General features: G+C 39.0%; 7 protein-coding genes and 1 pseudogene across 9 annotated transcripts in view; 3 read left to right on the forward strand and 5 right to left on the reverse strand.

Annotated features, from left to right (window-relative positions):
* LOC132852227 (ornithine decarboxylase-like) overlaps positions 1–1,644 on the forward strand; it is a 5,054-nt gene extending 3,410 nt beyond the window's left edge. The window contains exons 8-11 of the mRNA XM_060879308.1: positions 19–181; positions 276–391; positions 505–719; positions 836–1,644. Coding sequence (XP_060735291.1) covers positions 19–181; positions 276–391; positions 505–719; positions 836–974 — 633 coding nt within the window. The 3' untranslated portion in view covers positions 975–1,644. The remainder of the gene's footprint in view (positions 1–18; positions 182–275; positions 392–504; positions 720–835) is intronic.
* Positions 1,645–7,916: 6,272 nt separating this feature from the next.
* Positions 7,917–26,733, reverse strand: LOC132852443 (hippocalcin-like protein 1). Its single transcript, XM_060879669.1, has 4 exons — positions 26,459–26,733; positions 10,577–11,074; positions 8,949–9,054; positions 7,917–8,450 (listed from the first exon to the last, which is right to left on the reverse strand). The coding sequence occupies exons 2-4, from the start codon at positions 10,952–10,954 to the stop codon at positions 8,353–8,355; spliced, it is 582 nt and encodes a 193-aa protein (XP_060735652.1). The 5' UTR covers positions 10,955–11,074; positions 26,459–26,733; the 3' UTR covers positions 7,917–8,352.
* A 16,648-nt stretch (positions 26,734–43,381) lies between these two features.
* LOC132852232 (syndecan-1-like) lies at positions 43,382–54,633 on the reverse strand. The gene is made up of 5 exons (XM_060879312.1): positions 54,464–54,633; positions 46,805–46,886; positions 45,856–46,604; positions 45,550–45,682; positions 43,382–45,297 (listed from the first exon to the last, which is right to left on the reverse strand). The coding sequence occupies exons 1-5, from the start codon at positions 54,515–54,517 to the stop codon at positions 45,131–45,133; spliced, it is 1,185 nt and encodes a 394-aa protein (XP_060735295.1). The 5' UTR covers positions 54,518–54,633; the 3' UTR covers positions 43,382–45,130.
* An 11,093-nt stretch (positions 54,634–65,726) lies between these two features.
* Positions 65,727–84,089, forward strand: LOC132852900 (b(0,+)-type amino acid transporter 1-like). 3 transcript variants are annotated; one of them, XM_060880411.1, is made up of 6 exons: positions 65,727–66,443; positions 82,224–82,357; positions 82,459–82,588; positions 82,808–82,932; positions 83,219–83,306; positions 83,473–84,089. In XM_060880411.1, exons 1-6 carry the CDS (start codon positions 65,745–65,747, stop codon positions 83,701–83,703), a joined length of 1,407 nt encoding a protein of 468 aa, XP_060736394.1. In that variant the 5' UTR covers positions 65,727–65,744; the 3' UTR covers positions 83,704–84,089. The 3 variants fall into 3 exon arrangements, with proteins under 3 accessions (XP_060736394.1, XP_060736396.1, XP_060736395.1); XM_060880413.1 differs by lacking the exon at positions 65,727–66,443 and adding an exon at positions 72,563–73,263 and having other exon boundaries at positions 83,473–84,088; XM_060880412.1 differs by lacking the exon at positions 65,727–66,443 and adding an exon at positions 76,013–76,711 and having other exon boundaries at positions 83,473–84,083.
* A 587-nt stretch (positions 84,090–84,676) lies between these two features.
* LOC132852551 (b(0,+)-type amino acid transporter 1-like) lies at positions 84,677–88,553 on the forward strand. The gene is made up of 6 exons (XM_060879805.1): positions 84,677–85,403; positions 86,585–86,718; positions 86,853–86,982; positions 87,076–87,200; positions 87,489–87,576; positions 88,278–88,553. The coding sequence occupies exons 1-6, from the start codon at positions 84,693–84,695 to the stop codon at positions 88,506–88,508; spliced, it is 1,419 nt and encodes a 472-aa protein (XP_060735788.1). The 5' UTR covers positions 84,677–84,692; the 3' UTR covers positions 88,509–88,553.
* A 2,827-nt stretch (positions 88,554–91,380) lies between these two features.
* LOC132852553 (rho-related GTP-binding protein RhoA-A-like) lies at positions 91,381–94,073 on the reverse strand. Its single transcript, XM_060879806.1, has one exon. The coding sequence runs from the start codon at positions 93,851–93,853 to the stop codon at positions 93,698–93,700; it is 156 nt and encodes a 51-aa protein (XP_060735789.1). The 5' UTR covers positions 93,854–94,073; the 3' UTR covers positions 91,381–93,697.
* A 1,614-nt stretch (positions 94,074–95,687) lies between these two features.
* LOC132852708 (b(0,+)-type amino acid transporter 1-like) lies at positions 95,688–100,126 on the reverse strand. The gene is made up of 6 exons (XM_060880078.1): positions 99,365–100,126; positions 98,052–98,185; positions 97,788–97,917; positions 97,573–97,697; positions 97,185–97,272; positions 95,688–96,493 (listed from the first exon to the last, which is right to left on the reverse strand). Exons 1-6 carry the CDS (start codon positions 100,109–100,111, stop codon positions 96,263–96,265), a joined length of 1,455 nt encoding a protein of 484 aa, XP_060736061.1. The 5' UTR covers positions 100,112–100,126; the 3' UTR covers positions 95,688–96,262.
* A 1,010-nt stretch (positions 100,127–101,136) lies between these two features.
* Positions 101,137–109,854, reverse strand: LOC132852530 (b(0,+)-type amino acid transporter 1-like; annotated as a pseudogene).
* Positions 109,855–123,343: the final 13,489 nt, after the last annotated feature.

Consider the following 123,343-nt stretch of genomic DNA (forward strand, 5'->3'; position numbering starts at 1 on the left):
TCATTTTGGTTCACTTAGATTACTGCTGTAATCAACCCTGCACTGGATAAGTACTTTCCTGCAGACTCTGGTGTGAGGATTATTGCTGAGCCTGGACGATTCTATGTAGCCTCTGCATATATGCTAGCTGTCAACATCATTGCTAAGAAAGTCAACATGAAGGAGCAATCGGGCTCTGATGGTAAGACCCTGCTTCCTGATTACTTGTGTACATTTTATATTTCTGAAACAGCAAAGCCTTATTTTTATTTTTATTTTTTATTAAAATAATGCAGATGAAGACGATGGGGCCGATGACAGAACTCTAATGTACTATGTCAATGATGGTGTTTATGGATCTTTTAACTGCATCCTTTTTGATCATGCACATGTGACTCCCATTGTACACAAGGTACAGAAACAATTGCAATATTTTTATATGCTGTATTAATCCTTATTAATATGCTATGTGGCATGTAATTTCCATTTATAAATAATTATTACCATTTTTGTTGCACTCCATAGAAACCCAAGCCTGACGAGCACATGTACCCATGCAGTATTTGGGGTCCTACTTGTGATGGCCTTGACCGCATTGTGGAGCTGTGTACTCTGCCTGACCGGCAGGTAGGAGACTGGCTCCTGTTTGAAAACATGGGTGCTTACACTGTAGCTGCTTCGTCCACATTTAACGGCTTCCAAAAGCCAGACATCTGTTACGTCATGTCCAGATCCGCTTGGTGAGTTCAGGTTTTCTTATTACCGACTGTTTTTTCCTTACACTGAATTTATATTCCTGCTGAATCCATCTATACAGTTTGATAAACTGAGGACATTCTTCTGTATCGTATATTAGGCAATGCATGCAGCAGATCCATGCCCAGGGAATGCCTGCTCTGGTGGAAGAACAGAACCATGGGAACATACCAGGCCACTGTGGCCGTGAAAGCACCTTGGAGATGCCAGCGAAGCCCTGCACTGCCCGGGTTCTCTAAGTCAACATAAATGCAGTATAGAATGGTGGTGTTTTGCATTAATTTTTTACATAAATGGACTCTTGATGGTCCTCTAAGGAGGAAAGTCTTGGTGCCCACCGTACTTTACCATAAAATTGTAACTGGTCCATGAATATGCATGTGCCCAGAATATTGCAGATGCAGATTTTTTTTTTTAATTATTATTTTATTTTATTATGATTTTGCAATTGTTTAAATATCATATGATGTCATTGCTTCCTTTTTACACAGATACTTAACCAGCGAATAGGGAGACCATGGATGTCTTTCCATGTATTTACTGTGTTTTATGGTGGTCTGTTGCTGTTTTACCACCCACTTGCCTAAACATCCATTGAATTACACCATCAGCACAAGACAATTTGAATATACTTAACCACTACAATGGACCACTATATTAAGGAGCTTGGCATGTTTTTTATTTTTATTTTTTTTCTCTCTTCTGACCATTCACATATTTCATACACATTCCTTTTTTCTTTTTTTCTTTTTTTTTTTTGTAATGGTAGTCAGATTCTTAAAACTAGCATTATTTATGACCATGATGCATTTGAAAATGGATATGAAAGAGATGGGATTGCATACCTACTGCTTTCCTATGGAAACTTTTTGTATTTTATTTGTTTTTATAAATAAAACCTCAAGCAAACACCTCTTTCCTGTTTTTTATCCTATAACATACAGTATACAGACCTTAGAATATGCATTACACACAAGAGCAAATTTTACTGTGTAACTAAAGTATACTTGATTGTTTACATGCAAGAAGATTGAAAATTGTAGAGGGTGGTATTTTAATTGGTGTTATAGACCTAATACATTTTTGAGGTCTTGAGAGAAGTAATATGCAAATCAGTACATGAAAATCATAGAACTGGAAGGTTCACTGTATTGCTTAATACAAAATATGCCTCACCATCCTGGTATTCATGGTTATAGTAAGTTGGACTCAAGGTGTTTCATGTCTCTTCAGATCCTCCAGGGTCCTGTCTATTCTCTTGTGAACTCATATCAGCTCATTTTATTGAGGTATTGGTGGGGGGTCTGGATTTGTCCATGCTCCTGTGGCATTTGAACAATCTTTTTTGGAGATTTGTTTTGAATCATTATCTTACTGGAAGAGCTAGTCACAACCCAGCTGTAATTTCATGGCAGATGCAGTCTGATTTTCACTTAAAATATCATTGCATTTCACAAACATCCCAAAAAGAACAGCTCCACGTCATCACATATCCCCTGCCATACTTAACAGTAAGAATTAGATTCCTTTCTGTACAAATATTTATTTTTCTGCCAAATCCACTCTTGAGTGTTTGACAAAAAGCTTTATTCTATCCTCTGACGGTAGAACTCAGTTCCAATCAGATTTCCAGTAGTGTCTATGGCACTCCAGGTGCTTGGATTTGTGTTTAGATCGTCGGAAATATTGTATTCTTTTGTTGCTTCCAAATAATTGACATGGAGTTTGTGTCCAATTTGGAGCTTTTAAAAACTTGAGGACCAAAAACTGAAACAGGAATAAAAAACACTTACTATTCCTAAAGTCACAGGTGAGTGACTTTTTTTTATAAGATTTTTCAGTTAAACTAATATTTAACAAAGGTGCCAATAATTTTGGAACTACTTGTACAATAAACATCCAATTTAATTATTTGTTCACTAGTTAACTAACTAATTCACTTGTTAACATGAACCTATTTTATTAAAATGAAAATGAAGACCATTTGGTCACTAAATGAGTCACATATTGCTGTGCAAATATAAAACTATCAGTTTCAAAAGTTCTACATTGTTTTAATGGTTATTCAACTGTCTGTTTAGTGGTTGGTTTTGCACTGTCCCTTTAGCATGCCTCCAAACACAGAACAGTCGTAGGCAAAAGTTTAGGAACCCCTGACAATTTCCATGATTTTCATTTATAAATATTTGGGTGTTTGGATCAGCAATTTCATTTTGATCTATCAAATAACTGAAGGACACATTAATTTTTCATTAGTGAGATGAGGTTTATTGGATTAACAGAAAATGTGCAATATGCATCAAAACAAAATTAGACAGGTGCATAAATTTGTGCACCCCAACAGATAAATCACATCAATATTTAGTAGAGCCTCCTTTAGCAGAAATAACAGCCTCTAGACACATCCTATAGCCTGTAATGAGTGTCTGGATTCTGGATGAATGTATTTTGGACCATTCCTCCTTATAAAACATCTCCAGTTCAGTTAGGTTTGATGGTTGCCGAGCATGAACAGCCTGCTTCAAATCACCCCACAGATGTTGAATGATATTCAGGTCTGGGGACTGGGATGGCCATTCCAGAACATTGTACTTGTTCCTCTGCATAAATGCCCGAGTAGATTTTGAGCAGTGTTTTGGGTCATTGTCTTGTTGAAATATCCAGCCACGGCATAACTTCAACTTTGTGACTGATTCCTAAACATTATTCTCAAGAATTTGCTGATATTGAGTGGAATCCATGCGACCCTCAACTTTAACCAGATTCCCAGTACCGGCACTGGCCACACAGCCCCACAGCATGATGGAACCTCCACCAAATTTTACTGTGGGTAGCAAGTGTTTTTCCTGGAATGTTGTGTTCTTTTCCCGCCATGCATAACGCCCCTTGTTATAACCAAATAACTCAGTCTGTTTCATCACACCACAGCACCTTATTCCAAAATGAAGCTGGCTTGTCCAAATGTGCGTTTGCATACCTCAAGCGACTCAGTTTGTGACGTGTGTGCAGAAAAGGCTTCTTTCGCATCACTCTCCCATACAGGTCTTCCATTTCCTCACTATGTTCCTCACAGTGGACACTGACAGCTTATATCTCTGCGATAACTTTTTGTAGCCTTCCCTTAAACCATAATGTTGAACAATCTTTGTTTTCAGGTCATTTGAGAGTTGATTTGAAGCCTCCATGTTGCCACTCTTCAGAGGAGAGTCAAAGAGAACAACAACTTGCAGTTGGGCTTAAATACACCTTAAATACCTTTTCTCATTATTGGATGTACCTGTCTATGAAGTTCAAGGCTTAATGAGCTCACCAAACCAATTGTGTGTTCCAATTAATCAGTGCTAAGTAGTTACAGGTATTCAAATCAACAAAATGGCAAGGGTGCCCAAATATATGCACCTGTCTAATTTCGTTTTGATGCATATTGCACATTTTGTGTTAAATCCAATAAACCTCATTTCACTACTGAAATATTACTGTGTCCTTCAGTTATTTGATAGATCAAAATGAAATTGCTGATCCAAACACCCAAATATTTATAAATAAAAATCATGGAAATTGTCAGGGGTTCCTAAACTTTTGCATACGACTGCAGAAATAGTTTAGAAATGAAAAGTTATAAAACTTTGGAAAACAGGAGTAATATAAATGTACCTCTTCACTCTGCCACTAGGTGGCAATGTTTCCACACGCAAGTCTGAATGTCAGTGAAGCCTTACTGTAGCATAGTAAAACTGGCTCAAAACATGAAGTGCATACATGGTGTTACCAATTTCATAAAACTCATTATGAATTTGTGCTGTGAAGTGGTCTGCTAGCTTGCTCGTTACTTTAGTAGCTGTCTGCCTCCACCCGCTTCCCTGTCACACGTTCACCATGGCTCAGTGCTCCATGACAGCTTGGGAAGTTGCTTCAATTTACTTTAATCCCATCGACTGTTCTTTTCTTATTTAATTTTTTTTTCTATCAATTTGTTTAATAAGAATTCCACCAAGAGATCCTGCAGACAGGAGTCTCTAGTGTACGAACTCATGCACTTGGTTGAGATTTCTTCCTCCACGGGAATTAAACACCAGAGGAGCTCGAGGCAGGATGGATTCAACAGTGCACCTTGGCTAATTAGCCAGCACTAATAGCTGATGTTGATGCGACATGTGCCTTGCTGTTTGGGGAACACACATGCAGCTGTGTAGTCCATGACAGAAAGAGAAAGCTGGGAGTCAAAGCTTTTTACACATCCTTTAAAAAAAAATAAGGAGTTAAAGGGAAAGATTTATCCATTTACATTTCAGTTCTAAAATGCAATTGCATCGGACCATTGCAGAAGAAGGAAAATGAAACTCCGGTTCTGTATATCCTACCTTCATACTTGCACAATTAATTTTTTTTATTTGATTATATAATAAAATAGGTTGTGGCTTCAACATATGTGTATTCCCTTACATTATAAGCAATATAACCTGGAGATTTATCATCCAAGTTGTTCTGTTTGTGTTTTTCCCATGAATATTAATTTCCCTTTAACATTACATGGAAGTAAACCCTGACCTAATGAAATAGACTGCCCAAAGAAACACAGTCATTATTTCAATCCAAGAAGGAAGCACAAGCTTTTAATGAAAACAAAAGGAGAACGAAACAGTAACATTCCAGAGCATAACAGCACGGTCACAGTTCCATTTATAAATACTGCAGGACATCTGTTATAGCCATGAACAACATCTTTGAATACAAAATGTCAAGATCTGCTAGCTTCATGCCATAACTGTCAGGGAGGGATTTAAAATACTATGCTCATGATCAAATGCCGATTTGATTTACCTTCATTCTGGTTCTGTTTTTACTAGAGATGTTTACTTAACACTTCCAGTAACACTTCATCTGACATGTTCCTGACAGCGTGTTTTTACAAGACTTGGAATACGGCCAGTTACGAGGTCAGACGCATCTCCATAACCATCTCAAGTCAAGCAGCGTCTTACAAATCAAGCCACAGTTTCTATGGTGATGGAAAAAGGAAAATGATGAAGTTGCATTCTCGGCATCTTCATGATGGAAACTCGTTATCCAACAGAAATGAATGGAGATATAGTATGTGGCACATTGTTATAATGCATCAGTTTGTGAAAGGCAGAGCACTATTAAATAAAAAAAATAAATAAAAAAATGGAGAAACAAGATGCAGATAAGCATTCACATTGGGTTTCATTACATTCCTTAGTGGTGTCATAAACTGCACCATTAACAAGTATAAGGGCACAGAATACAAAATATCAATAGCAATACAGTTAACTCAGTTACAATCTAAAAATTGCCATAATAGATGCAACAAATACAAGCAAAGAGTTCAACACAAACATGATCATATCATCGCTTTTATAAAAGAACAATCACTAATAAAGTAATATATGGCGATGAATATTAATGAACAAAATACTAGAAACCCCTCAAGCAGAAATTTAATAAATATGCACAAAATGCTGTCATCTATATATATATATATATATATATATATATATATATATATATATATATATATATATATATATAATAAACTCATCTGTTTGTATTTGTATTTTTATTTGTAACAGATGTCAATTGTTGTCAAAAATTTTATACCCTAAAATATGAAAAGTTAAAATAAAATCATTCTGCATTGCAAGCTGAATAATGTAGACACAACTGTGATTCTACAAAAACGACATATCTAGTCAGAATTTATAAACGTGCACTAAACACTTGATAACAGATGAAGTAATGAATAATAAAGAAAACTTTATTCCCAGAAATGATAAATAAGGCTTCTTGATATAGTTCGAGATCATTTAGAACTTAATCATTCTGTTGGGATTTACTCTTCAACTCTGTCTTCATATCAAAAGGGGGTTATAGTATATAGTGAAACAAGCTAAGATTTCAGACACCGAGTATGCACCACTGACTGAAAATAATGCCAAAGTCACATTTGTACATCCAATACCAATACCCAACTACATTTAACGATCGTCTATAGTATTGTTTTGCATCAGTTTTTTTGTTTCACTTCCTTTAATCAGCTCTTTACCTGCCTGCGCCGGTGCACTGATCTGGGCATTGCGATAGCTAATCCAGATGGCATTTTAAGTTACATTTCATGCCAAAGGTGACTTTCTAGAGTCTAGATTTGGTAACCCCCATCAAACTGTAGCACTTGGACACAATTATCATTGATGCCTCAAATTAAGAGAATTAATATTCTCTCTCACACAAGAAACAGATGAGTTTTCATCTCCTTTTCTATCTAAGGGACTTTTTTCCTTATTATAGACACCTCAGACTTGCTCATTAAGGATAAATACAAAACACATTTAAATATAAGTCTAATATTAATCTTAAACGTTTGTATAACATTAGTCTTTGTATAAAAACTTCTTGTTCTATATTTCTTATATTCTGTAAGGCTGCTATTAGACAATGTCCATTGTTGAAAACGCTATACAAATAAAATTTTGATTAAAAAAATTGGTTTATTACCTTTTAGCTTCTCCTTAGCCTAGAACTAAGTTAGAACAGACTAGACTATTTGAATGTACTTAACATTTGCTAGGTCATGTTTGATCAGATTAGTGTTGCAGTAGGATTTGTGATTGAGAGCTGATGGATTAGGTTTGGTACGTTGGGATGTAAAGCCATGCTTAAACAGCCAATTCAAGCTTGCTTAGTTTCATTCTTAATTGAATTTATAATCTGTTTGTTGAACTGGACTCGTTACCTGATGATGTGAATTTAAAAAGTAGTTTCTGGAATCTCTTAGCTGCTTTATTACCAGGTTATTCGAGTTTTAATAGGTGTTTAGAAGGTATAGAAAGCTTCACTTGAAGGAAAATACTTGCTTAAGATAGAAACCAGAGTTGGTTCCTGATTATTTCTGTCTCGCTGTGTATTTATGGTTCGTCTACCTCCCATTGCTTTGCCCAGGTTTCTAGCAGTTAATCAGCATGCATGGACATTTGCATTTATATCACCTGTTTGTATCAAAGCAAATCATGTCTGATTTTTTCAGGGTAGCACTGCACCTCTTCATAGTCTTGCATTGGTTTTCTGCTGGGAGAGTATCTGAGATCTAAACTTGCCACAGCCATCAATAGAAATCCACTCAATGTACTAACTCTTTGTAAATCACCCACAACACACCCACCAGCTCTGGATACGGTTTAGCAGATTCCACTCACAAATCAGCCTCTTTATTTAAAATGTTAGTAAATCTGGCACCTAGTTTCAGGGCCAATCATGCATTGCTCATCAAAATGAACACAATCCCAAACATTGCTGCTTTGCTATAAACATTCCACATTATGAACTGCTGTTTTAATACACACATACACAATATACACAACACTATATTCCCAGTCCATAAGTGGTAGTTGTTTTTTTTGTCTAAATCACCACTAACAGGACTGATCTAAGTGCTCACTGGCCTCCATTTAGCATTCACATTTTAAAAGTGGTCCCTAATGCCACTGACAAATTAGTAAATGTGATGATAAGTACAACCACATTCTTACGCTTACACAAACACTTACCATGTTCACTTTAGTCTCGAGTGAACACTGTTAGAGTGCGCTATGTTTGTTCGACTCAGAACTGACTGGCGCTGCTCGGGTCACACTGGAGGAGGCGGACGATCGAGGGGTCGCTCCGGGCTCCTTTAATAAACTCCTCCAGAGAAATCTTTCCTATAAAAGCACACAGAAGCTTTAAAGTTTGCTACGCCTATTAAATAATCACTCTGCAATTATGGTATTGTACAGGGCTACAATTTACAAATGAGGCATAATTAATCACTCTTTTTTTTTTTGTTTTTTTTTTAAAATCTGATTGCTCTTCAGATGCCCTAGATTAGTAATTCTGTATGGCGGTTCTCTGATCACATCAAATCTGGCTATAATAACAGAGTCAAGTCTTTATTCTTAAACATTATGTCTTGGAATTACTCTCAATGGGCTGTGCTGTTATAGGAAAACTTCACCTCAACAGTAAGAGATTCAATGTAGAATATCACTGAAATCATTTTGGGTATACACCAGAGTGCATTAAGGACTAGGCTACAGTACTATACTTATTATTTCCTGAAACCAATAATGAACTAATGAACAGATTCTGTCTGAGGTCAGGTGGAGGGCAGGACAGTAAGAATAATGAAGCACAATGTTTTTTCCCCCCACTCTCTTTACCATCTTTATTGGTGTCCATCTGTCTGAAAATCTTATCAGTTCTCTTCTCTGGAGTGGACTCGTCCTCTGGCATCTTCATCACAGATGAAACCATCTTATAGATTGCCTAAAAGAAAAAGTAAACATGTTAACCTAATCAAATAAATAAAAGTATATGCATTACTGTTTACTACAAGTTAGTAACTGTCTTTAAATGTGGATTGCTCATAATTCTGTAACACTTATTTTTATTATTATTATTATTTTTTTGGTGGTGTCAGGATCCAGCCAGGACTTTTGGCCACGTGCTTTTATTTATGTTCTGTGTCACGTGTCTTCCCCGCCCTTGTTTACTCCTTCCCTTATGTTGTTAATTGTCATTAGTATTTAACCGTGCCACGTTGCCTATGGCAGCGCAGAATCCTCGTCATTATCCCTCGTCCTTTGTCCTGTCTAGTTTCGTCTGTGTTTCTGTTCTGTGTATATTATTTATTAAACCTGTTTATTTGAGCTATCCTGTATCTGGGTCTGTCTTTCCCCTTTCCGATGTGACAGGTGGTGGTGGTGTCGGTTGGGGTATATGGCAAGACAACATTAATAGATGATATACTAATTAATTAGTGCAGGAGTTTTTAATGTATACTCAGACTAATGGGATTTTTAAATCTGTTTAGATAGATAAGAGAGATAAAATAAGATAGATAAGATAGATAGATAAGATAAGATAAGATAAGAGATATATATAGACTGGTTCTTTACTATTCATGACTTCTGTAAGCATACGTTCAAATTCTACAGGATTATTTATATTTTATTAATTTTCTGCGTCACTAAAGCTTACATGTGACACATACAAAAAAATAAATAAAAAATGCACAAATGTAGCTTAACATAGGAAACAGCAGATAAAGTCATTAAAATTAGTAGTTTAACGTACACAATGTGGAACTTGCTTACTTATTTACTGACCCAACTGTGAAGTCATACGATAAACATCTAAATCAAAATATATACATGTTTATTATGTTTAGTATTTTGTGCCCAGGACCTCGTACCATGCGATAACTAAGACAAAATATTGGTTAAAAGTGTTTTTGGACAGTTTAGTTAAGTATTAAGATAGTTAAGTATTTTTATTTTAAGTTATAGATCAGCATCTTAAATTTGTCACAGCAGTATTATAAATTTTCACCTGGAATTATGGTCAAAAAGGTGTTAACCTCATAAACCTTATCATTGAAGGATACTTTATTAGTTACTTATTGAGACTACTGTTAATAAGAACCTTATAAAAAAAATACACAGCACTTGATCTTACAAATCAAGTTCTACAGTATTTTTGTCTGTGTCCACATTCAAAATGAACTTTATTGTTGTCTGAGTATTTAGAAATAAATTGCAAAGGTGACGATGCTCTTAATGTGTAAACTAGTAAAATAGTGTTTTAGAGTTTTGCTAGCTATAACATCAAATCTTTGATTCAAAATCTCTTAACTCCAGATGAAACCTTATAAAGACTACGGTCATGATTTGTCTACAAGACACAGATTAAAGATCATTTTAATCAGATTATAGATTCAGATAAATTGAAGTGTGTTATTTCTGAAACATCTCAAACTTTGCAAGAGAAAAAGCAGGTCTGCTCTGACCTGTACAATTTCCAGCATCTCTGCTCGGCTTATGTAACCATTGCCGTCCAGGTCATACATGCTAAAGGCCCACTTCAGTTTCTGCTCCAGCTTTCCTCGTGACGTCACACTCAGCGCGATGATGAACTCTCTGAAGTCGATAGTCCCATCACCATTAGTGTCGAACGTTCGGAAGACGTGTTCTGCAAATTTGGAGGCGTCTCCGTATGGGAAAAAATTGGCATAAATTTTTTTGAACTCGTCCACCGTGAGGTGACCTGTGGGACAGTCCTTCAGGAAGCCCTTATACCACTCCTGCAGCTCATGCTCACTGAACTCGGTGTTCTCGCGCAGATCGTTGAGCACCTCCGGCCGCAGCTTGCTGTTCTGTTTCCCCATGACTTCCAAATAATCGAATGCCTCTCAAGCCTTTCTCTCTTCTTCCGTCTCTCTTTCTCTCTTTTCACAGTGCTTGATTATATTCAGTTGTCTTCCTCTTATCTCCTCACACCTCTTACTCTGTCCAATGACCAGTGAGCAGAGAGACAGTCAATGTCAGCATATCGTGTGGAATAAGAAGATAAAGTGTAAGTAGATGGTACAAAAACACTTGTTTCTTACTACAGGTGCCCGAATTTGCTATTCATTTTAAAAATGATTTAAAAATGTGCTACATTTAACACGGCAGAGAAACAAAAATCCTAAATGGTTTCAAAATTGCAATTTAGTTTGAAAATTACAGTTATGGCTTCAGAAAACAGATTTAAAAAAGAATACATAAAAACATAATGCTATGCTAATTCAAACTAAGCCCTAATGCATCCAACAGAGCAAATATTTCTTTTTCTCTTGTCATTTAATTATAATGCTCTCAAGTCATTATTTAAGCAGGAGTGATGGACATTTGGAGAGGTTTCAGTCATAAAATCAGTTTAAATTGCTTTATGTAAATTTAAACCTTTAAATAATTCATCAGCTAAAGTTTGAATAATAATAATAATAATAAAGTTTTGCATGTATTTGGTATTTAAAAATATAAATGCATCTACGTTCATTTATTGCCAGACCACCATAATAGATTGGTTCCGATTCATTATATATTCCTTATTTTCATTTCAGATTCCTGGTTTTGTGCTGAAATGCTGCATCTGACCTTTAGGTGTTTGCTATAGTGCAAAAACACTGTACAGGTTAGTATAAAAAAAGCCCTGAGAGGTAACTAGGTTTGTTTAGCTAGGCTTATTGATGACTGCAGCCTTGTTCCAAATTGCTAACCCCACTGTGATGAAATTATATGCATCCCACAGGCCTTGCTCTCAGCGCTATCAAAAACATCCATTTCCTGCTTCATGTAACAAAGAGGACTTGGCTGGATTTAATGGATGCATGTGCAGAGGTTTATTGGATACACAGAGGTAGCTGGGTAACCAGAAAACAATAGTGAAAACACAGAGCAGGATTCAAAGTGCAAGAAACAATCCACTACCCAAAACATGAGTAATTCAGATGCCAAAAGGTCAAAACCAAGGTAAAATAAATCAATACTGTAAAGCATACTGAATACATTATCAATTTATTTCACCGGTTCTAAATGGTAATCCTGGTAATAATGATACAAATTTGTGGCTTGTTCTGGTGTTGCACAGTCTGTGTCAATGTACGCCATTCATTCATTCACCCATTCATTCATTCATTCATTCATTCATCTATCCCTCCATCCAATCTTTAATAACAGCTTCCTCCTGGTCTATCCCGGTATCACTAGGTGCGAAGCAGGAGATTTCACACCAGATGTCACGCCCATCATTCACCAATCATGTCATTCACAACTCAAAGTCAAGTAAACATACTGTAACCAATCCATCTGCTTGCATGATTTCAGACAGTGTGAGGAAACCACAGAAGTCGGAGTTATCCCGCATGGACACACGGATAACATGTACAGACATTAAAATAAACCTAAACTGTATGTACAGCAGTAACACTACCCTCTGCACTGCCTGACTTGTTTGTGATTCCAAAAACAATATCAGAAAGCAAAGTTTTAAAGCTGTACTACCACAATGCAGGATCATACAGTAAATCAAGCAACACAAACCTTAGTTTAGCATATTCCTTATGTGCCTAAAACACTAGCAGCTCAATACATTAAATTTAATTTGGCATCATTACTAATTTTCAATCCCTTACAGAAGAAAATGGTTTAACTATGAGACGATATGTAAACTATGGATATTATTTATGACATCAAAATGGTATTATGATTGTTCTTTATAGTGTTACACCTTAGTATTCTTAGTACAAGTCTATTTTTATATTGATTTTTATTTTTACCTGTATGTTACGGTCTGACCTAGACCAGGTCGTAACAATAGTGATTATGTTTTACATAAAATTCAATCTTTATAGCACTTTCAATCGACATAAAATATCCTGAATATTTAGATATAAATACAACATTTAAATAAATATTTATATATACGGTATATTTTTTTAATGATCCCTAATAAGCCATAGGTGACTGTGAAAAAGAAGAAAGAAAAAAACTCCCCAAGATGTTTTAAAAAAAGAAACCTTGAGAGGAACCAAAATCTAGTTTTAACATCAACTTAATTTTGTCCAAGTTATCAACTGTTCACTGATGGAGACCCTGCTGATAATCTGTTTGTTGCAATTGCAGTACAAAGTCATCTCTATGGTTTCTAAGTGGTTTTATCCACAGTAATATTATCTATCTACAGGCGTCCATGCAGGGCCAATCCTCTAAGAAGAGCAGCCTCCAGGTGATGAAAACTCCTACCGGACATAAATCTTTTACATATTTAACCATGATACATTTGATCTCAGTTAACTGTTGTTATACTCTTGTCTATGACACTTACCTGGTTTACTTTGGGATTTAGAACAGTTTTGTTACTCTTATGATATTGCTGTAGTGAGCGATATAGTTGAAAGACAATGGTTGATGTTCTTTTATTATATGAGGAAAGAACTTCTACTGTCAAATCTAAATAAAGCATTATATTTGTTCATAAATAAGAATTTTAATATAAAAAGAAGAACATAAAAACACATAAAAAGGTTCAGGGTTGGATCTTGGGCTCAGGTTACTATCACATGGGTTCCTGCATTTTTTCTGGGTTCCTCTCACTATCCAAAAGCAGGCCCTGTTGGACCAGCTATGTTAGCTCTAGGTGTGCATGAGTGTATGGATGTGTGTGCAAGGTGAACTCAGAAGGACAGCATTCCATCTGAAGTTTATTCTCCGGACTCAAGCCCAGAGTTCCCAGGATAGGCTCCAGCCATGATTTCTTGTTTGTTAGTTTGTTTTACTTTCTAACTGCAAGTCTGTATTAAGGTTATTTATCTTGCTCTATAAAACATAGCAAAAGGACTAGGAAAGTCTAGTATAGCGGAACTGGACAAAGTTGCCTAAGGAAAACACGGTCAGTTAAAAACTGAAAACTTTTACCCATGCCTTACTGGCCATAAATAGAGCCATTGCCTGAGGAAGGAAAAGAGAAAAAAAAAAATCAATATCTCTTCACACACGGGGGAAACTGAAACTCAGACTGAAGTTTCAGTAAGTTGGAGGTCATTAATATATCATAAGAGCATTAGCTAACCAGACAGAAGCAACATGGACAAATGGATAAATATGGTTGCATTAACAAATATAGTGATCTGCATTTAACAACAGCATCTAATCTTCTTATAGGAACTAGTCTTGAAAATGATTCATTTTTTCATTATTCATCCTATGGTTATTATTTTTTGCTGTATTCAGGGCTGACACATCACATTAGAGGAGACAGATCCATATCTACTGAAAATACACAATGTTGATAGCCAACGTTTTCAAAATGGTAAAGATTGCACTTAAATGATATCCGCGTTACCACAGGTTTCCATCTTTAAACTGACCACCATAAATTCAAAGAATCTTACAAGCCAAAACCCAATCGAGACACACGCATGTGCACACAGACACACAGGTTGCAAAAGCAGATGCTGCATCAAAGTAAAGTGCCAAGATCTGAGGCACATTAGTCTCTCACCTGATAGTGAGAGAAATACCCTCCAACTGCCACAGCCAAACTAAACACACCTTCATACACACGCAAAGCTTGCATCAGTGACAGTAATCCCTCTCATTACTCATTTAGCTAGACTTTCACTGTTCATAGAGCCTCTGGAGCCATGATATACTGTGCCATGTTTACCTGTTTGTGTCATCTGTTTTCAGGAATGCATCTGCAATAATATCTATTCAAACTCACGGTGAATGATGCATTATAAAATTCAGTGGACAAGATATTTTGGAAACTAACAGGCCGAAGACTAGAGTGAGAGATTATACCAAAGCTTCTCTGCTGCAAACAGATCCCCCATCTGGCAAAATGAAGGGAGAAATAGTGAATATTGATCAGAAGATGAGATGCATCCAGGGGAATGGAGTTAATTGCAGAAATCGCAGCTCCTTGCTGTCAAAAGCTCTTAAAGTTGATGACACTAATAGCACTGCAGGCTACCTCATGGAGTATGAAACAAACATTTCATCCACATCACTGTGCATGAAATGACTTTTCACTTTAATTAAATTTCAAATAAAGGGAATTTTGATTGCAATTGCTTAAAAAAAATTACATTTATTCTGACATCTGTATCTGAAAAACATTATTTTTCATGATGGCTGAAATATATACACATAGCGATTGGTTAATATGGAAACAAATCATACGTTAGGGTTATAGAAAGAAAAAATAAGCATCATGATGCACTTTATGACTGCACCATCATGAGCTCCCTTGAGCGTCACACTGCTACTGAACGGCAATCTGTATTAATGAACGCCAACTATGAAAACGTAAATGCTTTTCTTGCTGACCCTGTTCCTGTCACAAAGCCACTGAGAAAAGTCTTTATCTCGTTTAGTCTTTATCTCATTTAGTCTTTCTGAACTTATTGAATCAATGTCATTGTCCTCATACTGATTCATAAAGGGACAATGAAGAACAACAGGATGTGGGAAAAACTGCCCACCCCAAATATCCTGTGGGTTTATGGGTAACAATAGACTATACCTTTTCCGGCTGTTGACTTAACTTAAATCACTGACTCCAACAGGGAAGGAAGGAGTTATTGAGAAGAGATCACAATACCTCGAAGAGGATGTCGAAAGATATATTCACATATACCTCAATCCTGAGATTGTGTGCAAGTAAATAATTATTAATTAGTTTATTCGCAGTAGTAGTCCTCATGTACAGTATACCTTCTATACCAAACTATACCTTCACACACGTTTCATAATCTGCCTGTTAGCTAATGATCAAGTTAATAAATCTTGAAGGTGTGAAGTTCCTGCTTTTCTTTTCCAAAGTCGGCTTTCTTCGGCTCTAAATACACGGTTATTAAATGCTACTGCAGCAGAACACACAAGGCTCTTGAGACTGCAGATAGACCTTCCACTCCCACAAGTCTGACAGTGTGAAAAGATTCTGTGTTCCAGTGGAGGTGTGGGAAGTGCTTGTGTGTTTGGGAATGCTCAAACCAATGAAAAATGAAAGTTTAGTAATTATGAAAACAATTACAATTTGCAGTCTATATATCCACTCAGATGAAAAAATCTGATTTGAAAATATAAATTATTATATATATAATTATAATTATGTACATTTTATTTTCTTTTTATTTGGAGATGATCTGATTTTTAGTCTCACTAGCTACAATCTCAGTCGTAATACAGTCAGCTATACGTTTTCTTCATTCTTCAAGTGTGTCTCATTAATTATGTCAATATAAACATGTGAATTTTAGGCAAGATGATAAGATTGAAGTGTGATCTGAAGCATAAACCTTAGATAAAAGAATAATGTCAAAATGCTTAAAGAAATAATCAAACACGTTTCTGTCGAATATCAACTGCACATATAGTGTACGTGTTATTACTACAGAAAATAATGTTTCCCTGTGATGAAAAAAGAACTGATTTTACAAACATCTCAAAGAATTGAACGGTGAGTTTTTGTTAATTTCTTTTCAGATGGAACTACTTTTACATCTAGGGACGAATTTGTAATGACTAACCACAAAAGTGCCTGAGTTTCCCCAACTCCAAAAATGAAGTGATGTAGTGAGGTGTCAACAGTGCTAACAAGAAAGGGAGAGAGAGAGAAAAAAAAAACTACAAAGCTCTAGCAGACATCAGTGGATGAGAAATTTCAACTGTGTGCCAAAAATCGTGAGAAAAGGGTGGGGGGAAAAATAAATAAAAATAAATAAATAAAAATCACACCACTAAATAAAGCCAATACTAATAATAATAATAATAAGCAGGTCCTCAATTTTGTTAACAACCAAAGAGATATTAGTCCAGCCTTCATGATTTCTAGTGACTCATAATATATTTGCTCCCAAATTCACAGGTCACAGTTTACCTAAATAATGTCAGTGCAAAGCAAAAATAACTGCAAATACAAGTCTTTCATGTCACCAATACTTTCTGTAGCAAAGAGTCAGAATTAAAAACGTAACAGATAAAATAAAATCTTCACTACTCTGGATTCTTCTTACCAGTTCTGCTCAGAACTGCTGTTGGAATTTTGGATAAAACCTCAACATTACCTTTGCCAAGATGTTCACTCATGTCTATCTCATCCTTGTCTCATTTTATACTTTTTGGATTCCTGAAGGTTTTTGGTCTGTAATAGCTCTTCATTGTGGCAATGAACTCCCTCCCACACACAGGCTGTTACACCACGCGAGAGGAACCCAAGCTGTCAGCTCTTTCTCTTTCTCCCGCTCAGCCTCTCACTCATAACTCACCACGTGTGGCCTTCATTGGAGATACTCCGACTGTATAGGTGGTGTGTTTATTTAAAAAAAAAAAAAAATTTAATAATATAGGTGACTGCTGTGAAAAGAAAACTTTTTTCTCTCTCTGGCAAGCTTGACACCTTAAAGTATTACAAAAGACTGTGAAAGAAGCCCACGTATGTACGAACACTAGGCACTTTTTCCCCTCACAACTCTCGCTTTTCAGAAATAGACTTTATTAAGCTGAAGAAACTGAGCTTCAGCCAAAAGACAAATTGCATTACAGGGTATTATGTAATAGATTTACAGTAACGTGACCTGAAATGCATCATTATTATATTCTAAAACAGGAGTAAATAACATGCAGCTTTTAATGAACGGTGATGTATTCGACTGAACAGCCATTCATCAACAGTGTTACAAGAACTGGATGCTACCAGCCATATGTTCACATCAAACAACAATAGCTTCACCCCCTCCTCCCCCCCTTCCAGTTCCCTTTAGCAATTTCTTTCACACCATCTGGTCCCAGAGAAAAAGAGAGAGAGAGAGAGAGAGCATGAGATCTAGAGAGAGAATAAAGCTACAATTCAGTCAAAGTTCTCATCACTAATGCATGTCCTCAGGTATTCACTCAACCAGGTCACACAATGGAGTGAAAGTAACCTGACCAGGCCTCAGGACTACACCGCATGGTGGACACACACACACACACTCACACACACATGGCATTGAAATACTGAAAATATTATTCAGGTGTTTATTGTGGCTTACATCAGCATGATATATGTAAGTCAGAGTTGTGCTTTGGGATTAAAATAACTAACACCCCTGGTAAATATAGACCACACCCATCACCATCAGGTATGTAAAATCCTTCACATACAAAAACACTGACAGTAGTATTGGTCGTACTGAAGTCATAAGTTGCCACCTTTGCTACAAATCAGTTCGTGAAATTTCCACAAATGCTAGCTATATGAAATTTTAAGTTACATAATGGTGAAATAGAAGCTTCTAGAAGCTCGAACAGCTCCCCCACAAAGTGATAGACCACGCAAACTCAGAGTGGGCTGCAGAGTGCTGAAGCATGTAAAAATCGCCTACCTCTTTTTAAACACTGACTACAGAGCTGTACACTGCCTCTGAAAGCAAACATCAGCACAAGAACTGTGCGTCGGTAGTGCTCTATGGCCGAGCAGCTAGACACAAGACTAAGATCACAGTGTGCATTGGAGTGGTGTAAAGCATGCAGCCACTGTACTGGAAACATGTTCTTGGGTGTGATGAATCACACTTTTATTTCTAGTAGTCTGATAGACGAGTCTGGGGTGTGAGGATAACGATACCTTCTGAAAAGTCAACGGTAAAGTTTAAGTAAGGGCAGTGGAGGGATCACAGTATGGAGTTGTTTTTCAGGGTTTGACCCCTATACTTCCAGTAAAGAAGAAAACGTTTATAGCACACCATAAAAAAATGATAGTTTAGACAATTGTATGCTTCAAACTTTTCTAGGCCTTTTCCTGTTCCGGTATGACTGCGCCCCTGTGCTCAATACAAAGTTCATAAAAAGGACATAGTTCATAAAGCTCCAGTTGCCTGCAAAGAGTCCTGACCTCAACCCCACCAAACATTTAGCATAAACTTGATTGTCACATTCGAGCCAGTCCATAACATTCATTATAAGTGCAATCAATACCATGTTAATGCACATAGCTTTGGAATAGGATGTCCAGCAAGACTGTGCACATGTAATGGTCAGAAGTCCACATACTTATGATCAAAAAATTTTTAACATAAAGTATGACACAACCAAGTCTTAACCTAAAATGGTAACAAATCAGGTACTGCAGGATTGCAGATTAATCCCATTTCAAACCAGAAGCAAAAACCAGTGTTCACACAACATTTATGTTTCTTTATTCACTGGTTTAGGATATAGAACATAGTACACTTAAAAAAATATTAAAGGAAAACTTCAAAGTATAACACTTTAGTTTCTGTGCTATATATATATATATATATATATATGTATATGTATATGTATATGTATACATATATATAGAGCGACTATATATATAGTCGCTGTCGGGCGGAATCCTCGTATCTCCAAAACCGTTATTTTTCAGGAAGTTAAAAAAAACGCCGTACCTTATCTGCAGTGCACAGGGTTTAGTCCGCGTTGCAGTGGATTGTCTTGCGCTAAATTCCTGTCCTCAGACGAGCACCAGAACTAGCGGGGGTCAAGATTTTTTTTTCTTTGAGCCCAGTGTTTTGAAGACATTTACCTCAGAAGACGTGTTGATTCGTTGCGACTCTTCTTGAGGAGAAATATGCCACGAAGCTCTCCCGCGGAGTGAGGAACAGGTGGACAGTTGAAGTGTCCAATGGAGTTATGAGATTTGCCCTCAAGCTATTTTCAAGACTTTAGATTGGTTAATAACTTGCAAAAATAACAGACCCACGTGGGGACTGACCAATAGCATCGATATGTGAAAAAATATGAAATTGACAAAATTTGGACATACGAGGTTTCCGCCCGACAGCGACGATTATATATATATATATATATATATATAAAATGAGGCAGAGTGCCATGTTTAAATAGAATTTAATCCAGTCAGATTTTCAAAAATCCCATCCACAAATATCAATGTTTTTTGTAGGCTATTCAGCTACATCTGTGCATATCCTAGTATTTTACTCTTGTACAATATTAGATGTAACACTGACATAATAGTGGTGTTCTCTTTATTCAGCAAAAATCCTGAGATTTATTAAAGACAAACATGAAAAAAAGAAATCATCTTTAACCAGGTAAACAGCTAAAAGCTGAAGGTTAACCTCAAGGGATCATGTACACTCCTGGCTCTACATTTCCACCTATTCACATTGATGTGGCAGGTGGCACAAGCTCTACATTGTTAGCCTGATTTGATTATGCAAGCAAGCAAAGCTTTGAGCAAAAGCTCATCGGGATTTCAGGATATTGAGGCAAACCGCAGTGTGCAAGACAGGACAATAGGAGTCATTAACAATAACCACCAACTCATGATGGCCATGATGGTGCAAAATCCGGGGTTGTAGACAAATAAATGTATATGTTTAAAACATATACATTTTTCCATCATCATATTCAAACTACTATTTAAAAGAATTGCAATTAAGAAGTTCAAGACCTTTCAGCAATATTTATGCAGAGTCTGAATCAAACCATTAGCTGATCTTGACCTGATAGTTGATTAGAACACAGCTCAGCTCATGTAATTACTGCTGATTAGCCCTCCTTCTGGTAAGATTAAAGCCAGATATTTAATGAATATTGTGATCCTCATTTCAGTACAATTCAATCTCTAAAAATATTCCTCTTCCCGGCGTAAAATATGTAAATTAATAACTATAATTAGGTCCATTCAATTGCTCATTCACAAAAAAAATCAGTCATGTAAACAGCCTGACACATGGAGCTCCTCGTAAGCTGATCAACACCTCAGACAAGAAAAATCCACCCACCATTTCCAGCACTGCCTGAAAAAAAAATCAGCCATGTCTGATCCCTGTTTCCTGCCAGAGCAGCATGGAGAAGCTCCCTTTCTATAAATGACTGCACAGAAACCCTGACAGAGGAAGAGTGACGCCTTGTCTGGTGGTGTATGGGTGTGTATACGTGCAAAATATATAGCTTCCTGTGGCCTGTGGTAGCCTAGTGGTTAAGGTGTTGGCTACATATCGGAAGGTTGTGAGTTCGATCCCAGGTCCACCAAGCTGCCACTCGTTGAGCCCTTTATTGCTTAACCCTTTATTGCTCAGTTGTGTGTGTATATATATATATAATATATATATATATATATATAAAAATTAGATAAATGTAAGTCATTCTGGATAAAGGGCGTCTACCAAATGCTGGAAATGTACTTATTGGCTAGTAATTATTCAATCAATGTTCTAAATGAAGTCCAATTTCTTTTTGTTATTTACTATGCCTTACATTTCCTTCTTTTTTTCTTATTTCTGTGCTGTTCATATAAACCAAGATATCTATCTATCTATCTATCTATCTATCTATCTATCTATCTATATCTATATCTATATCTATATCTATATATATATATATATATATATATATATATATATATATATATAAAAAAAACTGCTGAGAGCTCCAAATATCAGCCATCTGTATTTGAATTTAAAACCGACTACTAACCCAAAGCTGTAGAAATGTCAGCTCTGTCAGCATGGTGTGTGATCCTGGCTCTGACAGTTCCTCAACCTCTGCAATATATTTCAAAGAAAATGTAGTTGGTTCCATCAGTCCCAATGCACATCTCTAGTATCAACCATGCAATACAATCTAATGGTTTATTTCCTATTGGAAACTAGATATATACCTGTTTAGGAGACATTGTCTATTCAGTCTAAATGTATCTGGTTACATCCCTAGACTATTTGTCTTTTTTTAAAGTGCATGTGGATTTATTCCTTAATACTTCCTTGCACATGTTATTTGGCCAATATACCAGTACACTTAAAAGAAACAAAAACTTTGCACTTGCTTGTCAGGCTGCCTGTAAGAGAATAGCGTGTTTATGACTCAGCAGGAATAAATGTCATTTCCCCACACACAGCGCAGGGCAGGCCTGACACTCTCCTTGTCCAGAAGTTTACTGTAGTTCTCCACTGCACACATGCTGGCTGCTTAATCATTCACACACACACACACACATACACACACAGTTTCCTGCCTGCAAAATATCCTCAAGCATGATGTGAGCATTTTTTTGACATTGACATGAAGGCTGTTGTTTTAAATGTTAACGGGCAGCAACCCAAAATCCATAGTGCATCTTAGTACTAAGCAAGCAAACCATTACTATTAACAACAATAAACCCACAAACCCATATATAAATCTGCATCATCATCATCATCACCACCACTAATCAACAGTAACTTAAAAGTAGCCAGATCTGACTTGATTTCTATGAAACTCATTGAGCATGTGGTATGTTGACTGACAGCACAAAAGAAATCCTACATATGGACTCACATACCTTAAACAGAACTTGCAGCACAATGATCAGGTTCTAAGAGAATGACAGTATTGGTTCAGTACCAGATCATCATCGGTTAATGCTCGTCATGCTCGATATTCAGTTCTGATATTGATGTTGCCTTAAAAACAAAGTGGGTTTGGAAGATTTCTGAGAAACTTTACGGTTTATGGCACTCAATGACATTAACCCAAACAAATAGTACTAATTTATGTAAATTCTATTTCACTTAGTATAATAAGGTTTAACTTAATTATATTAATGTGAATAATGAATTGTAGAAATAACATTTTACAATCATTCATTCATTCATTCATCTTCTACCGCTTATCTGAACTACCTCAGGTTACGGGGAGCCTGTGCCTATCTCAGGCGTCACATTTTACAATCACATCTTATTAAAAAACTTGAACTGTAATTTGTTTTTACACATTTAAAAAGGAAATTATTGAGAAGGAAATTCTGAAAAGAATATTTAACGATGCACAACCTGACCAATCAGATTTGAGAATTCAACAGTTGAAGAAAACATTTTACTTCATTTTCTAGAGCAGCATGATTAATGGCAATTCAACTCTACTCAATTTCACAGAAAATAAAAAAACAAATCGAAATTCTGCATAAATAACATGCACTGGTGTATTTGACAGTAATGAGGGCTGGTATTCTCAGTTGGCTTGGTCTGAATGTTTTGAGATAAGAGAACTTTTTGCCAAAGTTAATTAACCAACCACATATGCCTCATTTAGCAGTATGCTAATGACTTCTACTGGTTTGATGTAAGACCAAAGCTACTCGGATGAGAAATGTGCCCTATTGTGTTGGGATTTCATGCTTTAGAATTTCAGCTCCAGACATAAGGTGTGTCTGCATGGCCACCAGCACCTCATGAAAGCTCAGACCTTAAAAGGCTTTTGCACATCTGTTCATTCAGATATTGTTTTCTCTCATTCTCTCTCTCTCTCTCTCATGCTCGCTTGCTCCCCCACTTTCTCTCGCTCAACCTCTCACTTGCTCATCCCCTCTCTTGCGCTCTCCCTCTCACTCTTGCCTACCCATCACCTCTCAAATCCATCCCTTCACAAATACATACGAGATGGAACTCGACATTTAGCTCACCACTTTTGAAAAAATGCAGGAGTACCAAGGAAAATGTATTCTGAGACAAACCAGGTCATAATTAAATTTCACCACAAGGTTTCTTTCTCTTTCAAGCCCTCCTTCCTCTGCTCACTTCCTCATGCTAATTCTTTACAGCTGCTGTAAATTGCACATATACAAACATATATAATTCCAGGTTACAGGAACAATGTATTTCTGAAATCTTACAGACAGCTATGACTGACAAGGAAAAGCACATGGTCATACATATGCACTCCTACTGGATATTGAGTCATAATATTCTATATCTAAAAATGGGCCTGAATTCATAATGGTTCCTGTTTTATTGGAGGACACTTTCATTTCTCCATAAAAAAGCAAAAAAGGGACTATAAGCTATTATATAAACTGTTTCTCCTTCTCTGACCAACAGTAAGATATGAATAGTAAGAAATGTGCAAAGTATAAAATAAAACAAATTCCTGTACCTGAAGTCTGTGATATGTAACAGGACTAAAACTGAAAAACATCCCTCAATTTACAGCAACCCTCCTGAGTTCACGTCCCCATTAAACGAGGTCATCAATTCATTATTTCCTTCAAATAGAAAGAAGACCTTTTGTCTCATTACACTCTTGTATGTTTAACGGCAGAATTATTGGCAAGATCCATGAAAATGTGGAAAACGTAAAATGAACATCATGAATAATAATTGAGATTCTAAAAATCATACAGTAACACTAGTTATATTTTGATACTTTAAAATTAAAAGTTCACATTTCTGAAAATGTCGATAATGCAATTATAGTCAGGTCTCAATTACATTCAAATTATATTCCCAGGAATATATATTTACATACTTTTACAGCATTTAGCAGACGCCCTTATCCAGAGCAACTTACACTTTATTTTATCTCATTTTTATATAACTGAGCAATTGAGGGTTAAGAGCCTTGCTCAAGGGCCCAGCAGTGGCAGCTTGGTGGACGTAGGATTCGAACTCACAACCTTCACGATTGGTAGCCCAAGACCTTAACCACTAGGCTACCACATCCCTAATATATATTTAGGATAATATTTAGGCACTCAACCCTTCCATGGGCAGGTGTGTGTTATTCAATCGTTATTTTACTGAGAAATAAGCAGATGAATTAGAATAAAGATTTTTTTTACTCCCAAATGTTGCATTTCCGTTTAGAATCTGCTGCTCATAATGACAGTCCCATGAGCTGGCACTGCCAGTGAAGTGAGCAATCATTATGCTGAAAAATCTAAACAAATCAATCACAGATCAATCACAGATAGAAACTCATTAGATAATGTCAAGTCAGGAAGACCAACTAAAACAGGAGAATTCATTCCCTGTTGAAGGGAAAAAAGCTTCATCACAACAACTGACTGGATCAAGAACACCCTACACATGGGCCAAAATTCACAAGAGTTCACTAGAGTAAATACAGAGGGTTTACAACAAGATGTTAAATGATGCTAACACTCAAAAACAGAAAGACCAGATTATAGTTTGCAGAAAAAAGGACATATGTTAAAAAAAAACATGTATCAGAATGATGGGAAGAGAAGAGCACAGACAAGGGCTTTCCATTGCTCATAATACTTTTTTAAGGCAAAGATGTTTCATGTTCTTAAATGGCCCCAGAACAACCTGGAGCTGCAGATTTCTGCGATAAAGCCCAGAAGAACATTACTAAGGAAGATACGTCATGTCTATTGGGTTCTAGATTTCATTGACTGCAAATGATCTGCAACCAAGTATTAAGTTTGTGATTGTTAATTTGTCATAATGATAACGTGGTGGCCCTTTTGTCATTGCAGGGACTTTACAGTCAGCCACATCACAGAGACTGTTCTCCTTGCTGTGGTCTGGCAAATGCTATCACAACATGAGAGCAAACAGAGCACTTCAGCAGAAGCTACTTTTCACAAACCATCTGTCTCAACGATGTGGATGAAACTTAGGTACAGACATATATTGCATAATGCATGATATATACATATATTACGTACAGATTAAATGCAGTATTGCACTTTTTTTTGCTTCTTGCCCTGAAAAATGTATTTAAAAAAAAGAAAAAACATCTATACACACACACACATGTACCTACATAATACTCATCTTGTCACACTGCCATCATCTCTGTGCCGTTGGCACCTTTCTGGTACGTTCCTACCTGTACACCTTTACCACTTGCTGTACTGCACATTACCTGTACTTGAATTTATTAAGCAGTTCACTGCAACTGGTTACAATTTATTTTATATAATACATTTATATTTGTCTTTATCTGATCATTTTCACTGAAGGAGAGATGCCTTTGAATACTTTTCGGGTGTATTTCTAAAGTTGGACACATCAACAGCCTGCTGGTTTCCTCCAAGTTTTTTTTTGCCTTAGATAAATAATAAGCTTAAATAGGAAAACAGAATGTTGGCTTCTACAAAGAAAAAGAATTCTACATAAAAAAAAAAATAAATAAATCGACCAAAAGAGAACAGGATTTATCCGTAATAAGCTTAGAAAAAAAAAATAAGCCTGGGAACATGAAGCTTGACAATTTTTTTTTTTTTGTAAACAAATACTGGTCTTATGGAAAATGTGTAACCAATACAAAAAACAGCACGTGCCTTACATTTCTTATGTGCTCGTGCTCTTACATTCATTGCAATATGTGAAGCATCTAATGCAACATAATTAACCAACAGGTCTAAGGAACATTTGTCGATCAATCACATGCATGTCATGTTTCAAATGTTGAAGCTGAATGTTTGAAACATGACATGCATTTGAATGATCTGCAAATAAAAGAATAACAAAGCAGTATTTTCCTTAATAATGTGCTGTAGGAAATACTATCCTTCACTACCGAGCAGCAGAGAGAACAGATATTTCGTAGAAGTCGAGTAGTTACTCACCAGCTCCACTTTGTCTGTTTAACGAGATGCAACTCGACGAAACCAGTGAAAAAACCTTGCAAACACACTTTTGCTACACCAAACGTGGGCACGTGCGCTATACGAAGTCCTTTATGGAAAGTCCAACAAAGTGCAAAGCCACAGAGGCGTGAAAAACAGGGCTGTGATAAGAGGTTTGAGAATGTCACAGACAGACAGAATGCGCTTCTCTGCTGCTGAATACTGAGGAACTGCCTCCTGCAATGGTCTCGCCAAGTTTAAACTGACGCCACATGGGTTAGGGGCGGAGAATGTGAGTCATGCAATCATCATCATCATCATCCTCTTCATCATCATCATCATCCAGGGTTTGATAAAGGGGGGATCCGGGAGCATCAGCTAGCCTTCTCAAAGTGGATCCCATAACAAACAGATGGGCTTCTGACTGAATGAATTCACTATCTCATTGCTTTAAACTCTTATCTTATTATAACCTCACATCATGGTACCAGCTTTTGACTTCACGTAAAAGTTTAAAGTCTGAAACACAGCATTAGAAGTAGAAATATGAAATAATTTGGCTATGGAAATTTCTGGATGGTGACATGGTGGCACAGCAGGTAACACTGCCATCTGACAGCCTCACAAGTTTTTAATTTTCTCCCCATGGCTGTGGAGGTTCCTCCAGGTTCTGTGGTTTTCTCCCATCTCCCAAAAAACATGCATGCAGGTGGATTGTCTATGGCACATTCCATGGTCATGTTCCCAGAATATATAGAATAGAAGCCACATATCCATTACAGTCACATATACATTACAGCACCCCTGGAGAAGAGAGGGTTAAGGTCCTTACTCAGTCGCCCAAAAGTGGTAGATTGGTAGTGCTAAGGCTTGACCCCCAATTCTCCAATCACCAACCCAGAGCCATAATCCCTTGTGCCACCACTATCCAGAACATGCTGACCCACCACAACCCTGACCAGGATAAAGCTCTTAAAGACATGGTGGTGGTGGTAGTGGTGGATCCGGAGCCTACACAGGGAATACTGGATGCAGTGCAGGATAATTCACCCTAGATGGGATGTCAGTCCATTACAGAGAACACTGGTGTCTTGTCTGAGGTGTAATCCTGCATCCAGTGTTTCTTGGATAGGCTCCGGATTCCCAGTAACACTGACTAGGATAAAACATATACATTCAGTATATAACTGTATTGCAATAGTTATACTTGTATGAAGTAGTCATATTATAATATTGTTCAGTAATAGGGCATATAATAGGTTACAAATAGAGGAGAGTAATAGGTTACAAATAGGGCATATTCCTATTCAGTAGGGCATATTCTGATAAAAAAATATAGCAGAATGATGCCATTTGAGATTAGAATTTAGAAAACTCACTTCAGAGAGGAGAAACAAAAAAGACGAAAAGTGATTCTTAACAAGAAGCTTTATGAAGAAGAACCTCCCTGACTCCCTGACAAGAAATAAGAACCTCAAGTTGCTTGAAACTTCTTCTATTGAAGTAGATATTAGAAAAAGTATGGTAAAGCATGTTATATAATGTTTCCCAGAAGAGTGTGTGTTAATAGCAAAGTATTGCATGAAAGGCTGTCACCACACCAACCACGCTGTTCTGTTCACTGTACACTGGAGAATTCATTATAGCACTCGCCCAATATGAGATCATTAGTGTGGGAGAATAAAGGGCCCTGAACTTTTCAAGGCTGGAATAAAGTTTTCTGTGAAAACTTAATCTAAAAAAAAAGCAGTGGTGAAATTCAGCAAGATCTCTTTAAACAAACGTTATGTTTTTTTTATGAGGAAATATATCAGCTTATTTTTTGTGGGAGGAGTTTTGGGAGTTTCAGTTATTAAGAAAAACCTTTGGTCATACCAAAAACGTTCTCCAATAAGTAGGCCAAGATATATCAAAGGTCTTCATACAGCAGGGTTTTTCAATTCAGTGATCAAGATAGTAGTATGGTGATAGGTATATTCAAAACAGGAATATGGTGGATTTGGAGCCTCTACCAGTAACACTGAGTCTGATCCAACCTAGGATGAAACACTCGTCCATTGCAAAGCACAATATACACACATTAACACCTATGACTCATTCACACTTAGGGGCAATTTAGAGTAAATGGCATGGATTGGGAGGTGTGAATAAACCCTAAAACCCACAGGACATTTCCTCATATGTTCAGTGTACCACTGGTGTGTCAATGCTACCAGCTTTGCCACCATACCAACCCCAAACATACAGTAAACCATATATAATTTACATTTATGCAATGGCATTTGGCAGCTGTCCTTATCAAAAGTGACTAAATCAAGTGATCAAGCCCCTATCAATAAGAATACTATTGATCTAAAACCTATATTGGTCTAGATAGACTGGAATGGAGAACACAGAAATAGAAAATCCAAACAGCATGATCCCAAAGGATTAAACACAGAGTGCTATCCATTGGTAAATATCTAGAACAGAGATGTCAGATTGCTGAAAGTCCAAAATAAAGTTATGGACAGATTTATACATACCAGATTGATGGAACGATTCAATGTTGATAAAATAACCGCTTATGCATGGTGGAATGCAAGTCAGGATTGCTGCTTTAAACTCTGTTACCCCATGACAATTAATTTGGCCTATTCATAAATGGAAGTAAAATCTGGAATTAAATCTGCATTTACTAATATAATCTGTCCAATTTGACAAGGCTAGGACCACCAATAATATTTCACTGTTACTAATATTAATCAGAGTCAGGAGATATCATAACCATTCCTGACCATGAGAGAGCATCATTATTTTATCTGTAGTTTAGAGGGATGGTATTAATTCATTTCTTTCCTCACAATCAGAATGACACTGGCTAAAAAGAATGACCCGACCATCCAAGTGTGTTCAGCTGCCCAGTGCTGCATAAGATGTTATGGATCACTTTATATTTCTGAAGGATGCTATTCTTGTAAATACAGTATACAAATTTAATTTGCTTTAATACATCCGAACAGAAAATCAAATTATGTTATAAATAAATGGTGGCAGTTTCGAGGCATGACCACCAGATGACACTAGAATGCTGTTGTAGGGTTAAGCCACACGAGGATGAGAAAGCATGTAGAATATAAAGGGTCAGTTAGTTATCAGTCAGAATAAATCTTCATTGGATTAATGGATGCACTATACATGCAAAAAATCTTTGCTTATAACACAGTGGCCTAACGTTATTTTATTGATTATTATTGATTATTACTGTGACAACTAAGGACACTACGGCACCTACAGTATATTCTTTTAGATAAATTGTCTAAATGTACTTGCACTTATTAACAGTTTTAGAAGCTTATTTGGTGACATTTTAAAATATCAACGATTAGTAGTCTGTGAAGTACAGCTGAATTTGCCAAAGAAGGGTTATATGTATCTTAGAGATCTCTCAGAAATCAAAGACATCCTTTATCTCTGAGATATCTGTGGAAGATGTGAGTGTGAAACAGACTTCACTTTTGTCCAAAGACATGCAGTTTATTTGCTTAAGACTACATCAAATCAAGGACAAAGATCTGTTGGCATCCATTCTTTTCATTTGTCGGATACATGAAAGCTACTCTGAGAGTTGGCAGAAGTGCTGAAACCCTGGACCAGGCAAGCATAAGTCTACCATTGATGAGGGAAAGGAAAGCGATATGCACCACAAAGCATCTGTTCATGCTCCTTTTCCCACACTTCATTGGGGCAAGAAAGGGTTAGATCTCAGATGACTTTGATGAGCAGCCATGTCTCTCATACGAAGAAGGGAATATTAAGAAGTGTTGTTTTGTAGTTCGTCAGAGATGAAGGCTTGTAATTGTAGTAGAAGTGGTAGCGCTGCTGTACTTTAAGTAACAATTAATCTCTTTTGAACCAGTTTGCATGGTGACATTTTAGTGTAACATGAATTTCTGTCCTAACAAAAATATCGCTTAAAATATATTTTAATGCAATAAGCATGACAATGCAATTATATAATGTTTATGGGTGTAGTATAAGTTGAGTGTATATGGATGTGGTACAGACATCGTGTCCTTCTCTTAACCCTTGTGTGTACTGTTCGATAGCTCTGTAAACTTTCTCTGCTGGTGCTGTGATAACATCCATTTTGTCCAGACACCATGAACTTGTGAAATTCAACAGGGAACAGTCAGCTCTGGATTCAGCCACCCACCTTTACTTTTCCAGCACCCATAAATTTTAGTTTTCTGACACCTGAGATTAACATGGCAAATTCACACCACAAAGTCCTGGAGAAGACATGGTTGTTATGTCGAAGTAATCCTTCATTTACACTGCTATTTTACTTTTCAGTGTTCTGAAAGCTTTCCATAATTCATATTTTAGTTGACACGTTTGAATGGTGAAGAACGTTGATAATAAAGCGTCATCATAGTAATCATAATATTTCCGTGATTGTAGACATTTCCTTTATTATATAGAAGCAGACCAGATTCACAGCTGGATTATATGGTGGAAAGGAGGACCACATGAATGTAGTCTGTCTGCAAGTTATAAGATTATATCTGTTTATACTTTTAAAAAACTATTCCTTAAGTTCCTTAAATAGTTAAGAGTTTTAGGTTTCTTAAAAGGTTCCTACTTAGAAGTGTGTGTGTGTGTGTGTGTTTGTGTGTGTGTGTGTGTGTGTGTGTGTGTGTGATCGTAGGAAAACGTTATTCTGAGCTTCTACATTCCATTTTCATCTCTGCTTCAGTGCTGCCGGTGCTTGAAAGTTTGTGGAAGGGGATACAGTGCCTCTAATCTAAAATACACACACACACACACACACACACACACACACACACACACACACACACACACACACACACACACACACACACTCACACATACACACACACATTCCAATCATTCCCTTCCTCTGAAGGCGGCATCATGTCTCTAAACTTCATTCTAACCTGCCTTTGAAGGATCCACTCTTATAACCCATGAATTTATTTATACATAAATAGAAACGTATCAAAAGGGCATGCTGTAGTGGTTAAGGTGTTGGGCTACCAATCGGAAGGTTGTGAGTTTGATTCCAGGTCCACCAAGCTGCCACTGTTTGGCCCCTGAGCAAGGCCCTTAACCCTCAATTGCTCATTGTATAAAAATGCGATGATGTAAGTCGCTCTGGATAAGGGCGTCTGCCAAATGTTGTAAATGTAAATCATGTTCACATCAGGTGATATTGGTGCTTTGGAACCTGACAAAAAAGAGCTCTAGAGATTTGGTATCCAGGTGGGTTATTATATTTCTTATTAATTAAAAGAAGCTTATTGTGTATAGCTGAAATCCCACACTGAAGTTTGCATATATGTCATGTAATTGCACTATAAAGTGATAGTATGATAAAGTGGATTATGCTGATTTTATGTATGTGGAAACCCTTCCACTCTATTAAAGCCTGGTTCTTTCTTTAGCAATCACAACCTACACTTTACATTGGCACTGCGCAGTATATAGTGTTCTATATTGACTGTGTATATATATATATATATATATATAAATATATATATATATATATATATATATATATATATAAACATATATATATATATGAGGCATGAAGTGCTCTAAAATTTCTTGGTAAACGGGTGCAGTGACTTTGGTTTTTTTCGGGTGCAGTGACAGTGGACCAACACCAGCAGATGACATTGCACCCCAAATCATCACAGACTGTGAAAACAACACTGGACTTCAAGCAACTTGGGCTATGAGCTTCTCCACCCTTCCTCCAGACTCTAGGACCTTGGTTTCCAAATGAAATACAAAATTTGCTCTCATCTGAAAAGAGGACTTTGGACCACTGGGCAACAGTCCAGTTCTTCTCCTTAGCTCAGATGCCTAAGATGCCTCTGAAGTTGTCTGTGGTTCAGGAGTGGGTTAACAAGAGGTATACAACAACTGTAGCCAAATTCATTGACACGTCTGTGTGTGGTGGCTCTTGATGCCCTGACACCAGCCTCAGTCTATTCCTTGTAAAGTTCACCCAAATTCTTGAGTAGATTTTGCTTGACAAGCCTCTCAAGGCTGCGGTTCTCTTGGTTGGTTGTGCATCTTTTTCTTCCACTCAACTTTCTGTTAACATGCTTGGATACAGCACTCAGCCAGCTTCTTTGACAATGAATGTTTGTGGCTTACCCTCCTTGTGAAGGGTGTTTTTTTCTATTTTTCTGATAGTGAATTGGTGGGTGAGCCAAAATCATCACAATTAAAAGTACCAAAGACTTAAACTACTTCAGTCTGTGTGTACTGAATTTATATAATACACAAGTTTCACTATTTGAGTTGAATTACTGAAATAAATGAACTTTTCCATGACATTCTAATTTATTGAGATATCCTGTATATACAGTATATCCAGATGTTAGTGCATTGCTAATATGATCATTTACGAATGTAATCCCTGCACAGCCTCAAATATCTTTACATAGAGACAAAGTGAACGCTTATATCGACCATATTTTAAAAGCGCTCCTATTTTTTATTTTTTTTGGACAACCAATCATAGTCTTCAATAAAATGAGTCACACCGAGCAATAGAGTCAGCCCTGCCTCCTCTCTAAGATAAAAGTTGTTGTATTTTTCTTGCTCAGAGTTGCTTCGATATCAGTCCTGAATCAGTCTTAAGCTAAGATTCCTAGTTAGAAATCTTTAAGCCAAATTAGGTGCGCTCTGAGATCATTCTTAGAAATGTTATGAATATATTTATGAAATTTTTTTCATTCCAATCTTCAACTGTCCAGTTTTGATAAACCAGTGGCCAAGACTCTTGTTCCTGGCTGATATGAGCGTAACCCAATGTGGTCTTCTGCTGTTGTAGCTCATCCAACACAAGCTTTGATGTCTTATGCATGCTTAGAGACAATTCTACATAAAGTAGACAATGAGAGAATGTGCTGTAGATAAATGGTTAGTCAGAATACGTCAGTTTCATACCTTTTTCAATAGGTAAGAATATGAAATACACAGAAAAATTAATCACTCCATGCCCCCATACTTTCCTTTGTATCTAGCAGTCAGTCTATAAATACCCCAACTCACAGCCTATGATTCTTCTACCTCTTCTTAGCGACTGTCTGAGTGTGTTATGTGAAGTATAAGCAGATTCACAGACAATGTCTTGGTAGTACATGGTTCAGTTTGAACGTCAGACAGTTGCTGATATAAGTGCCAGGGTATTTGAATATAATACCTTGTGGAGTTCTCTGCTTTTGTGCTGGAGGTTGTTGCAGTAGCATTGCATCACTGTCTAGCCATCTCACTGCAATACCATGTCTCGTTACCTAATAAATGTAACATCATTGTGGTTATGTGGACATGCTTAATAAGTGTGACTAAAAAGTTCTAGTTTTAGAGTGGAAAGAATGTAGAACAGAGTTCACCATGAGCCGATTTTCTCACAGTCCTTTCTAATAAGCGATTTATAGGATTGCAGAAATTTGTGTAAAGCAAGACCATACAGCATGATGCTTGGAAAAACCTTTGTTTATGTGTTCAGAACAAAGACCCTGTGTTTGTGGTGGATTCTGGGAGCATGATAGCTGACAGGTTTGGTATTCCAGTCAGGCATGTTGCATTGCAAATCACACTGTAGTTAAAAACTCTTTCACTGTATGTTTATGAACAGTGAAATGCTAGACTTCCTTTTCTCTACAGTATATTTTTTTAGAGCTTTGTTTTAGCAGTCTCGTCCGTTTCCGCTTGGCCTTCACTATCTCTTACCAAAGTCTTGATTTATATAATTCAGACTGATTTTCACTTTACTGAAAATGAACCTTTTGGTGTACTCTCTGTCAATCCTGAAGGTAAAGTGACTCTTATTTTCCAGCTCAATCATTTAAATGGCAAACATTCGAAGTTTGAAGCAACCACATAAAGTCTCAATTATATTTCTTTTTTCTCAAATGGTCAAATATACACTTATACAAACACATGTGCATGAATAAAGAAAGACACATGCAGACAACATTAAGAAAATCACATTTGCAAGCTTAGCAGATTAATATAGTGTTAATATAGTGATGTGGTAAATATCAGCCAGTTACATTGTTCTCTGATTAGACAGTGTGTAGAGGTGTATATGTGGAGAAATGGCAACACCAGTAAAAAAAAACACACCACTGAAATTTCACTCAGGAGGCAATGTGAGATCACAGCCCACACAATAAATTGCAGTCCAGGGCCTTTGATATTTTCTCTTTTTGACCCTTTCAGTGTGGCCATCTGGTACCCAGAACAATCTGCTTCAAAGCCCTACCGTTAAAGCAAAGCATGGTAACATTAATTATACGTGTTTATTAAAATTAGAACGGGGTGGTTATTTATGACATAGGAAAGCATGCAGTGTGCAGGATGAAAAAAGAGGGAAGGTGATAAAAGGGACAGTCAAGAATAAGAGAATAAAACACAGTGACGAAAAATCCATTAAAGTATTAGGCAGACATTTTTTTTTCTAATTTAAATTTTTTTTTGCACTACAACATCAAATAAATGATATGAATTGCATAAAAGTGGAAAAAGGCAATACATCTATTTCAAAATACAGTTGACCTTTAAGTCCCCCCTTCATATCTCATACTGTGTTTGCCTGAGAAATAAAGCAACAGTAAGAGGTATCACCCCTGAAAAAGCCCAAAAGTGATTATTGCCTCACATGCCTTTTTTGCAACACGATAGCCTGTTAAAAGGTCTGTGCTATAACTCAGGCCATGAGGGCATTTTATGCATGTCGCTGAAGGGCCTGCAGACTCAACATCAGACTCAACTCCTTTCTATAAAGTGACCAATAAATCCTGTGCTCATTTCCAGGGCTCGTTAATGGAGGCCAGTGAGGATGTGGAAATCCTTTCCCTTTTGATCGAATCAGGCTTGTGTGTGTGCATTTTCTCCATAAAAGCCCTGGTTGAGGAGGAAGGTCCAGGAGCGACACGGTCTAATGACGACATGTGAACACCAGTCAAGGATAAAAATGGGATCTGGACAAAGTGTGTAACTCCAAAATGTTAGGCAAAATTAAATTATGCCCATGTTCAAACATTGTGCAACCTGCTGGAACCAGCTGGCCAGATTAAAAGTAAAATGAATTACTAATTTAATATATGCATTTAGATGATCATTCTATGAATTCTATACAGGCTTTTATAATTTTATAACAGGAATTCTAACAATTGTGCATTATTAAGCAAATTATTAAGCAAATTCTTTTGGCTTTAGTAATTAGTAAGGGCACAGATTCTCAATGAAGTAGACAAGCAGGAACTTTGCTTGAAAGATATTATGCAACTATTGAGAACAGATATTATAAATGAAACACCTTGTTTTACCTGTTAGGTTTAAATGTGGTTGGAAAACTGACACTCAGCAGGAAACAGCAGAAACCTGGGTCATGCAAATGAATACGTTTCCAAACACGGCTCAATATTAAAAACTAGTGGACGTGGGACGTGTACTGTACCGCTAGGGACGTGGTAGCCTAGTGGTTAAGGTGTTGGGCTACCAATCGGAACGTTGTGAGTTTGAGTCCCACTGCTGGGCCCCTGAGCAAGGCCCTTAACCCGCAATTGCTCAGTTGTATAAAAATGTAAGTTGCTCTGGATAAGGATGTAGTCGAAGGATATACTGTAACCCAGTTTGTGATTAAGGATAAAATTCCTCTACAGTCTAACTAATAAGACTTTTTATTTCAAACCTTTATCATGACCTTTGGCAGAAATTATTGTGTTAATAATTGTATTGTGTGACTTTTATTGCCTGTTTGTCCAGGTGTGTGTGAAAGGACCTCTTGATCTACTTGATCCAGCTGGGGCTGGCAGTTGGAGAGGAAAATGAGGCCAAGGGACATCTGATCATTACTGAGCTACAAAGCCTTTCTCCATCACTCCTTCTTCCTCTCCTCCTCCTCCTCCTCCTCCTCCTCCTCCTCCTCCTCTCCTTGGAACTTTATCCCTCACCTGCAGTTTCCTGTCTGTCTCAGACAGCCGGCTATCTTCTCATTTTCAATCAAGTTTCTTCCTGCCGCTTTATGATTTAAATCTGCATTCTCTCAAGGGCTTGCCAAAATACTTCTTCTCTGCCTCTTCATGTTACATACTCATAATTAAGCATGGTATAAACTGGCTGTAAAAAACAAAGGAAACATTAATAAATCCATTGTAAATAGACTACTCCACATTAACATTACTTAACGTAAATTTCATTGAGTACTCACTGAAACAAATCCAAAGTGCATAGATGTCTGTATACTACAAGGCTACAGTCTACTCACATGCTGTTGATATTCCAGAAATAAAAACATGATGTAGCTTCGTTAGCAAACTAAAGGAGCAAACTCTGGTTATAAACCATGTTGCGGAAAATTGTGTTAATTAGATTTAAATGGGTGAATTTTATGATTGTGTTTAACACAAGCCATTGTGTTAAAGTCTGTGCACACTGATGTGTACTGATCATCCAAACGAGTCAGCGTCATGATATTTACATATAATATAAAATAATGACTTGAAAGTGCAGCTGTTATTCTTAATTACTGTGAGACAATTAAAGTGCTTTCTTGAGTTATTATAAAATGTAAGTCGCTCTGTATAAGTTCCTTTTTGTCACATTCCGAGTGTTATACGGTGTATATTTATTGATCTATCTTGATCTATCACCTGACATTTACATTCTGCAATGTACTATATGAGTGCTGCACTATATGATCAAATGTTTGTGGACACGTGACACCTAATTTGCTTGTTGAACATCCCATTCCAGATCCTCTTAATCCTCTTTTTCTGTTATATTACACTCCATTCTTCTGGGAAGGATTTCCACTAGATTATGGAGTTTTGCTGTGCGGATTTGTGTTCATTCGGCTTTAGTGAGATCAGGCACCGATGTCAGATGAGGAGGTCTGGGGTGTAGCCAGTATTATAGTTCATACCAAAGATGTTCAGTGGGGTTCAAGTCAGGGCTCTGTGTTCACACATGAGTTTTTCAACTCCAACTTTGACAAACACTTCTTCACAAAGCTTGCTTTGTAAGCAGGAGCAATGTCATGCTGGAACAGGTATGGTGACCTTTAATTCCAAATGAATGGAAAGCATACAAAGACACCTAGAAAATTGTGCACTTTCAAGGTTATGGCAACAGTTTCGGGATGAACCACATATGGATGTGATGGTCTGGTGAAAACGTTTGGCCATATAGTGGAAATCTTTTATTACATAATGCTGCTGGATGGCATCAATGCATAACATGGTGGTTTTACTCAAGCTTTGCAAGAGTCTTTTGCATGTTACATAATAAGAATTTCAAATAAAAATGTCTACAGAAAAAAGAATAGCAAACTTAAACAATGACTTTTGTCTGTTCTGTATTATGCTATGTAAACTTGGACAGTTTGTAAATTGATGCTTGGAGTTTCCCCAGTCCTCGCAGGGATATTAATGTTGGTTTGATAGGAGGGAAAGAGAGAATTGACATGAGAATGCCTAGCATGTGGCTCCTGTGGGATTGTGGGAGTGGAATGTAGATATATACCAGGAGTGAGACAGATCTCCTGTTATTGTTTAGTTAACCCTGCTCCTCGTAGACAAGTAAGGATTTACTTCACACTACACTGGATGCTGGACACCATCTTTATCCAGTTATGCTTAACATCTAAGATGAAACATATTCAGAAAAGTCCAATATACATTCCACTTTATTAATGGAAATAATAAATTGCATACATTTATGCACATACTGTATTTCACATCATGCTGAAAAACAGCTCAAAAGTTCAGCACATTCCCCCTCACTTGTTTCTGAACTTGTTTTTCTCTCCAGTGCATTCTCCTGCAGGCTTTTTACAAGTGTTTGCTGTCTAATCTTGTCTACCTCTATACACTCATCCATCCACTGCATGGCACACTCATGTACATACAAGTCTTAAACTTATTTATGAACTATATGCATTAAAGGCTTGGGAACTTCAAAAGTATGTCTTGTCTTTGAGTAATTCTACAAAATAGCTCACATTTACATATTTTCTTGTTCAGATTTGGAGCTAACTAAGACCTACTTTAACCCTGGAGCTAACAAATAATGGAAGTTTGTCTTGACCAAACTTTTATATATTCCCAAGAATATATAAGAAAAACATTAACTACCTTCAAATTTCTTCACTAATATCAATAGTCCAGACCTGTTGAGTTTGCTTTTAGATACAGTACGTGACAGGGGTAGCTTAGCTATTAAGGCATTGGCTTACTGCTCAGAAGGTAGTCATTTGGAAGGCCAGGGCCACCAAGCTTTCACTCCTGGGCAATCGATTGCTCATGTGTATAAATGAGATAAATGTAAGTCACTCTGGATAAACGTGTCTGCCAAAATGCTGTAAATGTGCTAAGTCTATATAAATGACTGAAATATTAATGTATATGTTATGTGTTCAGTCAAACAAAAATCCATTGTGTCTATAGTTTAAGGCATAATTGTCGGCTATCCTTGCTTGTATTAAGATTCCTCTTTGAACCTTCTTTTTAATAATGTCATTTACTTGTTAACTACACTAGAGGACATTTTTATTTTGGCTTATTAACTACATTAAGGGTACGTTGAATAAAAAACTGTTTAATTTCCTTTCCTTAATGTCCTTTATAGAAATAAATGCGTCCTCGTTTAGATGTTTTATGGCAAGAAATATATACTATAATGAAATTAAATTTTTTTATTATACAAGGCTCATCCACAGAGCGGCAAGTAATTATCACACACAGCTCATAAGTCTACATGTACACATATGTTAGGGCAGAGAAAATTCTTCCTGCATTATTTCATTAGAATATATTCAGCTGGCCTTTGTTCCATATCAGAAAGACCTCAGGCAACAGTGTGATGAACACTGAATGTCTCTGGTTGGGAGGCGTTACTAGGCAAGTCCATTCTTGGCTGTGCTGCAGTTGTGGGAGAGTTATTTGAGTGGATTAGTGTTATATATACACAAACTCTGACGTCTGAGAGTTAATCAAGATAGGCTTGGCATGAATGCTTTGAATAGACAGTTAAACCAATGAGTCAATCAGCATAAGTATAGTGTAATAAGCATAAAAGAGGTAGATTACACCTCTATATAAAGAAATTACTTTTTACACTTCACCACTGGGATTGATCTTTGGTAATGTTAGTTAAATCTAAAGGGAAGCTCTGAAACCCAAACCAGGACTTTTTTAAGGTTAGGTTAGATTGAAAATGTTTTCTCACCATGTAAATTATGATAACCCAATGATCACTATTATTTCTATATCCTCATCTTTTTCAGTGAACGAGTTATTGAATACTTCGAGTTCTATGTAGGACTTTTTATGCAGTAAACCTCTTTATCCTTGCTACATGCTAATAGGAGTGTTAGCAACATGCAGAGCTAGTTAGCTGCAACAAGAACAGAAAGAGGAAACCCTAAAATGCTAAGTGACATGATGCTGGGGAACTGTTGTCTAGAGGAGGCTAAGTGCAAATAAAAACTTTTATTAATCTGTGTAAAGCAGTACTTTATTTTTAGCCCTGTGGCCCTTTAGGGTTTGTGTTTAGCTCGGAAGCTCTTTGGCACTTTATGGTTAACTCTGTGGCAGTCCTAGGGCTATTTTTGTACATTTATTACCACAGTTTAAGATTAGTTGTCTAATGGTGCTAAATAAACCACATCCAAAGAATCACAGAATCTGCCACATATATTTCATTTATATTACCTCAGTATTTGACTTTATTTCTACTGCCTCAGAAAATACCTTGGAGGGTAATATTAGACATCACCTGAAAGTCAAGGCTGCCTATTTTACCACATGAATCTGACAGATTAAATCGAATCATTCTTATACAGTTAAATATCAAATAGAACTAGATTCCAATAAACATGTTGTGATGGTAGCTCATGAACATAAGCATGACAATGCAGGAAGGCTCTCACGGCCCACCACTATCACACATGAATCATAAAACCACCACAATGATTCACAGACAACCCAGACTAAGGATATGGACCGGTGATACACAGATCCCCAACTTGCTGACAGGAAAATGTGTGGGACTCACACAATACCACATTTACCACGCAGACTGCATATAAACACACCGGCCTTGCTGTAGACAGTGGAGCTTGAGGTTTGCATATATGAATGCTGTATGGGATAAAAGGAAGTCATAAAGAGAGGTTAAAAGTCTGCTTTACGATTTAATGCGACAAACAGAGCACACAAGCTCCTCATTAGGAAGAGGCCCCTGCTGGGCTGGGTCTATTTGGGCCAAAGTGACAGACGTGTATGTGTGTGTGTGTGTGTGTATTGGGCTTTCCCATGGTCTGCAGCAGACTACGGTTCCCCAAAGAACAGTACGTTGATAGAGGTTATATACCAACTGAAGTTTTAACATATAGGCAAACTGTAAGTCTAACAAATAAATAATTGCTCTCTAAACAACAACTGAGAAATCAGTTAATAAAAATTAATTAGGTTGTATAAATTTTTATATTTCCATATGTACTGTGTCTTGTGATGGCTGAGTATACAAACTACTTAGCCTCCATTTTCATCCTTTTTTCCAAGCTTTCTTTGTTTGTTGTTAGGATGTGTGTACTACGTAATACCAAACAGCACTTTCTCACAGCAAGCTGGTGCTTTTAATTCATGTCCTCATGATGTGTCTGAGCTGATTATATCTAGATGAGATAACAGGAACCAGTCTGTGTTCCAACAGCTCTTAACAGCAACTGTAATGGAAGTGAGCAAAAATTAAAGTTGCTAAATATTTCTCTTCAGAGCTGAAGTTAACTGTTACACAACACAAATGAGGTTTCAGTTGTTTAAGTTCATACATGTATGAAGCGTAAGATGTGCCAACATCCATGCATTTATTAGATCCTGCTGATGCAGGTTCATACCAATTCTAGAGCAATGAAACAATTAGAAGAGCTATAGTGAAGCGTGGACTTGGCACTTGGTTATTGTTTGAAAGCATTTGAAGCACAACTGTACAATATTATGCAAATCCAGATATCTTACATCCGCCAGTTTTTTCTAAGCTTAGTGACCTAATTTTTTCATCATCGAAAGTTTTATTCATTCCCAAAAGCAATAACAATTCTGTTCGCACCAGTGATGACAGGAAGTAGTCTTTTTTTCTTCTCTGTGCAGTCCTGCACCATATGGAGTCTATCAGGAGCTAGAGTAGTGTGGAGATGGACAGATAATAGAATGTTTATGCTGTGTTTTGCCTACTGAAGCCCAGCTGTCATCTGATAAATGGTTGAGAGATTGTCAGTCGAAACATTTCGTCGTAGACATGAAAGTCTGCAAGGGCTTTGAAAAAATATGCACTTCCTCCTCTTGACGCTTTCGTCTCAAGCATCCCACAGCTTGATGGGCTTTTAAGCAATGTGTGGGGTCTTTGTGAAAGCGCGCTCTTGTTTTCTCTCTCTGTATTTGGCTTTTCTCTTCAGTTAAAGCAGTAGCCCACAGGCCTACAGCACCCAAGGGGAAATTAGTCACACTGTGATGAGAGAGCAGAACTATCTGGAAAGAAGGAACATCTTTCTTGGCATTCTGTGACTAGTCTTGACATGCCAGCGCTTTATCTTCAATCACACACCTTTTCAGTTCCCAACCTGGAACACCCTTTAACGTGCTTCAGGTAACCAGTAGTGATACGCCAACACAGCGGTGTCATGGTTAAACACATCGACTTTAGGAGCGTTGAATTTGAATTAATTGGCAGTAAATAAGAGTTTTCAACAAGAAGCAAATTTGAAAGTGCTTAAACAAATCCGTGTTAAAACATAAGGCTTAGATGTGATACAAGTCAGTACTTTATTAAGCTCTGAGGTGTCTAATGTCTTTTGTACACATTTCTCAACATAATCTCAAAGGGTTTGAAAGTTCAGTCTTCCATGAGCCAGTATCCTGAAGCAAAATACATGTTTTCATTAGATTCTAAGGTAAATGTCTGGTTGAAATACTGTTTCTTGATACTTGATGTATGTTACAGAAGATATCAGACTGTAATGAGCTGGAGTCCTTATTGGTGTATATAATCTCACCACTTGTCATTCACTCAATTAAAACATAAAAGGCACCATAATAACAGAAAGATCTATGTAGAAAGATATTGTCCTATTCAGTCTATATGTTGTAACTCTCTGGCTAGCTGGTCTCCACACGTTATAACAAGAAGCGAGTGCCAGAGGTGCTTAAATCACTTCCACTGGTAAATGACTCATTCAAGCATGACCTGACCCGTCAGTTAAGCTGTTTACGTACAGTGAGTAGCCTGATGTGGAACATCATTATAAATCAGCGTCATTCATTTCAGCCTTGTACATGTTGCAATAAAATTTCCTTTACGCAGATTGAAGACTTGCCGTTTTCTTTTGTAAGGTCACTTACAAAGATCATGTCTGACTCACCAACATTAAATTGCAGTAAAGTACAGGTGCGTCACGGTTATCAGGACAAAGTTACTAACATGATTGCCATGAACAAGCCATAAGCTAACAAAGATACTGTAGTTTACTTTTTGATCACTTTGAGTGATATCTGGTCAGTGTTTTCTGGTCATCTGGTCAAGTGTATGGGAGATATCTCACCTTAAGATCGCTTAAAATGTGTTCAAATACTACATGGTTTCATCAAGTAAGTATGACGAGTAGAATCACTATTCTCAGTTTCTAAAAATGTGGCAACACATTTTGTACATTTATGGCTTTTTTTTTTTAAACATTTGCTCATCTAAACAAATTCTGAGAATGTATTAAGAAAAAAATATTTATATACACAAGTTACAAATACTAAGGTCTCTGATACTCTTTTTTTACTAAACATGGGCTTACATGACAGATTCTCTCATTCAACTGCACAGAACAAACTCCAAGTTACACAATGCTGAAAATGGACTCCCTTTTATTAAACATAGAAAACAACTGTGAATAATAAATAGAGAGATTTGTACAAACTATGACATAAGTAGGTCTAATTTTCTTTTGCACAGCAACAAAACACAAAGGTAGCTCTCTCTGAGGCGTGGCCAGCCATTCTGCAAAGGCACAAACGGTTCACTCTACCACGAGTGTACTTTCACACACACTTTTGCCACTTCCTCTTTCAAAAATTCCATTATGGACAAATAGGTGAGCTAACCTGAAGCCTGGAATATGGTACCCAAAGAGTCAAAAACATTTGTCCATTTGTAAAATTAAAAAAAAAAAAAATACTAACAACTTAAAGAAACAGGTGAAAACAAAAAAAAAAAAAAGCTGTACATATCACATGGCACGCGCAGGTTCAGTAATACACACTGAGCATGAAACTTTAGTAGTAATACGTCTTTACTCTGCTCGGCCATTATAAAGCAGCTAAATCCATGGCAAGTAAGATTAGCATTTACACAAAGGAACAGGTTTAATAAAATATTTTCTTATTTAATGACATCATTTAGAAAACTGATTTAATGCACAAAGCTTGGTATTGTCCAGGAAACTATTATAACATTTCTTTCAGAACTATTGTTTAGGCTGAATTAGGGGTGAACATGAGCAAATACGTTTGATTATGATGCCTTCCAGAAAGCTCATCGCAGCCGAGCAGTCCTTTAATACAAGTGATAACTAAAAACAGAGAAGCATGTATGCACTTATACAAATAGGTCTCGTATGACCTGGTAATATACATTAGCCATCTTCTATCTCAAGAAAAGGTATTCAATCTGTAGATTTGGTCCACTAGCATATGTACAAAGAGCTGGAGTCACAAAGAAAAGACTGCACTTGTAAAATTTGAGAAATTTCATACAGTATATTTGAGAATTCAGGGGACACAGAATGTCACAACTCATTTAGCTTCCCAGAAAACAGAGCAATATTGTGTAATACAGTCACATCCCATCAACAATTATTCATACAGTTTCCCCAATACCAATTCTGCATGGCTTGTTCTCGAACGCCATCTTCAGAGCAAGTACAAAAGAAGGAGGAAATTGAATGGAATCCCACTCGTCACGGCGAGGCAGCTCTCCTTCAACACGCGTGATAAAAACAACTTCAACAAGTGAAAGTAAGCATGACCAGGCCAAGCTGAAACACATGAACAGTTCCAAGCAAACAGTGATTGTAAATGTTTGCATGTCAAAAGTGCAATCCATGTTTTCTGTCCCTATGGCAACTATCTGTTACCACAGCAACAAACAACTGGAGGAGGTGAGCTCTCTCACTGCTGCACAGTGTGCGCTTCAGTTTGCTGGAACAGGAAATAAGGCACAATGGAAATGAGAAGCTGGGTTCATGTTTACTGTGGTTTCACAGCACTGGCAGAAAGCAGAACCCTTTTTTTAATATATTTATAAAAAAAAAAAAAAAAAACCCACAGTCCGTAACTCATAACTAGGGCTCATAAGAACAGTCTCAATCCACAGTGTGATAATCCATTAGAAGCAGGAAAAAAACCCACAGAACACACAAGTGAACCTTTCCTGAAGATCAACTAACCGTTTCTGGCACAAATCCGATGTATTGCGAATCCAACGTGGATATAAAACCAAAACAAAAAAATGGGTCACCAAGGATATGAAACTGGTGAGTTGAGAAGTGGCAGTCAAGCATAGAATAAAGAGAGACAGAGATAGTATGTTTAAGAGTCTTTATGCCAGAAACTCTTCCTGTTTCTGTGGTTTCTGGTAGCCTCCATTGGGATGTTTGTGCTCGTCTAGTGAATAACTTCCCTCATCCTTCTTCTTCATGCGGTACACCATGAGAGCAACAAGCATGATGGCAAAAGCCAAGCCCACCACACCTCCCGCAATGACACCTGTGAATACAACATGGAAATGATCAGTCTAATGGAAAAGATAATTCCATTCAAATGACCTCATCGTCTTAAAGTTAATTGTGTATTATGACACCGGATGGAAGTATGGAATAAATGTTGGATGAGCAAATGAACTGACTCATGCATTATAAATTAAGGTTACCATAAGCTGAACAAGGCAGCATGTTCCACTGGACCCAAATACCAAAACACCATATTGGAACAATATGGTATTGTTAATATAATGCATACCTGCTAGGACCTCTTTCCTTTCCAGTAAGCTATCGTTGTCTGAAGCGCTGCCTCGAGCAAAATCAGACCCAGACCGGTCCGAGTTTAATCCCGTCTTCTGGATTTCATTTTCGAAGTCAAAGTCATTATCATTCTGCCAAAAGAAAACATTGGTGTGAGATGGATTTTCTTGTGGAAAGATTTGTTTCCTAATTGTAAGGCTATATATAGTGTTAACATTAAACTATAAGTAACTGATGAAATTACTCTTGCCCTCTACACATGTTAAATAATACAAACATCAGTACAATTCAATAGTCCTCTTACCAATCTTGGTTTCCCCACATGTTCCCGGTCCTCTGGAATTATGTTAGTTTCAATAAAATCTTCACCAATGCCTTGAACAGTAGTGACTTCAACAGAATCACCCGAAGCTTCAGTATCAGCTAAATCACTAGGCGATGCTGTGATGCTCAGGAGGAGTGGTGTGGTCGCCATATCAGGTGGTTCAGTCATCACAGACACAGATTCAACAACTGTGGTTTCTTCTACCACTTGTTCGGTGACAGATGATTCTGTGGTGTCCTCCTCATCTTTGGCTGCAGTTGTGTATTTGTCCTCCTGCATAGGCACCAATGGTAGTTTCACAGCCGGAGGTACTGTGATCTCCGTCTGTGCCACAGTGGTCTCTGTCTGTGCCACAGTGGTCTCTGTCTGTGCCACAGTGGTCTCCGTCTGTGCCACAGTGGTCTCCGTCTGTGCCACAGTGGTCTCCGTCTGTGCCACAGTGGTCTCCGTCTGTGCCACAGTGGTGATTGTTGTGGTCTCACCTTTCTGATCTTCCACTGAGCCAAATGATTTGTCGATGAACAGAGATGGTTGAGTCTCCATGGTTTGGGTGGTGTACGGCAAAAGAGCTTCAGAGACGTGGTCCGATGTTTCAGTCTCAGTGACAACTTTGGCAAGCCGGGTAACTGAACGTTCTGGAAGATTAACAGGGGCATCTGTGATCCAGGGTGTCTTTGTAGTGTTAGGATCTGCTTGGGATGTCACTTTAGGTTCAGAGAACCAGATGTCTAAATATTAAAACAGAGAATTAAAGTTAGTATTACAACTAATGTACATTCACTGTATAAGAGAGATACTAGATTTATACAAGATATAAAAGACTACACTCACTAAGCTGTAATAATCTACACTTTAATTCATAAGGCTGACATAGGTTATGAGAGATGTTTAGGCGTATGATGTCACAGTCCAACCATGTAAGACCTACCAAAATCTCCTGATCCTGATCCTGACCCAGAGAACTCATCATCTCCTGATCCATCTTGATCTTCTGGTGCATGAACTCCAAACTGCGGAAAGAAATAAAGACAAAATGTTAAGCTTAGGTTAATCACAGTTTCACCATTACAGCCACAGTAGTTTGTCTTTTCTTTCCATCTTTGAAATCTTCTCTATACACACACACATACTATATGACCAAAAAGATACACATCTGACCAATCACAAACATATGTAGTTGCTGAACATCCCATTTCAGATATAATCAGCATTTTGTAAATTCCACTCCACAGGGAATGCTTTCCACTACATTTTGTAATGTGGTCTTTTTTTTATTCAGCCACAATAGCATTAGTGTGGTCAAAGAACTGACACTGGCAAGCAGTCAGCATTTAGTTCATCCCAAAGGTGTTCATTGACGTCAGGGATCTGCACAGGCCGCTTAAAATGTTGTAAGCTGTCCTGTTGTTTATGCACCATGCTTTGTGCACATGGGCATTGTCAAGCTAAAACAGGTTTGGGCCCCTTAGATCCAGTAAAAGGGCAATCTTAATGCTACAGCATACAAAGACATCAACATACATAGTGTCTCCAAATATGTGGCAAAATTTTGGGAAAGAACCACATACAAGTGTGATGGTCAGGTGTCCACATATATTTGGCCATATATCTTACAGGTATGACAGCATACAAGTGTCACTTGTAGTAATGTTATCAGATTTTACTTTCTGCTACACTTATAGTCAGTTGATTTCTGACAAAACAGGTTCATGCATAACTGATAGATTTTTTTTTTTTTTAAAACCAGCACATGCAAGTACATATTCTCAAAATATTCTGATATAAAGGGCTCCCAAAATGAAGACCTAAAGCCTCTGGGGTGGACTGCACAAGAACATTCTCTGGCTCTGTAGCTTTATATGATGCTCTGTGCCCTTTGACCCCTCAAACCCTATTGCTTAATATGAGCCATAGACACCATGGAGCCAGTTTAGCTAAAGCGGTCTGCCAGCAGTTGTTCGCTCAGTGTTAATACCACATTAAACCGTTCCACTCTGTGTAGGATATTGTGTCCCTACAGTTATGCCTACATTAAACGAAGCTGTTAAGTCTCTACTCACTCAATGGCTTGTGATTTGTTTGCATTTAAGGAAAGTGTGGAGGTAAGACAATAAAAACAGTTGATGGTTAACTAATGTGGATCTGCAGTCCGGATCTCAGGAAACAATCTCACTGACTGTTTTCCTGTACAGCAGCTTCAACTGATTTTAAAAAGCGAGGGAAAGTTCAGGCGATGTTCAGAAAACACCATCATAGATGAGAAATATTACAAAAAGCAGTTGAAATTCTAGTTATGTTTTTATGCACAGTAATTAAAAAAACTGAGCATAAAATAAAAAGGGCAGGTACAGATGGTGATTCAAATATGAGAAAAGAAAAACGCTTCACTGTCAAACAAGCAGCTTGTCTGAAACAAAAAGGACAACCTGCTGCCTGTGTCCCTGAAACCAAATACATGAATAGCCTTAATATAAAAAGTGTTCTTTGGCTAGATAAGGAATTTAAGCTGTCTGAATGTAGGGTTCTACGCTAAGGTAGCCTGGTGAAGGACAAGGTATAGACATGAAACTTTTATTTTTAACCCTTTTCCCCCTAGAGGAAGTTTACTAAGTAATACATGTCAGCTAATACAATAAAGAAAACCCACTCCTCGTGAACTTTTAATGAACACAGACACTAAATTAATGTATACTTCCCAACTAACCACTCAAACATTAGACTCATTATTTTATTGTGTACACAATACTATGCTGGCTATTTGTTGAAGCCATAGAGATTCCTATAAGTTACAATGACAGGAAAACTACATCCAAGCATAAGAATTTGCATGCAAAAGTAACCAGTTAAACAGACTAAAATTAGGTGTGATTTTCACTACTATTAAAAAAATAATAATAATAATAAAAATTAAAAGGCAGACCCCACATCTAAAAAAAAAAAAACTGCTCCAAACTCTAAGGCTCACTAAGAAGCTGCTTGAGTTCAATCATATTACATCTACTCAAGTGACCCGCACTTGAAAAGTAAGTCTTCGCTAAGTCACTGAGCCACAGGCCTCAGGCTATAACTTTACTCAAAGTTTCAGCCCAGTGGCCAATCACAATGGAGGCCAGTAGGGCAGCTTCACATTACAAAATTGCATACTTCAGGTGCTTTTGGCTGATCCACAAAAAAAACACCACCACACCACATAAAAATCTTTCATGAGGTAGTAAAGCTAGTCTATAATCTATCCTCCTACTACCATTTGGCACTGAAGTTCAAGTTTCGTCTAAATCTACTTTGGGCAGCTAACAAGCCCCAACAGCTGTACGGCTGTACAATTAACAGTCTTAACCATGGGGTGTTCTAGTAGTCCCCAGGCAATGCTTATCCTAGTACTCCACTAAAGACTTAACAGGTTTTGGTCGGTTGAGACCATTTGGTGCAGGCATTTTTATATCGAAGAGCAAAACTCTGAAAACAGAAAAGCATTTGTCTGCCTTAAACAAGCCATGCAGCCTTTTTAATTACAATGCCGTAAACATACTCCATTGTCATTTGAATGCAAATCGAATGGCCGGATTCAGTGTCTGACATTAAGCAACAGTTAGTTGTATATACTTGTTTAAAAGCAGTGACGTACATGATATTTACTCTGAGTAATTCTATGAGTGTGATTAACAGTACAAGGCTATCACGTAGATCGTGACAGGGCTGACCTGAATTACAGTAAATGATTATTCCAAGTTCCTTCTTTACTGTGGCAATGTGGAGTTGTCTGGAAGCTGATGCCATGTATAAATAGCCCAGGGCCAGTGTAGGTGTCTGCACTCTACACTCGCATACACGTGTGACATCCCACCAGCCCTGGGTTAAGTTCAGCACTATTCAGGGAAGAGTGCGGGGGCAGATACATTTCACACAATGTGCTGATTTCCTGAGATCACTAAAGTCAGCCAGACTATGTTCTGCCAAAAAGTCTGTTTTCCCTGAATTCAACCCATGACGCTATAATAACATACATAAGCATGCTCACAACATGTGTGGATAGGAACCACACACATGCTGGCATTCCAGAAGATAAGCAATTTTTCTAATTTCCTCCTTTAAAAAACGTAAAGTTAATGACTCACTCTGGGCAGACAGTGAAGAAAAAAAAATTTCATATCAATGTTCTAAAAGAAACTATTTAGGCATTTTTTTATACTGAAATCTTGAGGAAAATTGAACATTTTAATTAAAAGGTTAAGTTTTTTTTTTTTGCCACACATCAAGGAGTTCAGGGCCATGCGGTCATGCTCCAATAGACAGAATACTAACATGACTCCAGCAGCGTCTGGAAGATTTCAGCCAACACGTCCGACAGATGTGACGTTATCTTTCACCGCTTGGTACGCTCAGCATTGCTTTAATCCCCGCTCTATGGTCATGACAAGACCTATATAAACACAGGCCATTCTCAGGCCAGGCGTCAAAAGGAAGCCCTGACCAGTTTACTTTCGAATATCATGTTCCTCAACAAGCTGGCCCCTTTTACTGAATGCATGTGAATCCCAAAACTTTTTTACTCCATAGAAAACAGAGATAAAAGAAACATTTCACTAAACAGAATTCAAACAGCAGCACATACACAAAGTAACAAGGTCATTTGAAATCACTTCAGACTTCCATTTAATGAACATAATGTTGTGCTATTCTCAAATTTTCGAGATGATTAGGGTGTGTTATTCATATTTATTTTTATCAAAACCCTGCGAGTACAGACTTCAAGGGCTTCACTTGACCACCCTACACACACTAGCACTTGTGGAATGTGGGGATTGAAGTTATAGTGAAAAACGCTGACAAGAAGCTTTTAGCACCTATCCAATTTGGTGGCATTCTAAGCCAAACACAAAAAAAACTAATCAAAACAAAGAAATTAATTAGTAGTGACTGCAGCAAACAAACACTTATTAGAACGCTAAACTCACTGACGATCCATCAAATAACAAGCTGCCTGTGAGCTCGATGATTCATGAGAAATACCTCTTTAAAACAAATACTTTACTTAAGTGGACTTATTACACAAAGTGACACAGCATTCATATACACCATTGCTGGACATTTTGTCCCTGCAACATTCCATCTCTCAAGACCTGTCTGATCACACTGATGATCCAGGACAATGGTTAAGAAGAATAATAAAAAAAACATCAAACGCATGATGCACACCTGTAAATGTCACATAAGCTTAGGCTGCTTAGTGAACTGCAAAGAGTATGAAAACATCTTGCACAAGCTGGGTGTGACAAGCTCACTAAGTAATACGCATGGGGAAAAAAATGGCTTGCATTCAGTGGCTGTGCTCCGGTAACCGGTAAGGCTTGCACTTTCAGTCTTTTAACAAACAGGCTGAGACATATCGATGACTGGAATTCAGACCTGGGATTTTCCTCGAACACCACAAAAAGGTACATTATCCTTACTGGAAGAGCATGATGGACAAAATGTGTGTGGATTAGACAATAGCAGTAATATTTAAGACATGCAATTCAAGGCTGACGAGTGGGTTCCCCAACCAGAAAGAATATCCCCTACTTCTTACTCATGTACAACAAATATTTTATTCAGTATGCATATTTAAGGTCCTTTATGTTGGCATCAATGCAGTAATTACAGCATGAGCAACATGTTCCGAATCATACTGCGCTTTGTACTACACACATCGGCACAATTTTTTTAATTAACTAATCTGCCTGGAAGACAGATAATCCTGCTAGTAGGTTATTCTTGTAGTCAAACATAATAATGGAAAATAAAAATAGGAACACAAAAGTCTTCTATGAAATGGTGTCAAAGGATGTACTGACTTAACGATGACCACAAATATGCTATAGGCTCATATAATAATTTCCCTTATTAATAGACTTGGCTATCTACTAACTGTCCAATAGCACATTACTACCATACACCAAGTACCATTTTCTACCCTATTCACTTAGGTTCCTTGGTAACCAAGACATAGCGTTTATTTGTCCAATAATAAATGCAGGATATGTCCAGACATGTGATTTGTGATGAGCTTTGGAAGAATGTTATTGCAAAAAAAACTAAAAGGACAATCTTCTGTTGTATGTGCAATTCTCAGGACAGCAGATTATCAAAGAGTTCCAAAGCTTAAAGTCTACAATCACACACCATAGCTTTTAAGAAAGAGGCTCCACGTTATGTCTTTGTAATTCAGAACTCTTTTTATACATATGATTTAGCCTTTTGTTAGCTGCTTAACAATCTGGATTTTTACTTTCCCTGTACTGATGAGTCATTCAGTGTTTAAAGCTGCATAAGTTCACTTCCGAAGTAGGATTAGCCAAATCGTTCACCAGGACTATCCAAAAGGTGAAAACAATTATGACTCAAAAAGGCTGCCAGCCAATCAATGAAGGGGGTGATAACAGGCAGACAGAGTAGTTCAGAAGTGTGAAGAACAAAAAAAAAAAAAAAAGTGATTGTGATCCACTCACATTTCATCAGAGTGCTTGGGAGTCTGTTTCATTGTTATGTTAATTAATCACCAAGAGATTACACCGTTCCACCTTTTTTTGGGGGGGAATGGGATCACACCACGTCTGAAAAGGCTTTATACAAATACAGAGCATCGCATCACTGTAGTTAAAGGGTGTGATTTGGTGCTTTACAAACAGCAACAAAAGATTTTCCTTCAATTAAAGACATGCATTAGCAGACATGCATTAAAGTCTCCTGTGTGTGTGTGTGTGTGAGGTAAGAGCTCGCAGACATAGACCCGGTGAGTCAGGCAACATGACAAGACCATGTGAACTATTCTGTAGTCATAGCAATTACTTTGTTATGACAGCAACCACAGAAAAACCAAAAAGCACATACCCAGGTAAGAAAAGTGTTATTTGGGTTGTGTCTGACAAACAGGAGGTTTAAGAAGACACCATCAAATATGTAATAATCTGTAAATTTAAGGATATGTACAAAATGAACACGTCCAAACAAAGTATTCTCCACAATAGTTTCAGTCTGCTGACTTTAGACCAATCAGTATTTAGGAAGTTCAAAGTGATCATGAGACAGATATATATATATAAAAAAAATCATAGCAGCAAAAAAAATCCAAACATGCTGAAAGGGAATGACAGACAAGAGGAACTAATGGCCTGGATAATAGAGTGCCTGGGTGTGTTCAGTTTGTCTTTATGTTTCTCAGTGTTTGCTTCAGATAAGACCAGGTGGCCTGCTCGTTGTTAAAAACTTCACATAGCTACTGTATGTCACAAAAAAGCTGCTAACCCAAGACCTCAGGAAATGGCCATGTAAAACTAAAGTCAGTTCCTGTTTTTCCAACCATGACAAGCCACCAATCAAGTACCGGTCACCCATATGCGGCTATTGTACAGAGTATACAATGGCATGCATGCAACGCACACAGTCTGATGCATCTTAGAGAATATTTTTTATCATATTTTTAGTGTATTTCTTGCACCCTATCTGACTTTTCTATTCTTTTAACACACAATTTAACCCCAAGACAAATGTATACGCTTGGTACAACATCATAAAACGTAGAAATCTGCGCACTTCTTGAACTCAGCACAGTAACTGCAGTAGGGATCCAACTAAAATGGACTGTAACTCTATAAATAGCCATACACTCTTACCATAAAGTGCCTAGCATAATTACATTCCCCGACAACCATGGCGGGACAATCTGGGTAGGCAATTTGTTTAGTATCTCAACATAGCTGACATTGTGAAAAGGCATTTACATCTACAAGCATGAGTGAGGGGGTGGGGGGTAATTAAGGCTTGGCTGTAAGAAACAACCATCAATAAAAGCCCCCAAGCCATTCAAACTTTCCACATACAGCATTCCAGATTGAGAAGTCATGTGCAAATGCTTGCAAGGTGAAGGCAATGCAGTTTACCACATAAGGAACAGACATCAGTGCTGCAATCAGACTGATTTATTGTCTTTAACTGAATCCCAGATTGGCCCCCATGATGATCTGAGATAACAGAAGACTCCAAAAAACACGCCTATGAGGATCTGATATCCGAGTCCTTACGCATATGAAGACACAAGTGATAGAAGAAGGTCAAGAACACAATCGTGACATCCACAGCACGAAGTGATGGCATGTAACAGATATAAAGAGGGTGAAACAATACGGAAGTGCAAGGATTCGAATCATGATCCTGCTCTTGGCCTGTGAGAGCTGATGTGCGCGTGCGATTCTGATACACTTACCTGCTATACACGTACATTATACATATCGTCTCCCTTTAACACACAAACACTAATTTTGGACGTTTTGTAACACGGAAAATAATAAATTAAAAAAACCGATACAAGTTTACGTCTGTTCTTAATTCACACAAATCACTTAAATGAAAAAAAAAATAAAATAAACTCCATAACAATAAAAAAATTCCCAGGGACACAACAACGCTGCGCTCGAGCGCATAATCATGCTTTCTGTGCCACGTGTGAAAATCGCGTCTCAAAGCAAACGAAAGAAGTTTTTTTTAAAAAAAACACTAAAACGAATGAATCATTCCGACACGTGAATAAGTGATAAGACTCCCAACTCACCGACTGAGCAACAGGTATCCACAAGCAGAGGCACACAACAAGCTGAAACCTCATCTTCACACACCGTGTTTTCACGTCGATTCACGGAGATCTTGAGCTTCTTATTAGAAGACGTCGAACTATTAAAAAGTAACAAACACACACGGAGACGTTAATAAGCGCATAGTCAGTGACGAGAGAAAACTCCGCCCACTTCCACTGTTGGCCAAAGGTGAGCGCGGTTTAAGCTCCGCCCACAGACATATATGGTAGTTACATCCTCCAACACAGTCCACTGTACACTGTATCACGTTTCAAATCAAATCAAATCAAATTTTATTTGTCACATACACAAACATACAGAATACGACATGCAGTGAAATGCTTTTAGCATCTGTCCGGTATTTAATAATAAAAGGAATGCAATTAGGGGTAAAAAATAAATAAATAAATAAATGAATAAATAAATAAATAAATAAAACCAAAAGGAGATAGATAAATAAAATGTATAAACTATATAAAAACTATATAAAATATGAAAATATATGTGAACAAATAATGTATATACATATACATAAATATACATAAATGTGTATGGATTTTAATGATTGTCCTTCAAGTGTTTATGTGCAGTATGGTGTGTATAGAGTGTATAAAGTGGCACTGTGCTGTGCAAGTCCAGAGTTAAAGTGTCAGTGCAAAAAAGGTGCAGAAAAACAGTGAAGATGAAGGAAGAGGTCCAGTACTAGATCCTGGGTGTTTTCTGGTTTAAACTCCGAAGGACAGGTTTAGATCAATGCCATTTGGCCCATGCATGTATCCAGAACCCCATTGTGATCGCTGTTAAATGCATCGAACCTCCCAACCTTTCGATTAGTAGCCCGACACCTTTGACACCTTAACCACTAATCCACCACACACCCTGCATCGTTCTTACGTCACCAGTCAGTGAAACTATACCGAAAAAGTGTGCTGGGAAGAATTACCGTGTCTATTAAAATGTGTTGGTTCTGTTTTTCCTTCACCAGTACTGTAATTATAGCTGACAATGAGATTTTACACGTCACAACATTACATTACATACTAAATCATAATTCCACTACACAGCAGTTATGATAAATTATTCAAATGATACTGTGCTGCTTCATCTGCTTATTATACTCTTCTGTGTCTATATATGACCGCCCAGACACTTTGTCTTTGACTCCAATGGCACCTTCAAGCATATCACATTCTAGGTCTATGCTCTAGGAACAGTCTTCTTTTATGATGGGTGATGCAACAACAAAATCAGGCCAAATGTTATATAGTATAAAGCTGGATTTAGATGAAGATCATAGAACATATTAGGAGTCACCCTTGCAGAAATTCAGATAACTGTAAACAGTTTACAATCTTTTTTTAACCCAAAGTTTATCTGCATAGTCTGTTGACATCAATTATTGCTTGTGGATTAGTAGTGACATATACAATAGATGGATAATTCGACAGAGATAACTAAATTATGGAAAGTAAGTTAAATTTGAAAGTACTAAGCTGTATTAAAATGCAGCAATATAAACTATAAGCTTTAAATATCTTGATGACTAAATTGATGTTTTAGTTATTTTAAATCTTATTAGAATGTATAACACTAATACACCGTTGATGTAATGTTTTCTAATCAGGTCTGTGTTGAACTCAGAGTTTGAGCTGACCCATTAGTTCCTCTAGAGCTCTCACTTGCACTATTATAAACTGTTATAAAGGACATTATTTACATTTACTGTACACTATTTACTGTAGAGTGTCACCCAAATGAGGATGGGTTCCCTTCTGTGCATTGTTCCTCTCAAGGTTTCTTCCTTATATCATTTCAGGGAGATTTTTGCCGCCGTCACCTCCGGCTTGCTCATTAGGGATAGAGATAGATATAAAGTATTTTAAGTTTTAAGTTAAACTTTTTTTTAATTAATTTTAAACTTTAATCGTCTATATATTCATTTATTTATTTTTATCCTAATTTTTTTCTTCTTATTATTATTATATATTTATATGTTTTTCTCTCTCTTCTGTTTCCATACTTCTGTAAAGCTGCTTTGAGACAACGGGAAATTGTTAAAAGTACTATACAAATAAATTGAATAGAATTGAATCGAATTGTAATCTTCCATTATGTTGTAGCTGTTAGAGATGAGGAAAATATTTATTATTTCTGAATAATCCAATGAAGATCCTAATCTGACTGACTGAGCATGTGACCCTTACAATCAAACCATTAATCATAACTGTATATGAGAGTGCCAGTATTCTGGGCCAGGAATTCTGACTGTTAAACTGTTAGATTTTCAGATTGTTCAGTGAATGCTGGTCAAAAAGAGGAAGTAAGACTGTCTATTGTCTTCAACATTGTCTACAGTCTAATTTAACTGTGAATTATGAACATAGTTAAGTGATAACTATGTTCATTTTATTTGGATAGTGACAACCAAATGTGATTTTTTTAGACCATTACGACTAAAAAAATGAAAATTTTAGATTTGTTCTTTAGACAAATTGATTATATTTTTACAGCACAGATTTTTTTGCAGTGTGAAAGGCTAGAAACATGATACACAACTTGTATATGTACAACTAGTGTGTGGTTACAAATCAAATGAGAGATTTCTATACATCTGACTTTAAGAAATAAATCTTATTTTTCTGCTGGGTGAAAAAAGTCTTACATATCCAGATTCATGGTCTGTATTTCACAAGTGCTACAATCAATAATAAAAACTGTCAAGGACCAGTGTCCAAAAACCATTGAAGAACAAAGTTCAGCATTGCATGGTAGAATGTACATCACAATGAACACTCTCTCTCCCAGTTAAGATGACCTTAACATTGTTATGCTTATGGGAAACACAGCCCTGATTATAATTATAGTGTTTTTTCTTTATAATACTAAACTGTGCATTGGCGTATTGCTGCTGGCTCCAATCCTACAACCACAGATCCTGGCACAGAATTGGCAATAAAGCCATGGCTGAACAAAGTAGCTTTGCATCTGGCTTTCTGTTGCTTTCTAGTCCTAATCCTGAACATCAGCTGGCATTTAAAGGAAATCTTCTTTGCAATGAAGGCTAATTTATTACTGTAGCGGATTAACACAAGTATGGTGTTTTTTGTTACTGTTCATAAAAGGTAGATCAGGTTGTTATTGATTCTTTCACAGCAGAGGTCCATATACATGAATAATCTCATATGAACAAGATGGTAAAGTATCAAAGCAGAATTGGATTTAGGCAAAGTCTTAATTGCGGTTTTAAGACTGAATTTCAGGAATAGTGGAAGCTACCTCCCTTTCCGTTGGTGCAGAGAGAACAAAAATTAAAGGTGCTGCCAAGAGCTACAAATTACAAGTGGAGATAAATATGGTGCAAAGTACAATTCAGCAATATATTACAAGAATGAAATAATCAAGCCAATACTTTGGAACAATCACAACTTTAAGTAATGCTATAATTAAGGAATAAATAAATTTTTACTGAGATATTGTCATTTAGTCTGAGCTAAATAATGCAAAAACTGCACAATAAATACAATTCAATGATAAAAAAATAAACTGAACAGAGGAGAAACCAAATAAGATCACATACTAAGGTGTAAAGCATCAGGAAACATACAGAGCATGTGAGTGTGTTAGAATCACGGTCAGTAGCTTGTTCCACCATCACAAAATGTATTTGGATGCAGGCTTCAAATAACAGCAACTCCAGACGGCATTCATTTGCAGACAGTGGAGGACAGGATAGGGCATAGGGTCGAGTTGTAAGTGCTATTCCAGTGTCTTCCCCATAGACAAGCATGAATATTTTGTGTGTTTGTGTGCTGCATGAAATAAGATCATGGGATATTTCGGGAGTCTGCTAGCCAGCTGTGTTCATGTGAGATTGTGGCTCTGACACATTCCACCCCTCTGCGAGTAGACATCTTATCTGGTAACTGTGGTTAAGCTTCTTGGCTGAGAAACGATATAAGGCACCTTATTAAATTGTAGTTTGCTAGTGCAGACCATGTCTCAACTAAGTGGCTTGAAGAGTGTAATTGGAAGGAGAATACAAAATTAAGGCAGAAGTTGGGCTGGAGTTCTGGGTGGCTTCTGCTTTTATATAAATAAGTTGGTCCTAATATATTCTGTTAGCAGATATTTTTGCAGTTACACAGTATATGATTTTAACAAAAAGCCAGTACATATTTAATTAATAAAATAAATCTGCATTAACAGGGGGGCATGGTGGCTTAGTGGTTAGCACGTTCGCCTCACACCCCCAGGGTTGGGGGTTCGATTCCCGCCTCCACCTTGTGTGTGTGGAGTTTGCATGTTCTCCCCGTGCCTCAGGGGTTTCCTCCGGGTACTCCGGTTTCCTCCCCCAGTCCAAAGACATGCATGGTAGGTTGATTGGCATCTCTGGAAAATTGTCTGTAGTGTGTGAGTGCGTGAGTGAATGAGAGTGTGTGTGCCCTGCGATGGGTTGGCACTCCGTCCAGGGTGTATCCTGCCTTGATGCCCGATGATGCCTGAAATAGGCACAGGCTCCCCGTGACCCGAGTAGTTCGGATAAGCGGTAGAAAGTGAGTGAGTGAGTGAAATCTGCATTAACAGGATCTACACGATTTATTCTACAGATAATTTTCTGATTGCAAAATGGCTGAAAACCCCTGCTATCCTGGAAGCGTGTGATTTGTAAGTCATTACGAGAGGTAATTAGGAACTCCAATTAGGAATCCAATACAGCTAAATAGGATCATCAAGAGGAATTCAGATGTTTTATAGAAGAAAGACGTTTTATAAAATCCATATTCTTAATACAATACATATTTAACATAAAAGTGTGCACTGGCATAACACTGCTTTGAGAAAATCCTTTGTTTTTAATTCACTGTTTTTATGAGGATTTTTTTTAATTTTAATAATTAAACAATTATTCAGATTAGAATTTTATGAAACATTTTGTACAGGATGAATCCCCAGACAAGTGAACTTCCTCCACTAACACTCATGACATTTAAGTGCTTTTTGGCTTTCAGTACTACTACATCATAAACTCTTGAGCAATAATAATTCTGTGAAACCCAACCTACTTAAAAGTTCAACTCTTTAACCAGCACTGGGTAAACTCTGATGTGATATTAAAAATTGTTTTTTTTTCACTTATTTTTTCTTTTCTTTTTCATCTTAGTCTGAAACTGTACTCAGAATGGCAGACTCAAAGAAGAGTTATCCAACCACTTAATAACTGAGTTATTTCTTACTCAGTGCCACTATGACTACAGCATTCATATATTATTTTACTCACTAGTCTGTTTTTATTCTCTTTGGGAGCAATGCTGTGGTACAGTAACAGGCCATTTCTGCCCAATGAATTGAGCTACGATTGAAGACGTTTCAAAATAAACTCAGCTCAGGCTCTCGGTTTGGCATAATTACCACCTGACAGTCCAAAAGAATGATGCTGAGCAAAGACTTTTACTTCATTTTATTTTTTCTAGGAACTTGTAGGAAATAATGATTACACAGTTGAGTCATGTCATTTCCCATGTAGCCTGATGAAATCTGTGTCTTTTCCCTTTGTGGTCAGCATGATTATACACTACATCATTGCTTATGCTATCAGTTCCTGTCTGGAATCAGCTGCTGACTGAGTCGTACATGTGGAATGATTCACAGCTCCATTTGTTGAGCTTGTCTGGGCCAAATTCAGAAAGTAGAATCACTTCTTGATTTAAGTAACAGGATCAAGTAGATATGGGAAAACTGATATATTCACAACTGTGAACATTATGCCATGGTGTAGCCTTTATGAATGACCTCAGAATAGGCATGGACATATATTTAGAAAAAAGAAAAACACAGAGACAGAAAAAGTTTTTTTTTCACTAGACATCTGTGAATCCTTGCTTGTGTCAATGTGACGATAATTGTGGTGAAGAGACTTTCTTATTGCTCCATGATTCCCACAGGTTGCCTCCATGTGGCTTTGGGTTTTCATTCTTAATGAGGGATTCTGCAAAGCTTTGCTTGAATGTAATTGGGAGCAGCTGGCTGTTGATCTGATGTCTGCGTCTCACTCATGCCACACTAAAGCTTTGTCAGCTCAGTGAAGTTTAAGCCAAAATTCTATTTACTGTAAGCATTATAACGTTGGGCGGTGCGTTAAATAGTATCCTGGAATGCATTTTAAAATGCATGGTATAGCAAAATAGTAAACAATTGGTCTATACAGTAAATACACCTACATATATATTTACATTTTGAAATCTATTTTAAAATAGCTTACAGTACAAGAAAACTGCAAATTAAAAGTGGTAAATCTGCTTTGTTTGGAACTTGCTTTGTATATGAAAATAGAAGCATCTGACAATTTAATGCATAAATCAGCAAAGATAAAAGTAGTTTTGTGCAAATCTGGAACATGCAAATCTGTGATTAATTGGTACATTTTGAAAAGTGCCACAAGCCACACGTCTGTCTTTTCTTCCCTCTTGCTCTGGGTTGGAACATGTCTTTGTGACCCTCATGTGCATGTGTTTGAACATTTGATTTGTGTCACATCAAACCTTCATTAGGTTTGATGTTTATTGCAGGCTGTGGCTGAGCCTTAAAAGTAATCCAATCCATTCAGTGATTTAATCAGTGTGAAGTACAGTGATACACTGGCACTGGCATTTCCTAACACAACCTGGATGTCAGTCTGAGTTTGTAAAATGTACCGTAAACTAAACAAGCTGATTTGTGTATAAGCCACAAAAAATGCAAGAAACAAAAACAAAGATTTGCACAACAGCATTTATGCAGGTAGCTGATTAATTTCTAATCTCTAAAAAAACATCAAATTTTTTGCTCAGATTCTGCCATCGTTGCAATATTCATCTTTTTTAAAATTTGAAATGCATATTATTTAATACACAATATTAAATATGCTAGCAAATCATATTTGTATATTTTTGTACAATACAATTTGAATTACAATTTTATTTAACTCTTTAAAAGGAACACCTTTACACCTCCTTATAGATTCAGTTATCCAATCTAGCCAACGTGTGGCCTCAGATTCTTGTTTTAGGCTGACAGGAGTGACACCTGCTGTGGTCTTCTGCTGTTGCAGCTCATCCATCTAAAGGTCTGATGTGTTGTGCATATTGAGATGCTTTTCTGCTTAACATGGTTGTAAAGAGTGCTTATTTGAGTTACTATAGACCTCCTCTCAGCTCTGACCCGTCTGGTTCCAGTCTGTTCTACCTAATTAACAAAGTTTTTTAGTCTGCAGACCCACCACTCATAGGATGTTTGTATGTTTCTCGTACCAATCTCTGTAAACCTAGATATTTGTGTGTGTGTGTGTGTGTGTGTGTGTGTGTGTGTGTGTATGTGTGTGTGTGGGTGGGTGGGAATTCAATTAGATCAGCAGTTTCTGAAATACTCAAAGCAGCCAACCCACCTAGCATCAACAAACATACCATAGTTAAAGATGCAGAGATCACACATTTTCCCCCACTCTGAAGATCTTAACTACAGATCTAGATCTGTATTTACATGATTGACTGATTGGATAAATGGTTCCAGTGAGGTGTAAATTATTTCAGTTTAGCATGCAGTCTTATCAGTTTAATAGTAAATCATCTTTGCAGTTTAAAAAAAAACATGTATAAAATAAGGTCTTTCTTTTCCTTCAGTAGAAGGCTAGAAATGCATGTTGAGATACATTTCACATATTTGCTAACATTAACTGCCTATATTTAAATAAATTGGCCTGCTTTTTGTTGTTAACATGCTAGGTTAGGTATACTGATTTCAGTAGATGTTGTAACATATTTGATTACACAAGTACAATTTTAGCTAATGATAAATTTGTTTAATTACAGCAGAATCATATTATACTTCTTATATAGAAATTCTTCCCAAAGTGATCAAAGGATTTTTTATATTCACAATCGTTAATAACTTTCAATTCAATTCAATTCAATTCAATTCAATTCAATTCAATTCAATTCAATTCAATTCAATTCGATTCAATTCAATTTTATTTGTATAGCACATTTAACAATGGACATTGTCTTAAAGCAGCTTTACAGAACATAAGAAACATAATACAAAAAGTTTCATGTTATACAAAGATTATTACAATACAAAAGTTCAAGATTAATATTAGACTTATATTTAAATGTGTTTGTATTTATCCTCAATGAACAAGCCTGGGGTGACTGAGGTGAGTGGCGAGGAAAAACTCCCTTAGATGGAAGAGGAAGAATGATTTATAATGCATGAACAATTTAGTTATAGAGCTCAGCTGTATTTTACGTTTAATATTAAAACAAAGGGGACAGTGACAATGTGAAATGTTACTCTTACACAGATATTTAGTGTTTTCTTGCCACAACTGGTCACTGCATCCTAGCTGAATTACAGGTCTGGATTGAATACTGACTGTTGAAATGAATACTTTTTGATGCCATAATTAATGTTAATAATTAAAGTTTTGTTCTGTAATTCAAGTTGGAGCACTTGAGATGTTAAAATGAAAGTAAAAGCTTGTCAGTGATTCTGAATATTGATGATTGCTAGCACTGCATCTATAGTGTTCAATAACTGAGGTGTAACTATTGGATATTTAGCAGTGATTGTAGCATTTAGCAATATTTATGAGTGCTGATATGCCATAGTCAAATCTGTGTGTTTGGTAGATAGTTATTCTGATGACAAAAATAAATATTATATAACAAAGATATACGACCAAGAGATTATTCCAGACTTTGGTATTATAATAATCTCTATTCTACTGTTAAGGCTTTCTATTAGATTTTGGAGTGTGGCTGTGGGAATTGTGTTCATTTAGTCACAACATCATTAGTAAGATCAGGGTGATTAGTAAGATGTAGGGTGAGAAGGCTTGGAGTGCAGTCACCATTCCAGTTCATCCCAAAGGTGTTCAGTGAGGTTGAGCTTTGGTCATTGTGCAGACTAGTCATGTTAACATTTAGCCATATAATTTAGTTTTTGACCAACATAGTATTTTGTTCAACTAGACCAGACCCAACCCAGCAAATGCGAATGGCCCACACATTTGCTCCTAATCATCAATCTGCGTCTGTCATACTGCATGTATGAGCTCCAATTTGAACACTATTGAAGAATCAGAATTAGCTGCATGAATGCAAGAATCTACTAATTGGTTATGTATTATCATTAACCTGAGTACAGGATCAAACCCAGGACACATTGTGTATACAAAGTGGTAACCACATTGTGGCACCTTTGCCTCCTCAATCTGTGCAAAATAAACATCATAATGTCTATATTCAAATTCATATTCAAATTCAGTTTATTTGTAATACGTTTTTAATAATTCCCATTGTCTCAAAGCAGCTTTTTCAGAAGTATAGAAACAGAAGAGAAGAAGAGAGAGAGAGAGAAAAAAAAACTATATATATATATATATATGTGTGTGTGTGTGTGTGTGTGTGTGTGTGTAATAAGAAGAAAAAATAAGAATAAAAATATATACAAATAAAGGTTAAAATTAATTTAAATATTTAAATATATTAATTAAAAAATGTAATGCATGTATCTATCCTTATCCCTTATGAGCAAGCCGGAGCTGATGGCTTCAAGAAAAAACTCCCTGAGATGATCCTCATTTGGGTGACACTGGACAGTATATAAATATATACTATGAGTATATAAATAATGTGAATGTAAATAATGACCTTTCTACAACAGAGAGAGAGAGCGAGAGAGAGAGAGAGAGCGAGAGAGAGAGAGGAAAGCTGTTAGGTATGACTGTAAATCATTTTATGGTGTCTGTAACCAGTGACACAAGGGAAATGATAAAGTTACTTATTAAAAAATACTGACATTTTTCAGACTATTTATATATAGGATTTATATTATAATATATATATATATATATATATATATATATATATATATATATATATATATATATATATATATATATATATATATATATATATACTTGAGTGGTGAATTTACTTACAAATTACTTTGTAGTTTATTTTTTATTATTAGTTATTTATGGTTTTGCAGTGATGGAAACAGTGTGATAGACCAACACTTTCTCAGCTCTTCTTGTCAGACATGGAATTCTTGATTGTTTTTGATTATTTAACTACAAATCAAGTATTTTCACCGGTTAAAATGCAGAGCTTAAACAACCTCATTTCCTTAATGCCTGCAAATTGAATCGTACATGCATAGATCAATGCAAATTTTCGGTTGCTGAATCTGTAAATTAGTTATATGAGGACATCTTCTGGAACAGCAAGTCATTACAGGATACTGACTTCAAATGAGTTCTTTTCAAGCTGACCTACAAGTCACAGTTTAAGGACGATCAATTCAAAAGTCAGCACAAGAAAAACGTTTTAGAATAATATTTTATTAGATATTTTTCATCAAGTTATAATTTGAGAAATTGCTGCTATCCTGCTATATCTATCCATGATTAGGTCTTTGATTAGGTCTTTGGGTGATGCATGTCTTAAACACATAGGTGTTAACCTATAAGTACTCTATAAGGAGGATAACAATAGTAGTGTACCTGAAAACTGCAAATCCTTAAGTTTAATGTGCCACCCACTTTACCCAGCAACATTTGCCACCTATTCCTACTGATTCAGTCTGATCCATAAGACTTACTAGCAAGAGAGATAATTCAGGCTGGAACTGAGCAGAGTGATGAGACGACCAACTGCAAAGTATTTTCTTTTAATGAACCAAATATTTATGAGCTCCTACTTTGTAGATGCTTTCTCTTATACTCTTATTCTAAACTTGAAGGATTGAATCAACTAAGGATTGACTTGTTAAATATAAACCTGAAGAATCCCTCAGCTTATTGACTCACAGATGATTTAATTCAAGTTTAATTTAAGCTACCATGGGTATGAAGTAAAATAATGTTGTAAGATCTGTAAAAGGCCCAAACTTTCTTTGTGTTTCTGAGTGATCAAAGTAGTTATTCGATAACAAGTTTGTGAAAAAGAACATTCTATGAATCTCTGTACTCTTTAACACTTTAACTATATTCCCAGATCATAGAAAAATTAAACAGAAAAGTTAAATGAGTGGCCAGAGATTTAAACATAGCTACTCCTATGCAGTGGATACTACTGGATAGAGGGTTGAATTGAAATGTGGCCTTAAGCCTGTAATTATTAACTGGCACAGTAGTAGGTGTTGCAGAATTTACTGTAACATTATACAGTGTCTGTAACAATACATCAGTTGGAAAGTCTATTCTGTAATACACGTATAGACATGGACAACACATCTAAGAAAATTCAGCTAAAATCAGAGGTGGGACTGATTGGAGGAGTGTCCCTCATCACAGGGGTTATGATCGGCTCAGGGATCTTCATGTCCCCGCAGACTGTACTGCGGAACATCGGGAGTCCTGGGGCTAGCTTGGTGATCTGGGCTGCCGGTGGCGTGTTGTCAATGCTGGGATCATTGAGCTATGCTGAGCTGGGAACAGTGATTCGTGAATCTGGAGGCAAATACATCTACATACTACGCACTTCTGGCAACCTAATGGCATTTATCTTTGCCTTCACCTCTGTGTTGATTGTACGGCCAAGCAGCATGTGTGGACTGGCTCTCAGCTTTGCGCACAATGCAGTTGCACCCTTCTATGAAGACTGTGCACCTCCGGCTGTGGTGGTGAAGTCTGTAGCTGCTGTTGGCCTCTTACTCTTGGCCATAGTGAACTGCTTGAATGTACGCTCTTCCATGGCTGTCACAACAATCCTCACAGCAGCTAAATTCCTTGCACTGCTTGTTATTTCCATTGGTGGTGTGGTGTTGCTTATTCATGGAAGCACTGATAGTTTTGAGAATGCATTTGAGGGGACCAACAAGAGCATCAGTGTCATAGGAAAGACTTTCTATCAGTGTCTGTGGGCCTATGATGGTTGGAGTGTTCTGAATTCAGTGACTGAAGAGCTTAAGCGTTCTGAGGTAACTATCACATGCTATACAGTCAAGTGGCTGGGATTGTTTGGTTCTACTTGTCCACTTAAAGCACAAGTGTTAAACCTACTGCCTATGGGAACTTGCAAAAATTAACTTGCAAAAATTAACTTGCAAATTAAAAGATATAAATAATAAAACATATAAAAATATTTTATTTGTTAGTATTACACATTACATAAAATGGGTTAAAATTGGGTTAAAATTGTCTGATGCAAATCAGATATGCAGCTAAAATATTTCAGTGTTTGCAGTGCAGTAGAATGGAATTAATTGGAGGTGGGCCTGTACAGAATTTCCTGTATTGTCTTTAAATGTTAAACAATCAGCTCAATAATGGTAAGTACATTTAAGCTCAGCTGTTAAGCTCAAACCATCATTCATGTAATCAGCACAATTATATGGTTAATTATACATTGCTTTTTAATATTGTACTAATCATATGTAGTAGATTTCAGTAGTTATGTCTTGGCTTGTTATAAAATCATTCAAAATCATTCAGATATTCATTCATTCATTTTCTACCGCTTATCCGAACTACCTCAGGCGTCATCGGGCATCAAGGCAGGATACACCCTGGACGGAGTGCCAACCCATCGCAGGGCACACACACACACATTCTCATTCAATCACACACTACAGACAATTTTCCAGAGATGCCAATCAAGCTACCATGCATGTGTTTGGACCGGGGGAGGAAACCGGAGTGCCCAGAGGAAACCACTGAGGCACGGGGAGAACATGCAAACTCCACACACACAAGGCGGAGGCGGGAATCGAACCCCAAACCTTGGAGGTGTGAGGCGAACGTGCTAACCACTAAGCCACCGTGCCCCCCTACATTCAGATATGAAATATTCAAAAATAATTTCATCTCACTGTGATGCATTGTTTATAGCAGGATATTTTTATTCATAAATTTTCCATCTACAGAATCTAGATTTTATAAAATTTGATTTTAACTTGGGGGGCACGGTTGCTTGGTGGTTAGCACATTTGCCTCACACCTTTAGGGTTGGGGGTTCTATTCCTGCCTCTGCCTTGTGTGTGTGGAGTTTGCATGTTCTCCCTGTGCTTCGGGGGTTTCCTCCAGGTACTCCGGTCCCAGGGTGTATCCTGCCTTAATGCCCAATGACGCCTGAGATAGGCACAGGCTCCCCGTGACCCGAGAATAGTTCGGATAAGCGTTAGAATGAAAGAATGAATGAATGAATGAAACATTTTTATCATATTAACCATAATTATTAAAATTATTTATACTCATATTTACATTAATGAGGTTTGGATTAAACTCTTTCAATTTACCAGATTTATAATAATCTGAGAATAGAAGCCTTTTGAGAGACACAAGCGTAACAAATTCACCCATGACTCATTTTGGGGGTCATTTAAAGTTTAGTGGGGCTAACTTAACACTTAACAGGTAAAGTAGAGCTAAAGTGTCCCTGGTTCAATTTTGAGTTTAGGTCACATTTTGTGTGAAGTTTCACATTTTCCCTGTGTCTGCACCATTTTCCTTCCTTCTCATTTTGGTGGTATATTGGGCTTCTCTAAAATTTCTTGGTGTGAAAAAACTGTAAGTCATATTCGAATGTATACCTTTCTCAGTGCTCATGCAGGGAGCCTTCAAAGTGGCATCAATCCAGATCAATCCTGCTCTCATACAGAAGCAGACCAGCCATTACACATCCATTATTCCCTCTTACACTGTGACATGTAGACTAACAGTGAAAATGGTTGAGACCCCCTGAACAGGTAGATCACTAGCATGCATTTGGATAAACTAAGATAAATATTATCCTGCTTGCCAATGAGGTTCATCAAGGCTGCTACCTATATTCCCCTAATCTTGCTAGAACTGCAGACAATTCATTGATATGTCATCAGCCTTCAACTGTACTCCAAGTTACACAGAATAAAATGTGTCTTTGTCCCAGTAGATGGAATGCAATCATTAGCCTGCTGGCAGTGAAAGACATTTCTTGCAGAATGAGTCCCACTGGGATTATGTTATGTTATGATTATTTCTTCACCCACAGGCTAGAGAGGTTGTCAGTTTGGCATCTGGTTTAAGGTGCATCACTTGAGAGCAGTCCATTCATGATGGTTCTCAAACTTTTTGTCTGCTGAGACAACATTGTGACAGTTATATCAGGAATCGAAGTGGTATGAGGACAAGCAGCTGTTTTCACCATGTCACTTGGGCTTACTCATATCTTGTCTCTTTGAGAGAAATTCAACTACCAGAAATGAACTGCCAAGAACTACCAGAAATGAACTGCCAACTCACTGTCATTATTAAATATTGTATGCAACTCATTTCTTCCTCCTCTTCACATTTCAGACATTTTCTCCTCTGATAAAGAAACTAGTAAGCCTCTTAAAATTCCTCTTCACTTTTCCTAACATTTTTTGACCTTATGAGATCTTTTAAGGGTTAAGATGATTTACGAATAACTTTTATCTTTACTGGGATCTTTTCTTTAATTTTAAGAGAAAACACCCCAAAATCACTTGGAGTAACTCTTTATGAAAGAATCTTTATGAAATCGTCAAGATGTCATTGGATCACGATGCTTTTATTTGTGTATTATAATTATAAATGGCTTTACATTTTTTACATTTCTGATTGTCAGCTCATTGTGACTGAAAAGTGAAAGGTGAAAGTCTGGAGTCTGGATTTCATGCCTTTAACCATGTTGGTTTTGAACCTCTTAATTGTAACCTTGTTATATGATGACATCTTCTGGATAGATTTGTCATTACAAGATACTGGTATCACATAGCCATGTCATAGTAAAGCCTTTTATGGTCCTCAAGATATGCTTCATCCACTGCGGGTCCTAAGTTTTAACGGAAATATTGTTGCTTTTCTAAAGACAGCAAATCCTGGTGGTTAAGGTGCCAGCCTGCATTCAGAAAATGAAAGTTAAAGCTACTGAAGGACTTCTTGGAACTGAAGAAACTGCTGAAGAAGAACAGCCGATATATACATGCAATGGGCAGTTTATTAGGCCTTGCTCATTCACACAACTATCCAGTCAGCCATTTATGTGGCAGCAGTGCAGTGCATAAACCCATGCAGATAGAGCTTAAGAGCTGTTCATCAAATATCAGAATGCGGAAAAATGTGCTATCAGTTATTTTATCATGGTTATGGTGCCAGTAGGGCTGGTTTTGGTATTACCAAAAATGCTGATCTTCTGGGATTTATATACAAGATATTTCTACAGTTTCATGTAAAATTGTGTAAAAAATAAGGCAAAAGTATTTAGGGCGGTAGTAGCCTAATGGTAATTACTGTAAATGGTCGGTGTCCCGTTCAAGCCACAGCACCACAAAGCTGCCACTCTTGTGCCCTTGAGCAAAGTCCTTAACCTTCTCTTCTTCAGGGGCATTGTATCATGTGTTATTTCTTTAGCTTCTTTGCAAGTTGGTATATGCAAAGAAAGAATTTCTCTGTGAATTTCAACTATGAATTTCAATAAGACAAATAGAAACCTCTTCTAATGACCAATTGGTGTCAAACCTTTGCTAATAGGCAGAAGAAGTCAGGGTTTTAAGAGGGATTGTTTGAGTTATCATAACCTTCCTGTAAGATTGAAAGATTTTGACTAGTTTTCTCTGAAGGCCCCTGTGCACAAACTGAGGTCCAAAGACATGGTATGCAAAGGATGGCCTCAAGAAAGAGCCCTGTGTAATTGAGAAGTTTTAAACAAACAAAAAAAAAATTTTCTACACACAAGAAACCAGATTACTCCCAAAGAGTTCTGTTTTGTTTAATAACACTGCCTTTGGCAGAAGAGATACTCCCTTAGTCTTTAAATAAGCACTACTTCCTACTTCCACTTGTAGGGAGGACCCTAGAAAGTGCCACCACCATGTATGCTCCTAAGTACATGGTTTAGAGGTGTGGATTCTGACAACTGTAAAACATTGCGCACTGTCCTAATTTTACTGCCCATCTGGATGATGATGGCAGTGGCCTTAGGAATTCCCATACATGCTTGAGACAAAAAGTTAAATGAGTTGCCAGAATTAACTACTGAACTCCTATGCAGTAAACAATACAGCATAGTGGGTTGAGTTTAAATGTGACAGTACTGTAGGTAGGGCAGCAGACACTACCACTGTACAGTGGAAAAGTCAGTCATAAAGTAGAGTTATAGACATGGACAACACAGCTAGGAAACTTCAGCTAAAGTCAGAGGTAGGACTGATTGGAGGAGTGTCCCTTGTTGCAGGGGTCCTGATCGGCTCTGGGATCTTTATGTCCCCACAGACTGTGCTGCTGGACATCGGGAGTCCTGGGGCTAGCTTGGTGATCTGGGCTGGCTCTGGATTGTTGGCAATGCTGGCATCACAGTGCTATGCTGAACTGGGTACAGTGATTCATGAATCTGGAGGTGAATACGTCTACATACTGCGCACTACCGGCAACTTGATGGCATTTCTCTTTGCTTTCACCTCTGTGCTGCTTGTGAGGCCAACCAGTGTAAGTGGAGGGGCTCTTAGCTTTGCGCTCAATGCTGTTGCACCCTTCTGTGAAGACTGTGAACCCCCAGCCCTTGTAGTAAAGTCTGTAGCTGCATGTGGAATTGTCTTCTTGACCATAGTGAACTGCCTGAATGTGCGCTCCTCCATGGCTGTCACCACAATCCTCATGGTAGTTAAGTTCCTTGCACTGGCAGTTATTTCTATTATTGGTGTGATTTTGCTCATCCAAGGAGGCACTGGAAATCTTCAGAATGCATTTCAGGGGACCAGCTCCAGCATTGGTGTGACTGGAATGGCTTTCTACCAGTGTCTGTGGGCCTATGATGGTTGGAGCACTCAATTAAATCACTGAAGAGCTTAAGCATCCTGAGGTAACTATCACATGTATATATACTTATATATATCCTAAGTACATGGTTTAGCATTGTGGCTTCTTACAGCTGGGAACATTTCTCACTATCCTAATTTTACTGTCCATCTGGATGATGATGGCAGTGGCATTAGGAATTCCCCTAAATGTTTGATAAAATTGCAAGCATTTTTGAAATAGGTCATCAGCCTTCAATTGGACCAAGGCCTACTGAAATTGTGACCGAATTGTGTCCTTGTCTCAATAAGGGAACACAATCACCATCTGAATGGAAAAGGCATTTCTAGCAGAAGGAGTCCCGTTGAAGTTGTTTCTCACTAGACAGCGATAATCACAGATGGCTCCCTTACAGGCTGGAGGTAGTCTAGTGCCATATGGGTAATATGGGCAGGTGGCCCTGCAGTATAAGCTGGAGTTCAGAACAGGCCATTTTGTTATATTTTGCCATGTTTTTGATACAGAATTGTGACAGTAAGTTATAAGAGTAATCATGATTGTATACAAATCAACTGCCAGGGTTATGTGATAGTACAGTAGATTACCTACAGTATAAAGGATAGTGCCTTCCTCACCTTGCTGGTAGCTCATATGTCCAGACAAATGTATACTTATTTGTCTGTGCCAAGGTACCTAATTACTGGTTGTAGTTCTCTCTGGCAAAATTACTCAGACGTCTGGGATAGGATCGTATGTCCTCACTACTTCTATACTATGCTTTTATAAATTCAGAAAGAAGGATAGAATGCTATACTTGTGGCCTCAAGATGATTAGCAACACAGTTGTTTGCACTGACTGATTTACTGAGTTTCCACGATGGCAGCCTCTAACTTCCCTTTAGTAATACCTCAAGAAGCTTAGCCCATTTGTTTTTAGTATGGTCGTGAATCATTTTCAGTTGTCAGTTAGTTGTTACTGTGTAACCATTTGAAGGTTTTAATAGTAGGCTACTTTGATTATCTTGTTAAAAATAAATTAAGGGTTTTGTCAGTGATGAGTTATTCAATAACAAGTGTGTGTCTGCCAGAAAAGAGTTTATGACACTTTAACTTTAAATACAGTACTGCTCAAAAGGGAAAATATAATGCAACAAGGGAAATAAGTGGCCAGCATTATATACTGAACTCCTATGCAGTAAACAATACAGCATAGTGGGTTGAGTTTAAATGTGACAGTACTGTAGGTAGGGCAGCAGACACTACCACTGTACAGTGGAAAGGTCAGTCATTAGTAGAGTTATAGACATGGACAACACAGCTAGGAAACTTCAGCTAAAGTCAGAGGTGGGACTGATTGGAGGAGTGTCCCTTGTTGCAGGGGTCATGATCGGCTCTGGGATCTTTATGTCCCCACAGACTGTACTGCTGGACATTGGGAGTCCTGGGGCTAGCTTGGTGATCTGGGCTGTCTCTGGATTGTTGGCAATGCTGGCATCACTGAGCTTTGCTGAACTAGGAACAGTGATTCATGAATCTGGAGGTGAATACGTCTACATACTGCGCACTTCCGGCAACTTGATGGCATTTATCTTTGCTTTCACCTCTGTGCTTGTTGTAAGGCCAGTCAGTATGACTGGACTGGCTCTCAGCTTTGCGCTCAATGCTGTTGCACCCTTCTATGAAGACTGTGAATCCCCAGCCCTCGTAGTAAAGTCTGTAGCTGCATGTGGAATTGTCTTCTTGACCATAGTGAACTGCCTGAATGTGCGCTCCTCCATGGCTGTCACCACAATCCTCATGGCAGTTAAGTTCCTTGCACTGGCAGTTATTTCTATTATTGGTGTGATTTTGCTCATCCAAGGAGGCACTGGAAATCTTCAGAATGCATTTCAGGGGACCAGCTCCAGCATTAGTGTGACTGGAATGGCTTTCTACCAGTGTCTGTGGGCCTATGATGGTTGGAGCACTCTTAATTCAATCACTGAAGAGCTTAAGCATCCTGAGGTAACTATCATATATATATGAATTACATGTTAAATTAAAAAAAATCTGGTATATCCATTAGAAACATTATTTTATTATCAATGAACGCCAATGAACATATAGTGTTGAACATATAGTGAAAATATATGATTTAAATATCCCAGACTAGTAATCTGTGTGCACCTGAATGTTCCCTTTAGATTGAACATTCCTTTGTGATAAATTAATTCCTTAGATACATTAATTCTACAGGTAGTCTATGTTTCCCATTGCACATTAACAAGGTTAATTTGTCCTCTGCTAACTTCAAAGGTATATAACATTTACATTTACATTTACATTTACAGCATTTGGCAGACGCCCTTATCCAGAGCGACGTACATAAGTGCTTAAATCTCTAACATTGGATACATTAATGCTGGCTCACTAAGTTACATACTTAAGATACCATGAGTTTAAAACATTTGTTCAAAGTTACAATGAAAAAGTGTCAAAGGTTTTTTTTTTTTTTTTTAAATGTAAAAGATAAGGAAAGAAGTGCAAGTTGAAGTGTTTCCTGAATAAGTACTGTAGGTCTTCAACCGCCGCTTGAAAATAGCCAGTGACTCAGCTGTCTGGACCTCTAGGGGAAGTTCATTCCACCACCTTGGTGCCAGTACAGAGAAGAGTCTTGTAGTATGCTTGCCTCTTACCCTGAGAGATGGTGGAACCAGTCGAGCAGTGCTGGTAGATCGGAGGGTGCGGGGTGCAGTGCGCGGAGTGATGAGGGCTTTGAGGTAAGAGGGAGCTGGTCCATTTTTGGCTTTGTAGGCCAGCATCAGTGTTTTGAATCTGATGCGTGCAGCTACCGGAAGCCAGTGGAGGGATCGCAGCAGCGGGGTGGTATGTGAGAACTTTGGCAGGTTGAAAACAAGCCGGGCAGCTGCATTTTGGATCATTTGCAGAGGACGGATTGCGTTCATAGGTAGACCTGCCAGCAGTGCGTTGCAGTAATCCAGTCTAGAGATGACAAGAGACTGAACAAGTACCTGAGCAGCCAGTGTGGACAGAAATGGCCGAATCCTTCTAATGTTGTAGAGAAGAAACCGACATGAGCGAGTCACATTAGCAACATGAAAGGAAAAGGACAGTTGATTGTCCATGGTTACCCCAAGGTTGCGAGGTGTGGCTGAAGGGGAGATTAGATCGTTGTGCAAGGATATAGCAAGGTCATGACCTGGGGATGAATCACCTGGGATGAACAGCAGTTCAGTTTTGCTAGGATTGAGCTTTAACTGATGAGCAGTTATCCATGATGACATTTCTGCCAGACATGCTGAGATCCGGTCAGAAGCTGTGGCATCTGAGGGTGGGAAAGAGAAGATAAGTTGTGTATCATCAGCATAGCAGTGGTAAGAACATCTAGATGTGTGCATGTGCATTTACTGAGTTATTTCAACGATCACATTGTGATGTACATCACAGTGTGTGCAATACATACTGCTGTCATACACCATTTTAACTGGCCCACTACTAGTCTCACAACCTGAATATATACTTTCTACCTTTACTGCTAATATTTTCCACTCAGCAGGAGTCAACAACTTGTGGACTTGAGATGGTAAGCAAGTATTTTGTGCACTGCTGCTTTCACTGGTTGCTCTCAGTGTGGTTAGACCTACCTGATAAGATTTTTGCAGTAAGGAAAAACTCCCTTTTCTTAGAGAGAATTTTAAGAATATTAAATGTGTATGAGTGATTTGTGTACTGTACATGGGTGAGTGGATTACAAACCAAGTATATATGTGAGATGCGTAACTTTTAAAGTGGTCCATTATTAGAAATGGCTATACTTAAATGAGTGCTGCTCATTGTAGCAACTCATTGCAACAGTCATCTTAAAGTCAGCCTGAATTGCCAGAAATTCCTTGGCTTTGCAATATGTGCCCAGACACTTGATGACTTTAGAAGGCTGATGGGAAAACTAGCTATAATATGACATATTCTGGACTGGTATGTGATTATATTAGCATGAAGTTAATTCCTTCTTTGTTGCCTACCATGTTATATTAAGACCTCCTTTTGTCCTTGAATCCCAATTCTATGCTACATGTATGTATGCATCGATATAGGCTTGATAGCACATGAGTAAATTTCCATGATTAAATTTGCTGTATAGCAAGACTATAAGGAGTAAGTGTGTTTTTAATAAGTTTTTAGATGACAGATTCTGAGTGTCAGCCTCAATATAAACCGAATAAATAAATGAATTCTAAGTAGTTTTATATTGAAAAAAACTGAGGAACAGTACAATGCAAAGTATTTACTTTACTATTTTGTTATATATGGCATTATTTTAGTTTTAGTTGTAAATAATAAGTGTAGTTAACACTGTTTAATGTTTTCACTATTTTCTCAGTCTTGATCAGGCTTAGAAGTTACTGTAAACACTGTAACCTTATCAAGTAAAATACAATTGTAATAGTTTAAATTCACTGGATACCTCATTAAAGTTAAGCCCTCTTTTTTGCTCATGAGCTGCTCAAAAAGCAAGAACTTGAACACAAAGCTATGACGAAAGGAGAAAAACATTACGCACAAATGAATGGTTTGACATGAATATAGCTTCTCTTGCTCTGTAGATAATACTAAAGAGAGGGTTGAGTTTAAATGGCCACAAGCCTGTAATTATTAACTGACTTAATTGCAGGTGGGGCATAGTGCAAATAAAACATTGCAGTGTCTATGAAAAGTATGCACTAAGTATCCATTAGATAAAACACATATAGACATGGACAGCACATCAAGGAAACTTCGGCTAAAGTCAGAAGTAGGACTGATGGGTGGAGTGTCCCTCATTGCAGGGGTAATGATTGGCTCGGGAATATTCATGTCCGCACAGACCGTACTGCTGAACTTCGGGAGTCCTGGGGGTAGCTTGGTGATCTGGGCCTGCTGTGGGCTGTTGGCAATGTTGGCATCACTGGTGTACGCTGAGCTAGGAACAATGATCCGTGAATCTGGAGGTGAATACATCTATATAATATGCATGTCTGGCAACCTGATGGCCTTTATATTTGCCTTCACATCTGTTCTGGTTGTGAGGCCAACCAGTATGACTGGACTGGCTCTCAGCTTTGCCCAGAATGCTGTTGCACCCTTCTATGAAGACTGTGCACCTCCAGCTGTGGTGGTGAAGTCTGTAGCTGCTGTTGGCCTCTTACTCTTGGTCATTGTGAACTGCCTGAATGTGCGATTTTCCATTGCTGTCACAACAATCCTAATGGCAGTTAAGTTCCTTGCACTGCTTGTTATTTCCATTGGTGGTGTGGTGTTGCTTGTTCAAGGCAACACTGGCAATCTTCAAAATGCATTTGAGGGGACAAGCCAAAGTGTTGGTGTGATAGGAATGGATTTCTATCAGTGTCTGTGGTCTTACGATGGCTGGAACAACCTGAACTCTGTAACTGAAGAGCTTAAGCGTCCAGAGGTAATTCTTATCTTAAGATAAAGTACCTTTATTTGGAAGATAACAAGTAAATGAATGTTTTGTTGCATGTTATCCCAATGGGATAGATCATAGATCAAGGTCGATAAATATAAAATGTAAATGCTTTACCATTTAGGAGTGTGACAGATGATTAATTACCACAAACTCTGGTGTGGAACTGTGATTTTTATGTTAAAAGTCAGCAATTCTCTGTGTACAAGGTCTTCCACAATTTCAGAGTAAATTATAATATTTCGTTTGTATTGCTCAGAATTTATTATTTCATTGTCCTTGAGCGTTTCCTTATCATTTTGGTTATAATATCTATGATAAAGCCTGTTCTGTGTCTCACAGAATCCAGCTGTCATGAGCAACGAACCACCGCGCGAGCGTCGCCATAGAGACGCGTCTCCGGAGTACTAGCGCGCTTCCGGACTACACTTCCCATCAGCCACCCTTCCTCCTGATTACACCGCCACCTGTTCCTCATCTCCCATTCATATAAAACCACGCTTGAACTTCATACCTGTGTGAGGTCTCGACTTGTCACCGTGCAGTCATTCTGAGCGTTTCCTGTGTTTTGTTTTTCTGTTATTACTTCTGCTTTCTCAATCGGACTTTCTGATTGTTTGCCGCCTGCCCCGACCTTTTTGCCTGTCCCCGATTCCGATTCTGCTCTCTGTCTGACATAGTGTTTTTGCCGGTACCGATCTTTGCCTGTTTGACTTGTTTATTAAATAAACTACTGCTGCAAATGGATCCCCAGCCGTATTCCTCCTCCTCATTACAGGAGACCTCGCCACCCGAGGATCCAGCAGCTGTCACTCAGCTCACCACCAGATCACCAGTCAGGCCTAGCAGCTCGCCGGTCACCACCAGCAGCTGACGCGCCTCACTCAGCTCACACAGGAGCTCGCCGTAACGTTACAAGGGCTACAAGGAGCCGCCGCTGCACTGAATCCCACAGCTCTAGCACTGGTTCCCCAGGCCACACCGTATCCCGCTCCTGCTGCCACCGGACCCCGTCTCGCCTTTCCGGAAAGGTTTAACGGCGAACCAGGAGGTTGCCGGGGCTTCCTGATGCAGTGTTCACTGTTCGTGGCGCAGCAGCCGACCCTGTACACTGCGGAGGACAGCCGTATAGCCTTCGTCTGATCTCTGCTCACTGGTTTCGCACTCTCGCCGCCGAAGCAGGCTGGGAGGAACGCCCCCCGCGACTGCTCTACCACAAGGGTTTAAATCCGGACCTCCAAGCTGAGCTGGCCTGTCGGGATGAGGGAAGGAGTCTGTCCGAGTTTGTGGATCTCTCCATCCAACTGGACAATCTGATGCGCTCCCGGCGGGCGTGGACTCCTTCACACGTCCTGCACGCGCCGAATACCCCGAGCCCATGCAGGTCAATTATACACAGCTCACGCCGGAGGAACGAGAGCGCTGCTTCCGCCTCCGTCTCTCCCTCTACTGCCAAGAACCGGGACACTGACTGCCGACCTGCCCAACCCGACCCCCGCGAGGGTGATATTACCCGGCGATTCGACGTTCCGTCACCCCTCGATCGCCAAGCTGCGCCCAAATCAGTGTGCAGCTCGAGATTCACGCGTAGAGTGTGGAAGTCTGTGCACTTATTGACTCGGGTGCAGCCAGTAATTTTATGTCTTGGGAATTCGTTCATGCTCATAACGTTCCGGTGATTCTGTGTTTCCTTTAGCAGTGGAGGCGATAGACGGACGACCGCTAAGAGAGGGGCGCATCACACACCTCACCAGAGATCTCAGCCTGCAGGTGGGGGACCAGCATCAGGATCGCCTGTTCTTCCATATCCCGGTGGAGCCGTGCCAACTTAACACCACAGACACCATGCCGATGTCCTCCGACATCCCCGATCTCCCCGACGAATATCTAGACCTCGCAGAGGCATTTAGTAAAGTCAAGGCCACGGAGCTACCCCCACATTGCGCCTGTGACTGCGCCATCGACCTACTGCCAGGAGTAACGCCACCTAGAGGGAGAATCTTCCCCCTCTCTCAGAGGGAGTCCGCGGCCATGAATGAATATATTCGGGAAGAACTAAAGAAGGGGTTAATTCGCTCTTCCGTGTCTCCGGCGTTGTCGGGGTTCTTCTTCGTCAAGAAGAAGGACGGGGGCTTCGACCCTGCATTGACTACCGAGCCCTCAACGACCTAACTGTGAAGTTCCGGTACCCTCTGCCGCTCGTACCGTCAGCTCTAGAACAACTCCGCCGCTCGCGGTACTTCACGAAACTCGACCTCCGCTGCGCATATAACCTCATCCGCATCAGACAAGAAGATGAGTGGAAAACCGCCTTCTCGACCCAATCAGGCCACTACGAATATTCGGTCATGCCGTTCGGCTTATCGGACAGCCCAGTGGTCTTCCAATCATTTATTAATGATGTGTTCCGGGACATGCTCGACCGCTGGGTAATCGTTTACATTGACGACCTTCTCGTCTACTCAGAGAGCTAAGAGGAACACATCCATCATGTGAGGGCGGTGTTGCAGCGTCTCATTCAGCATCATTTATACACCAAGGCGGAGAATTGCGAGTTTCATCAAACCGCGACGTCCTTCCTGGGGTACATCATTTCGGCAGAGGGAGTCACCATGGATGACACGAAAGTGCAAGCGGTGTTACGGTGGCCCAAACCGCGGACCATCAAAGAGCTACAACGCTTCCTAGGGTTCGCTAATTTCTACCGACGCTTTAACCGTGGCTTCAGTACCATCGCTGCGCCCCTCACCTCGATGACACGACAAGCATCTACTCAGCTCACCTGGTCGCTGGAGGCACACGAGGCGTTCAGCCAACTAAAGGAGAGCTTCACCTCAGCCCCGATCCTCCACCACCCTGACCCAAACCGGCCGTTCACCGTCAAGGTGGACGCCTCCAACACGGGAATCGACGGCCTCCTTTCCCAGCGTCAGGAACCCGCTGATAAAATGTTCCCATGTGCCTACTTTTCTCACAAACTGTCCCCTGCAGAACGGAACTACGACGTGGGAGATCGCAAACTACTAGCTATGAAAGCAGCGTTTGAAGTGTGGCGGCATGGGTTGGAAGGCGCACAGCACCCATTTACTGTCCTCACTGATCACCGTAACCTGCAGTATCTGCGTTGATCTGTCATGAGCAACGAACCACCACGCGAGCGACACCATAGAGACGCGTCTCCGGAGTACTAGTGCGCTTCCGGACTACACTTCCCATCAGTCACCCTTCCTCCTGATTACACCGCCACCTGTTCCTCATCTCCCATTCATATAAAACCACGCATGAACTTCATACCTGTGCGAGGTCTCGACTTGTCACCGTGCAGTCATTCTGAGCATTTCCTGTGTTCTGTTTTTCTGTTATTACTTTTGCTTTCTCATTCGGACTTTCTGATTGTTTGCCGCCTGCCCTGACCTTTTTGCCTGTCCCCGATTCCGATTCTGCTCTCTGTGTGACATGGTGTTTTTGCCGGTACCGATCTTTGCCTGTTTGACTTCGCCTGTGTTTATTAAATAAACTACTGCTGCAAATGGATCCCCAGCCGTATGCCTCCTCCTCATTACACCAGCATACAGACTTGCTTGAACTTTTCAACAGATCTTCTTTAGACATACATGAACATATGTAAACAAAATATCTCAAATTTCTGTTTTTGTACATTCAAGTCAAGTCAATAATATTTTATTGTCATTTCAACCATATATAGCTGTTGCAGTACACAATTAAACGTTTCTCCAGGATCATGGTGCTACATAGAACAAAGACAGAGCTAAGGACTTAGTAAGTAGTCCTAGCCACATACAGTAAAGTGCAACTGTGCAACGTGGTGCAAACAGTGCAAGACAAAAAGACAGTGCAGGACAGTGTCATTACACAAAAGACAATACACAAAAGAAGTGCAGATATACACTATTGCATGTGCAGAAATACTGGACTAAACACTTTATATAATAGCAGCAGTTATATGAGGTCTTGTAATGTATTGTGCAAAACAGCAGTTCAATTCTCTTTAATGCTGCTACCAACTACTGCTATCAAATGTGTATATAGGTTTACAAGAATACTTTTCTTTGCACAGTCGTCCATACCAACTGTACACTGGGTGGCGCTATTTTATGTATCTGTCCTGTAGAGTATTGTATTGCACTGTTTGCACTGTCCTTGTCTTGCACTGTTTGCACTAGGTTGCCCACCATGTACATTACGTGTTTGGATAACTTACTTTTTAGTCCTCAGCTTTAACGTTGTTTCTTGACTTAATTTGACTGGACAGAAAAGATGAACTAGATGGATATGAAAACTTCAAACAGATTTGCATAAACACATCATTTTTTATCATCAGATTTGACTTTACACAGTTTGAACACATGAGGAGGGCAGTTTGGCTGTTTCTGCAAACAATTTCCTGACTGGAATAGAACATATGCGAGCATTTCTACAAGATTTTCATTACATTCTAAGCATTAAATTTGGCACCAGATGTCAAATTCTTAGCAATTCTGGATGTCTTTGTCTCTAAAAATAAATAATGTAGGTTGCTCATATTTGTTCATAAAACTACATCCAGATTTCTACATATGTAAAAGTTACAGATACTTCACATGGTTAACAGATACGGATACAGATACAGATAATGCTGTACTCGCTCATCCCTAGTAGGGTTAATTAGTGCGATCTCTCTGGACGCAGGCACTATGATAGCTTCGGGGATCTTCATGTCTCCTCAGTTTGTGATGTCTAATGTTGGAAGCCCTGGAGCGAGCTTGATCATCTGGGCTGTGTGTGGCCTGGTGACTCTGCTGCGCTCTGCTGTGCTCTGCTGCGCTCACTTATGCAGAGCTCGGTACCATGTTCAGAGAGTCTGGAGGTGAATTCAACTTATCGAGTTGAAGCTAGCAGGTATTGCAGCCATGGCACTAAGTTTAGCTCAGTATGCTGTGGCTCCTTTTTACTCCGGCTGCATGCCACCTACGTTAGTGGTGAAATGCATAGCAGTGGTGTGCATTTTGGTGGTGGCTGACATCAATATGCTAAGTTTTCGCTCTTCCATGACCATTCAGGTTATCTTCCTAGTGGCCAAAGTTGTAGCTTTGATAGTAATTGTGATTGGGGGAATGGTGGCCATAATCCACAGTGGCCATGAAATCCTTTGCAATTTGGACATTGCCTTTCAGGGCACAAAGCTGGGACTCAGTCCCATTGGAATAGCTGTGTATCAGGGACTCTGGTCTTTTTTAGGCTGGTCTAATCTAAACGTTGTGACTGAGCAGTTGAAAAATCCAGAGGTGAAATGTAAGATATTTTGTATTGAGGATGTGTATAGTATAGTATACTTGAGCATTATAAATATGCATTTGTCTGCAACAAAATGTTATTCTTTCACTTTCTAATGAAACAAAGTTCTTTTTTAAGTGGATCTACAAGTTAGTGATTATTATGAAACAGTAAAATATGTCAGTAAAAGATGCACTTATCTCTACATTCTATCCATTTGTTTAAGGTAAATCTCCCCCGGGCATTAATGATTGCCATCCCGATGGTAACCATCCTCTACTTGCTGGTTAATGTCAGTTATCTGGCTGTCATGACTCCAAGAGAAATGATGGTATCCAGTGCTGTAGCAGTTACTTGGGGGTAAGTTTTTATTCTGCATACTGACAGAAGGAATGGCACACTAAACATGTTGTTAGTCACTGACTAAGCAGCTGTTGATACTGTTATGTCTTTGGAAACAGCAATAAGGTCCTGGGTAGCTGGGGCTGGGTGATGTCTATTGCTGCAGCACTGTCATCCTTTGGCTCTCTAAATGGATCCTTTTTTAGCGGAGGACGAGTTTGTTTTGTCGCTGCCCGAGAGGGTCATATGGTAAGGAAAACAAGAACAACTATTATTTTGCCTTCGTCATTTTAACTGTAACAGCATGTTCTTTCAGGTGACTCATTTAATGATACAGTAATTTGTTAATAATGTAGTACTCACTCTTAAAATATTGTTCTACAATAATAGATTTCCAAATAACTGTTTATATTGTAAAAAAGAAAAAGAAAATAAAGCAATAATAAGATTTTTTTTTTGCTGTTTTAGCCTAACATCCTAGCCATGGCTCATGTGCAGCGTCTCACTCCTTCTCCAGCTCTCATCTTCACCACCATCATCTCCCTCATTGTACTCATTCCTGGAGATTTTCAGGGTATAGTCAACTTTTTCAGGTCTGTAACATTTAATCTGCAACAAGCTCAATACATCATTATTATTCACACAGAGAGTGCAAATAGGGTGTGTTTCAAATTATGTGATTTTTTTTTTTTACAACATTTTTTCCAATAACATTACAGGTTAAACTGTACACATATATTATGTGATTAACATAATAAGAATTATCTCTGAAATCATTTAGCTAGTTGGAGGCACCTGCACTATGACTATATTTAGTTCTTTCAGGTTTTGTGTGTGAAAACTAGTTTTAATGCTAATTCCAACCCATTTGATCTTCAGCTTTACAGCCTGGTTCTTCTATGGAGTTACGATAGCAGGGTTACTCTATCTAAAAATAAAATTTCCTGATCTTCCTCGTGCATACACGGTGAGATTATTAAACTATTATGGATGTGAAAATGAAGAGTTTATGTGCTTAAATTGTGAAAGAATATGTGCACACTCTGCACCATGACACAAGTTTACATTTATCAAAAAAAAAGTATTACTTTCTTTAGCTCTTTGCAATTCTGTGTTTAATATGATCATCTCAGGTACCCATTATTATTCCTATCCTGGTGCTGCTGGCAGCTGTGTTCCTGGTTCTAGCTCCGATCATTGACAATCCTCAGCTCGAGTACCTATATGTCACCCTCTTCATTCTAAGTGGTGCTTTGATTTATATTCCATTGATTCACTTCAAACTGTGTCCACACCTTCTGGACAAACTCACAGTGTTCCTGCAGCTCTTCCTGGAGGTTGCTCCAGCTGAGAAAAATGTATAAAACATCACGTCACTCTTGGAGGAAGGTCAATATTTGTCTCTAAATGTTCCCAAATAAATGTTTTACCAAATTTGTCAGTCTGTTACAGCCTAAATTGTTTTTTTTTTCTTTTTTTGCAATGTTTTTGTTAGCAGTTTCCAAAGGCATTGTGGCACAAAGATTACTATTAAATAATACAGCAAATACAGCTTGTTGTAAATACTGTATTAATATCATCCTAACTTAAAATGGGATTAAATTCCCTATTTTAGTGTTTGAGCTGTTGTGTTTTTTTTTTGTTTTTTTTTAACAAATAAACGTGTAAAGTGTCAGTTTGTGTTATTACATACGATCATGGAAATGTAATTAATTAGATATGTTATAAGTTGTTTTTTTTTCACCAGATCATTAAAGATCCCAAAACAATCTTTCACCAAATTCAACATTACATGTTTCTTATTTTTCATAAATGTTGACTCTTGAAAAGAGTACATCTAGGACATAAAAGTGGCAAAATCTTAAGTTTTCAGTAATATTTGTTAGCTTTAAGAAATAAAATATCATATATCTTATCTGCTTTTTTTTTCCTGCCAATAAATGATACAGACTTTTAAATGAGCTAAATAAACAAATCTTTACTTTACTGGGCTAAACATTCTTTCAGAATATTTGACAATGTATTTTTACATTACATTATTTCATTTATTTAAATGCCCTTAAATGGTTATGGTTTAAATTTCCGAAAAATTATAGTAGTGTAACTCAGCTCCAATTCACCTTAACCATATGAGAGAGAGAGCTCATCTCCCTTAACCCAGCCCCACCCCTCTGTATACAGATACATTACCATCATTTTCTTGGCTGGTCTCAGACTTCTGCACTATAACATACAAAAAGCTGTTTTAAATGTTAATATTTAATCAGCAACTTAGTCTCTTATTACCCATGCTTTAGATCTTTTCTTTTACTGCAAGATGTATTAAGCTCATTTTCACTCGCAGCACAGCACCATGACAAGCAACAAGCATGAAGGTCTGAAGCTGAAGCGGGAGGTAGGGTTAATTAGTGCGATCTCTCTGGTCGCAGGCACTATGATAGGATCGGGGATCTTCATGTCCCCTCAGTTTGTGATGTCCAACATTGGAAGCCCTGGAGCAAGCATGATCATCTGGGCTGTGTGTGGCCTGGTGACTCTATGTGTTGCGCTCACTTATGCAGAGCTCGGTACCATGTTCAGAGAGTCTGGAGGTGAATTCATCTACGTCCTGAGAATCTACGGACCCTTACCTGCATTCTTTGTGGCATATACGTTCACAATTGTGGTGAAACCAGCAAGTATTACAGCTGTAGCCTTGAGTTTAGCTCAGTATGCTGTGGCTCCTTTTTATCCAGGCTGCATGCCACCTACATTGGTGGTGAAATGTTTAGCAGCAGCGTGCATTTTAGTGGTGGCGACCATCAATATGCTGAATGTTCGCTTTGCCATGACCATTCAGGTTATCTTCCTAGTGGCTAAAGTGGCGGGGTTGATGGTGATTGTTATTGGTGGGATCTTTACCATGGCCCAAAATGGCCTGGAAACCCTTGGAAATCCAGACATTGCCTTTGAGGGTACAACTTGGGGGATCGGTACCATTGGAATGGCTTTGTATCAGGGACTCTGGTCTTTTGCTGGATGGGCTAATTTAAACTTTGTTCTTGAAGAGGTGAAAAACCCAGAGGTAAGTTGCTTGAGATTTTGTGTTGATATGATAATTTGACATAGTTAACAATGTATGTCTTTTAATAACTCAACTGGTGTAAATGGTATATTCAGTTGGTAAATATACACCCTTCTACAACAAAGAGTCAAGATTCTCTAGAGGAAACACAAATCTGTATCTGTCTGAATGATTTTCATGAGATTTATAAATATCAGCAAAATAAAATGCCAGAGGTAATTTGCGTGAGATTTTGTGCTAATAAACACTTTGTTTACATAGCATATGTCTATTTGATATAGCATACTCAGTTATTGCTGAACATAAATAAAGGTTGCGATTTTTTACAGTCCAATTCAATTTTATATGTACAGCACTTTTATTAATTATACAGTATAAAGCAGTTTTAGATCATGTAGATTTAGATCACGGTGTTATCAGCGGCAAGTAACTATTCTTTGAGATACCATTCGATGTCTACAGCAAGCGATAGGATATTTATGGCATTTGGCAGACACCCTTATTCGAACGACTTACATTTACAACTGAGCAGTTAAGAGGCCTTGCTCAGGGGTCCAGCAGTGGCAGCTTGAGGTTGTTGGGACTTGAACTCATAATCTTCCAATCAATAGTCCAAAGGCTGCCCTATTCAATATTTAGATATTGATCTCTGGCCTTAGTAGCATCTGAAAATGAGACTGGATCATTATAGTTGAGTCAGCATGCACCACTGATTTGACTCCAATCTAACAAAGTGAGATCTTTTGCCATCAAAGTGATAACAAAAAAAATCTGTTTCTATTAAAGCAAAAGAAAAGTTTAAAAACACATTTCCCAATGTAGTGAACAGTTACTATAAAACTGACTACAATCTAGTCTGAAATAATTTTAGACAAAGTACATTTAGCTTTTTTCTTTATCACCTGCCTTGCTGTTTTTTTCCTCTGCCTGACTAGCAGGATTCTCCAGACCACAGTAACTGGCTGTCTAGTTTATACAAACCCTACTAGATAGATCAGTTCAGTTAATAGGTGTTGATGAGTAAAGGCAGTTGGTGTTGAAAAGGTGTAGAGCAAAGATATCCTCCAGAGGAAATAGAAATCCAAGTTAGTAGGACATCTAGAGGTCTATGAATGATTATGAAATTTGTAATTAACATCAATTAATTGTATTGAATTTTATACTATATCCATTTGTGTAAGGTAAATCTCCCACGAGCATTAATGATTGCCATCCCAATGGTAACGATCGTCTACCTGCTGGTCAATATCAGTTATTTGGCTGTAATGACTCCTAGAGAGATGATGACGTCGAGTGCTGTAGCCGTTACATGGGGGTAGGACACCACAGTTTGAATTCATGGAAGATGATGCATGTAACAAATATGGAACAGCACTAAATTTAAATGTAGGTTTTATAAAAATAAATAAAGAAATTAATAAGATCTCAGCATCTTTTCTCTGAGAACAGCAATAAGGTGCTGGGCAGCTGGGGATGGGTGATGTCTATTGCAGCCGCATTATCTTCTTTTGGCACGCTGAACGGTTCGTTCTTCAGTGGAGGACGAATTTGCTTTGTAGCTGCACGAGAGGGTCACATGGTAAATATGAAAAAAAATTAAAACTTTAATACACATGACCCAAGATTTTATATGTTCTGAGATTTCTTTCTTTGTGATTTGTTGCTCTTTCAGCCTAGCATCCTGTCTATGGCCCATGTGTGTCGCCTCACACCCTCTCCAGCTCTTACGTTTACCAGCATCATTACCTTCATTGTGCTCATTCCTGGAGACTTCCAGGGAATAATCAACTTCTTTAGGTATGACATAACATTTAGAGCTTCATCGGCTTTACAAGTTATTATTTATATATATATATATATATATATATATATATATATATATATATACATATATATATATATAATGAGAGAGATAGATAGTGGGCTATAAGCTTTACTATAAAACATATCAATACAAGATTACTGTTGTTTGGTAAAGTATAGGAATCAGCTTGAATGAATCTGTCCAGTTTTTTATTTTAGGTTATGCATGAGATAGTCAGTTTTGTTTATCACCTGTTCCTTTAATTCTACTCTGAAATTCAGCTTTACATCCTGGTTCTTCTATGGAGTTACAATATCTGGACTACTCTATCTAAAAATCAAAAGGTCTGACCTTCCAAGTACATACAAGGTGAGATATATCTCATATCTCATATAAAATGAATGTGTTAAGAATGATATACTCTCATCTTATTAGTGCAGTTATTCAGTCAGCCAGTTATGTGGCAGCAGCACACTCCTAGAACTATACAGAAACAGGTGCAGATCTTTAGTTACAAAACCTATCCAAAAGGTATCGGATATTTTCAGATTGTTACAGATTGTTATGGTCCAAATCATGTTTAATGTTTTGTTTAACCACATGCATTTATATGTCCTTTACTTGATTACAGGTCAACTGCTGTCTGTTACTTTTATTTTTAATTTTCTTTTGGTGTTTCTCATGTGAATACATGACAATTGGATTTTTATGTACGCAACCTCATATTTATATCCCAGTGAAATAGGACATGAAATAGGACTAAGAGCAAATATAAAATTTGACTTTTTTTCAATAATAAATTAATCCTTTGTGGTTTCAATAAATGTGGCACATGTATTTTTCAGATTAAATACTATTATTATTATTATTATTATTATTATTATTATTATTATTATTATTACAGATTATTATTTAAAAATAATCTCATAGGAATCTTATTTGAACAAAGACACAGTTTCTCTGACTGTTTGAGTGAAAGTATTTTTTTAATTCTGTATAATATACATGAATCATTAAAATCAAAAGCAGAAAGATTATTGAAATAAACTGTTTGTGTTTGTTTTTCTCAGGTTCCAATTTTTATCCCCATCCTGGTAATTCTGGTGGCTTTGTTTCTGGTTTTAGCTCCTATTATTGACGATCCTCAGCTCGAGTACCTATATGTCACCCTCTTCATCCTAAGTGGAGCTTTAATTTATTTTCCGTTCATTCACTTCAGACTGTGTCCACACCTGCTGGACAAACTCACAGTGTTCCTGCAGCTCTTCCTGGAGGTGGCGCCAGCTAACAAAAATGTATAAAACCCCACATCAGACTGACAGGCAGACTTTTTAGCCTCTTGTGCTGATAAGCTCTCAGTTTTATTACTAATGCTTTCTTAATGTTGTTAACATTTAGTCCGTCTTTGAATTTGGGCATTTTTAGTTTTTGTGAGTTTGTTAAAATATCAATAATATGCTGTGTTGTCTTATGGCACCACTAGAAATTGCCAAATTTGTTTGTAAAAATATAATTTACAATACATTTTTGTAGCTAGAGTTTTTGGTGTTATTATTTAATTATATGAAAAACACTGTATTCCGAATATTTGCTTTTACATTTACATTTCTGGCATTTAGCAGACACCCTTATCCAGAGTGACTTACATTCTGTGACTTATTTCAATGTAAACAACTGAGGGTTAAGGGCCTTGCTCAGGGGCCCAGCAGTAGCAGCTTGGTGGACCTGGGATTCAAACTCACAACCTTCTGATCAGTAGTCCAACACCTTAATTACTGAGCTACAACATCCCATTTGCATCCTGAAAGTAGAAATAATATTCCAGATTTCTAATACACTTGTGTTATAATTATAAATAAAAAGGCAGCGCTTCCAATTAATATCCACATGATCACATGTAAAAATAACAATCAAGGAGTGCAAAATGACCTCAAACCAAAACAAGAAAGAAAAACCAAGCCCTTTAAGAATCTCACATATATACTTGGTTTGTAATCCACTCACCCATGTACACAAATCACTCATACACAATTAATATTCTTAAGATTCTCTCTAAGAAAGGGGAGTTTTTCCTTACTGCAAAAATCTTATCAGGTAGGTCTAACCACACTGAGAGCAACCAGTGAACGCAGCAGTGCACAAAATACTTGCTTACCATCTCAAGTCCACAAGTTGCTGACTCCTGCTGAATGGAAAATATTAGCAGTAAAGGTAGAAAGTATATATTCAGGTTGTGAGACTAGTAGTGGGCCAGTTAAAATGGTGTATGACAGCAGTATCTATTGCACACACTGTGATGTACATCACAATGTGATCATTGAAATATCTCAGTAAATGCACATGCACACATCTAGATGTTATATACCTCCTTTGAAGCTAGCAGAGGACAAATTAACCTTGTTAATGTGCAATGGGAAACATAGACTACCTGTAGAATTAATGTATCTAAGGAATTAATTTATCACAAAGGGGTGTTCAATCTAAAGGGAACATTCAGGTGCAAACAGATGACTAGTCTGGGATATTTTTCACTATACGTTCAACACTATATGTTCATTGGCGTTCATTGATAATAAAATAATGTTTCTAATGGATATACCAGATTTTTTTTAATTTAACATGTAATTCATATATATATGAATTACATATATATATATATATATAAAATTAAAAATTAGGACAGTAAAATTAGGACAATTAGTAAAATTATTAGTAAAATTAGGACAGTGCGCAATGTTTTACAGTTGTCAGAAGACACACCTCTAAACCATGTACTTAGGAGCATACATGGTGGTGGCACTTTCTAGGGTCCTCCCTACAAGTGGAAGTAGGAAGTAGTGTTTATTTAAAGACTAAGGGAGTATCTCTTCTGCCAAAGGCAGTGTTATTAAACAAAACAGAACTCTTTGGTAGTAATCTGGTTTCTCATGTGTAGAAATTTTTTTTTAATTTTTTTTGTTTAAAACTTCTCAATTACACAGGGCTCTTTCTTGAGGCCATCCTTTGCATACCATGTCTTTGGACCTCAGTTTGTGCACAGGGGCCTTCAGAGAAAACTAGTCAAAATCGTTCAATCTTACAGGAAGGTTATAACTCAAACAATCCCTCTTAAAACCCTGACTTCTTCTACCTATTAGCAAAGGTTTGACACCAATTGGTCATTAGAAGAAGTTTCTATTTGTCTTATTGAAATTCATAGTTGAAATTCACAGAGAAATTCTTTCTTTGCATATACCAACTTGCAAGGAAGCTAAAGAAATAACACATGATACAATGCCCCTGAAGAAGAGAAGGTTAAGGACTTTGCTCAAGGGCACAAGAGTGGCAGCTTTGTGGTGCTGTAGCTTGAACGGGGCACCGACCATTTACAGTAATTACCATTAGGCTACTACCGCCCTAAATACTTTTGCCTTATTTTTTACACAGTTTTACATGAAACTGTAGAAATATCTTGTATATAACTCCCAGAAGATCAGCATTTTTGGTAATACCAAAACCAGCCCTACTGGCACCATAACCATGATAAAATAACTGATAGCACATTTTTCCGCATTCTGATATTTGATGAACAGCTCTTAAGTTCTATCTGCATGGGTTTATGCACTGCACTGCTGCCACATAAGTGGCTGACTGGATAGTTGTGTTAATGAGCAAGGCCTAATAAACTGCCCATTGCATGTATATATCGGCTGTTCTTCTTCAGCAGTTTCTTCAGTTCCAAGAAGTCCTTCAGTAGCTTTAACTTTCATTTTCTGAATGCAGGCTGGCACCTTAACCACCAGGATTTGCTGTCTTTAGAAAAGCAACAATATTTCCGTTAAAACTTAGGACCCGCAGTGGATGAAGCATATCTTGAGGACCATAAAAGGCTTTACTATGACATGGCTATGTGATACCAGTATCTTGTAATGACAAATCTATCCAGAAGATGTCATCCTATAACAAGGTTACAATTAAGAGGTTCAAAACCAACATGGTTAAAGGCATGAAATCCAGACTCCAGACTTTCACCTTTCACTTTTCAGTCACAATGAGCTGACAATCAGAAATGTAAAAAATGTAAAGCCATTTATAATTATAATACACAAATAAAAGCATCGTGATCCAATGACATCTTGACGATTTCATAAAGATTCTTTCATAAAGAGTTGCTCCAAGTGATTTTGGGGCGTTTTCTCTTAAAATTAACGAAAAGATCCCAGTAAAGACAAAAGTTATTCATAAATCATCTTAACCCTTAAAAGATCTCATAAGGTCAAAAAATGTTAGGAGAAGTGAAGAGGAATTTTAAGAGGCTTACTAGTTTCTTTATCAGAGGAGAAAATGTCTGAAATGTGAAGAGGAGGAAGAAATGAGTTGCATACAATATTTAATAATGACAGTGAGTTGGCAGTTCATTTCTGGTAGTTCTTGGCAGTTCATTTCTGGTAGTTGAATTGCTCTCAAAGAGACAAGATATGAGTAAGCCCAAGTGACATGGTGAAAACAGCTGCTCGTCCTCATACCACTTTGATTCCTGATATAACTGTCACAATGTTGTCTCAGCAGACAAAAACATTGCAAAGTTTGAGAACCTTCATGAATGGACTGCTCTCAAGTGACTGATGCACCTTAAACCAGATGCCAAACTGACAACCTCTCTAGCCTATGGGTGAAGAATCCAAGGTGATTATTCCTCTCCAGTGGGGCATAATCCCAGTGGGACTCATTCTGCAAGAAATGTCTTTCACTGCCAGCAGGCTAATGATTGCATTCCATCTACTGGGACAAAGACACATTTTATTCTGTGTAACTTGGAGTACAGTTGAAGGCTGATGACATATCAGTGAATTGTCTGCAGTTCTAGAAAGATTAGGGGAATATAGGTAGCAGCCTTGATGAACCTCATTGGCAAGCAGGATAATATTTATCTTAGTTTATCCAAATGCATGCTAGTGATCTACCTGTTCAGGGGGTCTCAACCATTTTCACTGTTAGTCTACATGTCACAGTGTAAGAGGGAATAATGGATGTGTAATGGCTGGCCTGCTTCTGGATGAGAGCAAGATTGATCTGGATTGATGCCACTTTGAAGGCTCCCTGCATGAGCATTGAGAAAGGTATACATTCGAATATGACACAGTTTTTTCACACCAAGAAATTTTAGAGAAGCCCAATATACCACCAAAATGAGAAGGAAGGAAAATGGTGCAGACACAGGGAAAATGTGAAACTTCACACAAAATGTGACCTAAACTCAAGATTGAACCAGGGACACTTTAGCTGTACTTTACTTGTTAAGTGTTAAGTTAGCCCCACTAAACTTTAAATTACCCCCAAAATGAGTCATGGGTGAATTTGTTACGCTTGTGTCTCTCAAAAGGCTTCTATTCTCAGATTATTATAAATCTGGTAAATTGAAAGGGTTTAAGCCAAACCTCATTAATGTAAATATGAGTATAAATAATTTTAATAATTATGGTTAATATGATAAAAATGTTTCATTCATTCATTCATTCATTCTACCGCTTATCCGAACTATTCTCGGGTTTGCTTTACTATTGCTTAGTGTTTAGCACGTTCGCCTCACACCTCCAGGGTTGGGGGTTCGATTCCCGCCTCCGCATTGTGTGTGGAGTTTGCATGTTCTCCCCGTGCCTCAGTGGTTTCTTCTGGGCACTCCGGTTTCTTCCCCCGGTCCAAACACATGCATGGTAGGTTGATTGGTATCTCTGGAAAATTGTCCGTAGCGTGTGATTGAATGAGAATGTGTGTGTGTGTGCCCTGTGATGGGTTGGCACTCCGTCCAGGGTGTATCCTGCCTTGATGCCCGATGACGCCTGAGATAGGCACAGGCTCCCCGTGACCAGAGGTAGTCCGGATAAGCGGTAGAAAATGAATGAATGAATATCTGAATGATTTTGAATGATTTTATAACAAGCCAAGATATAACTACTGAAATCTACTACATATTATTAGTACAATATTAAAAAGCAATGTATAATTAACCATATAATTGTGATGATTACATGAATGATGGTTTGAGCTTAACAGCTGAGCTTAAATGTACTTATCATTATTGAGCTGATTGTTTAACATTTAAAGACAATACAGGAAATTCTGTACAGGCCCACCTCAATTAATTCCATTCTACTGCACTGCAAACACTGAAATATTTTAGCTGCATATCTGATTTGCATCAGACAATTTTAACCCATTTTATGTAATGTGCAATACTAACAAATAAAATATTTTTATGTTTTTATGTTTAATATGATTTTTGCAAGTTCCCATAGGCATTACGTTTAACACTTGTGCTTTAAGTGGACAAGTAGAACCAAACAGGGCAGAAGTGTTTGACCTCGGGAACCCACTTCTCAGGGATGTTCTCTAACGAGTCAGGGCTGTCCACAGAGAAGCACATTAGTATGACGTCCGTGTCCGGATAGGAAAGCGGTCGGAGCCGATCGTAATCCTCCTGTCCGGCCGTGTCCCACAGCGCCAGCTACACTTACTTGCTGTCCACCTCGATGTCCGCCACGTAGTTCTCAAACACTGTAGGGACGTACACCTCCGGGAACTCGTCCTTGCTGAACACGATCAGGAGACAGGTCTTACCGCATGCGCCGTCCCCAACCACCACCAGCTTCTTTCGGATAGTAGCCATTGTACTGGTTCTGTCAAACACTGCAAATAACTTATCAACCTTATTAGATACAAGTGATCTCTCTGCTTTTATTGCGCCGCCATATAATCTACACGCAGGGGTCACCAACGCGGTGCCCGCGGGCACCTGGTCGCCCGCAAGGAGCACTTAAGGCGCCCGCGAGGCATGTTCTAAAAATAGTACTGGTCAAAATATAGTTCCGTCTAAAAAAAAAAATTCTTGCTGTAGTTTTTGAATAAAAAATGCTTGCCTTAATGTAGATTTTAAAATGACTATATTTAATTTAATTTTATTTAATTAAAAAAAAAATGTAAACAAAAATGTTTTATGTATATAACAAACTCTGGCCTTTTCTGAAGTCAAATGTCAATATTGTGCGTACGTCACGTCCGACTCCTGACACAAGGAAGCGGTGCAGCAACAATGAGGAGTCAGTTGTGATTTACCCCCAAAAACATGGCAGAAAAACGACAGAAAACATACCATTTTCACGGTGTTTGGGAGGAAGAGTTCTTTTTTACGCCAGTCAAATAAAAGTGTGTGTGTCTCATTTGCGGGACGACGGCAAAGCGGCACAATGTGGCAAGACACTTCAGTACGTGTCACGAAAGTTTCAATGCTAACTACCCACCCGGCAGCGCATTAAGGACAGAAAAAGACGTTAAAAATCCTTTCATGCAAGTGGACATAACATGCACTGCTGAGCAACTAAGTGCTCTGTTCAACTTGGATGCTGGACAGGTAAAGATCCTAACGTTGCAAAATGACCTCCACCTCAAAGCCCATCAGTCTGCATCAAACTTTTTGTGCCTTATGGACACAGAAAAATACAGTGTTGTATGCACAGCAGCTATGAAAGTTGCCTGCCTTTTTGGTTCAACCTATCTCTGTGAATCAGCCTTTTCTAACCTGAACTTTATCAAGAACTAACACAGAACACGCCTTACTGATGCACATTTACAAGACTCACTCAGACTTGCAGTGTCAAATTATTCACCAGATTACAGTACAATGGTGAGCAGAATGCAGAAATGTGAAAAATTGTTCAAAAAGGACTAGATAACTTGTTGTGACTTGATTAATGATTTCCTTGACATTACTTCCTGATTTTCAAATGTCGGAACAGATAAACATAAATGAATGTTGCATGTTTAAATATTCCTACCGTCATTGTTGTATAAATCATTGTTAATAATTGTGGGGAATAATTAACATTGACATGTGAGCAGTCTCTCCATATTATTATTAAAAAGTGATCTGTGCAGTTTTGCTATTGAGGAAGTTTGTATCAAACAAACTTCGTACTACTCAGTTCCCTTGAAGTAGCCCTCAGTCTTAAAAAGGTTGGTGACCCCTGATACAGTCTCACAAGGTTGGACCACGACGTTTCCATGAACAGCTGCTGGACAGAACTTCTTTATAAAGCAACCTCGCTGCTTTCTTAATATAGCACTCCAATGGAGAGCAGCACGATGACTTCATGCTTTTAAACTCGCAATATTATTGGTTGAATCAGCAGAGAAGGCGTGGATTATTCTTTCACCACGAGGACTAGAACTGCCGGCCTCTTGTTTGCGCAAGCGCATGCGCACATGCCACTTCATATTAGTGGACACGTTTATTTATAAAAGTATCAACGTTTCACAAGATGATTAATCTAAATGGTAAAAACATCATAAAAAAATGACATCTTGAGACAAAGTTAGGACAGAAACTGTATTATTTATTTATTTGTAAGAATGCCATGGCTTTATACATATTTTTGTATACAACCTCTATTTGACTAATATAAATTATTAATATTATTAATACATATATTATTTATTTATTGTATTTTAAGCTAGATTTCACTGTAACAAAATTAATTGTTTTGTTTATTTTTGGACAAAGTGTTTGAAACTATTTGAAAAAGTACTAAACTCTAAAAAATAATATACAGAACACCTACAAATTTGATAAGTTATCTCACTGTAAAATATTTATTTATTGATTGTGGGCCTATTGATAATTTATTGTCATTTGAAACCCTGACACGTGTCTTTAATAAAAGAGATGCGTATACATGTACTGATTTATGAACTTTAAACACTACAGGTTTGTTCAAGTTGAACTGAATTAAACATTTCATAAAAGATAAAGATAAGATACAGTATATAATTCCTAATCGTATGTTTTGAAAAAAATTGGCGGTATAGAGTTTCTCCTAAAATGTGATTTTGATGTAAATAAACTCCCTTTTCAGTTATCCAGTTTTCATAGGCAGGCTCTAATTCTGGCTTTTTATCTACAAACATAATTTTTATCCCCACAGGCACTTCATCTGGAATAATCAATACGTGAAATACAAAAATAAATCTGAAAAAGAATTTTTAAATCTAAAAAGTCTGCCTGTCAGTCTGATGTGGGGTTTTATACATTTTTGTTAGCTGGCGCCACCTCCAGGAAGAGCTGCAGGAACACTGTGAGTTTGTCCAGCAGGTGTGGACACAGTCTGAAGTGAATGAACGGAAAATAAATTAAAGCTCCACTTAGGATGAAGAGGGTGACATATAGGTACTCGAGCTGAGGATCGTCAATAATAGGAGCTAAAACCAGAAACAAAGCCACCAGAATTACCAGGATGGGGATAAAAATTGGAACCTGAGAAAAACAAAACACAAACAGTTTATTTCAATAATTTTTCTGCTTTTGATTTTAATGATTCATGTATATTATACAGAATTAAAAAATACTTTCATCAAACAGTCAGAGAAACTTTGTGTCTTTGTTCAAATAAGATTCTTATTAGATTATTTTTAAATAATAATCTGTAATAATAATAATAATAATAATAATAATAATAATAATAATAATAGTATTTAATCTGAAAAATACATGTGCCACATTTATTGAAACATATTGATTCATTTATTATTGAAAAAAGTCAAATTTTATATTTGCTCTCAGTCCTATTTCATGTCCTATTTCACTGGGATATAAATATGAGGTTGCGTACATGTAAAAATCCCATTGTCATGTATTCACATGAGAAACACCAAAGAAAATTCAACATAAAAGTAACAGACAGCAGTTGACCTGTAATCAAGTAAAGGACATATAAATGCATGTGGTTAAACAAAACATTAAACATGATTTGGACCATAACAATCTGTTTGAAAATAACCGATAACTTTTGGATAGGTTTTGTAACTAAAGATCTGCACCTGTTTCTGTATAGTTCTAGGAGTGTGCTGCTGCCACATAACTGGCTGACTGAATAACTGCACTAATAAGATGAGAGTATATAATTTTTAACACATTCATTTTATATGAGATATGAGATATATCTCACCTTGTATGTACTTGGAAGGTCAGACCTTTTGATTTTTAGATAGAGTAGTCCAGATATTGTAACTCCATAGAAGAACCAGGATGTAAAGCTGAATGTCAGAGTAGAATTAAAGGAACAGGTGATAAACAAAACTGACTATCTCATGCATAACCTAAATTAAAAACTGGACAGATTCATTCAAGCTCATTCCTATGCTTTACCAAACAACAATAATCTTGTATTGATATTTTTATAGTAAAGCTTATAGCCCACTATCTATCTCTCTCATTATGTATATATATATATATATATATATATATATATATATATATATATATATATATATATATATATATATATATTAATAATAACTTGTAAAGCCGATGAAGCTCTAAATGTTATGTCATACCTAAAGAAGTTGATTATTCCCTGGAAGTCTCCAGGAATGAGCACAATGAAGGCAATGATGCTGGTAAACGTAAGAGCTGGAGAGGGTGTGAGGCGACGCACATGGGCCATAGACAGGATGCTAAGCTGAAAGAGCAACAAATCACAAAGAAAGAAATCTCAGAACATATAACATCTTGGGTCATGTGTATTAAAGTTTTAATTTTTCATATTTACCATGTGACCCTCTCGTGCAGCTACAAAGCAAATTCGTCCTCCACTGAAGAACGAACCGTTCAGCGTGCCAAAAGAAGATAATGAGGCTGCAATAGACATCACCCATCCCCAGCTGCCCAGCACCTTATTGCTGTTCTCAGAGAAAAGATGCTGAGGTCTTATTAATTTCTTTATTTATTTTTATAAAACCTACATTTAAATTTAGTGCTGTTCCATATTTGTTACATGCATCATCTTCCATGAATTCAAACTGTGGTGTCCTACCCCCATGTAACGGCTACAGCACTCGACGTCATCATCTCTCTAGGAGTCATTACAGCCAAATAACTGATATTGACCAGCAGGTAGAGGATCGTTACCATTGGGATGGCAATCATTAATGCTCGTGGGAGATTTACCTTACACAAATGGATATAGTATAAAATTCAATACAATTAATTGATGTTAATTACAAATTTCATAATCATTCATAGACCTCTAGATGTCCTACTAACTTGGATTTCTATTTCCTCTGGAGGATATCTTTGCTCTACACCTTTTCAACACCAACTGCCTTTACTCATCAACACCTATTAACTGAACTGATCTATCTTGTAGGGTTTGTATAAACTAGACAGCCAGTTACTGTGGTCTGGAGAATCCTGCTAGTCAGGCAGAAGAAAAAAACAGCAAGGTAGGTGATAAAGAAAAAAGCTAAATGTACTTTGTCTAAAATTATTTCAGACTAGATTGTAGTCAGTTTTATAGTAACTGTTCACTACATTGGGAAATGTGTTTTTAAACTTTTCTTTTGCTTTAATAGAAACAGATTTTTTTTGTTATCACTTTGATGGCAAAAGATCTCACTTTGTTAGATTGGAGTCAAATCAGTGGTGCATGCTGACTCAACTATAATGATCCAGTCTCATTTTCAGATGCTACTAAGGCCAAAGTTCAATATCTAAATATTGAATAGGGCAGGCTTTGGACTACTGATTGGAAGATTATGAGTTCAAGTCCCAACAACCTCAAGCTGCCACTGCTGGACCCCTGAGCAAGGCCTCTTAACTGCTCAGTTGTAAATGTAAGTCGTTCGAATAAGGGTGTCTGCCAAATGCCATAAATATCCTATCGCTTGCTGTAGACATCGAATGGTATCTCAAAGAATAGTTACTTGCCGCTGATAACACCGTGATCTAAATCTACATGATCTAAAACTGCTTTATACTGTATAATTAATAAAAGTGCTGTACATATAAAATTGAATTGGACTGTAAAGCATCGCAACCTTTATTTATGTTCAGCAATAACTGAGTATGCTATATCAAATAGACATATGCTATGTAAACAAAGTGTTTATTAGCACAAAATTTCACAAATTACCTCTGGCATTTTATTTTGCTGATATTTATAAATCTCATGAAAATCATTCAGACAGATACAGATTTGTGTTTCCTCTAGAGAATCTTGACTCTTTGTTGTAGAAGGATGTATATTTACCAACTGAATATACCATTTACACCAGTCGAGTTTTTAAAAGACATACAGTGTAAACTGTGTCAAATTATCATATCAACACAAAATCTCAAGCAACTTACCTCTGGCTTTTTCACCTCTTCAAGAACAAAGTTTAAATTGTACCATCCAGCAAAAGACCAGAGTCCCTGATACAAAGCCATTCCAATGGTACCGATCCCCAAAGTTGTACCCTCAAAGGCAATGTCTGGATTTCCAAGGGTTTCCAGGCCATTTTGGGCCATGGTAAAGATCCCACCAATAACAATCACCATCAACACCGCCACTTTAACCACTAGGAAGATAACCTGAATGGTCATGGCAAAGCGAACATTCAGCATATTGATGGTAGCCACCACTAAAATGCACGCTGCTGCTAAACATTTCACCACCAATGTAGGTGGCATGCAGCCTGGATAAAAAGGAGCCACAGCATACTGAGCTAAACTCAAGGCTACAGCTGTAATACCTGCTGGTTTCGCCACAATTGTGAACGTATATGCCACAAAGAATGCAGGTAAGGGTCCGTAGATTCTCAGGACGTAGATGAATTCACCTCCAGATTCTTGGAACATGGTACCGAGCTCTGCATAAGTGAGCGCAGCACATAGAGTCACCAGGCCACACACAGCCCAGATGATCAAGCTTGCTCCAGGGCTTCCAACATTGGACATCACAAACTGAGGGGACATGAAGATCCCCGATCCTATCATAGTGCCTGCGACCAGAGAGATCGCACTAATTAACCCTACCTCCCGCTTCAGCTTCAGGCCTTCATGCTTGTTGCTTGTCATGGTGCTGTGCTGCGAGTGAAAATGAGCTTGATACATCTTGCAATAAAAGAAAAGATCTAAAGCATGGATAATAAGATACTAAGTTGCTGATTAAATATTAACATTTAAAACAGCTTTTTGTATGTTATAGTGCAGAAGTCTGAGACCAGCCAAAGAAAATGATGGTAACGTATCTGTATAGTTAGTAGCAGAGGGGTGGGGCTGGGTTAAGGGAGATGAGCTCTCTCTCTCTCTCTCATATGGTTAAGGTGAATTGGAGCTGAGTTACACTACTATAATTTAAACCATAACCATGGGCATTTAAATAAATGAAATAATGTAATGTAAAAATACATTGTCAAATATTCTGAAAGAATGTTTAGCCCAGTAAAGTAAGAATTTGTTTATTTAGCTCATTTAAAGGTCTGTATCATTTCTTGGCAGAAAAAAAAGCAGATAAGATATATGATATTTTATTTCTTAAAGCTAACAAATATTACTGAAAACTTAAGATTTTGCCACTTTTATGTCCTAGATGTACTCTTTTGTCAACATTTATGAAAAATCAGAAACATGTAATGTTGAATTTGGTGAAAGATTGTTTTGGGATCTTTAATGATCTGGTGAAAAAAACAACTTATAACATATCTAATTAATTACATTTCCATGATCGTATGTAATAACACAAACTGACACTTTACACGTTTATTTGTTTAAAAAAAAAACACAACAAAAAAAAAAAAAGACAACAGCTCAAACACTAAAATAGGGAATTTAATCCCATTTTAAGTTAGGATGACATTAATACAGTATTTACAACAAGCTGTATTTGCTGTATTATTTAATAGTAATCTTTGTGCCACAATGCCTTTGGGAACTGCTAACAAAAACATTGCAAAAAAAAAAAAAGAAAAAGAAAAAAACAATTTAGGCTGTAACTGACTGACAAATTTGGTAAAACATTTCTTTGGGAACATTTAGAGACATTGCAAAAAATTTAATAGTAATCTTTGTGTCACAATGCCTTTGGAAACTGCTAACAAAAACATTGCAAAAAAAAAAAATTTAAATAAATAAACAATTTAGGCTGTAACTGACCGAGCAGAGTGTGCACATATTCTTTCACAATTTAAGCACATAAACTCTTCATTTTCACATCCATAATAGTTTAATAATCTCACCGTGTATGCACGAGGAAGATCAGGAAATTTTATTTTTTAGATAGAGTAACCCTGCTATCGTAACTCCATAGAAGAACCAGGCTGTAAAGCTGAAGATCAAATGGGTTGGAATTAGCATTAAAACTAGTTTTCACACACAAAACCTGAAAGAACTAAATATAGTCATAGTGCAGGTGCCTCCAACTGATGGAGTCTAGCTAAATGATTTCAGAGATAATTCTTATTATGTTAATCACATAATGTATGTGTACAGTTTAACCTGTAATGTTATTGGAAAAAATGTTGAAAAAAAAAAAAATCACATAATTTGAAACACACCCTATTTGCACTCTCTGTGTGAATAATAATGATGTATTGAGCTTGTTGCAGATTAAATGTCACAGACCTGAAAAAGTTGACTATACCCTGAAAATCTCCAGGAATCTCCAGGAGTACAATGAGGGAGATGATGGTGGTGAAGATGAGAGCTGGAGAAGGAGTGAGACGCTGCACATGAGCCATGGCTAGGATGTTAGGCTAAAACAGCAAAAAAAAAAAAAATCTTATTATTGCTTTATTTTCTTTTTCTTTTTTTACAATATAAACAGTTATTTGGAAATCTATTATTGTAGAACAATATTTTAAGAGTGAGTTCTACATTATTAACAAATTACTGTATCATTAAATGAGTCACCTGAAAGAACATGCTGTTACAGTTAAAATGACGAAGGCAAAATAATAGTTGTTCTTGTTTTCCTTACCATATGACCCTCTCGGGCAGCGACAAAACAAACTCGTCCTCCGCTAAAAAAGGATCCATTTAGAGAGCCAAAGGATGACAGTGCTGCAGCAATAGACATCACCCAGCCCCAGCTACTGAGGACCTTATTGCTGTTTCCAAAGACATAACAGTATCAACAGCTGCTTAGTCAGTGACTAACAACATGTTTAGTGTGCCATTCCTTCTGTCAGTATGCAGAATAAAAACTTACCCCAAGTAACTGCTACAGCACTGGATATCATCATTTCTCTTGGAGTCATGGCAGCCAGATAACTGACATTAACCAGCAAGTAGAGGATGGTTACCATCGGGATGGCAATCATTAATGCCCGGGGGAGATTTACCTTAAACAAATGTATAGAATGTAGAGATAAGTGCATCTTTTACTGACATATTTTACTGTTTCATAATAATCACTAACTTGTAGATCCACTTCATAAAGAACTTTGTTTCATTAGAAAGTGAAAGAATAATATTTTGTTGCAGACAAATACATATTTGTAATGCTCAAGTATACTATACTATACACATCCTCAATACAAAATGTCTTACATCTCACCTCTGGATTTTTCAACTGCTCAGTCACAACGTTTAGATTAGACCAGCCTAAAAAAGACCAGAGTCCCTGATACACAGCTATTCCAATGGGACTGAGTCCCAGCTTTGTGCCCTGAAAGGCAATGTCCAAATTGCCAAGGATTTCATGGCCTCTGTGGATTATGGCCACCATTCCCCCAATCACTTTCAATTACTATCAAAGCTACAACTTTGGCCACTAGGAAGATAACCTGAATGGTCATGGCAGAGCGAAAACTTGATGTCAGCCACCACCAAAATGCACACCATTGCTATGCATTTCACCACTAATGTAGGTGGCATGCAGCCGGAGTAAAAAGGAGCCACAGCATACTGAGCTAAACTAAGTGAGCGCAGCACATAGAGTCACCAGGCCACACACAGCCCAGATGATCAAGCTTGCTCCAGGGCTTCCAACATTAGACATCACAAACTGAGGAGACATGAAGAACCTATCATAGTGCCTGCGACCAGAGAGATCGCACTAATTAACCCTACCTCCCGCTTCAGCTTCAGGCCTTCATGCATGTTGCTTGTCATGGTTCTGTGCTGCGAGTGAAAATGAGCTTAATACATCTTGCAGTAAAAGATCTGAAGCATGGGCAATAAAATACTAAGTACAAAGTATTTAAATTTAGTATTTTAAATCTAAGTACAAAGTATTTAAATTTAAATTAGCACTAATTAACCCTACCTCCCACTTCAGCTTCAATCATTTATACTCTCTTCTCTTTATGATACAAGTGAGAATGAGCTGAACAAAGTTTGCAATGAAAGGAGGAAAAAAGGTAATAAGACACTTATTAAGTCCAATGTAATTCTGCTTAAATATTAACATGCTTGGAAAAACGTTCTATAAACAAAAGCATTACGGCAATAAAAGCAACCAGATAGTCAGTTCACTGTGAACATTTAAAGAACATTTGTTTCTCATTATCATTGTATTTAGTTATTCCATATATATTAACTACCATCACATATAATTCAAATAATAATTTAAAAAACCTGATTAGCCAAATATAGTTGTAGTGTTTTGTTGGTGTTTTTACATAAAAAAATAAAATATCGACTCTGTAGCACTTTGTATAAAATGTAATTACATGTTTTGTTTTTTGAATCACTAACAACGTGATTAATTCAATTTGATTTCAATTCGGTTTATAAAGCACTTTTAACTTTTACGTATGTAGAAATCTGGATGTAGTTTTATGAACAAATATGAGCAACCTACATTATTTATTTTTAGAGACAAAGACATCCAGAATTGCTAAGAATTTGACATCTGGTGCCAAATTTAATGCTTAGAATGTAATGAAAATCTTGTAGAAATGCTCGCATATGTTCTGTTCCAGTCAGGAAATTGTTTGCAGAAACAGCCAAACTGCCCTCCTCATGTGTTCAAACTGTGTAAAGTCAAATCTGATGATAAAAAATGTGTCTATGCAAAATCTGTTTGAAGTTTTCATATCCATCTAGTTCATCTTTTCTGTCCAGTCAAATTAAGTCAAGAAACAACGTTAAAGCTGAGGACTAAAAAGTAAGTTATCCAAACACGTAATGTACATGGTGGGCAACCTAGTGCAAACAGTGCAAGACAAGGACAGTGCAAACAGTGCAATACAATACTCTACAGGACAGATATATAAAACAGCGCCGCCCAGTGTACAGTTGGTATGGACAACAAAGAAAAATATTCTTGTAAAAATATATACACATTTGATAGCAGTAGTTGGTAGCAGCATTAAAGAGAATTGAACTGCTGTTTTGCACAATACAATACAAGACCTCATATAACTGCTGCTATTATATAAAGTTTTAATCCAGTATTTCTGCACATGCAATAGTGTATATCTGCACTTCTTTTGTGTATTGTCTTTTGTGTAATGACACTGTCCTGCACTGTCTTTTTGTCTTGCACTGTTTGCACCACGTTGCACAGTTGCACTTTATGTGGCTAGGACTACTTACTAAGTCCTTAGCCCTGTCTTCATGTGTCCTGATCCTGGAGAAACGTTTCATTGTGTACTGCAACAGCTATATATGGTTGAAATGACAATAAAATATTCTTGACTTGACTTGAATGTACAAAAACAGCATACAGTATAAAAAATGTTTATATTAGTGGTGCTGTATATTTATGTATGTGTGTATGTGTGTGTCAGTTCAGTTCACTGGAGCATGTACAGTGAGTAGAACAATGTAATCAATAACATAAAATAAACTAACATGGATAATCACATTGTGAAGTGGGAACTTACATCAGGGAGGTAATGGATTTTATTTTTAACAAAGCTGGCAAAGCTGTCTTTATCAAGAAGGTTTTGTTTTTCTCTAAATGAGATGCTACTAATGTATTCTAGAAGATTCATCAGGCACCGACTCTATTGCTTGGTGTAAATGGGTACAACCCAGAAGAAAGCTTAATAGTCTGACTTCCTGTGATGCTTCTTGATCACCTCCACCTGAAGAACACCCTTCTAGCCAGACAATAATTCTGATGTTGTCTATTGTACCTGAAAGGGAGGGAATAATCACATCTTCCCATGTAATTGGAATGCTGTCTCAATTTAGTTGTATAGTTCGCACCCTACTTGGTAGGTCTCCATATTCTACCTAATGAAAACAAGATAACAATAAGTTAAACGAAAGTCAAAAGAAAAGTCCATCCATCCATCCATCCATCCGTCCATCCATCTTCTACCGTTTATCCGGGGCCGGGTCGCGGGGACAGCAGTCTAAGCAAGGACACCCAGACTTCCCTCTCCCCAGACACTTCCTCCAGCTCCTCCGGGGGAATACCGAGGCGTTCCCAGGCCAGCCGAGAGACATAGTCCCTCCAGCGTGTCCTAGGTCTTCCCCGGGGCCTCCTCCCGGTTGGACATGCCCGGAACACCTCCACCGGGAGGCGTCCAGGAGGCATCCGGAACAGATGCCCGAGCCACCTCAGCTGACTCCTCTAGATGTGGAGGAGCAGCGGCTCTACTCTGAGCTCCTCCCGAGTGACCGAGCTCCTCACATTATCTCTAAGGGAGCGCCCAGCCACCTTGCGGAGGAAACTCATTTCGGCCGCCTGTATCCGGGATCTTGTCCTTTCGGTCATGACCCAAAGCTCATGACCATTGGTGAGGGTAGGAACGTAGATCGACTGGTAAATAGAGAGCTTTGCCTTGCGGCTCAGCTCTTTCTTCACCACAACAGACCGGTATATCGACCGCATCACTGCAGAAGATACACCGATCCGCCTGTCGATCTCCCGCTCCATCCTTCCCTCACTCGTGAACAAGACCCCAAGATACTTAAACTCCTCCACTTGAGGCAGGAGCTTTCCACCAACCTGAACTGGACAAGCCACCCTTTTCCGGCTGAGAACCATGGCCTCAGACTTGGAGGTGCTGATTCTCATCCCCGCCGCTTCACACTCGGCTGCAAACCGTCCCAGTGCACGCTGGAGGTCCTGATTTGAAGAAGCCAACAGGACAACATCATCTGCAAAAAGCAGAGACGAAATCCCGTGGTCCCCAAACCGGACACCCTCCGGCCCCCAACTGCGCCTAGAATTCCTGTCCATATAAATAATGAACAGGACCGGTGACAAAGGGCAGCCCTGCTGGAGTCCAACATGCACCGGGAACAAGTCTGACTTACTGCCAGCAATGCAAACCAAACTCCTGTTCCGGTCATATATGGACCGGACAGCCCTTAGCAGAGGGCCCCGGACCCCATACTCCCAGAGCACCCCCCACAGATCACCACGAGGGACACAGTCGAATGCCTTCTCCAGATCCACAAAGCACATGTGGACTGGTTGGGCAAACTCCCATGAACCCTCCAGTAACCTGGTGAGGGTGTAGAGATGGTCCAGTGTTCCACGACCAGGACGAAACCCGCATTGTTCCTCCTGAATCCAAGGTTCAACTATTGGCCGAATTCTCCTCTCCAGTACCCTGGCATAGACTTTTCCAGGGAGGCTGAGGAGTGTGATCCCCCTGTAGTTGGAACACACCCTCCGGTCCCCCTTCTTAAACAGAGGGACCACCACCCCAGTCTGCCAGTCCAGAGGCACTGTCCCCAGGGGCCACGTGATGTTGCAGAGGCGTATCAACCAAGACAGCCCCACAACATCCAGAGACTTGAGGTACTCAGGGCGGATCTCATCCACCCCCGGTGCCTTGCCACTGAGGAGCTTCTCAACCACCTCAGTGACCTCAGCTTGGAGGATCGATGAGTCCTCAACTGAGCCCTCTGCCTCTGCTTCCTCAGTGGAAGACATGTCGGTGGGGTTGAGGAGATCCTCGAAGTACTCCTTCCACCGTCCGAGAATGTCCCCAGTCGAAGTCAGCAGATTCCCACTCCCACTGTAAACAGTGTGAGCAGGGCACTGCTTCCCCCTCCTGAGGCGCCGGACGGTTTGCCAGAATTTCTTTGAGGCCAATCGATAGTCCTTCTCCATGGCCTCACCGAACTCCTCCTAGACCCGAGTTTTTGCCTCTGCAACCACCCGGGCTGAAGCTCGTTTGGCCCTCCGGTACCTATCAGCTGCCTCTGGAGTCCCCCAAGCCAACCAGGCTTGATAGGTCTCCTTCTTCAGCTTGACAGCATCTCTTACGTCCGGTTTCCACCACCGGGTTCGGGGATTGCCGCCATGACAGGCACCGGAGGCCTTACGGCCACAGCTCCGCGCGGCTGCGTCGACAATGGAGGTGGAGAACATGGTCCACTCAGACTCAATGTCTCCAACCTCACTCGGGATCTGGTTGAAGCTCTGCCGGAGATGGGAGTTGAAGATCTCTCTGACCGGAGACTCTGCCAAACGTTCCCAGCGGACCCTCACAGTACGTTTGGGTCTGCCAAGTCTGTTCAACTTCCTCCCCGGCCATCGGATCCAACTCACCACCAGGTGGTGATCAGTTGACAGCTCCGCCCCTCTCTTTACCCGAGTGTCCAAGACATACGGCCGGAGGTCAGATGAAACAACCACAAAGTCGATCATCGACCTCCGACCTAGGGTGTCCTGATGCCATGTGTACTGATGGACACCCTTATGCTTGAACATGGTGTTTGTTATGGACAAACTGTGACTAGCACAGAAGTCCAATAACAGAACACCACTCGGGTTCAGGTCGGGGGGGCCGTTCCTCCCAATCACGCCCCTGCAGGTGTCACTGTCGCTGCCCACGTGAGCGTTGAAGTCCCCCAGTAGAACGACGGAGTCCCCGGTCGGAGCACTTTCCAGCACCCCTCCCAGAGACGCCAAGAAGGTCGGGTACTCTACACTGCCATTTGGCCCGTAAGCACAAATAACAGTGAGAGACCTCTCCCCGACCCGAAGGCGCAGGGAAACGACCCTCTCGTTCACCGGGGTGAACTCCAACACATGGCTGCTGAGCTGGGGGGCTATGAGCAAGCCCACACCAGCCCGCCGCCTCTCACCGTGGGCAACTCCAGAGTAGTAGAGAGCCCAGCCTCTCTCGAGGAGTTGGGTTCCAGAGCCCAAGCCGTGCGTGGAGGCGAGCCCAACTATATCTAGTCGGTATCTCTCAACCTCCCACACCAGCTCAGGCTCCCTCCCCCCCAGCGAGGTGACATTCCATGTCCCTAGAGCCAGATTCCGACTTCGACTGCCACCCAATCCACATTGCACCAGCACCTTACGGTTTCTCCTGCAGGTGGTGGGCCCACAGGAGATCGGCCCCACGTCGCTCCTTCGGGCTGAGCCCAGCCGGGCCCCATGGGGTAAGACCCGGCCACCAGGCGCTCGCATGCGAGCCCCAAACCCGGGCCTGGCTCCAGGGTGGGGCCCCGGTTGCGCCATACCGGGCAACGTCACGGACCTTGCTATATTTCTCTTCATAAAGGGGGTTTGAACCACTCTTTGTCTGGCCCGTCACCCAGGACCTGTTTGCCTTGGGAGAGCCTACCAGGGGCAAAAAGCCCCAGACAACATAGCTCCTAGGATCATTCAGGCACGCAAACCCCTCCACCACAATAAGGTGGCGGTTCAAGGAGGGGAAAAGAAAAGTATGCAACTTTTTTATATTTTTTATATTGATTTCACTCTGTGTGTTGTCTATTCAATCGTATGTAATTCCAGCTGCTCAAATTTGTTTGCTTCTATAAAAATTGAAATTTGAGATATTTTGTTTACATATGTTCATGTATGTCTAAAGAAGAGCTGGTGAAAAGTTCAAGCAAGTCTGTATGCTGGATTCTGTGAGACACAGAACAGGCTTTATCATAGATATTATAACCAAAATGATAAGGAAATGCTCAAGGACAATGAAACAATAGATTCTGAGCAATACAAACGAAATATTATAATTTACTCTGAAATTGTGGAAGACCTTGTACACAGAGAATTGCTGACTTTTAACCTAAAAAAATCACAGTTCCACACCAGAGTTTGTGGTAATTAATCATCTGTCACACTCCTAAATGGTAAAGCATTTACATTTTATATTTATCGACCTTGATCTATGATCTATCCCATTGGGATAACATGCAACAAAACATTCATTTACTTGTTATCTTCCAAATAAAGGTACTTTATCTTAAGATAAGAATTACCTGTGGACGCTTAAGTTCTTCAGTTACAGAGTTCAGGTTGTTCCAGCCATCGTAAGACCACAGACACTGATAGAAAGCCATTCCTATCACACCAACGCTTGGGCTTGTCCCCTCAAATGCATTTTGAAAATTGCCAGTGTTGCCTTGAATAAGCAACACCACACCACCAATGGAAATAACAAGCAGTGCAAGGAACTTAACTGCCATTAGGATTGTTGTGACAGCCATGGAAAATCGCACATTCAGGCAGTTCACAATGACCAAGAGTAAGAGGCCAACAGCAGCTACAGACTTCACCACCACAGCTGGAGGTGCACAGTCTTCATAGAAGGGTGCAACAGCATTCTGGGCAAAGCTGAGAGCCAGTCCAGTCATACTGGTTGGCCTCACAACCAGAACAGATGTGAAGGCAAATATAAAGGCCATCAGGTTGCCAGACAAGCATATTATATAGATGTATTCACCTCCAGATTCACGGATCGTTGTTCCTAGCTCAGCTTACGCCAGTGATGCCAACATTGCCAACAGCCCACAGCAGGCCCAGATCACCAAGCTACCCCCAGGACTCCCGATGTTCAGCAGTACAGTCTGTGGGGACATGAATATTCCCGAGCCGATCATTACCCCTGCAATGAGGGACACTCCACCCATCAGTCCTACTTCTGACTTTAGCCGAAGTTTCCTTGATGTGCTGTCCATGTCTATATGTGTTTTATCTAATGGATAATTAGTGCATACTTTTCATAGACACTGCAATGTTTTATTTGCACTATGTCCCACCTGCAATTAAGTCAGTTAATAATTACAGGCTTGTGGCCATTTAAACTCAACCCTCTCTTTAGTATTATCTACAGAGCAAGAGAAGCTATATTCATGTCAAACCATTCATTTGTGCGTAATGTTTTTCTCCTTTCGTCATAGCTTTGTGTTCAAGTTCTTGCTTTTTGAGCAGCTGATGAGCAAAAAAGAGGGCTTAATTTTAATGAGGTATCCATTGAATTTAAACTATTACAATTGTATTTTACTTGATAAGGTTACAGTGTTTACAGTAACTTCTAAGCCTGATCAAGACTGAGAAAATAGTGAAAACATTAAACAGTGTTAACTACACTTATTATTTACAACTAAAACTAAAATAATGCCATATATAACAAAATAATAAAGTAAATACTTTGCATTGTACTGTTCCTCAGTTTTTTTCCAATATAAAACTACTTAGAATTCATTTATTTATTCGGTTTACATTGAGGCGGACACTCAGAATCTGAAAACTTATTAAAAACACACTTACTCCTTATAGTCTTGCTATACAGCAAATTTAATCATGGAAATTTACTCATGTGCTCTCAAGCCTATATCGATGCATACATATATGTAGCATAGAATTGGGATTCAAGGACAAAATGAGGTCTTAATATAACATGGGAGGGCAACAAAGAAGGAATTAACTTCATGCTAATATAATCACATACCAGTCCAGAAGATGTCATATTATAGCTAGTTTTCCCATCAGCCTTCTAAAGTCATCAAGTGTCTGGGCACATATTGCAAAGCCAAGGAATTTCTGGCAATCCAGACTGACTTTAAGATGATTGTTGTAATGAGTTGCTACAATGAGCAGCACTCATTTAAATAAAGCCATTTCTAATAATGGACCACTTTAAAAGTTAAATTCAGAGAAACAGGAAATGTACTTCTTTGCAAGTAAATGGTTCAACTTTTGAAGTAATGTAAGGCTTACATTACTTCAAAAGTTGAACCATTTACTTGCAAAGAAGTACATTTCATGTTACATTACATTGTAAGCTTACATTGTGTTTGTGATGACAGGAATATAATGATAAGTTACATTGGTTATGTCACAGCCAGCGTTTGTTGTGACATCAAAACTCAATGAAAGTCCCACACACGTCTTAAATTCGCAGTAAATAGCCGCCACCGCAACGGGATGCAGTCCTCGCATTTATCCACCGCGTGTCATGGTGCGTCATAGTGGGTCATAGCCAACATGGAAGTCTGTCGTACCTCTCGCGAGATTTCCATACTTTGAAGGAATTCGTGTAGCCGTAGAAACAGAGCAGCCATTTTGCCCCGGGGTTAAATCTTATAAACACAATTTTATTACTGTAAACCTTTAGTATTTTATTTATTTATTTTATAAATTATAACAAATAACATAATACAATAACATAGTATTAAAATCTTAAAACATCAGTATAACATAAAAGGAAAGAAAAATGGAAATACAAACAAGGGGTATCAAAACAATACAATTAATTTAGAAAAGAGGAATTAACAGCAATGTAAAAGTCCATAGTTTTCATAGCTTTTCAGCTTGTAAGTCATTTTAAAGTTTGAAATATGGATAATGTTTGATTTCCTTTCAGGCCACTTACGCTTATGGATATAAAACAAATAAAATACAAAGATTTAAAATAAAAATAGGACATTTTGCCATTTTATTTTCCCCATTAAAAAAATATAACATTTTTTTCCTGTTTATTAAATTTTGTCCCACATAATGAATCAAAAACAATTTTTGATATCAATCCAAAAAACCTAATGTACATACAATAAAAAAAGGTGCACAGCAGATTATGTATTTATATTACAGAATGTACAGCAATCTGATATATCATTTTAAAACTTTTGTAGAAATTGGTTTGTTGCATAAATTAGGTGTATCATTTTAAAATATACTTTACTAATTTTATTGTTAATGCAATACTTATTATTGTAAGTCCAAACCAATTTCCAAATAATATTATCAATGAGTCTGTCCCAGTATTGTTTGCTTTCCAATTCTGCAGGACAGTGAAGTAACTCCCTAAAATATTTATTATCACATTTATTGTCTTTAATATTAATACCATTCAAAAGGATTTCTTTTTCACATTAGATTCTTGTCAGAGTCCATGTTACTTTGCAAGTATCTCAGAAAACCTGCTGAAACTGCATCAAATACAATGCTATATTCTCTTGAAGAACTGGGATGTTAAATTTTATTCTAAGAAACTCAGAATATGTACTGTAAGTAAATAACCTTTGTCATTTAGCAGTTTTGAAATAAACAAAATTTTATTTTGAAATAAAAAATCTATTATTTTTAACTCAGTTATTGTAAAATATTGATTTATTTTTGTATTTCACGTATTGATTATTCCAGATGAAGTGCCTGTGGGGATAAAAATTATGTTTGTAGATAAAAAGCCAGAATTAGAGCCTGCCTATGAAAACTGGATAACTGAAAAGGGAGTTTATTTACATCAAAATCACATTTTAGGAGAAACTCTATACCGCCAATTTTTTTCAAAACATACGATTAGGAATTATATACCATTTCTTATATTTATCTTTTATGAAATGTTTAATTAAGTTCAACTTGAACAAAGCTGTAGTGTTTAAAGTTGATAAATCAGTACATGTATACGCATCTCTTTTACTAAAGACACGTGTCAGGGTTTCAAATGACAATAAATTATCAATAATAGGCCCACAATCAATAAATAAATAGTTTACAGTGAGATTTGTAGGTGTTCTGTATATTATTTTTTAGAGGTTAGTACTTTTTCAAATAGTGTCCAAAAATAAACAAAACAATTAATTTTGTTACAGTGAAATCTAGCTTAAAATACAATAAATAAATAATATATGTATTAATAATATTAATAATTTATTAGTCAAATAGAGGTTGTAAAATATAAAGCCATGGCATTCTTACAAATAAATAATACAGTTTCTGTCCTGACAAGATGTCATTTTTTATGATGTCTTTACCATTTAGATTAATCGTCTTGTGAAACGTTGATACTTTTATAAATAAACATGCATGCGCATGCGCAAACAAGAGGCCGGCAGTTCTAGTCCTCGTGGTGAAAGAATAATCCACGCCCTCTCTGCTGATTCAACCAATAATATTGTGAGCATGAAGTCATCGTGCTGCTCTCCATTGGAGTGCTATATTAAGAAAGCAGCGAGGTTGCTTTATAAAGAAGTTCTGTCCAGCAGCTGTTCATGGAAACGTCGTGGTCCAACCTTGTGAGAGGAAGTGACTGTAGATTATATGGCGGCACAATAAAAGCAGAGAGATCACTTGTATCTAATAAGGTTGTTTAGTTATTTGCAGTGTTTGATAGAACCAGTACAATGGCTGCTATCCGAAAGAAGCTGGTGGTGGTTGGGAACGGCGCATGCGGTAAGACCTGTCTCCTGATCGTGTTCAGCAAAGACGAGTTCCCGGAGGTGTACGTCCCTACAGTGTTTGAGAACTACGTGGTGGACATCGAGGTGGACAGCAAGCAAGTGGAGCTGGCGCTGTGGGACACGGCCGGACAGGAGGATTAAGCCGCCTTCTCACTGCACACGACAAACGACCGCAGATAAACCGGAAGTCATTCATTTCCTATGGAGAGTTGCAAGGTCGCTGCGTGAGGTGCCGACCACCTGCGGATCCGTAATTTTCGGATCCGATTTGAGCGTTGGATCCGTTAAAAAAATTAACTTGTGCGACTACACCGCATCCGGTATGCCGACCGGATGTGATGTATTCCAATGTTGTCCTATCGGGTTCGTGTGCGCGAGATGATAAGAATTATTGAAAAGTATTAATATTAACTTTAGTAATTTTTAAACTTTACCAAAAACAATCTTTTTGTTTTAACAAAAAGTACATTGTTATTGATAAAAAAAGTAATAAATTATTAATATTTATATTGTATTATTTTTAATGTTGTGTCCATGTTTCCTCAAAAACTATTCACGGTCTTTCTGGATTTATTGTTGTATTGATTGTTTGTATTTACTCCTTCATTAATTAATTCCTTCATTCACCATGATCAATTGAGGGAGAATACAGGCTCTTGCTTTTACTCTCTTTTACTGGAGACGCTGGAGAAGCAAAGAAAACGTACTCGGTTACGAACGTAACCTCGGTTCCCTGAGATACTCCACTCATACTGCGTATGGGAAAAGCTCCTTTTTTCCTCAATACTGAAGCCTTTTTCAATAACGCAGTGCAACTGCACTGCCATTGGTTTGCCGAGTACGTTCCCTTTCGATACTCCACTCATACTGCGTATGGGGAACGAATTCAACCGCGCCGTGCCACGGCAGGGAACGAAAAGACTTATCTTGAACACCCTGGGGCCCAAGTGAGAGGGCCGGAGCCGTCGAACCCTTGACGCAACACTGCTAAGAGGGAGCAAGCTCCCCGGAGGTGGTATGATGACGGAGTCTGAAGAGGCCGTCGTATCAAACCGAAAGAACCCGAGCGTGCAAGGTCGGGATGTCCAGGTTATAGAATCTGACAAAAGTGGACGGCGAGGACCAACTGGCCGCCTCACAGATGTCCTTGATCGAGACACCACCAGACCAGGCCCATGAAGAGGCCATCCCTCTAGTGGGGTGGGCTCTTACTCCTATGGGGCACTCGAGACCCATAGAAGAGTAACATAGAGTGATAGCGTCGACTATCCAACGCGAGAGGCGTTGCTTTGAGACTGAAGACCCCTTGGTGCGGCCACCAAAGCAGACAAAAAGCTGGTCAGATTGCCTGAAAGGCTGTGACCGCTCAGTGTATACCCTCAAAGCCCTCACTGGGCAGAGTAAATTCAGCTCTTGCTCACCTGACAACAGAGGCAGAGCCGAGAGAGAAACTACCTGCGCTCTAAATGGCGTTGAGAGCACTTTAGGTACGTAGCCGTGCCTGGGTTTTAAAATGACTTTTGAGTCATTGGGCCCAAACTCAAGGCATGCAGGGCCCAAGTGGGAGCGGTGAGAGGACGCGGGGGCTTCAACCGTCTAGCACCTCTCAAGAAACGCACAATGAGGCCGTTTCGACCCACTGATTGGCCAGCAATAGGAGCATGAAATGCTGCGATGGCTGCCACGTACACCTTGAGCGTGGAAGGGGTGAGACCCTTGTCCAGACGCTCTTGAAGAAATGACAGTATCGGAGATACGTCACACTCAACAGGGTCTTCGTTCCGTGTGGAGCACCAGTCAACGAAGACTGACCATTTCTGTGCGTAGAGGCGTCTCGTAGACGGGGCCCTCGCCTGAGCAATGGTATGTAGCACGTCCTTGGGGAGGCTCAGAGGCTCCCATCGAGGGACCATACGTGCAGAGCCCAGAGTTCTGGCTGCGGGTGCCAGATTGTCTTGTTCGCCTGAGAGAGGAGGTCCCGCCTCAGGGGGCTCGGCCATGGGGCTTTCATGGAAAGCCTGAATAGCTCCGAGGACCAAACTTGGCTCCTCCAGAGTGGGGCCACCAGGAGGACTCTGTGCCTGTCTTCCCTGACTCGTCTGATGACCTGAGGGACCAGAGCGATCGGGGGAAAAGCGTAAAGAAGGAGGCTGGGCCAGTCGTGGGCCAGCGCATCTGTGTCCTTTGAAAAATAAGTTGGGCAATGAGAGTTGCTTTCTGAGGCGAAGAGGTCGACCTCTGCCTTCCCGAAAATCTCCCAGATTTTGAGAACCGTCTGGGGATGGAGCATCCACTCGTCCGAGGGGACGTTGCTCCGCGAAAGCATGTCTGCTCCCAGATTCGACTTGCCAGGTATGTGTGTCGCCTTGAGCGATTGCAACCTGGGTAATGCCCATTCCAAGAGGCGCTTTGCCAGCATGTAGAGGCGGCTGGACGAAAGGCCACCTTGGTGATTTATGTAGGACACCACTGTCATGCTGTCCGACTGGACTAGGACATGGCGCCCTTCCAGGATCGCCTGAAACGATCGAAGGGCTCGTTCTACCGCCAGCATCTCGAGGCAGTTGATATGGAGATGGCTGTCCTCGTGTGACCACGAGCCGAAGGCTGGTCTGCCCTCGCACAGAGCGCCCCAACCCAGGTTGGACGCATCTGTTGAGACCACCGTCCTTCTGGAAACCGCCTGTAGGGGTACTCCACGGCTGAACCAAACAGGGTTCATCCAAGGCTCCAGGGCTGCTAGACAGGCCTGGTTGACTCTGACGCGAAAGCGGCCGTGCCGCCAAGCGTGAGGTGGGACCCGGAGTTTCAGCCAGTATTGCAGGGGCCGCATTCGTAGGAGGCCAAGCTGTAAAACTGGGGAGGCGGAAGCCATCAGCCCTAGCATCCTCTGAAAGAACTTCAGAGGGAAACAGGCTTTGTTCCTGACAGAGGCCACGAGCCGCTGAAGTACCAGAGCGCGTTCTGGTGATATGACCGCCCTCATGCGGACTGAGTCGAAAACCACTCCCAGGAACATAATACGTTGGCTGGGGAGCAGTGAGCTCTTGGCAAAATTGACCCTGAGTCCTAGGCACTCTAAGTGGCTCAGGAGCACGGATCTGTGGTGGTCTAGCTCGGTTCGCGACTGGGCTAGAATGAGCCAGTCGTCGAGATAGTTCAGAATGCGGATTCCCATCTGTCTCAGAGGGGAAAGTGCCGCGTTCATGCACTTCGTGAAAGTGCGTGGAGCTAGAGACAGCCCAAAGAGAAGGACTGCATATTGGTAAGCCACACCCTCGAACGCGAATCTCAAGAATCGTCTGTGATGTGGGGCTATCTGGATGTGAAAGTAAGCGTCTTTCAGATCCAGCGAGAAGAACCAGTCCTCGGGGTAAATCTGCGTGAGGATCTGCTTCAGTGTCAACATCCTGAACTTCCGTTTCATGAGGGAGAGGTTCAGGAGTCTGAGGTCTAAGATGGGTCTGAGACCGGCATCTTTCTTGGGGACAAGGAAATAACGGCTGTAGAACCCCGACCCGCTTTCTGAGGGAGGAACCATTTCTATGGCTCCCTTCCTCAACAGCGTCAGCACTTCGGTGCGGAGGACCTGGGCATCGTCCGGCTCTACCAAAGTGGGAATCACCCCGCGAAAACGTGGGGGTCTCCGTGCGAACTGCAGTGAGTAGCCGTATTTTATTATTCCCAACACCCACTTGGACACTCCGGGGATGGCCTGCCAGGCCTCGGCCCGCGTGACAAGGGGCTGGATAGTGTCGGATGGCAGGCCACTGATTAGGGGCCTGAACACTGACAAGTGTGGAAGAGGAAAATTGCTCTCTTTTAGAAAATGTTAAATCTTTATTGTGTTTGCCATAACAACAGTGCTTTGCGTGGATGCAACAACGGTGGGCACAGGTCGCATAGCCGGCAGGCGAGAGAGCTTCTGGGGTGGTCCGGCCGTGGCGGGACTTTGCTCTTTCCTCTTCCTTCCCAAACGATCAGGAGGATTTAGAGGGCATCGGGTCCAGCACAATCCTCTGCCGGGGGCCCTGACGTCCAGGTGGTTTAGCACGCTTAGTGGGGCGAGCTGGGTGCTGCTCCTTAGGGGGCGCCACCTCGGGGGCAGAAGGGACAGTGCTCTGGCGCTGAGTCGGCGCAGTCCTGGGGCGACTCGGGGCGGAGGTGGAGCGCTTGGGCAGGAAGTGCCGCATAGCCTGGGACGACTTCTGTGCTGCGGTGAAGCGCTCCGTAAACCCTTCTACAGCCGGCCCGAAGAGACCGGATGGAGAGACTGGGGCATCTAGAAAGGCCACCTTGTCGCTCTCCTTAATCTCAGTGAGATTAAGCCAGAGGTGGCGCTCTAGCACAACCAGGTTGGCCATGGATCGTCCAATGGCTTGGGCCGTGGTTTTTGTGGCGCGCAGGGCCAGATCTGTGGCGCTGCGGAGGTCGCAAAAAGCAGGTTCACTAGGGCTCGACTCATCCAGGGAACGGAGAAGCTTTGCCTGGAACACCTGTAGAATGGCCATGGTGTGTAGTGCTGAAGCGGCTTGGCCCCGCAGAAGTGTACCATGGCAGATGTCATCCTGCAGGGCTTTGAAGGAAGGGCTCTCTTGCTTTTCCACCCCACAGCCACGGGGGGGCAGAGATGAGCAGCCACGGCCTCGTCCAGGGGGGCAATTGCTCGTAGCCCTTCTCCTGAGAGCCATCTACTGCGCCGAGAGCTGCAGAGGAAGTGCGTAGGCGGGCCGAGTAGGGGGCGCGCCATGACTTTGTGAGCTCATTGTGCACCTCAGGGAAGAACGGGGCAGAACGCTGGCGGGGGGCCTGGCGGCTTCCCGGCAGGAACCACTCGTCCAGCCTGCTGCGCGTCGGCTCCTCAGGGGGGGCCCACTCCAGATGGAGATCTTCGACAGCTCTGGAGAGGATGCGGAGAAGCTCGGCATCCATCCCAGCTTTGGCGTCGATGGGCTCTCGCGACGGCAAGTGGGCGGGGTTAGATTCACCGGCCCAGTCTTCCGTTTCAGAAGCCGCGAGTGACATGGAGTCGTTAAGCGGCTCGTCCTCCGATCCGCCAAATGAGACGAGGTCACTCACTTCAGCTGAGGGACGCTGCTCTGGGCGTGAGAAGAGGACAGGGGACGGCTCTCTCGTCGGAGAGGGTGAGGCACGCGGGCGCCGAGCCGGCGTGAGCTCACCCAAACCCGGGCGCTGAGCCCCTCTTCCCTGCTGTCGCTTCCTGGCCGGCTCGCGGGAGGAAAAGGACGAGGGGGCGTGAGGGGCGGGGTCACTTTCATTAAAGAAAGCGATCCGCGAGCGCAGAGAGGCGAGACTCATGCTCTCACAGAAGCAGCATGAGGACTCAGTGAATGCAGTTTCAGCGTGGGATTTACCCAGGCAGGAAACGCACTCATCATGGCCGTCATTCTCGTGCAGAGGGACTCTGCATGTGCTACAGTTGTGACGCGGCATGGCCGCCGCCGTTAAAACGGCGTTTTTGGAAATGCTCTTTTAGAGCGGTGAAAACCGCTGGAAAGCTCTTTTTGTGATCGCCGGATGGCGGCAGGAGATCGCTGAGAAGCGGCTGCAAGCAGGAAGCCGGCAGCCTGAGAATGGCGCAAGAAGCGGCTTGCAGCGCCGGCGGTCTCAGCTGGTCCGCTGCGGTGCCTATTCAACGGCGAAAATTCAGCAAAGGCGTTCAAAGGAAATTCAGCGAAGTGAAGTCGTCGCTGAAGGAGTAAGATCTGATTTCCTCTGGTGATTTGCCTGCTTATATAGCTTATACGCCCCGCCCCTTTATAGCGGGCTTTGGCGCGCTGCATCGCCACAGGCTCGCGCAGCTACGCAGCGCCGTCATTGGTTTAAAAAGTTTACAGATTAAACCAATGGCAGTGCAGTTGCACTGCGTTATTGAAAAAGGCTTCAGTATTGAGGAAAAAAGGAGCTTTTCCCATACGCAGTATGAGTGGAGTATCGAAAGGGAACATTGCAAATCAGTGTGTATAAAACACCACCTGACTCGGAGAAAAAGTCTCGGTGAGTATCACCGTTTAGTGCAAGAGTTGCGCCTTAATGGAGAACATTTTTGTCACAATCATCTAGTAATGGGTTTTCCGAGACCGCGAGAATTAACTTCTCTCCCATGTTGACGTCTACACGATTATATTGCATATTCCGTGCGACTGTCACTAGGGGGCGAAATCCGACAGTCGTGTCCGTTTGTCGTGTGCAGTGTGAAGGCGGCTTTACGACCGGCTCCGACCGCTTTCCTATCCGGACACGGACGTCATACTAATGTGCTTCTCTGTGGACAGCCCTGACTCGCTAGAGAACATCCCTGAGAAGTGGGTTCCCGAGGTCAAACACTTCTGCCCTGTTTGGTTCTACTTGTCCACTTAAAGCACAAGTGTTAAACGTAATGCCTATGGGAACTTGCAAAAATCATATTAAACATTAAAACATAAAAATATTTTATTTGTTAGTATTACACATTACATAAAATGGGTTAAAATTGTCTGATGCAAATCAGATATGCAGCTAAAATATTTCAGTGTTTGCAGTGCAGTAGAATGGAATTAATTGGAGGTGGGCCTGTACAGAATTTCCTGTATTGTCTTTAAATGTTAAACAATCAGCTCAATAATGATAAGTACATTTAAGCTCAGCTGTTAAGCTCAAACCATCATTCATGTAATCATCACAATTATATGGTTAATTATACATTGCTTTTTAATATTGTACTAATCATATGTAGTAGATTTCAGTAGTTATATCTTGGCTTGTTATAAAATCATTCAAAATCATTCAGATATTCATTCATTCATTTTCTACCACTTATCCGAACTACCTCGGGTCACGGGGAGCCTGTGCCTATCTCAGGCGTCATCGGGCATCAAGGCAGGATACACCCTGGAAAGAGTGCCAACCCATCGCAGGGCACACACACACATTCTCATTCAATCACACACTACGGACAATATTCCAGAGATGCCAATCAACCTACCATGCTTGTGTTTGGACCGAGGGAGGAAACCGGAGTGCCCAGAGGAAACCACTGAGGCACGGGGAGAACATGCAAACTCCACACACACAAGGCGGAGGCGGGAATCGAACCCCCGACCTTGGAGGTGTGAGGCGAACGTGCTAACCACTAAGCCACCATGCCCACCCACATTCAGATATGAAATATTCAAAAATAATTTCATCTCACTATGATGCATTGTTTATAGCAGGATATTTTTATTCATAAATTTTCCATCTACAGAATCTAGATTTTATAAAATTTGATTTTAACTTGGGGGGCACGGTGGCTTGGTGGTTAGCACATTTGCCTCACACCTTTAGGGTTGGGGGTTCTATTCCTGCCTCCGCCTTGTGTGTGTGGAGTTTGCATGTTCTCCCTGTGCTTCGGGGGTTTCCTCCAGGTACTCCGGTCCCAGGGTGTATCCTGCCTTAATGCCCAATGATGCCTGAGATAGGCACAGGCTCCCCGTGACCCGAGAATAGTTCGGATAAGCGGTAGAATGAATGAATGAATGAATGAAACATTTTTATCATATTAACCATAATTATTAAAATTATTTATACTCATATTTACATTAATGAGGTTTGGATTAAACTCTTTCAATTTACCAGATTTATAATAATCTGAGAATAGAAGCCTTTTGAGAGACACAAGCGTAACAAATTCACCCATGACTCATTTTGGGGGTCATTTAAAGTTTAGTGGGGCTAACTTAACAATTAACAAGTAAAGAACAGCTAAAGTGTCCCTGGTTCAATTTTGAGTTTAGGTCACATTTTGTGTGAAGTTTCACATTTTCCCTGTGTCTGCACCATTTTCCTTCCTTCTCATTTTGGTGGTATATTGGGCTTCTCTAAAATTTCTTGGTGTGAAAAAACTGTAAGTCATATTTGAATGTATACCTTTCTCAGTGCTCATGCAGGGAGCCTTCAAAGTGGCATCAATCCAGATCAATCCTGCTCTCATCCAGAAGCAGGCCAGCCATTACACATCCATTATTCCCTCTTACACTGTGACATGTAGACTAACAGTGAAAATGGTTGAGACCCCCTGAACAGGTAGATCACTAGCATGCATTTGGATAAACTAAGATAAATATAATCCTGCTTGCCAATGAGGTTCATCAAGGCTGCTACCTATATTCCCCTAATCTTGCTAGAACTGCAGACAATTCACTGATATGTCATCAGCCTTCAACTGTACTCCAAGTTACACAGAATAAAATGTGTCTTTGTCCCAGTAGACGGAATGCAATCATTAGCCTGCTGGCAGTGAAAGACATTTCTTGCAGAATGAGTCCGACTGGGATTATGCCCCACTGGAGAGGAATAATCACCTTGGATTCTTCACCCACAGGCTCGAGAGGTTGTCAGTTTGGCATATGGTTTAAGGTGCATCAGTCACTTGAGAACAGTCCATTCATGAAGGTTCTCAAACTTTGCAATGTTTTTGTCTGCTGAGACAACCTTGTGACAGTTATATCAGGAATCGAAGTGGTATGAGGACGAGCAGCTGTTTTCACCATGTCACTTGGGCTTACTCATATCTTGTCTCTTTGAGAGCAATTCAACTACCAGAAATGAACTGTCAAGATGGCGCATACATACAGGGGAGTGATGTGTACACCTTGATGGTAGCCCTTGGGAAAATATTGTCCATGTACTCTTTGCTTGTGCCAAGTTTACCGGTTGCTAATTGTGCTAAACATCTGGGTCATATAAACATTTTATTAACTCACTGTCATTATTAAATATTGTATGCAACACATTTCTTCCTCCTCTTCACATTTCAGACATTTTCTCCTCTGATAAAGAAACTGGTAAGCCTCTTAAAATTCCTCTTCACTTCTCCTAACATTTTTTGACCTTATGAGATCTTTTAAGAGTTAAGATGATTTATGAATAACTTTTATCTTTACTGGGATCTTTTCTTTAATTTTAAGAGAAAACGCCCCAAAATCACTTGGAGCAACTCTTTATGAAAGAATCTTTATGAAATCGTCAAGATGTCATTGGATCACGATGCTTTTATTTGTGTATTATAATTATAAATGGCTTTACATTTTTTACATTTCTGATTGTCAGCTCATTGTGACTGAAAAGTGAAAGGTGAAAGTCTGGAGTCTGGATTTCATGCCTTTAACCATGTTAGTTTTGAACCTCTTAATTGTAACCTTGTTATATGATGACATCTTCTGGATAGATTTGTCATTACAAGATACTGGTATCACATAGCCATGTCATAGTAAAGCCTTTTATGGTCCTCAAGATATGCTTCATCCACTGCGGGTCCTAAGCTTTAACGGAAATATTGTTGCTTTTCTAAAGACAGCAAATCCTGGTGGTTAAGGTGCCAGCCTGCATTCAGAAAATGAAAGTTAAAGCTACTGAAGGACTTCTTGGAACTGAGGAAACTGCTGAAGAAGAACAGCCGATATATACATGCAATGGGCAGTTTATTAGTCCTTGCTCATTCACACAACTATCCAGTCAGCCATTTATGTGGCAGCAGTGCAGTGCATAAACCCATGCAGATAGAGCTTAAGAGCTGTTCATCAAATATCAGAATGCGGAAAAATGTGCTATCAGTTATTTTATCATGGTTATGGTGCCAGTAGGGCTGGTTTTGGTATTACCAAAAATGCTGATCTTCTGGGATTTGTATACAAGATATTTCTACAGTTTCATGTAAAACTGTGTAAAAAATAAGGCAAAAGTATTTAGGGCGGTAGTAGCCTAATGGTAATTACTGTAAATGGTCGGTGCCCCGTTCAAGCCACAGCACCACAAAGCTGCCACTCTTGTGCCCTTGAGCAATGTCCTTAACCTTCTCTTCTTCAGGGGCATTGTATCATGTGTTATTTCTTTAGCTTCCTTGCAAGTTGGTATATGCAAAGAAAGAATTTCTCTGTGAATTTTAAATATGAATTTCAATAAGACAAATAGAAACTTCTTCTAATGACCAATTGGTGTCAAACCTTTGCTAATAGGCAGAAGAAG

This window comes from Tachysurus vachellii, chromosome 10 (assembly GCF_030014155.1).
Source record: "Tachysurus vachellii isolate PV-2020 chromosome 10, HZAU_Pvac_v1, whole genome shotgun sequence".
Classification (NCBI taxonomy): Eukaryota; Metazoa; Chordata; class Actinopteri; order Siluriformes; family Bagridae; genus Tachysurus; species Tachysurus vachellii.

What these genes read in the sequence shown, in the direction of transcription:
- LOC132852551 (XM_060879805.1), top strand. Translation starts at nt 84,693, where the DNA reads ATGACAAGCAACAAGCATGAAGGTCTGAAGCTGAAGCGGGAGGTAGGG. An exon ending in CTGCACGAGAGGGTCACATG is followed by an intron (nt 86,983 to 87,075) that starts GTAAATATGAAA and finishes TTGCTCTTTCAG; the next exon opens with CCTAGCATCCTGTCTATGGC. An exon ending in ACCTTCCAAGTACATACAAG is followed by an intron (nt 87,577 to 88,277) that starts GTGAGATATATC and finishes TGTTTTTCTCAG; the next exon opens with GTTCCAATTTTTATCCCCAT.
- LOC132852232 (XM_060879312.1), bottom strand. Translation starts at nt 54,517, where the DNA reads ATGAGGTTTCAGCTTGTTGTGTGCCTCTGCTTGTGGATACCTGTTGCT. An exon ending in ATCAGGATCAGGAGATTTTG is followed by an intron (nt 46,605 to 46,804) that starts GTAGGTCTTACA and finishes TTTAATATTTAG; the next exon opens with ACATCTGGTTCTCTGAACCT. An exon ending in AAGGAAAGAGGTCCTAGCAG is followed by an intron (nt 45,298 to 45,549) that starts GTATGCATTATA and finishes TTGTATTCACAG; the next exon opens with GTGTCATTGCGGGAGGTGTG.
- LOC132852443 (XM_060879669.1), bottom strand. Translation starts at nt 10,954, where the DNA reads ATGGGGAAACAGAACAGCAAGCTGCGGCCGGAGGTGCTCAACGATCTG. An exon ending in AGATGCTGGAAATTGTACAG is followed by an intron (nt 9,055 to 10,576) that starts GTCAGAGCAGAC and finishes TTTTTCTTTTAG; the next exon opens with GCAATCTATAAGATGGTTTC. An exon ending in GATGGACACCAATAAAGATG is followed by an intron (nt 8,451 to 8,948) that starts GTAAAGAGAGTG and finishes GTGCTTTTATAG; the next exon opens with GAAAGATTTCTCTGGAGGAG.
- LOC132852900 (XM_060880411.1), top strand. Translation starts at nt 65,745, where the DNA reads ATGGACAACACATCTAAGAAAATTCAGCTAAAATCAGAGGTGGGACTG. An exon ending in AAGAGCTTAAGCGTTCTGAG is followed by an intron (nt 66,444 to 82,223) that starts GTAACTATCACA and finishes CATTTGTTTAAG; the next exon opens with GTAAATCTCCCCCGGGCATT. An exon ending in ATCTTCCTCGTGCATACACG is followed by an intron (nt 83,307 to 83,472) that starts GTGAGATTATTA and finishes TGATCATCTCAG; the next exon opens with GTACCCATTATTATTCCTAT.
- LOC132852708 (XM_060880078.1), bottom strand. Translation starts at nt 100,111, where the DNA reads ATGTATCAAGCTCATTTTCACTCGCAGCACAGCACCATGACAAGCAAC. An exon ending in AAGAGGTGAAAAAGCCAGAG is followed by an intron (nt 98,186 to 99,364) that starts GTAAGTTGCTTG and finishes CATTTGTGTAAG; the next exon opens with GTAAATCTCCCACGAGCATT. An exon ending in ACCTTCCAAGTACATACAAG is followed by an intron (nt 96,494 to 97,184) that starts GTGAGATATATC and finishes TGTTTTTCTCAG; the next exon opens with GTTCCAATTTTTATCCCCAT.
- LOC132852553 (XM_060879806.1), bottom strand. Translation starts at nt 93,853, where the DNA reads ATGGCTACTATCCGAAAGAAGCTGGTGGTGGTTGGGGACGGCGCATGC.